The sequence below is a fragment of the Cinclus cinclus genome, chromosome 1 (assembly GCF_963662255.1).
Source record: "Cinclus cinclus chromosome 1, bCinCin1.1, whole genome shotgun sequence".
NCBI classification, from domain to species: Eukaryota; Metazoa; Chordata; class Aves; order Passeriformes; family Cinclidae; genus Cinclus; species Cinclus cinclus.
Window position 1 is genome coordinate 20,981,859 of NC_085046.1, and position 109,938 is coordinate 21,091,796.

Sequence of the window (109,938 nt, forward strand, 5' to 3'; positions counted from 1 at the left end):
TCCTCTTATGTAACACAGACATAAACAAATAGCTTTCTCTTGGATTTTTTCCCACTCTAACAGCCTCGTTTATCTTGGATAATAAAGTGTATGCACTTTGGACTGTACCTCCCTTTTCCTAAAGGGAATAATACTAGTCCTTAAATGGATGCACAATTCATTGTCACCTGGGAAAACAAGCCTGAATACTTTATTCTTCCACCAGAAAAAGTTCCCTATTATAGGTACTGTTGTTTTAATTATGCCCCTAAAATGGAAAGGAATTCCTCTTTACCTTATTGGAGAGGTTGCTGAATGCTTGAAGTAACTGTTGCACTTAAGGATGAATCCATTCTTGAATACACAGTGAGAATGAAACCAGGTAACACCAAAACATTGTTTTAATCTTTTGCTTCCTTTGCCATCTTCTAAGTCTAATCCAGGAAAACATTACCTATCTAGCATGAGAGAAAACAGGAATTTACTATAGTGCATATAGTTCCTCATTTGAATAACTGCAGAACAGCAAGATGAGTTTCAGACTTGGTTTAGAAGTGTTTGGGAAATAGCTATGGTCAACAGAAATTTGCCTAATTAGTATTCTGATTTTGAATGTATGTTCATATTCTAAATTGTCTGAAATGGGCCATTTGTTTTATTGTGGAATGTATTGTTTTTATCAGTATCTGTAGGCATTACTTCAATGAAAGTAACAAATATTTTAAACATTTAAATAAATTAGTTGCACTTTGGAACCCTTATTTCAAAGTATGTATTAAAGTAGACATGTTCAACACTTTAACAGAAATAAAATTTATGAAAAATTAAATAAAAGTACTTGTCTTAGAAGACAAGTGGGTTTATACAAATTTTTCTGTAGGTCTTCTATCCCTTTACTCACACAAAATTTACTTAATCTGGTAATTACCCAGAAGACATTATTTTTGTTTCTTTTTGTCATGCATGCCTGTAATCTCAAAATTGTTAGTGAAACAGTATTTTTAAAATGTTTTGGAATGGTCTTATCAGATTGAGGATTACTTTAGAAAGGGTAGTTTAGCACTTCCAGTCAAGCAGAATATAAAGAGTTAATAAATATTGTATGTAATATATATATATATATATATATATATATATATATATATATATATATATATATATATATAAAAGTCATTGTGATATATTTATATAGAAGTCTATCCACAGCAGCTACTGGGAATATTGGATCTTAACTTATGTGCCTAAATGCTTTCCTGGATGTGATCTTAATGGACTGGTCCAATTATTTCAGTGGGAACAAAAAAAACTAAAGTAAAAATCTTTAAAGAAAAGTCAATTGATTAAAAAAATTAATAGTATATGCATTGCTTGCACAACTGTTTTGCCTTAAACAGAAAATAGAGAGAACTACAAGATCTCTCAGAATGTTCTGTTATCTCATTGCAATGTCTCAATGCTTTTGCAGTACAATCACGATAAGAAACAGAAATAGAAATAAAACAGAGATTAGCAATTTTTACCAGAGTTTCTCTTGCCTGCATACAGTAATGCAAAGAAAATCAAAGACATCTGGTTTTATCACATTAGAAGCTGAAGCAACTAAATTGATATTAAAAAGTGGGAAAATTGGGCAAGTACAGTATTTTATGTCTACTTAATAAAATACAAAGTTCTGTAACTTCTCCATAGCTTCTGTAGTTTGTTCAGTCACATAGCAAAATGTGTAGTCACTCCACAAATGCAGAGAATTTGAAATCAGAGAAGATCACTAAATCTTTCTTCTAATATCTTGTGTCTTAACTGATAATTTGGGTGAGAATATATAATTTCAGCCTGAAGAGATTACATCTGTAAAAAAAGATAACAACAGAAGAATCTGAGGCATCACCACTGCACATTACCTGAGTATATAAAAGACACGTAGTGAACGAGCTGATTCACAACCAAAGGTGTACAAGACAACATAGAAACAACGTAGGTGCCAGTCAATCCAATCTGAGGACAAGCACTTTCTCATCCAAAGTCTGGCCACTGGTTTTGCCCTAAATACAATTAGCAAGATCCATACGGCCAGTGTTTGAAAAATACTGTCGTCCCTCAGATCAGTTGTTTGGTTAAATCAACAGCTTACCTTCAGCTTTAGCCAATTGATGTCATCGAGGGGGAATTGTTATTCTACAGGCCAAAGAACTGAAGCATGAAATCTTGTATAGACATTGTCAGTATCGACATTCACTAGATGCTAAGTGAAGATGTCTTGAAGGCAGAGTGTCCTGATCATTCAATAGCTCAAGATGAAAGAAAATGTTTTGGGGTTTTTTTTCTGCTTCTACTTGCTAGTCACAAATTTCTCACAGAAGAGGGATTTTAACAGAGATGACCAATCTATGACTTTTGAGCTATTTAAAGCTCATAAACAATTTAAAATTCCTTCTCAAACCAGTTTGTTACACTATGATTAGAAGAAGCAGAGGTCTGGTTATATGGGAACTGTTGGATAATTCAAATCCCTTGTTGCAGAAGCAACTAAAGAATGGCTGACAACTTTCATCCACCTGGTGAAGCTCTGCTACAAGTCCATTTCAGCCTTTTCCAACAGTGGGTCAAGGAGATTTTATAAAGATAATGACAACTCAAAGTGCTCAAAGTGCTACCTGTATTGAGTTATGGAGTAAATGTTTTAAGAGATTTTAGCCAGTTTAAAATTCTCTAAAGTGACTCATCAGGTCAGGTAAGCAAAGCAAAGCCTGCATGAGAGGAAAAATTCAAATTTTACATTAAAAATGGCAAGTGGTCATAAGTTTGTTACATCTATTGGCTAACTGCTTTTATGCTCCATTTCCCCTCATAGACATTGTTTAGTTGAAGATAGAACAATACCTCTTGGATATTACAACTTCTGTGAAGCTCTGTATCATCAGACATATTTTCTATGTGAAAATACTTATTATATATATTCATAAGGTTTACTCAATCTCCTCTTTCTTAAGATAGTAGCCAATTTCCCTTTACCTGACGTACTTTGACTGTTTCTGTATTATATTTGCATATATTTTTTAGAATTTTAAGCATAAATACTTCTTACATGTTTGAAAGATGATAATGTTTTGTCAATGTTAATTCTGTAAACTGAAGCACAGTTAATTCCCTTCTCTTATGTGTTATAAATGCATGGTTTGAATAATCTCTCTTGCACACTCCAGTATAATGAGAGATTGTATAGGCACAATAAACTAAACCTTAAATCCTTCTTTGAGTCATTGCTCTCACAGGCCATCTACCAGACTTTTCAGCATTAACTCTGTTATTTAAGTTGTACTTTGCATGATCATAACATAATTTTTTGGACTGCAGTTTAGTTAGATATGTACAGATCACCCTGTACTGCACTCACTATTAATTATTTCAAACTGTTTCCATGCATTTAATTATCTAAATTTACTTATCCAATTCCCTTCTAGTGTCAAAATGTCTTAATATTCTATTACCAAACTGATCATGAGATACAATTTTCTGAACCTGCAGAAAAAGGCATTTGAAGACTAGGGCTCTCAGGTTTTGTGGTGAAGTATCAACTACTTATGCTTCTAAAAATAGTTTATGTTGAGAAAACCTCAGCCCACAAATCACACATTGGATCTATGAATTTTTTAATCTGATGCAGGCCAGCACATCACCAATTGACACATGATATTGGAACTACTGACACAGAAACATTAATCTAACTTTGACATCACAGACAAACTGTTGTAAAATGATGGCATGATGCCTTCAAAATTTTACAAATATCAATAAAAACTAACCTTTTTTATATACTTATTAACAAAAGTAGCAAACAAGACAAGAAAGTGAAGTAATTACTTCAACACCTGCATATGACCTGAGAAAATCACACAAACTATTTTTTTTCTTCTATTTAATTTAAAGATGGAAAGTTGGATTTTCCAATTAGAGCCAGGTAAGCAAAATGCTGGAAAGGATTGCAGGAATTCTGTAATGATTCCTCAATGACATTCAACCCTAGCATAGACCAGAACACCTCTGAAGAACCTCTGATTTATGGTACTAGTAGGACTCTGTTCTATTTTAGCAGCCTGTTAATCAGGCCTGGAAAAGAATAATACTCTGTAAAGGAATTTTGCCAGCTTGGATACCATTCTATCAATGAGAATTGTCTTATAAGGAGGGAATTATTATACTGTCAGAAACTGAGAATTTTGTGTTCCTTTAACTATGCTGTACATTCAGCTACAGGATAATGCCTATTGTAGTTCCTGGACATTTTTTTTTCCCTGGATGAAGCATGAGAACAAATCAAGTCAATGTAAGCATCAATCTTCTATTTGTGTTTAAACAGAAAGTCTATTCTGAAAAGCATGTTTTAAAATTACAAAATTTCACTCTTATTGTCTGCGATTTGGAGTTAATTGTTTATTCTCATAAGGCAGACTGCCACAAACTAATGTCACTAGATTCCTACTACTAATGTGCCAGTTTTCAGCTTTACAAACTCAGTCTTGTTTCTGAAAACATAATCTTTACTTGCCAGATAGTTTCATTGAAAGTTGTATTATTACTACAGTTAGAAAAATGAATTTAAAGAAACACAATACGAATATTAGGGCTTTAAAAATGTTCAGGGCTTTATTTCACAAATGAAAAGTGATGGGAAAAAATAAATAACATTACTTTTTGTGCAGGTGGAAAACATTTTTCCCACTTAAATCTGAATAAAATAGATAATATTATGACAGGTCCAATTTTTGTCCATATAACTTTTCTAGGCAAGGATATGCCTGGTAACACTGTAACAGTACCTATAATCCTTCCCTCAGTGAGTGGCTTTGATTGGACAGTCACCTTTTGCCATGCACAAAGAGCCCTTTGTAAACTGAATACGCACACCTTAAAAGTATTCAGCAGTTACTGATTAGTTACCATACATTACCATTTTTTGATAACTTGAATTAATGAAATACTAAACTGAGTGTTGGTATGTTCAAGGCACTGAAGCAAGAAACAGGGAAAATCTTTTTTGGCCAAGAAGTCCTCAGTGAGATAGGGTAGAGCTTTCTACTGCCCCTGGAATGGCTCTTCATTGGGACTGAACTGCTGTCTTCAAAAGACCTGCTTTTCCCTTAGGATTTTATTTATTTTCATGATGATGTTTTACTCTCTTGAACCCCCAAACTGCTGCTTAACTCCAATTCAAGAGTCTTACCTCTTTCTGCAACCTTTCTTACCTTGCAGAAGCCCATTTTATCAACTGCTTTGCAGCTCTTGCTCCAAATTAAGCAATTTCCTCAAAAGTCTGAAAGGTGGTCTGAAAGATGTCTTGGATCACAGGCAGCTGAACATCTGAGAAACAAGGAAAGGAGATTAAAACTTGCTACATATGAAATATATAACAGCATTAAAATTATATTTTATTCAGAAATCAAAGCTATTGATTTATTCCTGTGTACAATACTATCCAAATACATATTTTCTAAATACTTGCATTCTGTTCCATGTTATCTGTGAAACGTCTAGATCACACAGGAAATTATGAGAATGAAAAACCTCTCATTCAGTTTCTTCCCACTAATAGTGAGTTTCAAGTTTTATAATGTCAAAATGTCATCCTGTCCATCCTCCTTCCTTCAGATCACATCAAGTATTACAGATTACATTCTTAACAGGTGCTTGAATTCTGTACCTCTGTTGTTAATTTCCAAAAGCAAAGATGGAAAACTTCAGACTATCTGAACTACTTGGAGGCTTTTTTGATGAACATGAATTGTCCTTGAGATAAGTTAGACCTGTTACCCCTTCCCTGTCCACAAGAGATAGGAAGAACTACTTCCATTTCACTGCACAGTACTTTCACAATTTTAATGCTGCTTTCACAAGTGTTGCCAGTCCTCTCTTGACAAAAAATCCCAACAAAAACAAAACCTTAAACCAAAATAAACATCCCCCCACTCCCCACCCCATTTCCTACAACCCCTCTAGACAAAATTGGTGCTATTGATCTTTGACATTACTATCTTCTGGACACAACCGGTTTCAAAACTTTGGGTTTTTTTCAGGAAAGTAGCCCCAAACTACAGGTTATTCCAATAATAGGCAAATATTTTTAATTTCTGTAAGTAATTTGACCTCCATTTCCTGTAGCATTGTGTAATATAATTACTTATTTGATCTTAGACATTGGATTTCGTTGCTGTGGTGAAATGACTAAAAATAACCACTTCAGCTCATAAGACATTGATTATGGCACTGTGAACATGTTCTGTATGTTGGGCTTTAACCACAGTGAAATTGCTTTGTTCCTTCTTGATGTTTACTGTAAAACAAATGATTGTGCACTCTAAGGTGAATGTGTTTCTACAGGCAATTGGATACAGCGCAGACACAGGTTCTCAAGCTCCAAACCTTTCAAACAACCATAACCATAGACAAAAGAGGTAATGCTCCCTTATATAATTGCTGCTTCCAGAAACATCTGCCTTGTGCCACACCTCTGCCTTACATGTCAAAACCAATGATGCCTGACAACAATCCAGGGAGACTTCCCAGGAAGATTCCAGTTATGATATCAAGATATGTCTACATGTGATAGTTTAGCAAGAAACAGTTCTAAAGAGACTGGAGGAAATAACTCTCTCACCGTGCAGGACTTCAGCAATTAAAACATCAGATTTCTCTATTTCGTGGCCAGCTACATTGTGGCTACAGTAACTGAAAAGTCAATTAGCTGCAGTCTTTATAGTGACTCAGATTAGATGCTCTAATGCCTGTTTAATCTACATGCATCTTCTCTTAAATCCCTCTTAAATTTCCCTGATTCCATAAATGATCTTTAATCCTAATTTCCATAAATGCATTGTAAGATCATTAAAATGTATTTTAATTGCAACAGAATTTATAGCTCTATCTGCAGAGATTATCCTTGTTAAGGGAAGATCAACATTTTCCCATACACTGAAACTTGAATTTATTAGGACTTTTGCCTTGCAAATCCAGATTTCAGGATGTTTTTCTTATTTATTTCTTACTGATGTCTCAGTATAAACCTTGTGTAAATGTGACATGACATATTAAACAGTAATGCAATCAATGAAACTTAAGAAGTGCTAATCATGGCCAAAGTCATATGAGTAATGTTAGTAAATTCAGACCTTCCTTCCAAGAAGCAGAAGAAAGCACCCATACACAATATTTAACTAATCAGCAAGCCTCAGAGGTCTTCCTCAACTTTCTTCCCCTTCGCTGTGTAGACAGTGAAATCACAACATGATTTCCTACTTCCCAGACAGAATGGGAGATAAAGGCTGCAGGTCAGAACCAGAAGGACTGGCAGGTGGCTCCCCAAAACATTGATATTCATGGGGACCCTTGAACCACAAGGCTTTGGACAGTGTTGCAGCACCACACAATGATAATTGAAGGAACAAAGTGACCTCTGGTCATATTCCAACTCCCTCTTTGCACTTTAGACATCCTCCTTTTTGACTCAGCCCTGTGTCATGACCTCTGTACAGTTTACATTCTGCTTGCATGCAATGGTGTGAGTGCCACGATACTAAATGTAATTCCTTGATTTCTTTTTATAGTCAACAATAAATCATGAATTATTAACAGCTCACCCTGACTGAATAAGGCGTTCACAGCAGTCCTGTTTCCATATCACCACTCACTGAGGGCAAATGAGTTTGTTAGTATGGAAAATGTTCAGGAAGCAACTCTCAGCATCTCATTCAAGTCAAACTGAGATATCCCCTACTGTAAGAAGAAGATTACTTTCCTTGTATTCATTGTCTGCACCTGGCACACAAGGAATGCTGTTCCAGTAGAAATTAAAGAACCTAAGGCAAATATCCTAAGGAACCAGAGTTTCCCTGTGGGCAAGGTATGCTTATTAAATGCTACTGAGATTCCTCAATGGGAGCATCCTCTGGGGTTCTTTGAATAGTCAGTACTATGAAGCAGAACCCAATTTAGAAAAATGATCTTTTTTAAACTACCTGTGTTGAGTATCTATGGGACTTGGCATGCCAAAAAAATAAAAAGCCTTTTATCTAACCAATAGAAGAAAAATCCTGGCAGTGACTCCATGTCATGGGTCATTTGCAGAAGACATAGGATTTTTCATGGTGTCTGAGGATGAATATATTGCTAAATTATCCCACGCCTAAAGAAGACAGATGATTTCTGCACTGATCATGCATGGCTGACCATCAGTTTGTGAAGACGTCCACTGAGCTCAAAGTTATAAGCAGGTATAACCAGAACCAACCCTATAATGAAAGTAATTCCATGGTAGGGTGCACATTGGGAGAACATATCTGCCTAGGTTATTGATGGAACACCTTGGCAACACATTAGCAAAGAAAGATGCTTATTACTGTATGTGACAGGAACAGAAGAATTTCTCACCAATTGGATAATCTAAGGTGTATTGAAATTGTATGTTTACAAGAACAAAAATTATTGAAATACAGTATTTAATTTTGTTCCAAATATATATGTGACAAAATCTCTTTCTGAATACTGTTGTGGTGGCATGGTTTCACAGAGCAGACTTACAACCTACTTTCCTAATAAATTTCCACCTACATTCATATATTAAGTAAACAGAACTATTCAAAAGTGGTAGGTCTCTCAGGGAAAGCATGTGTACATATTTCCTTAAGGACTAAAAATGAAGCTAAGTCTAAGTCATCATGAATGCATGGTCTTTTCATGCACTGGGCATTGGATTGTGTCATTGCATTTAATTTGTTACAGAGTTCACCTTGCTCCATTAAATACAGCACTAAAACAGACAATTTTCTCTTTTACAAGAGGGTGACATTGGGCAGGCAGAATAATGCTTACCTCAAGAATTCATAGTAAGATGTTCCCCATAAACTTTTTAACCCCAAGAACAGTAAAAGCTACCTTGTGTCTTTTTATGTGCTATCCCTATGGTATTCATCAAAACATCCTTTGTGCTGCCACAATATTCATAGTAGTGGCTATTCTGATAATGGTAAGCTAAGTAAACTGATCTCCTCCCAACAGATAACATGAATACAGACAAGGACTGTCATGCCGTATCAGATGACTCATGCATATATCAGTGTTAAACCATGATAGGAAATAGAGGAAAATAATAATTACATTACTATGAAAATCCACTTCTTCTTCATATATATTTAGATGAATACACGAAAAAGAGGGGTGAACAACAGAAAAAGAAAAATATATCTTCTATACCAGGAAAATATGAGTGGAAATAATGGCAAATGTTACCAAAATGTTACCTCTGCTGTGCATCAGTTTTGATCTAGCCAATAATAAGAACATTCAGGCTTTTGTGTTTCTGTGCTTCTGGGTGTTTAAAAGTAGATTCTCAGTTTCTGATTGCTAGGTTGACCTTATAATTTCTGCACTGAATCATTTACTAACTTGAAGACACACCCTGAAACTTCTACTGCCTGGATGGATTTCTGCACACTCAGAAAGTCCTTTTACTTGGATATCTGTCACTCAGAACACAGCTGTCAGCATATAAGGATATAAGGGAAACTCAGACCACAACTATACTCAAAATTCAGGTTGAAGTGACCACAAAATAGGCTTTTATGATCCAGTTATGCTGTTAAAACCAAAATAGTGGTAAAAAAAGAATACACCCCGCTGGTTACTCCTGCTTGGGTTGTGCTGCTCCTAAAATGTGGGAGATTATTATACCTATAGCAGCTTATCTGACTGCAGAGAGATCAAGAGTATTTGTTTAAAACTTGAGGCCACTGAATTCAGAAACTTTAAAAATGTAGCTTTTGAAACTAAAGGATTAACTTTCTTTAACTAGTAAAGATTGCACAGCCTCAGAATGGAGTATTATTATCAGCTATACTGCAGGAAAAATTTCCTGCAAGAAATCTTGTGTAAGAAATTCAGTAGGTAGATGTCTCAGAACAGTTATCTGAGCAATGAAAAGAGACTTGACTAGCAGGTTATTCCACCTAGAATGCTATGAGATGGTAAAATACTGTGAATCCTGGCATAATTGTTGGTATTGGAATCTGGGAATATATCTGACCAAACAGAACCACTGGCTTTCAAGTAGCAGTGGTACAAGACTTAAGTTACCAAGAGTAATTATCAGACCTGTGAATCAAGCACAACTACAATGCAAAGAGCTGCAAATTTGGCTTCAGCAGGTTTGGACAAGGAAAACAGACAAGGTAATGAAGGTAAGAAAGAATACAAGGAAACCCCAGTCCTGTGGATCTAATAAAAAGTCTACACACTGTAGACATTGCAGACCGTAACTTTCAGAAACACAGTCTTAAATGACCCACAGCTTCCATTTAAAATAACAATAAAAAGCAACAGGAAAAGAAAAACAGTCCTCAGTGTGGGTTCAGCTCTTTATGCAAAAAGAGGTGGTAACTGCAAAATATTCTTGGAAAATATGATAAAAACTTCCTGTAGTGGACACCAATGAAACTGCAGGAAGGAAATGGTAAAATTTGAGAAAAAGAGGCAAAGATTTGAGAAAATGGGATAGAATACATAAATTCCTCACTGGCTCATTTTTTCAAGTAAATAACAAACCATGAGGAATGAAAACTACAAAAAATAATGGGTCCCTCTCAGTGAAGCCCTCAGACATCATCTCTTCCTCTCAATAACAAAGACTAGGTAGACTCTGCTGTCTCCTGTTCTAATGGTAAAATTACAATATAACCAATGGAAATGGCCAGTAACAATATTAGTACTGGGTGGTCAAGGGAAGAACTTTAACTACCACTAGTGCCATGATGTTAATTGATACTGTAGTGTCAATAACCACTCTTCAACAAATATTTCTTCCAGCCACAGCCCAAGAAAGAGGGAAAATTATAAAACTTACTGCATTACATGCATGAAAGGATGTTCAAGCATCTGTATTAAGATCTCTGCCTGCAATTAAATAGCTGCCAAGTTCAGGAGCCTCCTTCTGTTCCTTCAGGAGTGGGAGGATCCCTTTTAGGAACACCAGGGAATTATTGGCACAGCCTTGTTGAAACAAAATGGATTAGCTGCAGATTTTGCTACGGATGTTTGTGAAATTGGGCCTGACCAGTGGGAGGTGAGGGTGGAGTGATTCCTGCAAGTCATTGATGCTTTGTTATTAAGAATCCGGAGGAAGAAAAACAGTGGATATTAGGTAACAGAATTTCCTCAAGTTTTGTGTGTCTTCAATTTAAAATGGGAAAAAATAGAAATTTTGTTTTAATGGCAGAGGAAAGACTCCGGTTCACCATCCACAAGTTTACTGGAAAGCAAGATCTTAGTACAGAGACCTATTATTTTAACATCCTTTTTGTCCAGGGTTAAAAGCAAAGGAAAAAAAGGTTAAAAGTGAGATTTTAACACTTTAATAACGCAGTCATCTCTCAGGTTGTTTATATGTCTGAAATTCGTGTAACACTAAGCAGAATATTTGATGGTTATTTTGTTACTGATTTAGCCAGAGCTTTCTTTGCAATTCCACTAACAGAGCAGAGTTGGTAACAGCAAACATTTAGCTGCGAGAGATAGCAATGTTTTATCCATGTTCCTCAAGACTTTCAGATCAAACATATCACATATGCATGAAATTACCGTGAGAATGTATTATGTCACACCATACATGAATGATATGTCAGTACATGGAAAAACTGAATGTTTGGGAATATGCTCAAGAAGTAGCCAGCATTACTCAAAACATAGGCTTCAAAATTAATAATGACAAAACTCAAGTACATCGGCTTCAAAGCTCATAATGCCTTAAGTGAAATATTCAGTAATAATTTTAGGTTTATTAGAAGAAGGAATGGTGATGCTGGCATCAGCAAAGAATAGAACTGATTATGAGAGCCCATGCATGTAAAAATTGTATTTGTTTCACTTTTGCAGCTGCTTACATTTCTGTGGAAATCACATTTGCAGAAATGAGTAAACCACTAATCAAATTAGTGAAGAAATCTCACAAAACAGAATGGAAAGAAAGAAAAAAACAAAAAACAAAAAAAGAAAAAAAAAAAACAAGTAAACCTGCACTAGTTCAAATTCTGGCATTTAGATGCACATTACTGTAAGCTGTTTCATGTTCGGCTGGCCACTACCTATCTACACAGTGTTGTTTCAAGAACACAGAAATAAAATGGTTTTGCTTTGAGATTCTTAGGATTTTTTGGGGAAAAGGAGATTTTGTATATTAAAAACAGATATAGCATTAATACAGGCAATTAGCTTTGGGAACACATCACTAGAGGCTGCTTTGCAGTAGTCCATATCACACATGCTCCACTAAAATACATATCACACATACTCCACTGAAGTACATAATCAGTGGAAAAGTACAAACTGGATATATATCAAACCTAGGCTAGCTGGATACACACTGGCTTTTATAAATAAGAGCTTTCTGTAGAATAAGGCAAGACCATATCACTAGTTCCATAGGGTTTTTAACCACCGGAAAGAACAGAAGTGTACTTTACCTGTTTATGTGTCTCTCACTTGATAAAAGCTCCTGATTGACTTCGTGCCACAGGTTATTCAGTGTGCTTCACAAATGGCTCCAGTTTTTATCAAAAGTATGGGAATTCTCTATTAGATATGCTGGGAAAAATAAAAAGAGCTGTCTGCCTTCACTCTGCACAAGCAACAGAGCCACAAGCTCTGCTAATGATGTTAAAAGAAAAACCCAAAGGAAATGATCTAGCTTCATACTTAGTTTCAGACCGGATACATAAAGCTTTAACTATTTGGCTACCAAAGTAGAATAAAAATTACCTACAAACACAGAATAGAAATCTGGTAGCCTCTCCATCAGGGAAAGGAAATCCTGAACATAGTTTAATAAAAGCAGAGAGGAAAATAAATGCCTGAATGCAAAAGCCTACCAAAAAGAAACATACAGAAGTAGCAATCTTGGAATAGTCAAGCACACACTCTTGTCAAGGTTGTGGTAGTCCCAGTAGGTTTGACATTGGAAGAAATAGAAGAAATGTCAAACCCAGCTGGCAAACAAACAAAAGAAAATCATACAAAGCAAGGTATAAAACGACAGACCAACTTTACAACATGGAAATGAGGAAATTGAGGGGCGATTACTGTAGAAGCTGGTAGACACATGAAGCATAGAGAGTGTAGTGTAGCCAGGTAAAAAGCACTTGTACACAATGAGCACTATGTACACTTTAAATAGACTAGTTTTAAGTGCATCAGCAATATCATGTAGGGGGTGCTTCAATGTTAAGGGAGTATTATTTTGGGCTAGTTGCCCAAACATGAAGACAGATGGGTACCTAACTGCTTTGTTTGTGCTGTGGTGAATACCCCCACTAGGAGAAAAATAAAATTAAAACATTAGAGAATTCATGAACCATTTTTGCCATGGTTTAATTCCAGATGGCAACTAAATGCCACACACAGCCACTTACTCTCTGCCCAGTGTGATAGGGAGCAGAACAGGATAAAGTAAAAATTGGTGGGTTAATGTAGGAAAAGTTTAATAACTGAAGCAAAATAAAATACAACAGTAACAACAATAATAGTAGCAATAATAATGAGAGAGAGAGGGAGATAAAACCCAGGAGAAATAAGTGACGCACAAGATATTTGCTCACCGCTCACTAAATGATGCTCAGCCTGTCCCTGAGCTGTGATCAGCTCCTCCCAGCCAACTCCCCCAGCCTACACGATGTTCTGTGACAAGAAATATTCCTTTGGCCATCTTGGGTCAGCTGTCCTGACTGTGCTCCCCCTGCCCCCAGCTTCTTGTGCAGCTCCTCACTGGCAGAACATGAGACACTAAGAAGTCCTTGACTTAGGGTAAGCACTACTTAGCAACAACCAAAACATCAGTGAGAAACATCAGAAGAAAATGAACCCTATCCTAGCCAAACCTAGGACAACACACTAGGATACAAACAGACTACACCAGAATTTGTGCAGTCCCACTTTAGTCCCACACACCAAGCAAATTGGGAGTAAGCGTGATTTCCTAATTCTAGATTCACTGACAAAGTGGGTTGAGGTAATTCAGTAAAGAAAGCTATAGCCAAGTGTACCACCATGCAGACATTCATAATTTTATTTTCCATATGCTTTCTAAACCAATTAATTTATCTGAGAAAAGGAACATACATTCCAGGGAAAATCATCAAGGAATTATGTGAAAGCGTGTGAAGAAAAGAAAGGCTCCATGTTGCTGTGAACTTCAAGGTAAACTGAACGGCCCAGTAGGACTATAAAAATAGCACTAAGCCAAAAGGTGAAAAATTACAGAAAGGTTTGGGATATTGCATCATCTTGTCATTGCAAGGACCTGTGAGCCACAGCTTTTCCCAGTTTCATGCGATTTAAAGCTATGCCTGGGAGAAAAGTCTGTCTAGTGTTTTTAACTTAAGAATGGCTACTGACCCTATCTAAACACATGGAAAGAGATTAATGTTGCTATAGCAACTCAGATGGGAAGGAATGCTCAATGCACGAGTAAACAAACAAGAATGAACCATTACTTTGCAGAATGGCAAGGAGGATGGAAAATAATGTGGCGTATTTTCCACACAAGTTTACAGTCTAAACTGTAAATGGGATGAACTAGCACCAATTATAAACAAAGCAGGACCTTATGTATATCAAGATAAACTCATAAATGGAAAATAGCCTGAATAGTTCCAGTTTAGATTTTAATTATGGTAAGGTAAATAAGCTAACAAAAGCAAGAATGCTATGTTATAAATGTTGCTATTAAAATTTAAGAGTACATAAGGGAAGTCTCACCACAATTATTGCCAGCAGAAAGGCTTTTAAAAGTAGCAGCATAAATTAATTATTAAGTTTGGTCTGAGTGAAGTTTGCCTGTTTTTATTTTTATTATTTTATTTTATATTAAGTTCAAAATTGTGAAGATTTGCTTGCATAACAAGGAAAGTAGCAAGCACCCTGGTCTTTATTGATAATAGACCTTACCTTACCTGTAGTGACAGTGACAGTACTCTTTTGTACCAAAGAAAATGAGAACATTAGACACGTCTCCACTATTTCAAAATTGTGGGAAACAAATGCAAGGGCTAAACAACAGCATCTATGTTCCACAATACCAAAAATAATCTTGTGATTTTTAACAAATGTCTCTGATTCTAAGGGAATGTGTTATGGGTGCTTGAAGCAGCATAAAAACTTAGCTTGCATACGTTATTTCTATTTACTTGGATAAAATCAAAGTAATCTACAACAATTGTAATGGAATGTTGACAGCCTCAGTAACTGAAATATGAGTGGAAAACACCAGAGACAGTTAAACTAAGAAAACCAGAAGTGAAGTAAACAAAGTGTGAAAACCAGAAGTAAAGTAGAAACCAAAATTAATAATAAAAAAAGGAGGTCAAATGTTTGTTTACTTCACAGTGTTTTGTTCTTGGTGTGGTTAACTTTTTAAACCAAAGATTCCAGTTGAGAGAAAATTCAAAATTTTATTTATACAGTTACTATGCAGTAGAAACAAATTAATTGCAGTGCATGTTACTGTGAACAAAGCATTTACTCAGACTTTTTTTAAGGCAGAAGAGATATACTGCTTTTATTAAAGAGTCATTGCAACACTGACGGAGAAAGGGATTTTGTGTGACTGAGTACAACAAACCAAGAATTTTTATGGATACTATTTTAGAGGGAGTAGAAATTGTGACTGGAATTTTCAACACTCTTATGTAGAAACTTTGACTTGTGAGTTATCAAAACAGGACCATATTATAAGCAACATTCAAACCCCTTGAAATAAAAACACATAAAAATAAATAATTGAATATTATTTACCTGAGATGCAACAATGACACAAGGGAATAAAAATATGAATGGAAGTAGCAAAAATAATAGTTTTAGAGATAAAAAGCCACTGGAAGTAGAAAGTGCTATCAACATTCTAAAACTATTAATATCAGTAGACTCTTTAAGCAGTAATCACCAACACACGTTATGGGACAATCAGAGTGTAGGATGGCTGAAGTGTCAACTATTGAAATGGAATAGAGATGTAATTTTAGGAGAAATGAAGGCCAAGATCCTATACTGAAGAAGGCATAGAGATGATTGTAGAACAGCACATGCACAACCCACATCGGTATTGCCTGAAGAGATGCATCAGTCACTGAGTAGAAGGTCAGGGGCATTACTGATGGGCTATTGACAGATTCAGAAAGGCATGTAAGAAACAGGGTTATAGTTAGAGTCCTGTCCCACAGAAATGCAGTCTGAAGAAGGTTCCACAATAGAAACAGAGTATTGCTCCTACAACAGCAGTAGCTACTTGAGTGTGGACTCACTAGTGGACTAGTTAATGATTCTAGGATCTATAATACCAGATACAGATATACGCAACTGTTTCTTTGTATTTCAGTAGAAATTGTCAGAAGATTGTGCTCTGTATAGAGAAATAAGTATGCAATGTTTCTCATCTATATAATTTTGGGTAAACATTTGCAGCGTTCACCTATACCAGCAAAATTCTAATACCCAGAATATCAGCACCCTGGGGCTAACTGGAATCTTTATAATAAAAACATTGAGGAATCACAGAAAACTGAGCAAGTAGCTAAAAAAAAAACATGAGTAAGCATCAAGCAGTGAAAGGACTTACTACTTCAGAGAATCAACAATCACTAAGATCAGGAAAGAATGAAGAAACTTGAATCTACTATGGTAATTTTAGAGGACAGTCAAGCACTGTTACAATAATCCAGTATTTTAGCCATAAATCTTTACTTGTGTGTTAACTAGATGTCTTTTTGTTACAGCTAGCAGTATATCTTGTAGTGTGTGACAGAAGATCTTGGGCTATCTGGAGCTATACAATTGCTAAAGACCTACATGGATTTTGCAAGAAAACCACAAGACAAAAGCAGAGTGGCAGTGCACTTTCTTGCTCTGAGGAAGTACCTAGCTTTGAGCCAGCAGAGTGTGAGACTGTGGGTTCAGAATCACAGAATCACAGAATGGTTGAGGCTGGAAAGTCATTTGGTCCAACCTCTCTGCTCTCACAGGGTCCTCTAGAGCTCATTACTCAGTATTGTATCCAGATGGTTTCTGAATAGGTGGTTTCCCTTCCAGGGAAGGAGACTTCACAACCATTCCAGGAAAGCTGTTCCAATGCTCAGTCACGATCACAGTAAAGAAGTTCTTCCTCACGTTTAAGGTGCAATTTCCTGTGCATTGGTTTCTCCCTGTTGCCTCTTGTCCTATTGCTTGGAACCACTCAGCAGAGCCTAGTCCATCCTCTTGACTCCCTCCCTTCAGATACTGACAGACATGGATGAGGTCCCCTCTCAGTTGTCTCTTCTCAAGGCTAAACAGACTTGGTTCCCCCAGCCTTTCCTTGTAAGCAAGATGCTCCTGTCCCTTAATCATCTTTGTTCTCCTCTGCTGGACCCACCCCAGGAGCTCCAGGTCTCCCTTGTACTGATGAGCCCAGAACTGGACACAGCACTCCAGGTAAGGCCTCACCAGAGCTGAGTAGAGGGGCAGGATCATCTCCCCAGACCTGTTGGCAATGCTCTTCCTAATGCACCCCTGGATACCATTGACCTGCAAGGTCACAGGGGCACTGCTGGCTCATGGACAGCTTGTTGTCCACCAGGACCCCCAGGTCCTTCTCCTCAGAGCTACCTCTCAGCAGGTCAGTTCCTGACAGTACTGGTGTGTGGGGTTATTCTTCCCCAGGTACAGGACCCTGCATTGGTCTTTGCTGAATTTCAAAAGGCTCTGCTCTGCCCATCCCTCCAGCCAGTCAAGGTCCCTCTGAAGGGCTGCACAGCACTCTGGGGCATTGGGCACTCCTCCCAGCTCTTGTGTCAGCAGTGAACCTGCTGAGGAGGCACCTGCCCCTTCATCCAAGTACCTGATGAACAAGTTAAATAATTCCAGTATTTAACCTTAGGGGACATCACTAGTGACAGTCCAACTAGACCCCGTGCCACTGCTCAAAAACCTCTGAGGCCTGCCATTCAGATAGTTCTCAATCTACCTCACCATCCACTCATCCAGCCCACTCTTCCTGAGCTTGCAAGGCATGGGGAATTGACAAGAAACTTGCCAAGGAAGATTTTTGAGTAAGTGTCCTAAGCAAAGTATAATAAGTATTTGCTTGCCTTGAACCCAGACAGAAGTACAATAAACCAGCAAACCCAGCAACAACAAACTAGCATTTTGTAACATGACTAATCATACAAATAATATGGAACCACAGCGGGGTGGAGACTTGGGGTATAGTTTCACAAAAGTGACACAGAAAAACATTTTCAAGTAATAAAATCTGAAAAATAAGAACTAAGTATCCAGAACAAGCAGGAAAGAGGCTTGGCAAAATCAGAACAAATTCTATCCTTAAAAAAAAAAAAAAATAAATATTGGTATCAGACAAGATCCTCAGCTTGTTTTTATTGAGAAGGGGTGTGGAACATTGAACATTAAAACTTCAAGGACAGCAGAAGAAGAATGGGTGGAAAAATCATCAACTTCATTCTACCCTTACTTAAGAGCTCTTAAGTCTGACCACCCCAACATTGGAGATTCAGACCCTTGAATAGACCTACAATTCAGACCCTACAATAGCAATCACCACAGCATCCATATATACATTGCAAAAAGGGATATCAAGGTTTGAACCGTACACCCATGAGGAAAAAGGATCTTAACATACATTTTTTATCTTCTATTACTAATCAAATGAGGCCATCAAGTGGCAATGTAAATATTTTAAGTCACAAATGAAAAGTGTAATAACTTTCAATAATGTAACTTTAGAATATGTAAAAAGAATAATCAAGAGAAATGAACACCGATCAAATTTTATGTAGCATGGCATAAAGCATTAATCTCATTTATCTCACAAGTAATCTCACAAGCATAGCTTTCAAAAGCTACAGTGTTTAAGTCATGTCTTCAAATATTGCTTTCTTACTCATTTCAGGCAAGCAACCTTAAACCAACTTGCAACAAGTTTTAATACTCAAAGATTGAAATTTACATCTTTCCAATCTGAAATCACAAACATGCTTCATATTTCAGTGTTTCATATTACTTTTCCTTGGCCAACTCTACTATGATGATATAATTTTGTAAAATTCAAGTTTTGTTCTCATGCTCCTTCTGTTCATGACTGTCACCCAAGTATGCTTGAAAAAGGCATATGGTACTCTGCTTTCCTCAATTCCTTTCACTCCTTCCACAGAACTAAGCATCAGCAGTGCGCCAAAAAAAGAAGGTGGGTGTAATTCCATCTTCTAACATGCCCTCAAACCTTTCTTTTAAAGGGTCCTGTACAGATCTTCTAAGACATAAGGATAAGCAATAATGCCAAAGTGCAAGATCTACAAATAATCTGAAGAATTGACCCATTCTGAGAATACTTGTAAGAAAGAGTAATTTGGAAAAGTGCAACTACAACTTTAAATTATGCCTATCATAATTCAGTACAAAGATGTCAGTAAATCAGATATTCTTAGATACCCAGATATGCTGCCAATTAAAAAAAAAAGGCCAGCAAAGCAAAAAATAAGCCCAAATTATTTCAAACCACAAAATTAAAAAGAACAAGCATGTGTGCCTCCTACATATATAGAGTCACAGAATTGTTAGGGTTGGAAAGGGCCTCTGGAGATCATCTTGTCCCAACCCCTGCCAAGACAGGGTCACCTGGAGACCAAGTGTCTCTTGGCGTCTCACCAGGAGACACAGGAACACGCCCAGGAGAGTTTTGAATGTCTCTGGAGAGGGACACTCCTTGACCTCCCTGGGCAGCCTGTGGCAGTGCTCTGTTGCTCTTAACATAGAGAAGGTTCTTATGTTAAGGTGAAACTTCTTGTGTTTTAGTTCATATACAAAGCTAGGCAGCTGACTGGAATCTATAAGATGCATTCCATACTATCAATATACTCAAAATTACCCTAAAGTGCAATAGTAAAATATATCACATTTCACACCAATTTGTGTTTTGCTCCTAACTGATGGAGTCCTATGTGATAGCTTGAGATCAACTTCATTTTCTCCAACTATAAATGACAATACAGTGCCAACTTGTGGATTAATCCTGGTCAGCAGTTAAGGCCCACACAGCCACTTATTATTCCCTTCTGCTCAGTGGGACGGGAGAGAGAGTTGTACTGGAAAAGGAACAAAAACTGTGGGCTGAGTTAAAGACAGTTTAGTAAGTGAAGCAAAGCAGTGTATGCAAGAAAAGCAAAATAAGGAATACACTTACTGCTTCCCATCAACAGGCAAATCTTTAGCTATTTCCCGGAAAGCAGGAAGAGTTACTTGAGAAGACAAATGATGTAACCCAAATGTCCCTGCTTCTTCTTTCTCTCCCTGAGTTTTTACCACTGGACACAATGCCACTGGACACAAAGCCATATGGTATGGAATAACCCTTTTATCTATTGGAATCAGTTGTCCTGGATGTGGTCCCTAACAGCCTCTTGCGCATCCCCAGTGCTTAAACATCTTTGCATCAAGAATTTTTCCCAGTATCTGCCCTTTGTTGCAGCTTCTGGCAATTGCCCCATATCTGTTTGCTCTGCACTCCTCAGGAAAGCCTCTTCCTCTATCCTCCCACTGCCTAATTGAAGACAGTAAGATTTTCCCTTAGTCTGTTTTTCTTACAGAGAGGCTTTAAAAATTAAAGACTTACCAGAGTAAATTTCCTGACAAACTTATTGAGCTTTCCAAAGCAGCTGATGATATTACAATTATTATTTTTTATTCTTTTGAAGTCTTCTAGAACCCTTTTACATTTTCTGCTTTGATAAGACAGTAGTGGAAGATAAACTATATTTGAAAGAAAACAACAATTTTTAAGGAAATACATTGACTTGAGGACTAAAACCTATTAATATTGAAACCTAAGGCTTGGTCCAGCAGATAAGTCTGATTTAATCTTAAATCTCTTTCAAGTATAAAAATAAAAATTTGAAGTTTCTGGGAAAAAGGTAGAAGAGAAGAATGAGAAGATACTTTTGTTTCTGATATATGTACAAAAGTTCTCCTTTTTTGTTGGATTATTCTCTTTGGTTTTTTGTTTTGTTTTTGTTAAATATTAGTAATTATCCAGTATGTTTATCATCAGTTCAAGAACAACAAACCTTGCAGCTGAAATTGCTCATCTGCAGAGATTAAATCTACTTCAGCCTTAGCCTGAATTTAATTGAGAGTTTACTCAATCTACACAAATTTCTTAACAGAAGCTACAGAAACAATGGGCGTTAAAAAAGCCTCTGAGAAGCAGAAAGAAACCCAAAGACAGGCTTTTAATTTCCGAGAGGCAACAAGTAACACATGCAACATTTCCCCTTGATAGTCTGAAAGAAAAAGTAAAGAACTCAATCTTGTACTAGTAGAGCCATTTCAAATTAATTTAAAAAGTATTATGTAGATGTAGAAAGGATATCCTCCTTCAGATTTACCTATGCCTCTATTTACTTATGATGTTTCTGGAGCAGGGAGGAAGAGAGGCATAAACAAAATTATGAACTACCTTATAGTTTATTTGAATGGTAATATGCTTGGGGAAAAAATCCACTCAAACAGAGAAGAAGCTTTACTTTAGAGAAGGCAGAACAGTTAACTGAGCATTTCATATCAAGTTCAATGAAGATAAAGATTAGGTCAAATTTAGTCAGTTACATGTTGAGTGAAGTAAGGATACACCATATCAAGTAATATATGATAATCTTGGAAGTTTTGGTAAGTGATAATACTTGAATCAATTTATGAGATGTCTTCTGATGAAAGAAGTTTATATGCTACTACATTTGAAAAAAAAAAAAGCCATCTAAATGGTAATCCATTTTCACACTTCTTATGTCAACATAATTCCTCTTCATGTAACACAACTGTGCTGGACAGTGTTCTTGTTTGACAGAAACTGTCAGAAATAGCTTCATATCTACAAGGGATATTCTCCAAAGAAACCATAATCCAGTGGGGATTTGCATGTCAGTGAACAGAAATTTTTATGTTTCATTAATAGCAATGAGGAGGGAATTTAACAGACACATTTGGGAGTATTATGTATGTAACTCAACAGAATGAAGAGTTGTGCCAAAATTTACTTCCCCATTCAACCTTATTGCAAATAAATAAAGTTTGTAAACCAAACAAAATTATTTTCTTAGGCTGAAAGGGAACTTCCTCCCATAAAGGAAGCAAATCAAATTAATCCATAGTTTCACACCTCCCCAGTTACACAGCCAAATCTACACCTTCACAGCCACAAACCACAATTAGTTTACTGCTAGGCTTTCTTCTGAAGTGTTTTATCTTCCTGTCTTCCAGTGACATGAACTTCATGCAGTTCTGCGTCTTGATGCCAAGGCAAAATTCTATAGCCAGAGCTCTTCCAAGCAGTAGTTCAGAGCTGGGCCAGCTGTGGTTTGATGGCTAAGTGGAATCCCACTTCATTCTCATATTCCCACAAGCATGGCCTGCACAGCTTAAATATTTCATAAAGCATTGTCCAGCACTGCAACAGACTGTCCAGGGAGGTGATGGAGTCTTGTCCTGGAGGAGCTCAAGAACCGATGTGGCACTTAGTGGCATCTAGTTGACATGGCGGCGTTCAAAGGTTGGACTCGATGGTCTCAGGGGTCTTTCCCAACCTTAATGATTCTGTGATTCTATTACTCTGATTACCAGGTAAGTTCTCACATTCTAGACGCCAACGCGCTAAGAAGGGAAAAGAACTGATAGCAATTAGAGGAAGACCAAAATTTTACAGAACCTTGGAGACCTCCGACCCCGCTTCCGCCGGGGGCGCGCGCCCGGGGAGCGCCCCCCGCCCCTCGGGAGCGCCGCCAGGCGGCGCCGGTGCCGCGCCTCCCCGCGCGCTGATTGGCTGGCGGAGCCGGAGCCGCGCCCCCCCCGGGCGCTGATTGGCTGGCGGAGCCGGCGCTCTGCGGAGCTGCGGCCGCCCGGCTGCCCGGAGCGAGGGGGTTGGGGGGGGGGGGGGCCGAGCCGCCCCCGGCGCGGGGACCCCGCGCATCCCCACCCGACCCGCCGCGGCCTCGGGCGCTGCGGGACCGGGCAGCGGGAGGAGGGGCGGGGTAAGCACGGGAGTCTCCTCATCCGCTTCCTTCTCGTCCGCGTGCGGCGGCGGCGGCGGACGCAGCATCCTGGAGAGCGGGAGGCCGGGAACAAAGGCTCCGCGCCAGCCCCGGCGGCTGCACCTGCCCTGCCCAGCGGAGATGGCGTCCCTCGGCTTAGGGGGGCTCAACGTCTCCGCCCGGAGGAAGAGCGTCCCGTCCCGCAACGCCGCGGTGGAGAGGCGGAACTTGATCACGGTGTGCAGGTGAGCCCCGGGCCGGGGCCCTTCCCCGCCCGAGGGGACCGTCCCCCGGCTGCCGCCGCAGCCCGCGGGGCCCGTCCCGTCCCGTCCCGTCCCGCTCCGCACAGGTGGGTCCGGGCGGGAGCGCGGGCGGCGGCCCCGTCCGGGGGAGGGAGGCCGATGCCGGCCCCCGCAGGGGTAGGGCAGCATCCTCCATCCATCCTGACTCAGCTCCTGCCGGAGCGTTCGCGGCAGGGTGTGCGGGCGAGGGGCAGGTGCTCACCGGGCAGTGCCGCTGCTGCTGGGCGTCGAATGGCCTCTTTTGAGGCGGGGGACGACGAGGTTTGTTCTCGGCACCATGCTTGCATTCTTGGGCGAAAGGCGGTGCGGGAGCAAGGCAGGGTAGGGTGAGAGCGCTCGGCAGCGCCGGACTCGTGCGGGCGTAGCTGGTGCAGCTGCCCTTCAGTCTGACGGGTCGGGCTCGGAGTGAATGGGTGAGGTCAGAGTTATTGGGATGTGTCCGGGGGAAGAGGCTCGATCGCCGCGGAGGCCGCTGACCGTGCGAGCGCGCCGGTGCCGCAGGAGCATCCCGGAGAGGCTGCGCTCCGGGATATTTTTATCTACGAAATCTAGATCAGGAGATCTGCAGTACTGGAGCTACTGTATCGAAATTCCTTCCTTCCTTCCTTTTTTTTTTTAAAAAAAGCATCTTAGTGCTGAGCTTATGCAAGCTTTTTAATAGTTCCTGTGACGTTCCATTTCAGCGTTTCCACTGCCGTCACTGTGGAATTCATGCAGCATTTCCAGGTGTGCAGCAGTGACCTGTAATGTCACGGCAAACTTTTAAATACGTGTATATGCTGGTAGCAATGGCTTCATTCTTCGTTTGTTTCAATTGCTTCATTTTGAAGTTATTAGAGTAATTTGAATATTATCTGGGAAAGGTCTTCCACAGATTCATGAGGGTTATAATATAATTTTATTTCTCGCAAATCTTACTAAAGTGCCAGAACAACTATTAGATAATTTTGTACCATGATCACTTAATGCTGCAGCAGGATTCTTAAGAACCATGGAACCTCATCTTTTCCACTCTCTTTTTTTTCTTTTCTTTTAGGGTATGCTGTTAGCAGGTTTTACAAAGTGTGACTGTATCATTCATCTCATGAATTTGCTTCAGTGTTCCTTCAAGCCATACTGTCTATGTTTGAGTAGCATCAGTACTATTCTTTTTCTGGGCTTGTCTCTTTGGGCTTATCTGTGCCCCTACCCGTGGAAAAGATATGCAACAAAAAAAAAAAAATTAAAAATATTTTTCATCAAACCTGCTGAAGCAGCTTAAATAATAGAAATAGAAGTTTTCAGTTTCACTGTTGTTACAGAGATGCATGCTCATGAAAACACCGGTTTTATCAAGTAATGACACAACTGGCCAGGGTATAAACAGTTCTTTTTAAAGGAATATATTGTATTTTACAGAACTTGTTATATTTCTCTGCCTCCTCCTTGAGAAGAACTTGTCTGTACTCCATGCTGTTACATTGTTTTTTGGCTTATTTGATGTCCTTGTCCTGAAGATGAAATGATGATGTAATGTATTTAAAAATGCTTAGAAATCTGAGAGAATTCAGTTAAATACATATAAAACAAAGAGCTACTTCAGAAACTGCTTGAGATTGGTGTATTTTTATTATTTTCATTAAAGCCAATCTTTATCTTCACAAGACCTGAAGTTCTTAGTTTGTAAATACACATTAAAATTTGGAGAGAATATTGGAAAGAAAGAGGAAAAAATTTGGAAAGAGAGAGCAAAAATTATATGCTTTATTATGATATATGAACATTTATTTTTTTTTTTGCCAGTGTAAGAGTAAATGTCTAAAATATTTCTGTGCTTTACTGTAGTTACTACATATTTTCTATTATAAAAAAGTGTTACTTCTTAGGAATAGCCAAGTTAGTATTGAAAAGAGTAAAATAATAATCCTTTCCAATCAGAACTCTATGAAAATGAGAATTTTTTCTGGTAAAAAATAGCTCCAGTCAATTGATTCAATTGAATTTGGATGGTATGACTTGCTCCCCAGTGAAGGGGAAAGATCACAAGGAAGATACTGTTCTTGTGTGTCTCTGGTAATTTAATGATATTTTTTTTGTCAGAGCTTCAATTTAGCATATTTTTACTTAATAGTTATACGAGACTTTAGGGTTTCCATCTTTTCTTACAGTGATGATATCTAACTCTTCGTGATGATGTGGTTATTTTCTTATATTTACAGTTTTGGAAGGAATGGGTTTTTTTCCACTGAAGTGTTGAGTGTCACTGTAACCATGGAAAGTGACAGAGATACTTAAGTACCATAAACCAATTGCATGTGAAAATGCATGGCTGTGGTTTTGTAACTGCACAGCCATAATTTAAATTGGATCAATTCTCAGGAACTTTTTTTTTGTTTGAGTACGTAATGCACATTCTAAGCTTTATCTCTTCTTACCTGTTTTCCCTTAAGTTTGATTCCTTGCCTTTTTCAGTAAGTGGCTCTGAGATTTTTTTTTTTTTTACTAGTTACAGATTGTTCAGCTTGTTTTAATCTAGTCTTTGATAGGATTCGTAGATCAAAGATCCACATAGATACAGAACAACTGAGACAGGCCTCAGAAGTGACATTTGCAGCTTAAATGCAGAATGTTAGCACAGAATTGAACAACTATTATGAAATATGTTTTTAAAACAGAGGTTTTGCTGATAAAGGTAAGACCTGTTGCAGAGACATTGACCCTTAGCTGAACTGTCTGGTTTCATCACCAACACATGTTTAGCATAAGGCATATTGTTTCATAATTTTAGAGATTATTCTATAGTAATAGTTTGAATTCTTTAAAATAGTATATTAATGACACTTTCCAAATGGCAAACTAAATAATCATGACAAAATCCTTTCCTTAAAAGGAGATGCAGAATCTGACCAGAAGGAAAAGGGACAGATTCATACAGCAGTCTAATTTCCTGCTTTTTTGCTTTTTGGTTAGAGGCTTGTTGCTGGTTTGGAAACCAGCCTATAGATGTGGGATGTATCCATGGAAGGTTTGGCTTTGGAGTTCTTCAAGAAACTTGGGAGACCTTACAAAACAGTGGAAGAACCTACCCTAAAAAGATTGGTTGAAGTCTTTATTATTCAAGAATGTCTCCATCTTAACATAATTCAGAAGGTCTTTTTAAGGCCAGAAAATGCTACTGTTTCTTCTTTTTGGCTCAAGGAAGAGTAGATTCATGACAGAGAAAAATATGTAATAATCCAAAAAACATCAGCATTCATGAAGGTCATTTAGAAGCACTGATATTGGAATCTCTGCAATAGCAATTACTGTATTAAATAAAACAAACCCAACAAAAGTCAGGGAATAAAAGTTGTTGCAGTAACACAGTGGGAAATGTTGGATAAAAGACATTTTAAACAAAAGTCCTGAAGCAACAGATATTATAGCAGCAGAAGCTACATTACTCATCTGCTCTTACAGTCCACTTAGAAATTAATCTCTGATGTGTAAGCAGACTGTTGCTCTGGAGTACAGTGCTGCTGTTGCAGCCCAGTGGAGAAAAGATGGAGTGAGGTGGTGCTTGGGTTCTTTTCCTAGGTAGCAAGTGACACGATGAGAGAAAAAAGCCTCAAGTTGTACCAGGAAGGTTTACATTGGGTATTCAGAGAAATTTATTCACGGAGGGGCTGGTCAGGCGTTGGAACAGAATGCCCAGGGAAGCGGTAGGATGACCGTTCCCAGAAGTGTTCCCAAAAAATGTGGGTGTGGCACTTGGGAGACATGGTTTAGTGGTGGACTTGGCACTGTTAGCAGTTGGACTCCATAATCATAAAGATCTTTTCCAACCTTAGAGACTCTGTGAAGATGGGAGTAATACAGGGAACCAAGGAAACAGCTCCAGATCTAGCTGTTTGGCCATTTTTTCTTCATAGCTCTTGTGTATTTTAGACCTGACCTTTTGTTTCTTGACTTTCAGTCTACATGTGGCTCCACATAGCTGTGAAAGAACGTGGACTTTCTGGTCTGGGGACCATACACTGGAAACAACTTCAGTGTCTGAGAAGTGCTTACTCAGTGCTTACAGTGTAACCTTTTTCAAAGGCATAACTTCTATACACCCTCAATCCTTTTTCCAATATACATGGCAAACATGGTGAAGTGTGAATATCTAATATGCAAAATGTTAACTCTTGACTTTTAACTTGCACTTAAATATATGGTTTTTTCTCCAAATACTACAAAGAGGTAAAAAAAGATAACACGCATTTGCCTAAGAGGTTTTTTTAAAAATCTCAAAAAAAAAAATTTTTTTAGTTAATCAAATTTTGCTTGGTAGTGCTGTAATCTTCGTGGTCTATGGAAGTACATACTCGTGCTCCTTGTGAGTTCTCCTAAAAGCAAATTTAACCAAACTTGACTGTAAAGGTTTAGGTTTTTGGTGAAAGGGTAGAGTAGATAGATGAAAATTAATATTTCTTATGTAATATGAGCACTTAAAAAGAACACCATTTTGATGATGACCTCTTAGATTGTCTTTTATAATCAGACCCATTGTATATAAAAATTCTTGTTTCCTTAAATACTAGATTTTTTTTTCCCTTTAGTTGAGTTGCAGAATGCTTTAAAATTAAAAAAAAGCTTATCTCTGATTTTTAGAGGTGTTTGTGAAATTGTTCTTAAGTGTTTCTTCTTGAATATATCTCCATTTCTGAATAGATATTCCATATAAAATTAATTAGTAAGCTTTCAAGTGTGACATTGAATACAGGAAAAATAGACATAACTTTATATTGTACTTTACTTGATTTTGCAGGTTATGGATGATCATATCTCTGAGTTTTAAGATGATATTCCTATATCCAGGGCAGTACATCACACTGCTAACTCACTGTCTATCTTGTGTATAGATCTGTGAGTGATGTACTGCTCTGTATCTTTTTCAGACCTGTGTGGTGTGGGAGGACTCATCTTGTTACAGTTAGTATTAGCTTAGTCATGGTATTGCTATAGGCATTTGTGTTTCAGAATGAAGGTTGTTTTTTTTAATAAAAAGTTTCTCAGCTCTGATACAGCTTTGAGGAAGCAATAAGTTCTGCCATTAGAGGAGTCAATAGCAGTTAACTGGTAGGCATGCATGTCTCTCACTTACTCAAAATTGGTCAAAAATGTGGAGGAGTTCAAAACTGAGTCATAATTTGGCACTGCAGGAGAAGCTTCCTCCTCCACCCTAATTCACTCCTAATTCCTGTTCTGTTAAAAACACTAAAACAATAGAAGCCTGTAGGAAAGGTAAAATAGTGAGTCTTTATTCAGAAGCTTACTGAGTAAAACATAATTGAGTGGAAACTCTTGTGGCAATTCAGTTTGAGCATATTGGTTTTGTGCATCAGAGGGCTGTGCAGACTCCACTAAGGAGGGAGTTACTTCAGTAGTAGGGAGCATTTCAAAATAGTGGTAAGGAGCTTCATTCCTGCCCATGCCTATAATGCTGTGCTGCTTCTGCAGCTGTGCCATAGAAGTGCTTGTGTTGAGATGCTGTGAAGGATATTTTTTTATGAATATATCCATATTTAAGAGGCACTTCTCCCCTTCTTTCCAGTACTGAAAATCTAGAACAGTTCACAGTGAGTGCCATAAAAAGTAGAAAAACTGAGGAAGCCAGTGCTTGCTCAAGTGCAGGATCTGGGAGGACCAGGCAGAGTGAGAACATCCTGAGTTGGTACTGTTGACATTTGGGTGTTGTGAAAATTATCTCCTCGGGCTGTAGTATGGCTCTATTAATACAAATAAGATCATTGCAAAAAAAAAAACAAACCATAGTAAATGCTTCAGATTTAATACTTCTGAGTTTGAAAACATGTGAAATTTGTCTTGAAAACTGGAAGAATAAGTTGCTGAAAGGAAAATAAAAATTGATGATGACTAAAATTGCAGGCAAAAGAAAAATAATTTCTTGTCACATTTGTTAAGGTTGTGACTATCCTCTGAATAAAAGATTGTATAAATATAGGTGTAGCTAAACACAGCAAATTGGTCAGTTGACTAGTTACATCTGGTCTGCTTTTTGCAGTGACTTGATTCAGCCTTTCCAATTTTAAGAGTTAGATCATTTAAATTGAAAGCTTTTCTAGCATATAATGAAGTAATGTGGTGCTGAATAAGGATTACCACCATTCACAGGGAAATCAGCCTAAGTGAATGCAGAGTTAACAATGCATAAAAAATCATTGTTTTATAATATGTCTAGATTGTTTTTTACATTAGGATGAAATTAGAGTGTTCTCATAATAGGATAAAGTTTATGTTTCTGATTATCGGACATGGATTTTGGAAATAAAAGGAGCACTGACAAAATGTGAAGCAAAAAATGGTTATGTTTAGGATTACAAAGAGAAACTGATGTTGGATGCTTTTGAGTGCTTGTTTTTCTGCAACTTCATTAAAATAGTTCAGAGAAGGGAAAGTAATTAGCTCATTTCTATGAGGGAAGGGTGGGGATTTTTGTTTTCTTTCTGGTTTTGAGGCTTTATGCCGAAGACCAACAGTGACAATTGCACTTCCACACTATATCTGAATGTTTTGTGTGCTCCTTTTGCTCTGACTGAACTTGAGATCATCAAGGTGGATTCTGGTTCCATGCTCTTTTGGTTTATACAAACTGCTGCTCTGCTATAGAGTACCACTAATTATTAATATAATTTATGATTGTCCTGTATTTTTGCTCTAGGTTTTCAGTCAAGACTCTGATTGACCGTTCCTGTTTTGAAACTATTGATGATACTTCCCCTGAATTTAATAATTTTGCAGCCATTCTGGAACAGATTCTAAGTCATCGACTGAAAGGTATGCTAATTACCTTCCTTACTGGTCATGATTTTGCCGTGAGAATTTGTTTGTACAAAAGCAATGTGTATCTGTGCAAACTCCTTGATGCTCAATGGAAGCATTGGTTTTCTTTGAGTGTCTGTCCTATTGCTGTTACCTTCCTGATTTTCTTCATTACTGTGGAGAAGTGAAAGCAACTATTCCTGTGGAACATGTTTGCAGTGATCTTGCTGGAAGCCTTTTGGGCTGGTAATTAAGCAAGTGAATGTTGCCGTGGTGCTGAGCTGTGTCTGCTTTTCTGCTTTATGATAAGACTGTGTCCTAGGAGTCTAAAAGACAGTTATGTTATCTGCTTCAATAGGAGCTACAGAGTGTATCTGGTGCTGCCCCCATTTCTTTTTCCTATCCTTGCTTTTGTTGCCTTCTTTTCCAGATACTGTTTTTAGGTACTTTCATTCTATTGCCCCACCCCTTTAGTAAAGCTGGTTTTTTTCTGCTGGAATGTCCTGGATTAGATTGCTTTTGAGAAAGGTCAGTTGTTGATTCTCTTCTTGTATCAAGTCAGATGTTCTAATTCCAGATAATGTTTGCTTGCATTTTCCAGTTGTTCTAGAGGAAGCTACTTTGCTCAAAGAACAGACTGTACTTTAGCAGTAGCAGTCATTAGAAGAGGATCTTGGAAGTGTCTTCTCATTTCTCAGTTCTGTGTACAGTTTCTGAAATGATTTGAGGATTATGAAGAACATCATAATCATCTAAATATAGATGTGTAATATGACAATCTACTCATTTTCATACTTTTTAATATTCATAACCAAGCTTTGTGAACAATACTGTGTGTAGGCTGACATTTGAATAGCACAATTACTACCTGCTGTGGTTCTGTCAGAGAAGGAAAAAAATGGTGCACAGTATGGTAGAAACATGGTGTTTGTCACATTGTGACAAAGATTTTTGGAGTGATTATGGGTACTTAGCAGCTTGACTCTGCAGGGAAATTGCTCTCTCTTCTCCTCCTCCAGCATCAGTAATATTTCTGCAAAAGTCATTGTAAATTTTATTTTTTTTCATCAACATTATTTTGCTTCAGTCTTTTATTCAGGACAGGCAGTACAGAGAAGAAGCCTTGACAGGTTGGCAAATGGAATTTGCAAGTAAAAAAATCATTTCAAGTAAGAAATTAAGAAATTCAAATAGCTAAATTTTTGTTTCAGTCTTCCCTTTGTAATTGCTAGTATGGTTTTCGAAGTTTACAGAGTTAAAATTACAGATAAAGGTGGGAACTTGTGGATTGTATTGCAAACAGAGAATGTTTTGGTAATAACCTAGTTGGATGGTTGTAATTTTAAAAGATTTTTAAATAATAAAATAGAAATAGAGGTAAGAAATGTACCATCATACTTCAAATTTTAAGCAGGTATGTATTCTACAACTCAGGGCTTGAAGGAAATTGTATTTTATTGCTGGAATTGACTAATTTATTCTGAATGCATACTTTGTGTCTGTAGGAATAGACTAAAAGCAGACTGGTGAGTGCAGTGGGCTGTATAAAATGTTTTGAAACTGGGAGAATGTCTTTGATCTGTTTGTCTATGGTAAGATAAATAGCTTCATTGTATCAGAGTTGTCAGGATAATCTCCTGGCAGTGTAGTCAAATGGAAATGATCCAGATTTGAGAGTTTAAATATATAGAATTTTACTTTCTTAAGGCCATGGCAAACAACAATTCTTAATCTTTAGCTTCCTTTAGAAGTGCTGGGTGTGGAAGGAAGACTAAAAAAAACCCCAAAACTTATTTTGTGTTATAAAGCATGAAGTTTACTTTTACTAGAAAACTTTTATTGGTAGCTCTTCTAACATTAAATTTAATGTATTTATAAGGGGCAAAGAATATGCTTGATGGAATACAGTGACTGTTTCTGTTTATTGGTTTCATGCTTAATTAGGATCCAGGCAAGAAAAAAAAAAACCCAAATCCAAAATGCCAAGGAAGAAGGATGGTTATTTAAAGGGAAAAAGAGTTCAGCTACAGGGATTAGAATTTTACACTTTTTCTAAAGCCATTGCAATTAAAAATTCTGTAGTAGTTGTCGAGGCATTACCTTCCTAGGTGTTCTGGAAAAATGGTTGTTGTAGAAACACGAGAACCATGTAAAAGGGATTTTTAGTAGAGGTACCTGATCTGATGTTCCTGGTAGCAAAAGGGTCATGAAATAGCATTTTTTATTTAAACACCATGAGTGGTTTTGTTGATTTGTTTTTCTACATTCACTCTTATTGAATTAATTACATTTTGGAAAATTTTTAGAATGTCAACCAGTCCGACCTCTTGCTCGAAGTAGGGCTGTTTTAGATTACTGATTAATTGTCCAGTTGTAATGTAAATCTCCATGATGTTTCTTAAGCTCAGTGCAGTTTGCTACAGATTTTTATTCCCCCCACTACTACCCAACTTGGATTTTGTGCTTACCTTTTCTGGCTGTGGTCTTCATGGGGACCTGTAGTGAGCCAGACCAAGAAGTCAAACAGGCAGAAAACTGATGACTTTCCCCATGAATACACTTTTTTAGCCCAATTGCTCATATTCTTAAGAGTGTTTTACAAATGGGTACTTGCTTAGTAGTAAAATGAGATTGGCAGAAACAAACCAGCTCACACAACAGAGGTCTGTAAATGCTGCTTGGTTATGTGTATCTGTTCATGTGATACAGAAGACTTGGTACATGTGGCACCAAAATAGTTCCAAAAAAGGTAACATAATTTGCTATGGCACTACCTTATAGCTACCAGTACTGCCAGTAAGTATCAGCCAGGAATAGGCAGCTGTTGATAGCAAAAGCAATCTGAATGTAAGGATGAGAGAGTTTGAACAAGCTGTATTAACTGTTTCTTAAGGAACTGCCTGTTGCTCTACAAAGTGGAGAGCTGTTTCCCTGTACTGTGTAACACTACATGTAGGTACACAATACTACACTACACCAGGTATGCCTGGTACTTCCTACAGGTGCTGGATGTATTGAGAAAGTGAAGTAGACCAAAGATTGTAATGAGGAGGATGTAAGGCATGTGTCTTTCCTGTCATTGAAATAAACTGTGCAGCATCCCTGCTGGCAAGATTTAATACTACTGGACAGAGCAGTTGAAAGTCTTGAAAAGGGAGGAGAGAGGAAGTAACCAAAAAAAAAAAAAAAAAGATGAGTGACTAATTAGTCTTTTATTTCTTCTTAGGAATAAGCTTTGCATGGTTTTACGGTACAGCAGAAATTAAGTGTTGTTCTGGGGAGAAACAGGGACAATGTATTTGAAGATCCATATAAGACCTATAGTCCTGAAGGGGATTTTACAAATTTGTGTACAAATGTATGTGTGTTTGATAATCTTTAAAGCAAGCTAAATTATTTCAGGAGCCATTTTTTTATCATATAGTTGTTTGGAATTTTTTCCATTCTTGCCCATTCTGTACTGGGGAGATGAAGCAGCATCTTGTAGTTATCTCTGTGGTTTCTTGTGTTCATTTCTGGCCACAGATTTTTCAGGTATATTCCCTGTAAGAGTCTTTTTTTATCAGATCAGCTAAGTATATATGTCTAGTGGAGAAATAGTAGGACATTAAAAGTGTTCAGCAACAGTACTTGGGATTTGATCTCAGATATATCCAAGCTGATTTAAAACCTGAAGTAATTTCAAAGTGATGTGTATTTTGTCTTTTCTATATAACTAGGTTGTATTATTTTCTGTCTTTTCCTGTCACTTTAAGTTAGTGTTAAGTGAGTTAGTACTGAAAAACATGAATAACTATTGTAGATTTCTATGGCCATCATCTCAAACATAAAACTGGAAATTGGTCTTCTGGATGCATTTGTTGACTTACTGTGTTTTCAGTGTCATATTCTTTGTGTAGCAAAAGTATTTGCTGTCCAAATTGCTAGCCAGTATGTATGTTTAGAAATAGTGTCAGATGTCAGTGTGTAAATGTTTCTAGTGCATCTTGGTTGTGACTTTTGTAATTTTTACGTATCCTGGTTACTGTGAGCATACTTGTCATCTGTATATTACTTGGATTTAACACCATGAGGACATGAAAAATATGCTGTACTGTGCTATTTTGACACTTTCACTGCTTTGTGTGCCTATTTTCCTGCACATCTAGGAGGCACTATAAACATGTCAAAAGCTTCTGTTGGGGTTGTCCATGGAAGTTCATGCTTTTAATCTCTCCAATTTATATAACTCCTAAATTTTAGGAGCAATTTGTGTAAGTAAAATGCAGCTTGTAATGCTCTTTGTTCTGAGAGAAATAAGTCTGCTGGATTAAATAATTAAGGTAATGGTGATATAATGGGAATGGAAAAGGTAGGTTAAGGATACAAGACCTAAAAGCATTACTGTAATGAAAAAGACAAACATACAGCTGTGGTAGCCTTTTATTTGGTGCAAAAGTGTTGTTAGCAGAATAGCTTTTATTACTAGATTTAGTATCTATACACACATAGTGATTTGTTATTCTTTTTGACTAAGAAGAAACAAGAGAGCTCTTGTGTAATTTGTGGTTTAGTTCATGCTTGTATGAAGAAAAATTGTAAATGAGTTTATAAGTGTCTCGGAGGGCTGACTTTATGAACTACTCAAGTATTTAATGACCCATTCTGTAGGCTCAAAATAAGGGTAGGTATCTCAGAAATTCCTCTGAGATCACACCAGATTATTAGCAAGAAGTTGTACTAAAACTTACTTTTTACTGGGTAGAAAAATTTGCTGCAAACTAAGTAATATAGGGAAATCTGGAGAAAACCTGTCTGTACCTTGGAGCATCCTAGTCATTACTTTGCAGCTGTGGAACTTTGTAAATTAAGTTGGACTGTGACTGAATAGGGATCAAACTCATTAATCTTATTTGTGAAGAATTTCTTGGGCATGAAAAGGATCTGCGATAACTGGATGTTTGTATCTAGTTCGTGGAACAGAAATGGGTTGATACAAGTAGGTGTGCAGAAGTATGCAAAAATGTGGTGAAAGGAAAAAAAATCACAATATTGTTTCTATTTGCTTTGCAGTTCTGTAGGCAGGAATGGAATTTATTTGAACAGTGTTTAATATTACACATGCAGCTTCCATGCTTACCTAGCAATTTCATTTGGCTGACAAAACCAACATCATTTCTGTTGGAATAGCTGTCAGCTTCTTCTTCAGATGGCATATGAACTTCACAGCAGAGACATGTTCTTTTCCTGTGCACCTCCTGAGAAATTTCCTCTTTCCTTAAGAAGTACTTTAACAGAATGTAAGTTCTATATTAAAACTAGCTTTCAATTTTATTAAGATCTTTAAAAATGTAGATATGATTCTGAAATCATAGAACAGGCCAGGTTGGAAGGGTCCTTGAAGAGTCATCTGGCCTAATCATTCAAGTATGGGAGTCTAGATGAGAGTATCTGTCACCCTGTCCAATCATATCTTGAAAACCTCCAGTCATGCAAACTCTACCACGTCACTGTGGACATGGTCACAGTGGATTTTGGTTCTTATTGTGAAAAATTTCTTAGGATGAAACCTCTCCCAGTGCAATTTGTATGTGTTGCCTCTTCTGTGTGGCTCTTTGTAAGGAGGGAGCCTTCACCCTCTTTAGGTACTGGAAAACTGTGATGAGTTCCCCCACTGAGCCTTCTCTTCCCTAGAGAGAAACCTAGTGCCTTCAGTCTTTCCTCATGGGACAGGTTAAACAGCCCTTTGAACATCTTTGTGACCTTCCTTTGGACCCTCTCAGTCAGATCCTGTCCTTGAATTGTAGAGACCAGAACTGAACACAATACTGCAGGCAAAGCCTGACAAGTGCTGGGTGGTGGGAGCTACTTCATTTCTCCTTCTTGAGACTTCTCATGGCTGTGTGCATTGAGTTCTTTGAGGGCCAAATAAAATTTCACATGCTGAAAGCTTTTAAAATATTAGTAAATCTATATTTTGATATCTATCAGTATTTCTTAAAATACATTGTCACCATTCTCAGGCTTTTCCAGCATTTTTCTGTGTAGAGATAATCTGAAGAAAAACTTTCTCAACCTATATTAATGATGAGAGTGTGGGCAAGGTTTAAACTTGTAGGGACAGAATAGTGAAATGTAGGAGACCTTTGTTCACAAATGGTGGTGAGCTGGCTGTGAGTTTCAAGTGAAGAAAATTCCTGATGAAGTCTGAAACCTGTTGTACCCTCTCACAGAGCTGGAATAAGATGGGAGTCCACTGTAATGTCACAGTATGTTGAATTCTGGCCAGCTGGCTTTCTTGATCAGTGTAAACCAAGTAAGTGCTGTGTGCTGGTGTGGATTTCTGTTGTAAAGTTATTTCTTGTCTTAAATGACCATGTCTTTTTCAGGTGTTCAGTTGTAAAAGAAATTTCCTTGCATTAGCAGCTTCAAAAAACTGGAGTGAAACTGTTTTTTGTGAAATATATTGTGCCCTTAAGATAGTTTGAAAAAAGCCACAGAAGTTAATATAGCATATGCTTGCATTTCTTAATTGGACCCAGAATTGATGATAGGAAGTCATCTTTACATCCTAGCTGCATTTGATTTTGTAGGTACAATTCCTAGGGTAGAAATGTTTTTAGTTTAGTGAAGAATATGAAAAATACCTGTACCTTTTTGTGTTGTTGAAATGCTGTTGGATTTTTGTTGCTGTCCACTCAACTTGGCATTTCAATAAAAATAATGTTTGTAAAAGCACTTGCATTGTGAAATTTCTTTTATTTTAGTCCTTAGAGTTGAGCAGATCTACAACAGCAGTACATGTGGCACCTTGGAATTCTGATTTTATTTTGGCATATTGGACCATTTTTTTGGCCCTTTTGTATTTTTAAAGTCTTTTATCATGCTTTGAATTTAATAAATGTATCTCTGGTGAAGGAAGCAGATGGACCACAAAGTCAAGTGACATGTACCCTCTAGGGGAAGAAGAACCTGCCACTTGAATTTCTTCAGCTCATAGGGGACAGATCTTTGACACTACTTTGGCTATGCTTGAAGCTAAGTCTGGTCAGTGCATATTTTGGATTTTGTTTTCTGTATGTATGATTTGCAGTATCACTTGAATATATTCTTTCTTGAAATCTGAGCTTTCTACAGAAAAAGAGTTAGAAGTCTTTCTCATACTTTAGTAAAGCTTCATAAGTGCAATTCAAGACTTTAAATAAGATAAAATTAGCTTAAAAAGAATATCTCATTTTATATGGAGACAAGGGTTTGCACATAGCAATGCTGGCAGTCACCAGAGGGCAATATTAACCTTACTTGTACCATACCTGTTTGCAGGTATGTCCACAGTGAGAACAGTGTGCTGTTCACTCCGAAAAACAGAGTTGAACTGTTGTGCTGCTGATGAAATTTATGTGGAGATGTTGCAAGTGCTGTGTAGTTTTGCCTTTCATTTTCTAAGTGCAATACATTGCAAACCAGAAAAATGTGAAGGATTTTGGTTGTAGTTCCAGAAGGGGTAATGATCTGCTCAGTTATTTTTGCTCAGCTTCTGAGGGAATGTTCTCTGTATAGTCAAAAGAAATTGTGACTGCAAAACTTTTTTGCTTATGTATCAGCTTCTCTTCAAATGAAAGTATAGTTTGAAGAATTCCAGTCCACTCCTTAGACAAAGATAACACTACCACAGCAATATGGTATTTTAAATTTTTATTAATGGAATTTTTTCAAGAACACAACTCTACTTGGCTGTATTAGTGAAATGTATATACTAGCTATAGAAATAACATAAATACTTCTTACCTCATATTTTTAAGTCACATGTTTGTGCTCTGTTGTGATTGAAGAGTTCTGTGAAGGACTCTTGAGTATTATTTTAGCATAAAAACAAGGAAAAAACCCAAGTAAATATACATATATACACAAAGCCCTAAACTCTTCATGCATCACTTTCAAACCAGGGTGAGCTGCATAATGCAACTTTTTTTACACCTGTGAGTCAGTTTTCAGAAGGAATTAATGGACTCGTTTGTAAAAAATCCTTTCAGTAGAGGCAGCATATCCGGCAGTGTTTAATTACATTTATCTCCAATAAGCAGAGAGGGAGGTTCATAAATCTTTGTGTGTCTTGTATTTTGATTTAAGGTCAGATCACCTGGTTCGGCTATGAAAGTCCTCGTAGTTTCTGGGACTACATTCGCGTAGCTTGCCGAAAAGTCTCTCACAATTGCATCTGCAGTATTGAGAACATGGAGAATGTCAGTTCTTCTAGAGCTAAGGTAGGGAAGAGAAAGGCTAAAGTGACTTTTTTCTTGTACTGTTGTAACATTTCTGTACCTGTAAAAAAACCCATAGTGTTTAGCTTGCTCTACACATTTTTTCATTGTTCATTGTGTTATATTATGAAATAATTGTCCTCAGATTTTTTTACCTTACATATTTTTTTGAAAACACAGTATTATAAGGGAAATTAGATTCTTGTGGACATGCTTAAAAAATTAAATTACAATTAAAATTGTAGAAACTGGGTGATTTTTTTTTTTCTTTCCCCTTCTAATAATTTTATTTCATGTACAGTTTATGCACTGATAGAATAGATGTGATCTGCTCTTAATATTTATTTTAAAGGTCTTTCCTAATCCTGAGATAATTTTAATAGATATGAATATTTAAATTCAGTAGATAAGATGCAAGTCTCTTTTCTGAAATATTCTTATAAATAATTGAAAAATTTCTATTGTTCTGTGGAATACTTCATGCCAAATGGTGTACAGAGAACCTAATTTGTGAAGTGAGTGTAGAGAATGGTGTTCAGTTTTTTTAGGGAATATTTTGAACGTCTGGATATGAAAAGACAGAGAGCATGCTGACACAAATACCCATCACGTGGATCAGTTTGACTGGTGGTCCTCCTCATCTTGGAAGCTGTCAGCAAGGGTTTGCCAGTGTTAGTTGGCTCTGCTTCCACTGGACGTGCATAGGCTTTAGTCCTTAGTTAAGCAGCATCATCAGTTTCATGGTTTCAGTCATGTTTTAAATAAAGGCAGCTATTCCAGTAAATGTCCTTTTATATCAGTGCACTCTATGTTAAATGTTTTGCTGTGCTGGTGGTATTTATGAAAGCCATTTTATTAAGCATTTCATAGAATTTTGGAATGGTTTAGATTGGAATGGTCTTGAAGACAGACCATCTAGTTCCAGTCCCTTGAAACTTCTCTCCCTTGTCCTGTCACTACATGCTCTTGTAAAAAGTTTCTTTCCGTCTTTCCTGTAGGCTCCCTAGAAGGCCACAGTTAGGTCACCCTGAAGTAGGATTATGATCTACTACTGGTTCTGGTAGAATGTCTGTAGTGATAGCTAGATGCCAATAAGCACCAAATATATCATAAAGACTCTACTTGCATAAATGTTTGTAAGTTTATATGGTTTACAAGAAATGTTCCTGGTCTTCTCAAGCCATTGTTCTCAGCCATTGAAATGTCTCCCTCTTGTAAGATACAATCCTGTGCTCTAGACCTGCAAACACAGGACAGTGTACCTTCCTAAGGGTTACTTTTTAAAGTTAATGCTGTTGTTTATGGAACTGTTTGAGTGAAGTTTTCCTTGTGGACTCTACAAGATTTAGGCCACTTTGAGGACAAGTTACTGCTACTTTACTATGGAAACAACTAGATGCTTCCAATACCATTGATTTTTAAAATGTGAGGCTTTCTGCCCTCATCTGCTTCCTCTCACATACATGAGTTTTTCAAAAGGCTGGAGCATATAATTAAAGAAAAATCCCTCCACCCTGTCCTTAAAGTTTTGTATAACTTTTTTTCACAATAAACTTGTATCCTTGTAAGAACGCATTTTTTATTTTCAATCTTGCTATAATGAAGTATATCCTATCAACTGCTTCTGTTTAACACTAGTTTTGTTAATCAGTCATTTACTCAGGTAAACCAGTGGTATTAGTTTTCAGATTGTAAAACTGTTTCTTTCTGTAATGCTTAAATATTTGATACCTGTTTTGTCTTGCAGGGTCGAGCATGGATAAGGGTAGCACTTATGGAAAAACATTTGTCTGAATATATTTCCACAGCTCTGAGAGACTTCAAAACAACCAGGTCTATCTACAAGAATTTTATTTTTACAGTATTTTAGTAAATGTTGTTTAAACAAGGGACTTATGCTTGGAAGTGAATGGTGCACTTGATTTGTATAGTAAAGGAGGCCATTAATGAAAGACCCGTAACCTAGTGAAAGATTATCTAGAGTTGGTATGGATTTGGATTTAGCATGGATAGAACTGCAAAACTGGAAATACTTTCATGATTTAAAAATGTGGAAATAAACTGGGAATTCTTGAAAAGTCAGAAGCAAAGAAAACCTCTCTAAAGTAAATCTGAAATTGTCTTGTAGTAAGGATAGATGTAGTATTCCTTTCAAAATTGATAGAAAGCCTGAGGACTCAGTAAAAAATAATTTTTATTGTAACTTTTTCTGAAGAAAAACGGAAGATAATTCCAGGAACCTTTTGAGAACTGTAGGGTAGCAGAATTAGTGATCAGGCATAGCTAGAATTCTTGATATAATAAGAAAAAACGTGTAACAGATTTTTGTTTTAACTTCTAAAGATAAAAACAGGGATGAGAGTGTGCTTTGTGATAAAGCAAACACTGACAGTTTTGGACTGGCTTTAGATAATGTGATTATTAGATGATATTTTTTCTCATAACAAGTATGTCTTAGAGATTTTTGATGAAGTCATTTGAATACAAGTGGATCCGTAAAACATACTTTATTCTGAGCTCTAAAAGTTTAGACATAATGAATGGGCTATTAAAACAATAAGAATTTTCTCTGTGAGGATTTCTGTTCATTTAGAGTATTATTTGTTTTAATACTATTTGTCCGGAGATCTCCGTATGTTTTGCCAGTATTAAGCTGACTTTGAAACAACTAGGTAAACATCCCATTTCATTGCAATTTCAAAACCTGTTGTCTTACTTTACCCAGATTTGCATGCATTTATAGTAGACAAGAAGCACATAAAACAAAGAAAATCTGGAAAAGATTTACTCATGCTGCTTCAGACTGAAGTCACATGGGTTTTTGAGTATGAGATGAGGAAGAGTAGGGTCACAAATTGTGTTTAGAACATTCTTTTTCCCTGCTTTGGTAGTGTAGTTTGTTAGTGGATAACAATGGTCTTATTTGATTAGCAGTTTCAAATTCATTTATTTGAACATGTTAATGTTTAATATATTTGAATGTTCTTTCAGTGGTATAGCTTTTGGAAACAACTTGTCTTGCATTCCAAACATAGTAAGTGCAAAGTTTCTTTTGAAGTAATATTTTAAAATACATCTAATGGAAATAAAAATTACATTTTCAGGTTTCAGTTGTGTGGATTTCAGAGCCACTAGCAACAATGGACATCTTTTCCCATGTGGAATTTCAGATACCTAATAACTGACCTAATTTTTTGGGTGATGCTTTGCATCAATTATTTAGCATTTTAAATAATTTATTTTACTGTATGTGTATTTAATAATTATTTGTATAAACTACAAATTTCTTGTGTTACAGATGTGTTTGTAGAATACAAGATTATCATGCTGATAGCTCTCTTTAAACCTCACTGTTGTGTTTAGGTGCCTGGAGTTAGTGCTTGAAAGAAGCAGCACATTCTTAGTGCTGGTTGTTCATGTTGCACTTGGAAGAGGGGTTGGATTAAGCATGGGCACAGAATTACTTGTGTAATGAATCGGTCAGACTCTTAAATTATAGCAGACTGTTGTATTGTGAGATGTCAAGTGTGTAGCACTGAGTGAAGATTTGTGGGTTTTCCAAGGGGATTGTTGGTTTGGCTGGATTGCTGCAGCTGCCTTTAACACTGTCACTGCCAGGCTAACTTCTGCATCTCACCATTTGAAGGTGTCCCTGTCCTTTTTGTGTGATTTCTTCCTGGGCGCTATTTTACAAGAACTCAGTGCAGATTAGTACCTGGCAGTGATTTTACAAATGCCAGTGAAATGTCTGGCAATCTGCATGTACTGTGGGCACTGCTGTTTGTTCACAGATAAGAGTCCCTCTAGCTCAGTGCTCTGGCTCAGCCAGCTTAGCCTCCTAATGCCCTTCCTGAAGTCAGAGAGTATAGAGCTGAGTTTGTACTTCCTAGCCTCACTATCAGGACTATAATATCTGTCTTCTGAGAGGAGGTCTTACAGATTTCTTCCTTCTATGAGAACATCCGAGTTCTTGAACAACTCATCTCCTTATAGTGAATAGATGTCTGTTACAAAGCTGCAGAAGTGGGACTTCCCACAGCATGCAGTATAACACAATTCAGTTTCTGGAGCTGTGCCTGAGAACATGTCTTTTCTGGATGTTCACCGTGTAGCTAACTGGAACTCTCTCAACCATCCAGAAGCTTTCATGCAATTCTTAAAAAAGATGGAGTTTTGGTAGGGCAGTATTGCTGGTATTTGTCTGAAATATAGATTGTATTCAGTAATCTGGCACCTTCTTGTGATTATCCACTGCTAGAATGTAAAGGTGAACTGTGCATCTTAGCTCTTAGTAAGTGGCATTTCAACCTTGCCTTTGGTACTGAACACCTCTTGGTTTCCCTCTTGCCGCATTTAATTCTTAAGTAAATTCTGCTGACCTTCCAGCATGCAATATTTTAAGAAAAGGTAAAGTACCTGAAAAGTAGCTGATTTTTGAAAATAAAATTTTAAAAAAGATCAGCTACCAAGAATGAAAATTGAATGTTGAACTTTAAAAGAACCTGCAAGTATACAATTGTGAGCGAGAACTTCTCTCTTCACGTGATGGAATTGTTATTTCTTTATGTACGTGACGCAAGTTCTTCCTTTTAGAGGTAAAATACAATGTACCTTCGTAAATTTTTTTTTTTTTTGCATTTTATCCATCCTGTTCTAGTTCATAAGACTGATATTGAAAATTCTTTTTGCTTGTGTCTAAATTCTTCTGTGCTTTAAGACTGTGGTGTTTTGTGCTATGCAGTCTATTAGTTTGCTTTATTTGAAATGAAATATGAATGCCTCTGGGGTTCATTAATTGTTTTTATTTAAACTGGATTTCTTCAGTTTTCTCTTAAATATGAAAGATGCTGAATTAATTTCTTTTTTATTGAAGGAGATTTTATGAAGATGGAGCAATTGTTCTTGGTGAAGAAGCAAATATGCTTGCTGGTATGCTGTTGGGACTCAATGCAATTGACTTCAGGTACTGTATTTGTGTGCTTCATAACAAAATGCTCAGGAAAAGTACTTATAAATTAATGCATTGTGGAAAACATTCTTAAATTCCTGTGGTAGTTTGAGAGACAAAACTTAGGTTGAAGTGAAGAAGAGGGTGATAGAGAGATATTGAATGGCTCTTCTAGATAAGAACCAAGTTATGCTTTTATACAGCTGCATGATTATGGGGTAGTTTTTCCAGGTATCAAAATCCTAAAAGGAATCAGAAGTATAATTGCAGAAGATATTTCAAAGCTATTAAATGAAGCTTATAGATGTGACATCTTTCAAAGATAGTTTTAAAGTGTAAGGAAAACTGTGTGATTAAGTACTTGGTTATGTCCTGGTACTTGAGGAAAACATTGTAACAGCATATGTAGAAGGTAATCTCTACCACTTCTGAATTTGAAAAATGTAACCTACAAATGACCATTTAGTCTAAATTTGTTAAAATCAGCCGCAGCTGAATTGCTTATGTTAATTGACTTTGCAATTTCTAGACAGGTTTTTGTGGGCTTTCCCATATGATTAATTCAGTGATTTTGAGGTAACAAAGGTGCAAACATACCCTAGATAATAAAACCAACGCAGTGTGTCTGTATATGTATATATATATAAAAATACCATCAGCAATATATAAAGATTACAGTGCCTATAAAATGATAGAACCTGGCTGGTGCAAGACCTTGTTAATATGCTTGGTTGGGCCAATTTAGCCTTGGCCAGAGCCACTGGCAGAGAGTTTCATAATTCAGCACAAGGAAAAGGAGACTGATAATGCTGTTCTTCATTCTTCTGTCAGTTCACTGTTAATATTTACCTTGTAGCAGAATTAATGCTTGCCACAAACCAGTATATGAGGTAACCTGCCAGAAAATGCAACAGTAGCCTCGCTGGATGCATTGAGTGATTGACCATTTCCAAAGGGCCCTTCAGAGATTTACTGCAGTTTATGTGCCTCTGTGCCAGGCTTGTTGGACCCTTCTGTGAGCCAGCTTAAATTGCTGAAGAATGAAAGAAACATCTCCAGAAGAGGACTGGGTAGTTCTTTTGTTGTTAGCTAGTTTGGTTCACAGAAGCATCCTATTAGTGGCAGAGATTATGGGAGAGTAATAGTTAGAGAAGAAAAGGAGCAAATAAGGAAAGAGCAATGTTTTCCCTTTCTGATTGTAATGAGCATTTAGTTCAGCCGGCTGTGGAACTGCAACTGGATGGGGAAATGATAAAAAAAGAAAACAACCCAAAAATGCAGGTCTTGATGGCTGCTGAACCATTGTGGAGTCAGATAAATGTCAATACCACTGTAAGGAGGGGAACGTCACGTTTGCATTTTAAAAAAGGAAAAAATGGTGAGGGAGAGGCTAAAAGCACAGGATAGCTTCTTTTCCAGCATTTTACCATTAGATTGGCTTAACTACATCCTCAACATATGTTCTGGAAGAACATAAGTGTGCTGCCAGATGATAAGAGTGTGTAAAGTAAAATTCAAATCTTACCAGATTTTATTAGTTTAAGCTTTACATAATCTGAAATTAAACTGCTTCTGTGGTAGCCCTGTACTTGGACAGACTACAGCTATACATGAATAAGCATTGCAAGATTAGGTCTGCAGTATATAAATCCTCTCATAAATAGTCATCAGTTGACTGTGTTTGTCTCCCAAAAGCCTCAGTGTTACATACTAGGGTATGAGAGCTTAGTTGTATGACTGTACTTGTTCTTTCTTTGTCCTCTGATTTCTAATATAAAGGAACCTGTTAATGGTATTCAGGTTACTGACTGGTTCCTGAAGACCTTTACATTTTGTCAATGCAGCCCTTAAGAGTCTAAGATATTTCTGTGCAAAATGGGATCTTAGTACTACCAGGAACGTTTTTATTGTGCCGCATGTCACAGAATGTTTCAGGTTGGAAGGGAACACAGTGGGTTGTCTGATCCAACCTCCCTGCTCAGGCAGGCTTATCCTAGAGCACATGGCACAGGATTGTGTCCAGATGGTTCTTGAATATCTCCAGCAAGGGACTCCATAGCCTCTCTGGACAATCTGTTCCAGTGCTTGGTCATCTGCACAGTAAAGAAGCTCTTCCTTATATTCAGGTGGAACCTTCTGTGCATCAGTTTCTCCCTGTTGCCTCTTGTCCTACTGCTTGGCACCACTGAGCAGAGCCTTTATAGTATTGTGATTTGAATGGCTGTTAAGCTGTAGCTGTTCTTTGCATGTTATATTTGAGATTTTTTTCAGTTCAATATCTTTTATAAATGTTGACTAGCTTATCTATGTGGAACTGAAAATTTGAGTTTGGGCTGGAGATGAGAGAGCTTGTGTGAGAACATAATTTGATTTTTTTTTTTCTCTCCCCTCACAGCAATGTGGAATTAGGTAACTGTGATCTTGGAGGGGTACTTTTTTGCTTTTTCTTTTTTGGGGGAGGAAAAAAACCTATCAGCTCTTTAGATATACTTCCCAAACAGCGCTAAATCACCGCATTGTCAAAAATGGCACTTTGCAATTCAGTTAGCAAGAGCTGTGACTTACTAGAATCTATTTATCAATAACAGAGGTAGGAACAATGAGGAATATGAGCCTTATGGAAGCATGAAAATTCTGTCACTTCTGTGATAATTAAGCATGGTTGAAATGCAATAATTTATTTCCAGTAAAAAAAAATACAGTGTAAATGAAAGCTTTATAAAGCTACAGCCATTTAAGAACATTTTCCAAAAGTTAGGTTCATTTATGTTCCTCAGCTTCCTGCACCTCAGCACCTGTAAGTGTCTGAAAGGAGAAAGGTCCTAAAATATTTTTGAGATAATTACTTTTTACTTAGTAGAATGGTTATATGATCATTCTGCATGCCCTTTAAATGATGTTAATGTGGAAAATTCCAAGCTTATCCATGATTCTGTTTCTGCTGCTTCACTTAACTTTCCTTTTATACTCTTGCCATCTCTCTGTATTATTAAAAATAAAATTGAATGTTTAAAAATTAGGGCTTATAGCACCAAAAAATTACAAAGTATGAAGTTTCAGGTTGCTAATATTGAACTGTCACTGTCATTTAATTTTCTTTTTAATAAACTTACTGTTGTTGCTCTGTTTTATCAGTTTTTGTCTGAAGGGTGAGGGATTGGATGGAAGCTATCCAGCTGTCATAGATTATACACCATACTTGAAGTTCACCCAAAGGTACATTTTAGTTTTATTCTCTGCTTTTTAAACTTTTATTTCATTGGCAAAATTTTACTTATTATTGGGCCTCTTACTTTTAATTTCATATGCAAAACATTATTTATCTCTAAGTACAAACCTGTACACTCAGCTACCTTGCTCTTTCAAACTGTTGGAATTGTTAAATGACTCATGAAATGTGACTCATGCTAATTTTGTTTCCTTGATTCAGAATAATAGTTCAGTGGAAAACAAATGCTGCGTTTCCTTTGATGATCACCAGACCAAGTTGTCCTTTCTCTTAGGCCTTTTCTGTGTAGTCATAAAAATAAAAAGTAGTTATTTTGTAAATAAAAATTATATGTACCCTGATAAATGTAAGATATTACATAGGCAGTGTAAGCCATTAGCGCATAACAGAAAGTCGTGACCAGTGGCTTTGTAAACTGACATTTTAGCTGCATTTTGCTCCTCTGATCAGCCTTACGATTAATAATAAAAAGAATTCTCACTATCTAATAAATCAAGTAGCAATTTGACATCATCAAAAAGCATGGAAATTAATTATGTTTTCTGTTATCAGGTTTATCAAAATGAGCGAAGCAGTTAGGAATGGTCTTGAAGATGTACAACTGAAGATGAAATATCCTAGTTGCTCTCTTGAAGTTTTACTAGCTTACATGTTAATGACATGTCGTGATTCAGTTTATATCATGGCAGGATGATGGCATTATGGAAATCACTACTGAAAAAAACCTAGCAAATTTCTGTTAGGGTAGGGGGAAGTGTAGTTGAAAGGGAAGATTTTTCAAGCAGGTACTGGGATAAATCAGAATTACAAAATTGTTAGGGTTGGAAGGCACCTTTAGAAATCATCCAGTCTAAGCCCCTGCCGAGACAGGGTCACCTGTGGCAGGTGGCACCTGGAGCAGGAATGTGTCCAGATGGGTTTTGAACGTCCCCAGAGAGGGACACTCCACAACCTCCCTGGGTGGCCTGTGCCACTACTCTGCTGCCCTCAATGTAAAGACGTTCTACTTCATGTTGAGGAGCTTCTTGTGTTTTAGTTTATGGCCATTGCTCTTCCTCCTGTCACTGGGCACCACTGAAAAGATCTTGGCAGCATCCTCTTGACACCTGCTTTTGAGATATTTATATGCATTGATGATATCCCCTCCAGACTAAAATAAATTCTTTTTCTTTGGGACAGATGTCTGCATTCTCTAGCATGCATTGATTCTGGAAGATACGAAGATATTTTAACAATAAGCCTACTTACTATGTAGGAAGATACATTCTGTGAAGTAACAGGCACAGGATCTTCGCTATAAACATACACATTCTGATTTAAGTTTATCTTGCTTTAATGTAATGACAACCACTTTTTTGGGTTTCTGCTTTTGTTTTTTTTTATTTTTAAGGAACAAAATCTACTTTTAGATGCTACTCTTTGTATATAAAAGGTTAAGTCATCACTTCCTTAGATAGCATGTTGTAATGCATTTACCCTTCGTACTTAGGAAAGTAGCCCACATAGAGTTGTCTAACTTGATGAAGATCACAATAATTTTGCCCATTCTCTGGGTGGCTATAAAAACAGAAGCTTGAAATGCAAGTTTTGTTTAGTAATCCATCATATCCCAATATTTCAGGATTTTTTTTTTTGCAGAGCTTTTTGAGAAATGAAATGTTTAAATTTCGACCAGAATTTGCGTTTTTATAAGCACAGCTTTTGATTTGGCTAATAAATATGATTCTTCAGTTCTGACAGTATCAGCAGTGATGAAGAAGAGCTAAGAACACTGGGCAGTAGTGGCAGTGAAGGCAGTACTCCAGAGAACATTGGCCCTCCTTTCATCACAGATGAAAACAGTTGGTACAACAAATGCAAAAGGGTAGAACAGAAGTACCGGCTTGCATTGGAACAGAAGGTAAAAGATGAGTTTTGTGTGGGGGCTATGGAACCAAGCTCATCACCAGCCAAGTGGTAACATATCTAAGTAAAGGCAGGAAAATATATTATTAGAGGTTGTTTAGCTTCATGTAAGTGGTCCTAAATCTTATGAACCTCAGAGTATCTAAGCATCTTTTCTCACTAATTTGAGGGAAAAGAGGCTTGATACGTTGGGGAAGAGAATAGCAATAACTCAGAGATCAGATTTCACAATCTAATGTGGATGCTTTGGCTTCTTTATCCAGTCTTGGAGTTACAGACACAGTATCTCTACTGCTGTTAGCTTGTGAGCTTGAATTTCGCATGAATTTTCTCTACCTTAGGTGTCACAGATTTTTATGGTTGTATGTAGCCTGATAGCTGAAGGCTTTTATGATGATGGTGATGTGAAACTTTAACACTTTGTCTTAAACTAAACAAAAAGGTTCAGCAAAGTAATCCATTTAATGAAAGGCAGAACTCTCTTCTCAGTGATACAGAGATGGGTTTTAAGAAAATAGGTAGTTTTGCAACTTGATTGAAACATAATAGGAAAGGAAATCACAAAAGGATGTGTTTGTGTTGGATTTTCATTTAGGTGGCATATTGAACGTAACTATAGAAACCAAAGGTAGGTTTTCCATCTACCAGCTAACAAACCTTAAGTTAAAGGTGAAGTGAAATATTTGTCCAAACCTTTGAGTAATTTAGCGTTTCCAAAGCAAAGTACTTGTCTGTTTTTCATAACAGCATATTACATCTGTAGTAATTACAATGCATATTAGCTACTAAATGAAGGGCAGACTGTACACACCAAAGAAGTAGTGCACTGAGAAAGAAAGGCAGAGTTGGGAAAAAAACTTAAATACACCTGGTTAAATGGTTTAAAGTAACTTCTATTAGTATTTTTAGAATTCTGTTTTCCTAGTGTAAGAACTTGATTTTTGTGAAACTGTGAATAAAGCATATGAAGAGCTGGAACCACACAAGGGTGCTTGGAGGTGTAATTATTTCCCTGAATACAGAAATAGGTAGAATCAAAATTGGTTTCTTTTAATGGACTTTGAAAGAACATGCTAAAGTTTTTCTAAGTAACAGTGAAAGAGTCAGATTTACTGTGATATAATAGATATTTAATATTTATTTATATTAATTTTTAAAATTATGCATACAATTACTGCTTTTGTATTTTGGGTCTCTTAGACTTCTTGTTTTTGAAATATGACCTGAACTATTGCACTGAGGTTGCTGGTCCAATCTTCTCAGCTAGTATGGTATCACTTTCCATATGGAAAGAACTTGTGTTCCTGTCTGGCACAGAGGACATTTTCCCTGCTCTTATAAAGCAAAGTGTGCTGTGTGAAAATGTTAGTGTTGAAACACGTAATCACAGGATGATTATATGCAGGTGCTTTTATTGAAGAGCTCTGGGAATCGGGGTTACAAACCCAGATCTGTCTTCAACATGGATTCGAGATGGACGTGTTTTTATACCCTTTTTGTTATATAACTATATATGAATTATTAAACCCGTATTGTTCTGCTGTATACATTGATCTTATCCAAGCATGAATTCTTGTAATTTTCATCAGGTCCCCTAAACATCCCTTCTCATGGTTCTTATTACAATTAAATAATAATGATATTCAACTACCAAACAATCATTACATTTAACAGTCGTATCATTTATCATATGATGATTATGCGGGTGCAGTTTCACATGATCTAATTCATTCCCAAGGCCTAATTCCCTTTCCCAGGCCTACCAGACCCAACCTTTCTTTCCACCGCCTGAATCTATTGTATACAATTCCCATGAGTTTGGAAACACTTTAACCCTATGCTATCAATAGCAATCTCTTGATATACATCAATGAAGACCTTTCTCTTGAACCACCAGAAGGAAGTCCCATCCTTGCCAGACCAAAACATAGGATCAGTTTGAACACATGCTTTTCCTCACCATGAGGAGAGTGTTGTCACTTCTGGAGAAGCATTGAAGAGAACAAAATAGGTAGATGTTTATTTTTCTTGGTACATCCAAGGGATTCATTTCCAAGGGTACTCCATCAAAGTTGTGACATACATGTGTAGAAAAAGTACTGAAACATGTAGCCCACATCAACAGTCAGAATCACTAGGAACCTTTATGTCGGCGTAAGCACGAAGGTTGTAAATGGCTGTAACAGCAAATGGTGATTTTGGTTTATTCATGAATCCAAGATTTAGAACCATTCCCATTCCATGGAAGTTATTTCTGGTAATATTCTCTTGATGATTTTCTTGATGATTTTTTTGAAAATTGATACCAGTTTTCAAAATGGTAACTACTCTGACAGCTGTTGACACTTTCCTAGTTGTCCTCCTTTGGAATGCCTACTTGCAATTGCAGCAGCAGCAAAATAACTTTTTTTTTCCTACAGACAGAAAATTTTCTGTTGTCTAATTTTCATTTGGGATGTGCCAGGCAAGTTTTTATATGATTCACTTGAACTATACCTTTTCTGGTCTATTGCAACTTGAACAAACGACTGTTAAGATAGACTGTGTAATAGAGCTCCTTTCCCAGGTGATTCTTTCCCTTCCCTTTCTTCACAGCAGTAAGTTGTAACAATGATTGAGTTGCACTCAGTGCTGTAGGTACCCGTCTTGGTTTGAAAGAGAGGTGTCTGCTAAGAAAGGGAGGAACCTCTCTTGAAGTGGAAATTATTATAATTTTGAAATTAAGGGACTCTCATGCAAAGATATGAGAAAAGGAATAGCAGTTATTTACTAAGAAAATTAAAATAAAAATATAGCAAAAAAACCAAAAAAAAAACCAAAAAAACCCCAAAACACTAACAAAGTCAGAATACAACCTGACACCCCATCAGTCAGGGTGTTGGTAGCAGTCTGATTAAATGATGGCTGGAGTGACAGATGTGGTTATGTTGAAGCAGTGATACTGTAGAAGGATACAGTTTTCCTCCAAAGGTCCAATGATGATGTAGAAGGGTTTGGTTTTCCTGTGGAATCCAGTGGAAAAAGGCTGCTCTGTTCCAAATCTCAGATTTTATCTAGGTAGGAAATGCTTTGCTTCTCTCCCTGTGTGGAGCATCTCACAATGGGATGGTGTAATTTTATCAGTCATGCAGTGGGACTCAATGGCCCATTAACAGAAGATATCCCCCCCCCCCCGAAGATAAAAATCACTGCCCCCCTGGTTTCAACAGGTGATAGAATACATACTTTTGGTTACATCCTGCTTTGCAAGCCAAGGCAGTACCAGTTAATCAGAGACAGTTTATTTGAACAAAGGGGCTTTCTGACGTTCTTTGTGTTGGAAAACTTGAGTGTTTGTGACAAGAAGGCCAAGTTGAAAATAATGTCTTTAGTATCTGTTATAGTAGTTCTGATGGATCATTCTTTTGCTCTGTTGTCATTATTTTTGCCCAAACAGTGATAAATTTCTTTTGTGCCTCCCAAGTAAGTATGTGTGCTGCAGTCATTAATAGCAGGTCACAATGTGACAGGCAGCTAAGATAAAGGTCTCTGAGCCATTTGAGTGGCAGGATAGGGTCAAGTGTTACTTTAGCAAGCAAAATTGCTTGTATTTCTGTATTAGATCAGCTACACTCTGCTGGTTTAGACCAAGACTCCTTGACTATCCTACTATCCTATCTTGGGTACTTGACCAAAGCAAGTGTGGAGGGAAAAATAAATACAAAGCACATGATTATGCACCACTTTTCTTCTAATGCACTCTTGGCCAAAATATATCAACTGAGGGGCTGCCTGTAGCTAAAAGGTTTGTCTGTGTAGTAATCTGTGATAGATGTCTCTTCCAAATACTTGTCAAATATCTCCTCAATTCCATGTAAAATTTCACCACCCAAACAATGTTTTTTTTTTTTTTTGGCAAAGCATTCTGTGAATCTACCATCTGTTGTGTGAAAAAGTACCTTCTATTCTGTCTTTTGAATCTGGCTCCTATGAGCTTGATTTCATGGTGCCTAGGTCTTGTTTTTCAGAAAGTTCCTTTCTCTTCCTTTCTGTTCTGCCCAGGCCACTCTGGGAATTTGGTGACTGTGTTTTCCAAGTTGTCTCTTGTCCAGATCAGTGAGTCATACTTTACACATTTGTTATTTATGTGGAAGTTATCCCTTCCCTGTTCTGAAATGGTTTAAGCTATTAACTTTTGAATAGTAAACTACTGAATTATTTGTCTACTGTTTATACTGGGATTTTATATGTTTTTACTGGTGGGATGTGCATCTCCATGTCATTATCGATGTATATACTGTACATAGGATTATGTTTCTGATACTGGTGCTTCAGGTCTAAAATGTTTCTGTAAAATGGCTTGATTTTTTGTTGTTGTTTTGTTTTGGGTTTTTTTTATGTTTTTGAGAGGCAGGAGATTTGTTATGTTGTAATGCATCATGTAGTACTTTCCAAGTGCTGCTTAGAACTCCAAGGAATGTCTTAGGAGTCAAGATAACAGTAATATTTGAGGCAGAACTAGGCATACTGGAAAGCTTTCCAGATTACTTGGAATTTGTACTGAGACTAAAACATCCCTGTCAAATATAAATATATCCAGTGAATAGAACTATATTTAAGTATTGGATCACAGAATAGTTGTGGTCAGATGGCACATTGGAGGCTCTTGTCCAACTCCCCTGCTCAGAAAAAGGTAGACTGGAGCAGGTTTCTCAAGGCCTTTTTCAGTCAGGCTGTGAATATCTTGGGGATACACATTCCCCAGCCTGTCTGGACAACCCATCCCAGTGTTCATTTAATGGGGAACAAAGGACAGAAAAGTTTTCCTATATTTAAACAGCTCCCTGTATGCTTATATTTCAGGTTGTGCCCATTGCCTCTTTTCACTGGTTATCACTGAGAAGAGTCTGATTCCATCAGGCATACACCCTCCCATTAAACACTGGTACACATTGATAGGATTCTTCGTCCTTACCCTCTTCTCTTCAGCCCTGACCTGAGCAATCCCTGCTCCATTTCCTCTCATACCAGAGATGCTTCAAACCTTTAACACTCTTTGTGGTGATGAATTACACTAGTGGCATTTTTTTACCAGCTAATGGGAACCTGTTTTCTTAACAGGAGTTGAGAACAGACACACCCCTTCTGTGTCTCTGAAAACTACCTTGTTTTTAATACCTTCTTAAAAAATGTAGGCACGTATAAAACAGGTGCACATTTTTCTGCAGGTGTCAAGGAATGTGTGCAATTTTAAGTAGTGTAGACTTACTGTACCTTGTTTTAATTAACAATTTCTAAGAAGCTGCTAACATCTGACATGCTGAAACCTTCTTTGTCATTTTAATGTGTGATTCAAAAGTTCAAAGAAACTTTAAAATAACACTGGATATTTATTCATAGTAATTCTGGATCCCTTTCATTAACTATAAAGGTTCATGTAGATATGTTCTACCCTTACCCTTATGTATTGTCTAACATCCTGCACCTGTTCAATTGTAGAATTCTGATCTTTTTCTTGTACTCATGACAGTTGTTTTTGAAAGAGGAATTAGTGTTTCATGCTGGTGGCTTTCCTGTCTCATTTTCCCATTCATTTTTCTACTCCTCTGCAAGAAAATGAATAAATATGATTTTCCTTTTACCTATTAGGAAATCTCAAACTAATATAAAGTCAATTTGCCAGGTCTGTTTAAAAAGATATAATTAAAAAAACCTACAACAAACCCAAAGTAAAATTGTATGCATCATAAACCAAAATATGTGAACATGCATAATTGAAAGTGGTTTTGATAATGTATTCTTTAAAGTTTTCTAATAACTTACATTTTCAGGGTTATCTTGAAGAATTGGTACGACTCAGAGAAAACCAGCTGTCTGAATCTGTCTCACAGAATAAACTGCTCTTACAGAGAATTGAAGATATGGATCTAGCCCACAAAATGGAGAAAGAGCAGCTGGAATATATCATTGTGGAACTGCAAGACCAGTTGTAAGTTAGCACAATGGAGAAGCATTGCTAGAGCAGTATTACTTAAATTATTTAAGTTATGTAACTACACAATATGTATAGTTTCTGATCCTGTGGAAATGAGTCAGCTTCTTAAAGAAACTGATGTATTTTAGGTTATTTAATTTTTTTTTCTGACAAGTCTTAGATTTGGCAATGGATCCCTGGAAACTGTAGTAGATTAATTAACTGAATAATTCCGAGATTAAATATTTATTTTTTTAGATCTGAAATACCTTACAATAAACTTGCTTAAATTTTCTACACATTGTTATAAAATGTTCTTTATATTTTATTACTTCCAGTTTTAAGGCTACCCTAAAAGTATTGAAAACAGCTATCTTTTGAAGACAATTTTATAAAAGTTAGGCAAGAGAGAGTAAAATTATATTTATTTTCTTTGGCTAGATTTTAATTTATTTGTGATGGCTCAGACACAGTAGAAGTTCATCTGCTAATCCTAAAACTATTCAAACTAGCAAAACAGTTCTTTATCCTTTCTTCAATGCAAGGCAAAATGCTAAAACAGTAGAAGGCTTATTTTTTATTATTAGCATATGTGATTTCTGTCTAGTATGATCAGTATTTGAGTATCTTATGGTCATTATACAGTTTATCCTCTCAGCCCTGTCTGGGTGGGGAGGTACTCTCCGAGACATTCCCACCTTGGATGAGTCTCTGAGCCTCCTGGTTTAGTGGAAGGTGTCCCTGCCCATGGCAAGGTGTTGGAATGAGATGATCTTTAAGGTCCTTCCCAACTCAAGCCGTTCTGAATTTTGTGTTTGAAGACCCAGGTAGATGGAATGTTCATTGGTGATAGGTTGCCATGAAACTGCTGTAGGGTGCACCTGCAGCAGTTGAATATTTTGTTCGTAACAAATATAAAACAAGTTATTTTGCCTTAAATCTGGATTTATTTGTAAATATCTGAGCCCTGGAGTAACACAGCAGGCATTTTAGATCTTTGAAACAATACTTGGTAAAGAGAATATATGAAGACACCATCAAAAAAGTCTTTTCTATGAAGTAAAGTATTTCAAGGTTGTAAGCAAAGCTTTTTTTTTTCTTTTTCTGCTGCTCTCTCTCATGATAGATCATTTTATTGCCAGTGCTTGAAATTGATTTTATGAAAATGTTCAAGAATACGGAATTGGTATTTTATTTAGGCCAATTGCAGAGTTGAGCAAGAAGAAAAGATGGTTTTCCAGTTTTCTTTATTTTTCTCTCTGATTGACTGCAAGTTTTTGAGCAATACCTGTTCTTGAGTTCTTCTCTGAACTTACTGATATGCCTAATGATTCATGTTATACTGCTTTGACATTCTTGGTTATTTGGAGGAGGTGGAGGAAGGTGTGAACTCATTTAAACCTACTCTGATACTGGAAATTTTTAATGTTCATACCTGCTGTTAAATTTTAGCTGAGATATATGGTGTCAGACTGTTCTGATGATGTGTCTTTCAGGTTTGACTTTGTTTGATGGCTTTATTATGTAAAGTCTCAAATTGTGGAATAATTTCTGTTGTATCTTGACAGTATTCTTGTATATCTGTTTGTGAGACATTGCAGTCAGGATTCTGAACTACACTAGATATTTGGAGCAGTATGATTTTACAGTTTTATTGCTGTGAGTGTAGCGTGCCTGTCAGGTGAGGGAGCAGAAGAAATATTCCTAGCAGGTTTCTAATGGTCAACGTCAGACATAATTAACTTTTTAAAATAATATTTGGCATTTGTGTTGGGTTTTTTTATTCCAGCCAAAGGTGACCTAGCTGCCATATGTGTTGTATCAGTAACGTGTCTGTAATGAGCCATGAATTTTGGCCAATTGCTCATTATGGTCCAGCCATTTTAGAATGATGTTAAAGTAATGCCAAAACTTATTATTCTACTCCCCTACTGTTACTAGCATTTTGATGTTAAAGTAATACCAAAACTTAAGTGTTCTGCTCCCCTACTAGCATTTTGAGGCACTGAAGGTATGCTGTAATCTGAGTCCTTCATCAGCAGATAAGAGCAAGTTTGGAACTGTAATTCTGCCCAAGGCATACTGCATTGCTGTTTGTAAAGCACTTCAAGATCTGGTTCAGGATTGTTTGCTGTGTAATTTAATCTATTATAAATAAACATTCAATACTTTCTTTTTAATGATGCTCTTCTATTCTAATGGATGCAGTTCTTAAGGTAGCAAGGTCTATGAATTCAAACTTTTGTTGAGTAAGGTTTTGTTGAAGTTTCCTAAATGGTATTTCATAGGCATACAAAGCAAAATATTTTATGTATCTTGTCAGTGGAACTGACACTGTCTGAGTCTATATCTATTTCTGCCTTCCCCCACCAAAAATATAAATGTAGGGTATGGAATAGAGTTCTGACTTTGTTGACAGTTTAGGCTGTTGCTGTTGCTGACTTGGAAACCAGTTCACCCAGTATCAACAGATCAACAAGGCCTTCAGGTTAAAAATTAGATATCTTACAGAGAAACTTTTCTGTATGTACATTTACTAAGGGGGGTTGCTGCAAAGCATTAAATAAATATGAGGATAGGAGGTCAGAAAAATTGGGAAGGAATTTTTCTTTAACAGTTGCTATGCTTCATGTTCTACAGTTTTCAGTGTTCTTAACTTTGTCTCATACACTTGAATATTCAAGCTACAATGAAAAACATGGTTTCAATTTAGTTAAAAGCCATTTTACAGATCTCATGAATACCAATATCTGGAAAATGGTGAAGTTGAAAATCTATCATTAGTTATTCACAAAAGAATAACTTTTTTTGTGTCTCTCAGCTTAATTGAATTTCTTAGCAATAAGCCCACCCATCTGGGGATTGGACCTCTTACTTTGCTGGCAGGTGTCTGATGGCAAATCAAGTTGGAAAAGTGAATCTTCAGTAGACAACCTGATTATCAGTTCAGCACATTTAAGCTAAGGCACAGCTCATCAGGAAGAAGGTTCAGACTGGACATTGGGAAACATCTCTTTACCCAGAGGGAGGTCAAACACTGGAACAGGCATCCTGGAGAGGTGGTCAATGCCCCCAGCCCATCAGTGTTCAGGAGGCATTTCAATTGTGTCAGTTGTAATAATGATGAGCCACTCAGGGCCTCCATTTCTTTCTTCCAATGTCATCACTGTGATGTGTTTTTTTCCTAGGACTTGCAGTTGAACACTACAGAATAGTGTGTTTGGCTCCACTCTTCTCTAAGAATAGTGTATTTTTACAGTGAGGCTGAGACACTTCTAAAGGCCTTAAAGTACATAAAATTAACAGTGCTTAAGTGCTGAAAAATAACAGCTCAAAGGAGGACAGCTAGGAGAAGCCTGATGTCCATGGCACCCCTAGATGAAGAAAATAGTTTGAATTCTGTAACATTCAAATTACAGAACTGTAATCTGATGGGAGAGTGATCCCAGATCATCAAGGAATTGCATCCTGGAATATTCAAAATGTACAGAGGCAGACATTCCTTCCTACTCTGTGTTTCTGCAAAGAAATGATGAATGTCTCTTGAAGCACAGGATCAGTAAAAGAATTCTAAGCACCCCCACAATGTAGGTATAGTTATTTATAAGTTACATAAATAGGCTCTTGTGCTAATATATTATTTGCATTCTTAAACATACAGAAATAGAAATTGAAGAGTGTAAGATGAAGATGAAATAAACACTACATTTAAAAAAAAATATTAGCAGTACAAAAAGGTTTTTTTTCCTGTACCCCAAAGGATTATCTTCTGCATCTCAATTTGAGACCACTGCCTTACAGGAATAGTTAGCTCAGTCAAAGATGTGATTGGGCAAAATCTGGAACCATTGGCCCACAGTATCCTTGAATTAAAACTCTTTAGCTCAGCTTAAACAGGTTTTTTTTCCCCCCTTAAGGTAATTCTTAGTCTTTCTTTTGACTAACACACTACCTGTGTTATGACAAACTCTGCTTTTGTTTCTTTAAAGTTCAGATTCTGCATCTGATATTGATATTTATATATGTTAAATATTGATGTGTGGTTACAATTGATTCCATCAATTTCCTGACTGGCTCATTTCCTCCATATTTACTCACTGATGTTATAAAAATCGATCTCAGTAATGTTATAAAAGTTGATCATTACATAAAGCATATTTTTAAATGAAGTAGAAGGAAAAAGGAAAGCATTGTATGCAAAGCAGAAAAACTCCCAAGATGCTTTAAAAGTTTTGTCTTCTGCTTTGATTTTTCCTAAAATGAAAACAGTGATTTGTGTAATGTTTACAACCACAGGTTTCCTCCTAAATAATTTCTTCCCATATGCAGGTTGGTGTGCCTGTAAGATGGTACAGCCCTTTTGTCCCAGCTGGTGTAATTTTTTTATCAATTTATCACATTTATGTGAAATTTATTTTGTAAATTAAATGACTGTGCTATGTTTTATACCAATCCGTTTTATCTCCCTCTGCTGTTTCTTCCTCGATCCTCATCTTGATACGGTGTTTTGAAGAGGGAAGAAAAGTTGGGGGGGGGGGGAAGTCAGTGTTCCATGTTTGAAATTCTGTTACTGGTTAAGGCACAGATAAGCATCAAATTAAATTGTAGGGACACTCGTATTTTACATTGAATTAAGCTTGACTGTGTAACTAAGATTTTTTTTTTTTGTACTGTCAAATCTTAAAGATAGGTTTAATTTGTCTGGCTATCCTTCAGAATTAGCCTTCTCAAGGTCCAAACTGTGCTTTTACTCCATTTCTAATGTCTTAATATGGCTTAACATGTTGTTATATTGATAAGTTAATATTTTAATATCCAGCAATACTGCATTTTCTATCTGAATAATGCAGATGTCTTTGTAAAGACAGGAAATGACAGTGTACCTGCAACCCTGAGAGGCTGGGTTTTTTCAGTGATACTGTTCAGTTGCAGTCAATGTGCTGTGTATGCCTTCACAGCTGAGGTGTGCACAGCCTGTCACACTTCCCTCTTTTCCAGACATTGGCTGCTGAAGTACTCTGTCCACACTTTTTTCTATGTTAGCTCTGCATGGAGCTCAGGATAATGCTCCTTGCCTTTCAGAAAGGTCTCTCAGCTCGTTCTCCAGCTGCACCTGGACATAGCATGCTAGTTCTGAGCAGCATGCAGAGTAAATTCAGATTTAACTCCAGGCAAAATTAGCTTCTCTGTTTCAAACACACCATGTCCTACCAGGTCTATTATGGACTATGTAAAGGAAGATACACTGTATTCTCTGTAGCAAAGGTGATTTCTTTTCAATGAATGGTCATACCCCATTTGGTTAAAAATCTTGCTTATGAAAGTAGTATCTCTGCTTGTCCTCACTTTGTCAAGATGCTATTTGTAAATGCTCTGGAGTCTGCAGTGTGCTGCCATAGTACTGTGCCTGTGAGCAGGCAGGGCAGGGTTGGAGAGGAAGGCACAAAGCTGAAGAGGATGTAGGCTTAGCTGTGCTGTCAGGGACAAAGCAGAGGAAAGCTTCTCCAAGGGAACGGAAGCAGGAGGGTCTGAGCAAACGCTTTGAAACTTAGCTTGTGTTTGTGTCCCCTTGTGAGTAAAACTTTAATGTGGGTTGTCTGGCTTTGTAATCCTAGCTCAAAACCTAAATCATCTGGAGAAATAGTAAGCTGGATCAAATTTTTTTTAGCCCTCTTGCCTTCCTTTCAGGTAGTTCTCTTTTAAGACTTTTTCTTTTTTCATAGAAACTGAATTCCTCTACTGCTTAAGTACAGTAAATCCAATTTGTTGCAGCTGCTTTATTTCCTCACTGAAAGGAAGTTGAAGATTAAATTTTAATCTTTGATCCTGGCAAGTTTCTTTCCTAGAATGTGAAAACTGAGAATGCTAATCCTTTCCTTTTAAAGCTTTAATGGATCCTGCTATCAAACCCTAATTCACATTAGCCATGCTTTTATTTGTAATGCTTCCTGTCTGTCCTTTGCTTCTCCCTCAAGTTTGAGCAGCAGTTTGAAATCCTTAGTATTGCAGTCTGGTTGATTTTCAGGTCCTTCTTTTTTCAACTTGTCTGTGTGTGGGTTTTTGGGTTGTGGGTTTTTTTTTTTTTTTATAGCATAGAAAAATATTGCATATTCTGAGAGATGTTTTACCTTTTGTTTAGGCAGTGTTTTGAATTTTGTTTTTGTGTAATTTTTTCTTTTCAACTTTGCTGCAATATCATAATCCCATTCTGTTTTATAAGGGTGTGAGTTGACAGCAAGAAGGGAAGTTCTGTTTTTAGTGAGGTGGAAACCAAAGAAGACTGAGTGTTTCCTTTTTTGCAAATATAACTAGGAAAAGTTCAGCTGGGCGTAGGACATAGACAGAGAGACTCCTGCAGTTCAGAGAGGAACATACAGGGCAAGGTACAAAACTATGCACAATTAAACAATTGGCAATCAAGCCTCCAACATGATTATTCTATTCTTAGAATCCACGTGGGTTTATTGCAGAAGTGGAAGCCAAAAGTTTCTGGGTTGATAACAGCCTGAAGGAAAGGGCTTACTGTACAAGATGCAATAGATAGGGAGGCATTTATTTTTAAACCCTCATATTTTAATATCTTATTCCAGACTGTTAAAAAGGGGGGGTTAAAAGGTTTACTTTAAAATAAACCTTAACATTGTAAAAAAAGTTTAAAGCTTTTGAAGCTACTGGTGTCTTCAAGGTTGTGTTGGAATATTTACAACAAAATGTTTTCTGACTCCAAAATGAAAAATTCTCACTTTTGAAGGGAGTGCCTTCTGCTCCTTTCTCCCCTGCACTCCCCTTGGTGGGTTAGAGCCCATAGGGACTTTTTCTTCCACCACTTTGCATACTTAATGACATTAGCATGGCAGTGTGTCCCCTTCTAGGAGTCTAATGTGTAATACTAAAATCTGATTTTATATAGTGGCATCTTTTCTCTCTTCTCCCATAGATTCACTTCTATGGATAAAGGCATTGCATAGAGGTACCAAGCAAGAAAGCTTTAAATAAGTGACTTGGACATTAGCACCTTATGCATTCCAAATTCCAGAATATTTGTCCAGTGCAGAATTTAAAAATTTGGAACAAGGAAAAATAAGGCCTTTCAAAATAATAAAACTGACAATTATTGAACCTCTGAAGGCCTCAGTACAATGCAGTTGCAAATGATGTACATTCACAGTAGGAAAGCATGTTGTGTGGATTATGAGTTTCTTCCTCTGTTAATATACCTGAACTGTGGTAGAAAAGGAATACTTGTTTTGGCATAGCAGTACAGCTATGGAGGACATCAGTGTCCTCCTCTTCTAATTCTACAAAGAGAATTATCTTGTGTCTGGAATCGCAGGTGAACCTGAGGCTTTGCTTTTTCATAAAAGAGTTTGAATAACTTGATGCTGCAAATGGAGGGATTAGAAAAAAACAGGTAAAAATTATGGTAAGTCAATCATGGTGCACAATCATTAACTGCTGGATTGCAATCACAGAGCCTAAATTTGATCTCTTTGTGCTTTATCTGTTTAGATAATAACCTTGCATTATCATTTGCTTCTGAGAGTCACAGGGTTTTGTTTTCATTTCTTAACCTTCATGCTCATGTACTGTACATTTGCTTCTGTATTCTAGAAGATACTGATGGGAAAAGCAAGTATTTCATATTGCTTATACATAAATGAGAAAAGTTGAGCAGAATTTCATTTTTTTCTAATATATTTAATGCAAGTTACATGAAGTTCAGTACCAATTACTACTTTAAATTACAAGTAGTAAAAAAAGCCTCATTTTTTTAAGGGTAGGAGAACAGTTCCAAGTTAGAATGGGGAGGAGAGGCTAGTTCTGTATTTGCAGACATTACTTTATCATTAATATAGTGAAGGAGTATCTCTGTGATTTGTCAGACAAAAGAAATTGATATTTAAATTACCCTGAACTTTGGATTTATTTTACTAGATTTATTGGTTTAAATAAATCAGGTAGGAATTAAGTTTCATCCAATAAAAAAATATTAGCAAATATTTTTATACTTTCACAACAAAATTACAAGTTTCTCTAAAATACAAATAGTTTGTTCAAAAGAAAGGTGAGCTACAGGTCAGTGTGCATACACATGATTGCAAAAATATTGGAGGTTTTTAAATTATGGATGTCATTTGTAAATTTAGGTTACAACTTGTTTTTCCAGTTTTAACTTTATACCTTATGTTTCTTCACTATTTTGGTAAAATAAAGCACAGTCCAAATGAGTTCTGGAAAGGCTTTAAATACATAAAGTGAAATGCTTGAAGTTACAACCAAGAAAATACAATCAGTGTGCTCCCTGATTCCTGAGCAAGAAGCTTCTATGAGCTGCTGTCCTGTTTTGGCTGGCAGGTGGTTGAGATATAGACAGGTGTTTTTTCTGTTGGTCACATTTCTGTTCTTACACTTTACATTGTAATTTTTCATTGTGTTGTTATCGAAATTATCACTCCAATTACATTGGCGAAGATTTTTATTTGCCACCATTCACCGCTTCCCATGTCTCCATTTCTAGTGTTATTCTCCAATTGTGGGTTTTTGTTTGGGCTGTTTTTTTTTTTTTTTTTTTGCCTTTGGATCAGACTTTTGCCCTCTTCTTTTTTTATTCTGCAGTTTCCAAGATTTTGAAGCTCTGCCTTACCGTTTGCCTAGTTTGGCAGCTCTATTAATTCACATTCAGCTGCCAAGAAGGACTTGCATTACTCAAGGCTGCTGCTAATACTTTAATTTTTTGTTTGTAATTAAAATAATGGCCTTCTGAAAAAGCTCATATATGCTAATTTTGGCAAATACTTGCCTATGTATGTAGAAGATTAATGTTCCAATTACCCTGTTGGATATCTCTCCTGAAACTCTTGCTGCCTTAATATGATAGTGGAATTTTAAAGAAAAAGTGGTCATTCAGTCCACCCAAAGTAACTTAACTATTTTGTGGTTGTTTCTCCTGTTTTTACTGAATTCAAATGAATCAAGTTAAAGTGATAAAAAAACTTATTGAGAATACCAGTTTTCCTGATCTGTTAAGAAGAAAGATCTTGATTTTTTTTTTTTCCACACCCTTGGAGAATTTATTTTTTTTTAAAGGAATTGATCTATGAACAGATGTGTTATATTTACATCACTGACATAAGGGAAAAAGAATCCTTAAATGATAAACTGAGTTTGAGAGGATATTTACAATAGGCAAATTAGACAATCTGTCCAAAAAAAGCTTGTTTGCTAAGAATCTTCCATTTCCCAGCAGAGATAATCTGATAGTTGAAGATGTGACTTCAAATCTGCTCTTTACCTTTTCAGTAGTTTGCTGATCAAGTTCAGTATTCTTCTTTTCTGTCAGGACCTACCAAAAGGGAAAACTGGTTGTGTTGTGCCTGTTATCTTCCTCCAGAGAATCAGGCCTGGTTATTTGTCCATGGACATGAAGAGTATCAGGCACATGCTGCAGTGCTATTTTAGTGAGCATATGCAAAGTTAACATATTATGGTATGTTTTGATCCATTCTGGATGTCTGTGCTCAGAAACAAAGTCTCTGCTGCAGTTAGACCAGAAATCAGTGCAGCTGCTGTTTTCTGCTGACAGTATAAACTTCCTCAAGTTATCCAAAGGTCAAAAAATCGAAGGCTGTATAAAATTGATAACTAATTTCATTAGGGTACAGCTCAAGATCTCTCTAAGAGACAATAAAGGAGGATTAAAAAATGCTGAAGAAGCTCAAGGGTATCTGTTCTGTGGCACAAATAGTGGCACACACAAAGATCTGTTGGTCAGTCAGAATAAGAAAATGTGTTGCCAGTAGGACATTCCTGCTTTTTTTTTTTTTTTTTTTTTTTCACTGCAGCAACTACTTTTAGAAAGTGTGCTGGCATCTAACTGCTCTGACGTGTAGTTTGGGGAGCAGTGTGACAGTGTACAGGGCACAAATCTGAGAGAGATGGTATATTGCAGCATCAAAATCTACTGGTAAGTAATTTGTTTTGATACCTGCTGATCTAATTTCTCAAAGTCCAATGATATACCAGTCCAGACAGCTCACTGCGAGCTGCAGTACTGACAGCTTGGGAGTTCCCTTTTTATTTGGAGTTGCTTTTCCAGATTTTAGTTATATCATGTATGCTCTCAATTTGAGTTTGCATTCCCATATTTCCTGTCCTAAATAAAGGTTTTTAAAGCTTGTTCTTCTGCGAATGTTTTTATTTTTTTTAAGCTTTTATTTTCACTTTTCACTACTCAGGTAGTTCTTGAACTGGAGCACTCATCTGATGTAATTCCCTTTCATAGGGAATTAGTCTGTTTGGTTTATTTCCTGTCTTCATCTGCTGGTAGGAGGGCAAATTGCCAACTGGACTGGCATTTTCTGGATTTGGAGAAATTAAACTTGCAGGTAAGAAATTACTGGTTTTTCATAGGTATAATTGGAAACAGAACTGACTTGTGTTTTATTGAACAAAAAAGCCGATGTAAATGCAACTTTTGGAATAGGCTTCCAATGAGTCTGCATTTGATCCAAGGGAAATTGGAAATCCAGTATAGCTGAAATGAGACCAGAAATTTTATGTGGTTGCACAGGAAAAGCTTTTCTGTATTAGCTTGGGCTAAACATGAGATTAAATTTCACTATTTCCTTCTAAATAAATACTACCTCTGGGGGTAATATAGTTACAGTATAGTAAGCGACCAGCTATAATCTCTTACATAATTTCTGTTGTGCATGCAGGAACCCAACATAAGGTTCACTTTTGTCCTTCTTTCTCGCTATTAAGTCAGGTCACAGTTTCAAGATACAGGACTCAGTCTTAGATGTGTTAATTCAAAGCAGCAATTTTTTAATCTCTTGAGAGGCAGCTGAGCTGCCAAAAGCAGTGCTAGTGCAAACAGAAGTGTTTGTGGGTGTTTTTGGGGAATTAAATTTTTAAAACATAAACATAGAACAAAACAACAACAAAAAAAGCTTAGTAAAAAAAATAAATAGCTATTTTTGATGCTTCATTTACACAGTGGACCCTAACCTGATTGTGCCAAACTGAAAGGCAGCAGGGATGGAAATGGGCAGTAATTTGTCAATTGCATCTTATTTTTTGTGTGTACCTTACAAAAATATATCCTCCATGTGCTTAATACTGTTAAAATAATAAATCATTAACTAAACATCTCAAAATAATAAAAGTTGAGTAAATCTGCAAGTAAATATTCTGGAGAGTACCTCACAAACACAGGGCAAGTGAACAGCAGAGAGGAAGGATGTTTAAGAATTCACTAATCTCACATTTCCTCACTTCTTAAATACACAATTAAAGAACTGGAGGTCAAGAGCATGCAGAGATGTTTCTGGTAATAGCTGTGTAAACCTGATGAATGCTCTGGCTGTGCTTCTGTTATTCTTCAATGAACCCAAGTAAATTTACAGGCCTGGAGGGAGTGTGTGTATCTGCAGGCACTTATTTCCACTCTGGGAGTATGTTACTATTGATTAGTTAATGACTCATCAGTAATCTTTTGTAATAGGCAGGAATTCTTTAGCAGGATGTTTTTACTGAACATGTTTTTTTGTTTTTGTTTGTTTGGGTTTTTTTGTTATTGAAGAGGAGCATAATTTTAATAGTAGTTCTTGTTATAGAGGAAAAAAAATATAAATGTAAGGCAAATATTTGTTAGTTTTTAATTATGTACTTTAGTACTAAGATGTTCTCATCTCTTTTGCTGATTGTTTTGCCAAAGAAATTATTACTTGCAGTAGTATTTTCAATTTGTGTGGAGCTTTTCTTTTTTTTCAGATATTAAAAAATCCCACCACAATTCAAGTGTCATAAATGTTGTCCTGGGGCAGCATGGCAAGACTGTATATATTATACTTATATATATACAATATGGAAAAATCTATGCTGTGAAGTAGTACAAAGGGTCATTTTAAAAGAAATGCCCTGGTTTCAGCTGGGATAGAGTTAATTTTCATCCTGGTAGCTGGTACAGTACTGTTTTTTGGATTCAGTTTGAGATTAATGTTGGTAATAGATTGATATTTTGGTTGTTGTTGAATGTTCTTTCTCTGCCTATTTCTTCACTATTTCTTTATTTTATAATGCTTGCAGAACTTGAAACGCTATCTGAAATTAGCTTGCAAAAGTGTTGTTTGGGGTAAGAACTGCTAAGAGTACAGCTGTTTACTTTCTGCAGATGATAAAACAGCTACTGCTACTTTTTTGCCGACATGATTGTAAAGAGATGGACACAGAGGATACCAGTTAGTTGGATGAGAGAGGTGAAGCTCACAGGCTCTCAGGCAACCAAGAATTTTTTTTATGCCTAGATTAGAGAATGTACCATAAATGGGTTTAACCCCCCTGCTGTCATCATAAATTCTTCCATAATCTTCCTACACTGCACAAAACCTTCTGCACTCTGCAGTCCCACTGTGTTAATCCAGGATACCCTGTTCAGCCATATCTCACACACTGCCTGTCTTTCATTCAAAAAACTGCCATACAATCTCTTACTAAGATCCACTGTGTTCTCCATGTACCAGCTGCCTTCCTGAGATTATTACTTTCAGCCACTGTTTTTATCTTTTCCACACTGAAGAAAAGGAGCTAACAGCTTGGTGTATATGGTTGTTTTCACTCAGGTTTAATTCTATTTCCTTGTTTTTTAACTTCTTCCTTTAGTAAATCCTATTGCCTCTCTTACTTACACTCTTTTCTTTTTGGAGTGTCTTTGCTTTTACTCCTATATTAAATGGCTTGACACATGTCTACAAACCTTATCTTGCATCATCTTTCAATCCTCACAGCTACAAACCAATGGAACCGTATTTTATTGAACTTCATTTAAAAATAGAACTACACTGCAGTCCTGGTGTGAAGGAAAAGTCCTACCTCAAACCCTGCAGCATCTCTACACAGAGCTGGCCTGGTTACAGTGTTTGCATTCTGGGGAACAAGAGCACTACTGTAGAAATTCAGTATACCTTGGATAAAATAAGTTTTTCTCCTTTGAGAGCTCTTAACCTCTAGATAGCATTTCTTTTGTCTGAACAAGAGCTAGTTGCTAGACAGCACTAGTCCTGCACAGCTTTTTCACACTGAAGTTTTGAAATTTGTATTTTCGTTTTTCATTAAAACTTGACCCTATTTTTTTCTTTTTTAACTTTTTCCTGTAGTATATGCTTTTGTATCCATCTGTTTTCATGGTTTTGGATATTTGTGGCAGGATGTTCTTTCCTCATGGTGACTGAGAATGTGAGGATTCTGTATGCTGTGTTAACATGGTGCTTAGGGACATGGTTTAGTGGTGGGCTTATGGTTTGCCTCAATGATCTTGAAAGTCTTTTCCAACCTAAATGGTTCTATGTTTCTGTGCTGACTCTTCAGATAAGTTTGGTTGAACAAAAGCAGTGCCAGTTTTTGCATATCGAGAGAATTGCTGTCTGCAGGCAATGGCTTTATAATGGCTCTCTGCTGCAGTGGAATCTTAGGATACTTGAAAAATGTCTGCAAAAAAGTAAAGTGCTAAATAATCTACAAAGCTGATAAAATAGATGGTAACTGATAGCATCTGGTGTAAATATTTTGTCTTTTATTGTCTACACTACTATTTTTTAAAATATTTGATATTGTTTTGGGACTGATTTTTATAATTTCAGATAGATTTTTACATCTTTTTAAAGATTCAAAATAAAAGTTTGAAGAGGATAATATTTAGTTCTGTGTCCTACTTGATGCCTGGTTTTCTTCCCAAGAATGGTGGAGTAGTTTAAGAAGTGATTAACTGAAACTCTTTAAATGTTATGTTAAAATTTCTGGAGAAGTTTGGTGAGTCTTTGCTTCAGAATTTTTTTGTTCACACAGAAAAGGTGAAATTTCAGGTTGGTTGGGTGTAAAGATTTGTGGAATATAGAAATATAGATGTATTCAATATAGAAACCTATGTCAAATGCAAAACTTCCACTGTTAGGAACTTGTCTGGAGCATGTCTGTGATAGTGTACCAAGGCTGTCCAAATGGAAATTTGCATGTACATGTTACATGTGTGAATTTACATTTAGGCACTGTGGGCATAGTTGATCATATAAACTGTGTCCTGTTATGAAACTTCTGTGAAAACATTCAAGATGTCCTTCTGAATAGGGAGGTGATGTAATGTACCTGGCAACCCCCATAAAAAACTTGCTATCTCACTGTTACAGTTTCCTCAAATCAACAAACCTCTAACAGCCATGTGTAATGCTTGATGTTTCCCAGGGGATTAGGGGTTTTACATATGGATGTGAATACCATGCAAGATACTTGAAATTATTGAGGGTTTTGGGTTAGGAAAGTGGTTATTCCTGTAGACCTCTTAGGAGGCTGAGGATATGGATCCCTAGGTAGAAAAGTTGATTGTTTACTTGTGTGAATGCTGAGGGAATTTAGTCATCTTGAGAGAAGTTGCATGAACTAGTTTTAATCACAGTTGTGATTCAACCCCTTCTTGTGTGGTAAAACTCTGAATCTGTGTCCTCCTGTGAAATTCAGCTGCTAAAAGTTCCTTGCTGAGCTTACTACTGTCTTACCTTGTTTTGTGGGAAATTTTGACTCTTTGGGCACTGTTATTTGCCCTTACAGAGGTTCCTGTCTAAACAGTTCAAATGCCACCAGAATAATAACTGTATTGTAAAAATAGACCTGTTGAAAATGTTATTGGAGAATTCATGTAAATGTCTGTGTGCCATGAATAGTTATTTAATTTGCTTTGCAGTTTGGCATTTTGGATAGCAACATGGCATTTGGCTTTGAACTTCTGAGTACATTTGGTATGGAAATGAGTAAATTAGCTTTTTGCTTCAGGCCAAAGATAGTCAAACTCCTTGTAAAGCAACATTTTACTATTGTCTAGTATTTTGTGGATTGGAGGACTTACAAAATCCAGTTACAAAATGCTGTTACTTTTATTTTTAGTTATTCTACAGCAGTATAAGGGCAGATAAAATGCTGCCTTGTGCTATTGGAAAAAGGCTGGCCTTGTCTTGGAGCCCAAAAAACTATTTACTTTCCTTATTTCAGTATATTCAGACTTCTGGCAGGTGACTTCCAATACTGGCATATTAACTTGTTCAGTTCTGGAATTTTAGAAAACTGGTTTTGCTTTTCTTGGGAATATGAGACAAAACTAATTTGGGCATTTAAGGTATTCAGTTTACCTTTTTATATCAGTTACAGACATAGTTACTAGAAAATGTAAAGTGATAGAATAATTATGTGTTATATTTTTCCTGAAAGCATACAGTGGAATTAACATGTCTGGTTTTTAGTTCATTCCATAAAAGTATTGGAGGGGGGTGGGAGTGCAAGGGTGTTCAAATTGCAAAAAAAAAAAAAAATTGGAGTCAAGGGAAGCATGTCACATTCCCTTAGTGGGCTTGCAAAATAGCTGGCGTGTTAATTAGTTTTTATTTTTTTTTTATTCCTAAATATGTCTCAATGTGTTCCTAAGTTGCTTGCCCTAGGAAAAGCAAACAGTCTAAGATGCTTTGTGAAAATTGCAGACTGTTGGTCACTTGAAGTAGAATATCTGGATGGTCACTAGTGGTGCTCCCCTAGGCTTGGTTTTGGGGTCAGTCCTATTTAATATCTTTATTGATGATCTGGATGATCACCCTCAGTAAATTTGCAGATGACACCAAGTTGGGTGGGAGTGTTGATCTGTTAGAGGGTACGAAGGCTCTGCAGAGAGATCTGGACAGACTTGATCAATGGGCTGAAGACAACTGCATGAGGTTCAAGAAGGTCAAGTGCCAGGTCCTGCTCTTAGGACACCCTCTGCAGTGCTACAGGCTCAGGGAGGGAGATGCTTGAGGGCTGTTTGGCAGAAATCACATCCTGTGAGGAACATCTGGGGGAGATGAGGGTGTTTAGTCTGGTGGAGGCTCAGCAGCTACCTCCTTGCTCTCTAGAGGTTCCTGAAAGGAGTTTGTATGCTCAGGGGGATGGTGGAGTCACCATTCCTGGAGGTGTTTAAGAGGCATCTAGATCTGGCACTGGGTGATGTGGTTTAGGGGTTACAGTGGCAGTGCTGGGTGATGGTCTTGAAGGTCCCTTCCAAACAGGATGATTCTATGATAATCTATGTTCTGGTTTTCCTTTATCCTAAGGAACTGTATTTAGTAGAGATTCTTTTTTAAATTTTTTATTCACAGAACTGTGCTAAAGAATAATGACTTGAGATCAAGACAAGAATTAACTACTCACCTCACCAATCAGTGGCCTTCCCCAGGAGCTCTGGATGTTAATGCTGTTGCCTTGGACACTCTACTCTATAGAAAGCACAATCAACAATGGGATGAGTAAGTTTCATATTTATTTTGATTCCCCCTTAAAGGAACAGGCAAATTGAAAATTATGTATTTCCTTCAGCATACTTTGGAAAATATCCTATTGGAATCACTTGTTACAATGTACAAAGATCACTGGTAACTAAAATCAGTTTCTCTTGATTTCCATAAAAATTTTCTTCCTTTGGAATAATTTTTTTTGAAGGGCAGAAAAATAAATCATTGCTTTAGTAAAGAACTGGCTTAGGAAATAAACAAAGATAGTGTTTAGGAGAAGATAGATTAACTGTATAGGTTTTTTAAGAAAACTTTTTAAGGAGAGTTAGTGATACCTAGTTAGATCTTTAAATGTGTTGCTATCAATATTACTTGCTTTGCAGGAAAAGTTTTCAAAGTCTGGACCAACTTTCAGCAGAAGTTAGTCTTTCTCAGTCCTCTCTGGATCCAGGTCACTCACAGGATGGGAAGCAAGATGGAATTAACTTGTTAAATGAAGGTACAGAGCCAGTCTAATGTCTTCCTTTAATTTTGTTCTTCATAGCTCTCAACTTCAGTCCCTGTGAGACATATTTCAGTGTGAAGAAAATACACATTGAAAAATGTATTTTCATTGTTACATGAAGTGTTTCAGTTTTCCTAAGGACTCTGCTTCAAATAAGTTTGGATTTATGAAGGTACCCCACTCCTCTGTATTTAAAGCTAAGCTTGAAATATGTTGTACATCTCTTCCTTCTACATCACAGAACCACCTTCGCTACAAGGAGGATCTGCTGACATCTTTCTGCTACAACAAACTCCTTATGTTTCCTTTTTTGGTTTTAAAATAATGATTAAATGCACTGGATTTGCAACTACCACTATTATTCTTGCATTTAACATTTATCTGGAGATGCAGCCTGACAGTGTTTCCTTTAAAACAGAGAGAGGAACATGTTATGAACTGTCTATAGAAGTGTAATATATGCACACACCCCCTTTCAAACCTGAATGCTTATCAAAACTTAGCTGCTCCATCTCGTGGGCAATTCTGAAAAAGCAGGAAAATGTTGGAAGTTTTGTGAAATAGTAGTATTTTGGGTATAGAATATAAATTGTTAGAAAATAATAATTTTTGTATCTCATAAATTCTAAGCTTTAAATAGCTTTGCCAATGCAAAACCTTAGTGTTACGTAACTGCTAGAATTTCTTAAATATCCAGAATAAAACATTTTGAAGGTTTTTTTTTTAATTGTAAGCAGTATTAAAATCTAATTTAATTCAAGACTGATTTCAGCCCAGCCTAAAGGCATGGGTAGGGATCTCTGTACCACCTGGGTAGGGAAGGTGTGGTGTTGTCTTCACAAGCACATGAAGCATGCCTGTGCTGAAGCATACATGGAATTCACAGTAGCATAGATTGAGCAGCTTTTTCTGTTCTCTCAATTCTTATGGTCAACCAATCTTGTGCTGCAAAAATTATTAGCTTAATTCTTATTTTTCTTAACAGGGAAGGAAGACACTCCATCTTTGCTTGGTCTTTGTGGCTCTCTTACGTCAGTAGCAAGCTACAAGTCTCTCACAAGTCTGAAATCAAGTGAATACCTTGCAAGTCCCACAACAGAGATGACAAGTCCAGGCTTAACACCATCTTGAGGTGCACACAAGAAGGAAGAGCTTTCTGTTGTATGCATTTGGCTTATGTACCATAAGATGACTTGAAGACTGCTAGTTCTGAGTTTAAAAAAAGCTGCTTTATTTTTTTCTTGTCATGGATACCTTTATAATTCACAAATTTGCTTTATCTTTCCCCCAGAAGACTTTTCAGATATTCTGTTTTATTCTGGAATTATTTAAATCTCTTGGTCAGGTACAGAATGTATAATCTGATGTCTGTGACTGGTTTTTAAAATGAAACAGTTGGAAATCAGACCTATACTTAAATGCCATCAGCTTTGTTTCTCCTTGCACTAGCTTGGACCATCTCTAGCCACGTACTCTGCAGTGCTTTAAATATTTATCAACTCCTGCAGAACAGAGAGAGAATCCTGAACACCAATCTCTGTAGGCAAATACCTAAAAATCCAGCTTTTCATCTGTGTATGTTGTGTAGGACCACAGAAAGCATATTTATATTTAACCTATCAACAGCTTTTCTCAAGTTGCCTCAGTGTTAGGTTTTGCATTCCTGTTACTATCATGGCACTTAGGAGATGTCCCAGTCACACTGAAACACAAACTCTTGAAATTGCATGTGAGTAACAAACGTAACTTGATCATATCAATCAAGCATACATAGCAAGTTCTAAATAGTGGGCAAAGTCACTAAATGCTTTTAAGTGGCCTGGGTTACAGATAATCTAACATTGCACAAAAGATTCTTGTTCAAAAGATGCGGGCTATGGATGATGGGGATGATGGGATGATGGATCTTGAGAAGTTTGGATTGTGTTTATTGGCAAGATCCCAAGAAGAGTGAAAAAGGGGAAACAATGTAATGATTGTATTTGTGTGTTAAAAGGCTTTTCTCATCCCTGTAGTAGTGCAGTGGGTATTTTTCTTGCTTAGGTAATACAGCAGAACAACTGTAAGTCAGTTTTCTCAAATTACTTGCCATTGATTTTAAATTATTGATAGGAGGAAAAAAAAGGGAGACAATTTTTTAAATGTAATTAACTTTACAGGTTACCCTACAGTTTCAAAGTTTGCAAAATAATTTTTGAATTGCAAACTATATTCTTAATTCTTTGTAAGATACAATGGATCCTTTATCTATGAATTTTGCTAATCAAGGTAATGCTTATCAGTATGATTAGTAACTTTTTAAACAAAAGTGAAATGCATGTAAGTATGTTGTATTTATAAGTGCTAGGGAAAATGCTTTTTTGTGCCAAAGAAGTTTCATACATTGTTTACATGAGTAGCTGCAATACAAGACAGATTTTTAATTATTGCTTACTCCTAGGTGTTTACAGTATGTCACTACACTCTGTACAGGTTTAGCTGATTTGCCTCTTGTGATGATACCTTGGCACTACTACTTTAAACTGGTCATCATAGGGAGGGCTTGAAAGAAAGACGATTCATTCTTACTTTAACTGAACTATTTAGTCTTTTTGAGTACGAGGCTATGCATTTCTGGAACTCAAGGCACTGTTGGATTTAGCTAGAGGATAAGAATCCATATTCTCATCTCTCTAGTCTATGCTGCCGGAGGTCACTACATCCATGGCAGGGTACGCAGCCATTGATGCTATTTTAATGCAGAATTTTAAAGCAGTTTAACAAAACCACCACTTTCAAGCCCTCATGTACCAACACAGGTAGTTCCTCTGTAATAAACTCTGACCATTAAATCGTTTCATACACCTTCAGAATGTCCATTCCTTCATGGAACTTTTTTTTGTTATCACATTAAGACCTGTTTCTTGAGTAACATTATTAAACATAAATTTGTAAACTAGAGATGCATTTTTATTACAAATAAAATGAGGGAATCCAGATTCCACAAGTTAACATTCTGTGTCAATGTACAGTGATTAAATCGGTCTTGTTTGCTGTTAAAACACTTCTCACACCACATCAGTGTTTTGGAGAGGGCAGTAATCATGATCTTTAGTCATGTCCACTGATGGCTCTTTTCTCAGAGCTATGTGTCGTTTAGCTGAAGTCTTTTATGTAGTCCAACATGTGTTTCTGGGTGTCATTTTGTGCATGGGCAATCAGTTATGTGCATCTTTCTCAGTTCTAAACATCCATTTTTTAAAAAATAATTTTGAACCACCAAAAGTGTATGTTTTGTTGCCTTGATGTTCCATAAATGTTGCATGTAAATTAAAAATTTTGTATCATCACTAGTTACAATTTGTTGTCTCTGTTTTAATCACACATGATAAAGTAAGACAATTCAGTAAATTATAGCATTACTGAGTTTATAGCAAATACTTTTCTTGCACAAGGGGAAGACTGGTTTTCTTGTTCTATATCATTTAGTGTCATCCACTATCTGCTGCTACTATTTTCTCTTAGGCCTTATTTTGTAAGTTTACATTCAAAAGTCACAGTGGTAGAACAGTGTTAAGCATCTCTTCAGGCAGCACCATGGTACCTAAAGTGGTACCTGATGTCTTTACAAGCATTTTTTCAATGTGTAAGGAATTCTCACCATGGACTGAACTCAATTTCTTGAGTAAAGCACACCCAAATGTCAGTGTCTTAAGGATCAGACTAGTGAGTTGCTTTTGTCTCAGTACCCCCTCATTAAAATACACAAAAAAGTAGAATTTAACAACGGCATTGAAAATGCATGAAAGGAGGGAGGTAGTGAGGGTAGTTAAAATAATTTAAACCATACAGAGGCAGCTCTAATTTAGTAATTTGAGTGCCTACAGGCAAGTTACAGGCAAGTGCAATGGTGCAGCTGTTTCCACCAGGAGTGCAGCACAGTGGGGCAGAGGGTGGCTGTGCCTGTTGCAGCAACCTCACTATGCTCTTCCCTTCAGAGGAGCACAGGGCTGAGCCAAGCTGGCATGGAATCACCTGTCCTTATGCCAGCAACCTTGGCCTTCCAAAATGGGTGACCTCACACAAAGTGGCCCTGCCTTGGAACGTTGTGGCACTGACAACTTGCACCTCTCAGAAACATGCACAGCAGTGCTACAGGCCTTTGGCTGCAATGCCTGGGTGTGCTTTAACTTCTTTCAATATCACCTTCAACAAAAAGCCCCTGCTGCCCCCGTAGTGTATGCACCATGCTCTCTCAGTGTCTAATGAGCATAAGTATTCTTCCAGTTTGACAGAATTTTTTATTTAGAATAAACCTGAGAAGCTTTTATAATAGACACTTATATAAAACAGAGCTGCAAATAACAAATATGTACAGAATGAAACACATAAGCAGCAAGAATAAGTATTTATTGAATTCACTATGTATCAACCTCTTTACTGAGAAATAAATATATCTTACAGTTGGAAACCTAAAACATTTTTAAACATAATTTTAAAACCCAACTCAAATGTTTAATTGTGACTGAAAATCTAACACAGTGGAAGTCATTATTCTTCATTGCTATGTCCAGCCTCGATTTTTCTTCTCTTCTTCCTTTTTGCTTTTGTTCTTCCTTCCTTTCTTTTTTTTTCTCCAGCTTCAAGAGAAGTCATAAATTTTCAATGATAGTTTAAGGGTGAGGTGTATTTTCATAGTCTTAATAAAAGGAGTGAATTAATAATTTGTGAAAATTGAAAATGAAACTTTTAGTTACCAAATGTAATGGTATAAATTCACTGGGAATTATAAAAAAAAATCTTCACAGATTTAAATTTGGCACAACTTCTATCATATACTTTGACTTCATACAATTGGATGAAGAGGAATTAAGGATGTTGATTCCTTTAATTTAAATGAGAAAAGAAAGACTTTCCATATTCATAAGTGCGGATCATTATGGCACAAGCAGGAGCAACTTTAAAACAGCCGTGGAGCAATACCTGCCCAGAAGAGAAAGGGAAGTATTCACTATTACTTGTTTTCAAACTCAAGTGCTGCAGTACAGTGTGTTGATCACAATATATCAATACCATAGTGTATCAGTTTAGAGATGGGATTCTAGCTACTCACATGCCTCAAAATACTGAATTTACTGCCTGTAGGTATTACCAGTGTAATTACCTTATGCTCTCACCTCTGCCATGTTGTATGGCCTGCCTGCCTCACATCCATTGTGTCTCTGCCCCTTCTGACTCCATGCACCTGGAGCACCTGGACCTGCAGGGCTCCTGTGCTCCAGCACACAAGAGGTGGCCTTGACTAAAATGAAGCATCCTGGTCACACGTACTAGTGATGGAATTTAAGTGTTAAATGTCTCCCATTACAGTCACCTGTGATCTTGCCAGTGGAGGTTGTAAAGTGACTCAGTTTAGAGGAAGGGAAATAAGGCTGAACCCCCTTGTGTGCACACAGCCAGCTCTCTACTTCCCCTTGAAAGGCTCTCTCTCTGCAGAGGGCCAGCACAGATGACACACAACCCATGGAGAACTTGTGTTGCTTTGGAAGAGCAGCAAGGAGCCAGGCAGACCAACCCCACTCATCTCAGCTACGTGTGGCCAACTGAACCCACCTGGTTCTGGCTGACCAAGAGTATCTAAACTCTGCTACCCCTGTGTCAAGCCTTAAGTGTGTTTTAATCTATTAACTGAATTCAATATCAATAATATAGATTCTTTGTGGTATCTTGCATTCTGTTAGCATCAGTGCCCTGAAATCTGTAAATCCTGTTACCCAGCTATGTCATCACTGTACAAAAGTAAAGCAGTTTAATCTCTTTCAGCAAACACTAGTCTTGGAAGGCTTAACCAGCTGTGCAGTCATTCACACAAAGGCCCCAGTGAACTGGTGCAGTGTAGTTAAGTCTGCTAAGTATCCTGGATTTGGAATGTCTCTTGCAGATGGTCATTTTAGTGTGAACTACAATAGGATTTCATTTCAGTATCATTTTAATCTCAGAACTTTGTCATTTTCACCTCAGGCTGACAGAGTCATGCAGGAGAGGGCCAATGTTTTCCCTCGTCTTCCTCTGATTACCAACATACATATAGAAGCTTTTCTTGTTGCCCTTGACATCCCTGGCCAGATTTATTTCCCAACCTGATCCCTGTCTGATTGGACCATTTCTCTGTGACAGGTTACCTGTCCTTGCTTCCACTCTCTGCTGGCTTCCTTCCTGTGTCTGAGTTTGTCCAGGACCTCCCTCCATACAGACTTCCTGGAGTTTTCACCTGATTTCTCTTTGCTGGGATACACTGTTTCTGAGCCTGGAGGGGTGATTCTTGAATATCAACCAGCTTTCTTGGGTCTCTCTTCCCTCCAGGGCTTTATCCCATGGTACTCTACCAAGAAGATCCCAGGAGAGGCCAAAGTCTGGATGTCTGTTGCTTTATCTATGCAAACTATTGCATAATTGACAGTGTTCATGGAAATGGAAATATATAATTTATGCATGTTAACATCTGTAATTAAGAACTCTCTAGTATGAATTTTTTTTAGAGATAGGAAAAAATTTACCTGCAAATAATCCAGTAATCCCATTTCTAGCTACAATTTTCCTCATAACTGCCCAGGTTGATTTCCTCTGTGGAACTCAATACAGTACAAGACAACAGTGAATTAGGCAATCCATACAATGCCACAGAATAATTTTTTTAGAAACCAGAGACAATCACAGATGTAATTGTTATCTTAAACTCTTTTTTTTTTGTTAATTTTATCCATCTTATTTATACAGTATGTTAAATTAACACAGTATTTCACAGTATGAAATACACAATTTGAAACAGCAAGACATGGAGAAAACCTGTAGTAACACCTACAGTAAGATATATGAACAACTACAATAGTCTTTGCTGGGTTGCTTATACAGTTGAAAAAAGCCAGAGTTTCACAGAACACATTCATCAGGAATATCCAACAGCCCTTGGAAGCCAAAAAATATTTTTGCAGTCAGAGAGACAAAATGTAGATGCATAGTCAGTGTCCAACTCTAACAGTAACTGGATTTGGAAAGAATTAAACTGGTACAAATTAAATACTACCATAATGGAATTTTAAAAATATAAATTAATCTGGTTAATATTAACCTAATAAATACATGGTAGACACACGTTTCAAAGTGGTGTTAGGAAGGAATTCTTACATTCATCAGCATAAGAAAAGAATTAAAAATTATAACTGTTTATATTTAAACATTTTTTGATACTTGTTCTGCAATAAAATAATAATACATTTATTCAATAATTACTCTAGGGGAAAAAAAATTACCTGAGTGAATGAAACCTCATGCCAAAAAATGAGCACTTTTTTTCTAAACAGACACTATTTGGATACACAACCTTTTTAATGGTCTGTAATCTTAAAGCCATGATATAATATTTATTTAGGCTAATGAAAGGCCTTCACAGGCCCACATCCCAAGCAATGGGAAAAAAAAGCTATTATATACTGCTTCAATTTATATAAAACAGAGCAGTGCCTTACTGATGAGAGCAAAATAGAAACTCTGTCTTTCATCCTTTAAAGGTGTTTGGACATTCATTAATATGCCCTCAAAAATATTTTTTTTGAAATCACATTAAAAGAAGGTAAAAAATACACAACCTGAGCACAATAATTTCTCTTTCTAGTCTAATGCTTATCACAGGAACATTGTTATGTAGGAGCAAGTGGTAGTGAATGTTATTTGGAAGACTTGTTTCGATAGACCATTGTTCACCTGAATATTTGCTATGAAGTTAATTTTTTGCCTATTTAAGCGTAACTTATTTCAATCACAGAATAGTTTGGGTTCAGAAGAACCTTTACTGGTCATCTAGTCCAGCCTCCCTGCAATAAGCAGGGACATCTCAAATTTGCAATTGGTCAGCCTAAATGTAATAGCTTTGGATTTCTTGTTTCAATTTTATACCATCTTATTATGACAAATTGTACTGAACTCACACCTTTTCCTTCTTCCATGCCATTAATGAAATACAGTATTCTCCTAGGAGATAAAAATATAGATACTACATAGATACTACTAGTACTATAGATACTAGTACTAGATACTACCATTTGGGGAAGAAAGAATGCCTGAGTGATAAAAATGTTTACATATACTTTAGAAGTGGCAAGTACTTAAAATTCCTACCAAAAGTCACTCCAAATCACTAAGTTTTATTTTTTGAAACACTATAGGTTTTTTTTTATTTTTACTAGCAACTTACTTTTTAAGGTCTCACTCTCCCAAAGTTGAGTCTGCCTATATGTTTTCACTACATCAAATGGCTGAGTTACAACAGCGGCAATCTATCAGGAAATCAGTTTTAATGTTAGTGCACAAAAATTAAAATGTAACCCTAAATTTTTAAATTAAAGTGCACACGCAATTTAAAACGAGGTTTGACATTCTAAGCACATTCTATCTTTAAGTCTTGTATGTCAGAACACTGTAGTTTAGTCAGATTTCTTTTAGTCGGGTTGAATGCCACTCCACATGTGTTTAAAGTACAAGTACCCCAAAATGTACATTTCTGAGAGAATCATCTAAAATCATACCTCTTTTAAATAGTTTGTTGGTGCTAATAATAAAAAATAGTACTAGAAATGAAATTACGTACTTACAGAGCCAGATGCTGCTCCTGAAGTAAAAGAAACAAAAAATGCAGGTTCATTTGCACCAACTTCCTTGTACATCATCTTCTTGAAACGTTCATAACTATACCAATACACTGCTATGATTACAAAAAAATAAACTTGCATTACAACAGATTTGTATGTCAAGCACAAAAATTCTTACATCAAGTCCAGATGTAAGAATTCTACTGTGGCAAAAGAAGCAAACAGAAAAAAGATCTGAAAGCATAATATGTCCTCTGTGATAATCCATGGACAGATTGCTGTGTTCCCCTTGTTCTCCATATCCCAAATTTCTTCATATGATACATATTGGCCTAATCATTTTGTCATTCCCTTAGGTAACCCCTGCCTTCATACAATCTAACCCAAGCACTGTAAAACTCACATTCAATTTAACATTAAATCAAAATATAGGCTTCTAATTACATGCTATGTTTTCAGGCATATTTCGTGTTTCATAGATCTCACTAATTCTATAAAAACAAATTTCATACAAAATGAAATGTTGCTCAGGACTTTTTTTGAGGCACAGTATAAAATTTAATTCTGAGAGAACCAAAAAATATGATTTTGCTCCCTGGAATTACTACTAGAAGAATGCCTCTATGGGGACTGTCAAAGGAAAGTCCAGCAAACAACTTTTAGGAATAACATCTGTTTCTGTGACCATCTGCTGAACTAAACTGCACTTTTTCTGCTTTCTAACCAAAACTTCAAACTATATACTACTGGACTGGATTAGAGAGTAATTCCTCATGGCAGTGAGGAATACTGCAAATGACAGCTCTGTATCCTGAAAGGTAATTATGCCTCATTCAGCACAGAGTTATGGATGTTGTGCCAGCAAAAAAAATTCACATCATTTCCTTGCCATAAAGACTATCTGCACATGTGCCTGGCCTCCAACATTTTGCGAAAGTAAAAGTAGGCAGTATCTCAAAAGGCATTCTGGGGATCTGAGGAGAATCTATTATTGAAATGTACAAAACCCTATCTAAATCAAAAATTTTCTTAAGCACCTAAAGGACTCATCTCCCTAAATACCATTTACATTGATATTGTCTGTGACACTGCTTCAAGAAGAACTCAAATATTATTACTGCTAAACCAGTTTTTGTGTTTATAAACATTCATAACTTAAGTTTTGACCAGTCTAGCTAGCATCCCAAGGAACATGCTTGAAATACATAATGAACACTTGGGCTAGGAACAGTGTGAAATTCTAATTATCCTGTGCTTCTTCAGTGACGCTGTGCTGTTTGACTGCTTCCAACAGGACCTGTTTTCTCAACTCATGTTACACTGATTTTAACTCTTGAGATAGCTGACTTGAACTCCCTGCAGCAAAGGTGGAAACTGAGAACACACCAGAGATTCAGCTGCTGTTGGGGCATCATTCAAACTGAAGAGCTCAGACTGAAGGTACGAGGGAGTACATCATATCAGACAGAGAGGAGTTACAGGGAAAAAAATTATCAGGAAACACAGTTGGAAAAGGTGTTAAGCAGTATTAAACACCCTTAGCTTTACATAAGCAGAATTTGGTGGCATCTGTTTGGGTTTTTTTAAATACACTTTCCTTTACTCATGCTTCTACCTGCCTGCTCACTATTGATTGAGTGGTTCTCAACAGGCAGCTACTGCCTTACCGGTTAACTTGTGCCTCTCCCATCATGCCCACAAAGTCCTGGGCACAGACAATTGTCCCACTGGCTGTCCAGGGAATGCCAGTGCAGTGTGGAAACTGACTAAAAATCAACAAGCCTGCTTTGGATCAGTGGAGGAACAGCAGGCATGGACACAAGAATCTGAAAAAGGCTGAGAAGAACGCACATCACCTTAGTGCCCTCTTCCTTGTGCACTCCCTCACAGTGCTCTGATCTTCCCACTCTGTTAAAAGCAGCAGGGGGAAGGAGGCTCACTAGCTCCAGCCACACTGCTACAGACAAAAATCAATAAAAGGACAAGAGTTTCTACTTGAAGTCAGACAGCAGAAATCAGATGAAAAATTTTAGAGTTCCCTTACAAACCTTAGAGAAGGGCCTAAAAGAAAAAATGCATTTGGCAGAGAAGAAAAATAATTAAAAATAAATATTGAATAGGAAACACTTTAGACAAAGTGAAGCCTTAGTGAAACCATGTTTTCATAGGTTCAGAAGCCTTCCCTATCAGAGAAGACTAAATTAAATCCCATCATGGAGCTGGATCTTTAGGTGGGACATACATTCCAATCACAATTTTCAAACACCTTCCAGTAGCTAAGTGAAAGAGAACACAGCATTTAAAATTCTGAAAAGAAGACAGCTGAAATAACTTGGTTCAGTTAACTCACTTAACCACTAACTGCAATTTTTAAGTAAATAGCCTCATCACACCCCATTTCTGTCTCTGTTTGGTTCACAGCCAATTTAAAATTTACTCTGGGTACACATATCCTGTAACAGCCCAAACCAGTGACCGGCCCACTAGATTGTTTGAAAACACAAATTAAATTAGACATCAGATCATCTTTAGAATGAAGAAGGAGAATAGAGATAGCAGGTCAAATACTTCAAGGGTTCTCTGACTCCAAAACCAGGTTTGAATAAGAATCTTTCCAAAAATAGGTTTGAAGAATTTTTCTGGGACAACATAAAGTGTTCAAAGATGTTACTGCTGGCACTACACCAATGACAGAAACTGCTTCAACAACAATTGATGGCTGATGATCCAAAAGTGCTCTGACAAAAACTGGCCTTAAAGGGACTGGGGCTTCCTGATCCTTAAGCAGTCTCCCCTGTAACATCTGTCCCACTTATCTTAAGGAATAGTCCCAGGACTAGTTATGCTTTAAATCAGACTTTTCTTCTAGGCTTTCAGCTTTGGAGTCTTGCTAAAGAGGTTTTTGGAGCAGTTATACAAACTAATTCATCTTGATTTAAAAAAAAAAAAATCTTGAAGATGCTACTGTGTCACTCCCTGTACCTGTTTCCCAAATTATGTAACAGAACACTTAGATACAGCATGCTTATCGGAAAAGAGCCACTATTTCTATCACAGAGAAAATTTCCAACTGAAACTCTTCAAAAGCAGTCATTGTATAAGCTAAAGATGAGAGAAAGACTCTAAGTACAGAGAAAAGGAATGTAACAATTAATCCTACCTGGTATCCACAAACAAAATGGGGGGGAGGGGAAATCACATCTTTGGAGAATTTAGAAATAAAAACACTCAACAGAGAAAAAGTACATCTTAGTCATTCCTAAAGCAAACTATCAAAATTACCCCAAAGCACAGAAAAACAACATAAAAACAAATAAAACCTGCATAGAAAATAAACCTTACCTGAGAAAGGTACGTCTCTCAGAACAGTAGAAGTCCAGCCCTCCCACAGGGAGACCCAGCCATCTACAGCCAATTTGGTGCTGATACACAGGTACAGCTCCCTGCAGGACCACCTGCAATACTGCATTTGAGTTCTGATCAGCTCCAGGGGACTCACCACCATAGCAGAACCTACTGCAAAGGAAACGTGGCTCTTGTAGAAAAATCAATATTTAATAGTACAATTCCCTGAACATTCAATTTATGTCTCACCTTACTTTATATATTTGATTCTTTTCTACTCTCCTATTTTCCTTCAATTCCCAAAATAAGTTTCCTTCCCAGACAAGAAAACCATGCCTACTCACGCTACCTACATTTCCAATTTAGGGGTTCTTTTCTCAATGCTAGCATATTGTAATCAATGTAACATACTGAGAATCCTCATTTTCAGATTTAACATGTAAATAGGCAGAAAATTTCAAGTACTTACACTCAATTATTTTCATTAGTTGCCATTTTAAACTGTAACTTGAAGAAAGCGATCTTGATGTTTAAGGCTTTTTTTGTGTTAAGGACAGAATTGTGGTAACAGATTTAGGCTTTTATTGATTTTTAAGCATCTTTGCCACTCATATTTTTAACTATCAGGGGCAGGCAATCTGTATCTGATACAGTAACTCCTGCATCTTGCACAAGGTCAGTGAGTCATCATTCAGTAACAAGCTACCATCACACATCTAACAGACATTAAAATTGTTACTAGATCCAAGAATTTTTCTTCTGTTTCTGGAATAAGGTTTTACACATGAATTTAAAATCTGGAACGACCTAATAAGAACAATGTGCTGCACCACCACAAAATAGCAATTCTTTTTCCACTAGTCTGCCAGCGCCCCCATGGTTGTCACAGGTGGAACATGGAACTGCATTATCATGCCCTTCTAAGAAAGCCCTAAAATATATTAACTGAGACAATTCCACAAAAATAGATGAGGAAAATGATAAAAAAAAGTTAAGAAAATATACTAATTCCATCCACATCACACAGCAGTAAAACCAGTATGAGTCCAATTTTCATCTTTGTTGTAATTACCCACGTACCTTCCATTATAGCAAATAATGGTGTTTATTATTAGATTGATGGCAGAACAGACTTAAATTAAACTGTCCTTGGTAGAAATCTAGAATTATTAAATTTTGAACAAATTACAAGCATAGTGAAAGTGTTTCAGCAAAACCAAATCTTGTTATTCCAGGTTAGAGGGTTTTGATGCCCAAGAAATACTGGGTAATGACAGTATTCCATCCTAGCCCTCATTTAAACCCACAGCATATCTAATTAACTAAAAGTCAACAAAACAAACCCAAGAAAACAGCATACAGGTATTATGTTCCAGTTTTCTCTTTAAACAGAGGACAACTTACAACTACTTAACGAACCTGCAATAACTGGAATGTGCTCATCATGCTTTCTTAGTCTATTTTTCAAAGCTTCAGACAACTGGTAAAATAACATAACAGGTAAAATAGATTACTGTGGTAGGAATTGCCATTATTCTAAAATATAAGAAAGGAAATTTAAAATAATACAAGGAAGGCAGGAGAATAAAGTCAACTGTCTTGTATGGATATTTTACTTATATTAAAAAATAAGTTAAATATCCAGCTGTGTGGAATGGATTAATTAAAAAAAAAAAAAAGATTAATCCCATAGCTTTGATTCACTGCTTCTAGTTCAGAGTTTCAAACCCACGCATTTCCCAGGTTTTCATTATCACTTAGGGAAAACTGTAAGTAAAATAATGGTAGGTTATCGCAGTCAAAAATCTATTCCATACCAGCTCCAGAACTGTTTTGATAAAGAATGGGAAGTGAAAGATCTGAAAATGAAGAACCCAAACAAAATATTACAGAAGTACTACTACTCTTAACTTTTATGTATGTAACAACTGGATAATGTACTCTTGATCAACAGCCATCCATACTCACTACTTGAAAGACAGTGCAATATTCATAAATATAAGCATTTTCCATACCAGCATAGTACAGACTACGGTAACAACAGGTAGATTCAATAATCATTCAGTGCAGGGGTAAAGCACCACATCTTACTATGAAATGGCAAACACAATTCTGTGTTATGTCTCTGCCAATACAGCATGCACAACCATTACCAAAAAACGAGGACCAATCATGCTTGGAAAACCAACATGGCTTAGTCTAGATCTTCTCTTCTGGCTGACTTTCTCTGCTGGAGACCAGAACACGTGCTTTGTAAAGAACTATTGACTGGGACAGTTCAGTCTGCTCCTAAGGCTTATATTTTGAAATTGCTACATACTGGGGGATAAACAAGGCTGAGCTCCACCATGTTTTGCTTTTTTTTTTCTGCCTATACACTGAGCACTGTCTGCAAATCAAAAGTGTACCAGTGCTTCCTACTGGGCACTTTCCACTTTGCACCTTACAAGTTTAATACACATCTTAGATTTGAAAACTTTCTTGGTTTATGAAGGAGAACATAATTCTAGAGGTTTTAATTTCTATCTGTACCAGGTTAATATGAATAAAAAGATAAATCAGTTTGGAGCTGTTAAGCCTAAAGAGAAGACCAGGAGGAGATCTGACTGCAATGTTTAAATATGTAAATGGCTCTTGTAGAGAGAAAATTAATTATCTGTTTATCCAGATAGAATAAAACCCCAATGTTCTTTGAAATAAAGAAGATGATTACAAAAATTAAGTGAGGGTAATGAGGTGCAACACCAGAGTGTCTGGAAATAGCTGTGCTGCTAACAGCAAATCATTAAGTAACAAGATACAACAACAAGAATGTGTAGAAGACTGGCCCTCTCCAGTAACCAGGTCCTATCCTGTGATTCCATGATGATCAAAGGAACAGTTAGAATAAGAAAAAAAGGGGGGAAAAAAAGAAGCAGAATGAGAAGTCTGTAAGTCTATTAATCCTGCTTAACTACTGAGAATGTATCAGGAAATTCCAAAATATGGCAAAAATTATACTGTCTATAGACATTTATGATTTAACTGATTAGCCTGTAACTTCAGAAATGACCAAGTTTTTAAAATAACTTAGAAATAATCATAATAATTTGTCAAAAATTAAGTAATTTTTAACAATAACTTGCAGCATTTTACCAAAAATCCCCATTCAACTTACAGTGCTGGTGAAAGCCCACTCCACAGCGACTTAATTCCCTCTATTTGAATAATTTTCACAAATGCATCCTAAAAATATAACCAGGCAAAGAGTAATAATAAGCTACAAGCTTTTGTAGTTAGTAATATATTTTAGCTGGCAGAACACAAAACAAATGTCTTTAAAAGTATGTTTCTAAAATGGTTTGTATGATCCCAGTTTTGTAACTGCTCACACAAGCTATCACAAACAGTTCCACTGAGCTGAACAGAATAATTTATGTGACTGAAATTAAGAATTTTCTTGCATGTTTAGAAAGCCAAATACTAAGTGTCTATCAGTGACTGACAGGCCTGTGAATAACTATTTTCAGAACTAATATAGCATTGTAGCAACTTGTGGAAACTTCCCCAAAATATCCACTAAAATGTTTTTTTCAATACGTAGCTGAGTTTCTAGGCATGAAATAGCAACTAATTGTCAAAGATTATTCAACGCTTGCTTCCTCTGACAACGTGACCCCATACATGCAATGTATATACATTATATCATATACAAGCCCACAATTATTATTACAGCTGTCCTGTATATTCCCAGGAGACTGACAGCAGAGGAACACTAAACCTTGAAGATCATTCAACTGAAATCACAAGCAAAACCACAAACTTTGTAATGTCAGGATACCTCATTTTCTTAAAGCCTCTGGGGAAAGAAGTTGAGATTCAATGGATAAGAACAAGCCTAAGACCAGACATTATCACAGGGCCTCAAAAGACAGAGTCTGGCAGACCACGGAAAGGACTTAGAGGAAGAAAAAAACAAATAGGTTTAGAGGAAACAGCTTTGATGGACTAATCCTGAGAGGTAAAAAGCTGAATGGGAAGAACAAAGAAATGGTTTATTACAACAAACCTGACTAGCTCTGAAAGGAAGCCAAGAATCCCTAGAGGTCCTAACATGGTTTAACAAAAAAAAAAAAAAAATCCACTTTTATACTAGCTCGTTAATATGTTTATAACCCAGCTTCAACAAGTTACACAACAGGAGAGTATAGATAAAAGACAGGACTCTCTTTTTACAAAAAATAAGATAAAGTTATGTGGTAGTCATTCTCCTTTAAGAAACACCTTGTTATGGCAAAAACAGGCATGAATTAATGTCAAATAGAAAACTAAATAACTTTCTAAAATTACACAGTAAAGCTAATTGAAAAAAATTACACTTGTAAAGTAATTAATTAAAAAGAACCCTATACAACTGCTGAAGATGCCTTTTGCATTACCATCCCATTCTCAAGATTTTAATTCTGAAAAATCCTTGATCATAAGTTTAATTTCATGGCAGAGTAAAAAAAAATTGACTAATGAACTAGCATGACTGTATCTGCTATCAAGTCTGTTTCAAGTGTCTGAGAAAATCCTACAAGTCTCAATGGGTAGAGAACCTGACATGTGAACTTAACTTTGAACACTATCTGCACCATTAGTTCAGCTCAGGAGCATATTGGGAGATATGTGGGCACAAGGGCTGTAAGCAGGTTAGAGAAAATTATTACCTGCAATCAGCAACTACTGCCAATATAGCTGAAATGGGGAAAATAAAATCATAAAGCCAGTACCCTGTGGGGAGAGCTGTGCAGCTGCCTCATTGTTCATCTTAAGGATGGAATATGTATTTTATTGCTGACAGCAGAAGGTATCATCAGTCAGCAGTGTAACCACATGAAGACCCTCTCAAATGATAACAGATTCCAGCAGAACCCGAAAAAAAAGGAATACTTTAAGAGTATGCTACTTAAGAATGCAGTTTTATATGCAAATATAAATATACATGTAAAATGGTTCTTACCAATGTCCCTTTGAAACGCACAGGTTTTTTTATGCCAGGCTTTGCTGTCCCCATTTTCACAAACATACACGATCCATAAGGCCACTGGAGTATACAAAACACTTTCCTAACAAAATAGTGTATAAGAATATAGTTAATGCTTGTAAGATTGTTTCTACGCAGCAGCAATTTCCAACTGGATATGATGGCAACACAGATTTATCTCTGGTTAGACACAGAGGGGCAAAATAATTTTGGTAAGTCAGGTCAAAGGCAGGAAAGTACAAATGTACCACTCAGACTGCCTAACTTAATAGAACTGCCTTCATAAGGCTCCAAGAGACACGTTTAGGTTATACTACCATCTGCTGAAAGGCAAAACTAACCAACACCTGAACATCACTATTGTATGTAACTCTGAACATCTTTCAGACTTTTAAATCTTTTATTAAGTAGCCACAGCATCCATTTCAAGTGGAGGTATTATATCTTATTATGATATCTTATCTCGGTCTGTATTTATACTAGATCATCCCCTCCATTTGTTTTTCATTTCTTCTGCATCATGTACTTTCCACCTGTTTGATAAAATATTATTGCCATTACAAAAACATACTTTAAGCTTCACATATGCAGGTTTCTGAAGGCTTCAGAACTTACTCAAAATCAGGACAGAAGGCACAAGTATTTTTCCTAATTTAATTTGCAAGTGTGACTGCAAATACTCACCTCCACATTCAACATGCAAAACCAGTCAACTTCTTTCCTTTTAAATCTCATTTACTAAGTACAAGTAAATGGTAGGAACCATTAGCACATCTTTGAGAGCAAAATATCTTCATCTATTTACAACCCAAGTGGCAAGTGACTTGTTAAGACTTCTCCATTTCAAAAATCTCTGGATTCTGGAGAGGATGAACTTTGATATAACATCCTGACTACATAAGCCTTCTGATGAAATATTTCTTAATTTAGTATCAGCTTCTTATTGTTTGACTCAACTCAGTATTAGTTGTACCTCCTGTCACAATGAAAATATTAAGACAGAAGAAGAAAAAAGCCTGTTTTAAATGGTATGGATGTGTGGGAATTTTTTCTACTGTGTCTTTTTAGTATACACTGGTGTATTGCTTTTCCCCCCCCCACAGTTATACCCGAGAAACAAACTCAAACATTCTGCACCTGAGCACAGCATTATGACAACTATCAGCTAAATACAACAGCAAAAAGCAAACTGTGCCCCTCGTTACACTACATATTTGTTTGCTTACCTTTATGGAATGGATTGCTTTGCGCTTGCAGTCGAGTTTTGATAACATCTAAAGGGGTTACTAAAATGAAACAGAAGTCATTTAGAAACACCCTGGATACCCTGAAAATGTAGCAGTTTACAGATGCCTTGTCATTAACTTCTACAACCTTTTTTTTTTCTTTCCAGAGGAGGGGGGGGGGGGGGGGAACCTAACAGTTCTTACAATGTTATCAGGCAGAGAGAAAAGGGATGTTAGCAGACAGAGACAATGTTATCAAGGACAATAGAGAACTACACACCCTGTATGGTTTGCAAGACATCAAATCTATCTTTTCTAATTTACTAACAGTTGCATAGACATAAAATATTAGAGATACACAAAGCTCATTCAAAAACCACTGTGTCATGTTCTCTGAAATTGCTGGAATTTCTTGTGTTTTGCTGCTAACCTTTTTTAAGTAGCATACCACAAGGCATACAAGATCAAATTTTGGCCTGCAGCATATAAAGGAGCACAGCATTCTGCATGTGTTTGTTATTTTTCAATAAACTAACTGTAATAAAATGGTCAATAAATGACCACAAACTTTAAAAAAAAAAAAGTAAAATTCATTATGTACTTTTCTCTTTTTGCTGCATGTAGCCAATATGTAAAATGTTGGGGTTCTTGCAAAATAAATGAAGATTCAGTGAACATTTCACTGCTTCCACTGCAGCCTTTACAACTATCACAGGCTGAGATGTGCTGAACAGTGCAGTGGCTGAGCAGCCAGAGAACCTTCCTCTGATTATATTGACTGAGGGCTTGATTCAGTTGCCTGCATATAAGCAGCTGGTCCCGAGTCTCAAAGCTATCCAAAATACCTACAGACTTGACAGAAATGACACAAGACCTACAACTTTACTTACCAAGTGTCAGCTAAAGTCAAACACTAGTCCATGTCTCACTGAAGACACTCCTATGCTCAGGCAATGCAGTCATACCTCAGCTCTGGCTGACTAACAGGTGGTTGAATATTTGGCTCATACTTCAGTGTCTAAATGTAGGGATCTAAATGTGACTCCTGCAGTTCAACTAAATTGCTTAAAATTCACCATGTAGTAGCATTTCAGCCACTCACACTATTCTAGCTTGTCTCAGACTGGCACTTCAGACAGGAGCCAGTCTCCTGTACCTCTCTTGAGCACCAACACCTTACCCTGTACTAGAACTGTGGGTATGCACATACAATTGAAATTCATCTTGGGAATTCCACAGGTTTGATGTACAGGACACACAGTGAAACAGAACAAAAAGACTGTGAATTTGACAGGTTCCTGGTAAGATCCTGTATTTTGTAATTATCTGGAGATTTTGTGGGGGGAAATTATGCTTAGAAAATTGCACATTTCCCTGCAGCTTAATCCACATTAAAAGCAAATCCAAATTAAAAGCACAACTAAAGGCTATGTTAAAACAAAAAGTATCAGAAGCACAAAGTATGAGCTAATGAGGTTGTAGGATTCCAAGAGACAGGAAGTGGTGAATGTAACTAATCGATGCCTCCTTAGGTATGCATTGGGAAGGAGATACTGAGTAACGTGACTGAATGTGAAGCAGAAGACGAGTTCCACCTACTATCCAGAAGTTTAATAGAGTAACGAAAATGCATCCTTAAAAAGCAATGTTTAGGGAAAATAGGAAAAAAAGAAAACCAAATCCAACAATAAAAGTATTTGACAGAATAAGACATCAGAGAAGAATTGTTATTACTGTGCCTCACTGGGAGCAGCTTTGCAGGATTTGTGTGTTGTATTGTAAAGCAGACTTCTATCTAAAATATTTTCAAAGGTACAGGAAATATGGAAATTAATTTTTATTAATAATTTTGTTTCTTCTCAACAGAAAGCAAAGAATAACTATACCAAATGGGAAAAAAAAACCACCAGAAATTCAAAGTTAGTAAATATTATTCTGATTTTCAGAAATAGCTAGACATTATCAGGGGCACAAAAGATTTCAATTAACCATACTAAAAAAGGGAGAAAAACTATCCAAAACTATCTTTTTTGTTGAACATATTAGTGGAAACATACATAAGCAGACATTATGCTGAGTCAAACTGAAGAGTAATCACTTTGTAAGATTCTCTCTGTGGCCAGCTTCACAGTTTGCCTTACCAAATAATGATGTAATTATAGCTCCACAACAAGAGGCTATTGCTTGTTGAACAATGGTTAGTTTTTGCACGTTGATATCACTCATTTCAGCCATTGCTTTATCTCCAAAGAAGAAAAACCTGTTAAGGAACAGAAAAACATGTTGTAAGACTATGCTCAAAATTTGCAGAAAAAAGTCAAGGGATAAACATTTTCAGTTTTCATTACTATGTTATGTAGAACCAGCAGTACTACTTTTCTACTTATATACAGGCATCTCAGTAATTTTTGAGATTATTTGAGCCATGTTTTGCAAGCAAGCTTTCTAAAGATAATGAATCTTCAAAACCCTTCTTACATAAATTACAAATTTCTACGTTCTTGCAAACCACATTGAATGACTAACACATATTACCTTCAACCCCAACGAAGTGTTTACGAACATGCAAATAATCCTTACAAAGGTAAACTCCCAGCCTGTGGCCCACAAACTGAAGCACTGCAGAATAATTGACCCGGCCCTTCTCTTGCTCCCATGTCTCCTGAGAGAATCCAGAAAAGTTTTCTGATCCAACAGCCTGTTAAAGATGACTGTGTACCTGGGCATGCTCCTCGTGTAATAGGCAGGGAGTAACTATTAATAATGCTACCATCAAATGTTAATTCCTTTAACAAATCCTGCTCTACGGCTGCACAGGCATGGTCACAGCAATTTAGGAATCCATTCACAGTATCTGCAACTAGCCCAGGACAGGAGAAGAAGATAAAAATATTTCAGAAAATTAAATCCCCAAACAGACGTGTCTCTTTCAAAATGAACCACTGCGCTTAAGTGCAGCCCTACCTTTATCAGAAATACTAATCTAAGATTTTCATTAGGTCTGCAACAACGTTTTGCCATTTTCACTATGCTTCAAGTTGGGTAAAAAAGATCAAGTTGCACGAACCAAATCTGGCTTCTCAGGTGCTAACAGCTGCAATGATAAGCGGGGATATTGTCTATTTTTCACGTTATCTTTAACTCAGAAGGGGACCGCTGCCCAGAACTGCGTACATACCCCTTTATCAGCAGCGCCCGCCGGGGAGGGGAGAGGAGAGAGCAGAACACTGCTACTCCTCCACAACCCCCAATCTAAGGCCGCCGAGTCTCCGACCACCCTCGCTCCCTCCCTCCTTCCCTCGCTCCCTCCCTCCTTCCCTCGCTCCCTCCCTCCTTCCTTCCTTCCCTCCCTCCCTCCTTCCTTCCTTCCCTCCCTCGCTCCCTCCCTCCCTCCGTCCTTCCGCCCGCCCCTCGGCGGGAGGGCCCGGCCCGCGCGGGCAGTTGGTGAGGGCACAGGGCCGCTGTGCCGAGGCGGGAAGGCGGGCGTGGGGCGGCTGAGCCGATCGGGGCTGCCGGCGGAGCAGAGCAGAACAGAACAGAGCACGATGTGACTCCGCGGGAAGATGAAGCCGAGCGCTGCCGAAGCCGCCGACAAAGGAGCGCGTCCCCGTAAGCGGCGGGGGGCTGCGGGCAGCGCGGGGGAGCTGCCGCCGCTCGGGCCTTCCTTGGCCGGGGCCGCCATCCCGCTGGGCTGTGAGGCGGCGCCGCCGCCCGCCTGGTGCCGGGTTTGGGCCCGAGCCGCCCTCGGGCTGGTGCTGCGGGCGGGAGGCAGCTGGAAGGGCCTTGGCGTGGCCTGGGGAGTTAAACGTAAAAGCGTGCCCCTGGTGTGTGGGAAATGCCGGGCTGCTGCTGGGTGAGCTGCTCCTCCCGGGCAGGCTTCCCTGCTGTTTGTATGGGGGGCTCCTTAGGCCCAGGGTGTGAGAACGCACCCCCTTTGCCGGAGAGACTCTTCATTGCTATTGCAGTCCTGGTAATGCGCTCCGAACTTTTGATTATTTCTGAGAGGTTTAATATGCGTGCTCCACTATTAATTCTGGCCCTAGCATGTGTGTGGTGAGTAAACACCATATTTGATCCGTGATTATCTACAGAATTTTCCTTGCACGCTTGGTTATCATCTGTCTTTTCTGTTTAGATTCTGGATCAGTTATACCAACCTATGTTCCATAATTTCCTAATTTCTCTAGGGTTTTTTTATCTTCCAGATCTTACAAAGTTGGCTGCTGTTCTTGCTTTATTTAGTGTGCACATAAACCTTACTTAGAGGATTTTGCAGCATTAGTGGTTCCGCTCCCTTTCATATCTAGGACTGTTTCAGGGAGGGAAGGAGTCCTTAACAGAGGGGCTGTTTTGCCTTATTGTCTCCAGAAAAGGCCTGCTCACTTCCTGCGGCACTTCTCATTGTCTTGAGCTTCTCCAGAAGAGAAGCAACTAGGAGTAAGTCAGTGAGGAAGAAACAACAATGTAAAACCAATATGTGGAATTGTGCTTTGAGCAACATGGTCTAGTGAGAGGTGTCCCTGTTTATGGTGGGGAGGTTGAAACTAGATGATATGTAAGGTCCCTTCTAGCTCAAGCTGTTCTATGGAAGCTAGCTCCATCCTTTTCCATAATTTAGGTATTTTCTCTTTTAGAAATAAAACCAAGGTCCAGTTTTGTTTAAATTGCCTTTTTTTTTTTTTCCCCAGCAGATGGAATACAAGCAAAAACAGAAAAGATAAGATCTTCCCTGAAGCATGTGAAGAAAGACCCAGGAAAAACAGAGAAACTCAAATTTAAGCCACTCACAGGGAAGGTGTTTTACCTTGATATCCCATCAAATGTGATCTCTGAAAAGTTAGGAAAGGACCTCAAAGAGCTGGGAGGGGTAAGTTAATGGTAGAGACTTGTATGAACCTGGAAGGAAATTTGCACATGTGTAATGCCTTTTTTGTGTTCTCAGTAACTGCATTTTAATGTCATTTGTAGTTACCTGAGATGAGGTCTTATTTTTTTCTATGTTTGTCTTAAACTTCAGTCCAGACAATGAGCTTGTCAACAAATTATTCTGTGGGTTTTCAAGAGAAGGTGCTTTACTAATTGGACTGAAAGTTCTTATTAGGAAGTTTTGTTTTTGGATGATTATTCACCTGGCTTAAAATTTTATCCAAATTTATTAGATTTCATTGTTTGAGGTGATTTTTCTACTGTGCTATATTGACATGTTTAGATGTTACAGCTAACAGTATTCAACTGAACCTAAAGAGATTAAAGGAAGAGTTTTGTGTATATTTTCTGTAAGTCAGTGACCTCACTAACTACTTTTTGCACAGACTATGAGTGTTTTTGAATGCTCTTATGTAAACAGTAAATTTTATAAGCATCTTACTAACTTTTTTCTTAATTCTCCCTTCTGTATGGAAGGAGCTCTTTGATCCAGGCAAATACAGGATATAATAATATTAATTGGCTATTACTAAACACCTTTTAAGCACAGAGGCAGAAGGGATCTGCTTAAATTGGTAGCTGTTCTGAACATTGCTTTGACAATACTTCTTTGACCTCAGAGGGACACAGAGCAGCTTTGAAATTGGTGCTTGTAAATCAAGGTGCTGTCTGAAATTCAAGTGTCAGTAAAGAATACCAATAACACAGTTTTGAGTTAAGTACATTGCTTTACATGTAACATCAAGTAAGTGCATGCTGTTGTTTGTCTTTCTCTCTAAACCAGAATCTAGGAATTCATATGTAAAAAGTAAGGTCAAAACTCTGAGACTGAAAAGGAAGATGTTTTTGGCTTATTCTGAGGAGTAAATGTCTCAACCTGAGGTGCTCAACAGCCTCGTGATCAATTACCACATGTTCTGTTGTTACTTGTGTGGAGTGCACTTAGAAATGCCTCTCTCTATATATCCTGTTTCTGTAAAAGATTCATAGATCAGAATTGAAAGGCAATTTCAAGCTGTGTGATTTGTGCTTTTCACACTGATTAGTGGAAAAGAGGAAAATATCTCAAACTATACAATCTGACATGAAAGAACAAGGCAGGTAGATGTTCATCACACTGTAGTTGGCAATGAAAGAGACTGAAGGAGCAAAATGGAAGAGAGTAAATGCAGAATAAACACATTTTTATATTGCCGAGTATGAGACTATGAACCTACTTAAGAGTTGATTTTTTTGAGAAGTGTTATGAAAACTGTAGGTGTGAAACATGGTAGCTATACTGAAATTTTAGTTTTTATGCTGGTTCTAAATTCAGTAAACTTATATCTTCTTGTAGACTGTAAATTATATTTGCAAACACCTGCCTTTAAGTTTAGCTGAACACTTCTGTGTAACTTCTGCTTACTAAAATTAGTGAGAGTTGTTTTCCATGAATTAGTCTGTTATTCCTTAATGTCGTGTTTACATTCTTGTCATTGGAGGGTATTACAGGTAGATAGTAAAAAACAGTAATAATTAAAACAGAGCTCTTTTGATAATGATTACAAAATTAAGAAATTGAAATTAGAATTCGTGGTTGGTAAGATGCTGGTTCAACTTAATTGTCATCCAGGTGCTTAGAAAATATTTTCTTGTTAACTCAGTGGTTTTGAACTTAATTGTTTTTGAAGTTTTATCACTTTTCTTTAAAATATTCTATGTAAAATTGAATTACTGGTCTATTTTCCTGAGATAATTATTTGCTTTATATCTTTATATTTAGAGAGTGGATAGTTTTCTTAGCAAAGATATCAACTATCTGGTGACTAATAAAAAGGAGGCAAAATTTGCACCAGCTCTTGGCCAGATTTCTCCTGTTCCTAGTCCAGAATCTGCACCTAATGGAGGAAATGGTTCACCTCATGCTAGCAACCGAAAAGATCGACATGATGGAAGTTCATTTAAGATAGTAGATACAGTAAGTTTCTTAGTAATAATACTGCAAATCAGGTGCAATCCATGCTTTTACAATTTTTCTCCTATTTTCTTTTCCTAAAGGTGGCAGCAGTTCCTTGGGTGAATAAGGGTTTTTCTTTTAAACATTCTTTTAAATTTATTCAGGCTTACTTGTTAAACTTAACTAAGTCAAACTAATTCATCACAATTTTTGAAACTAATTTTAAAAAGGATCTGTTTTTGCAAATAAGCAGAGTACGCTAAAATTTGTTCTAAGGTAGTATGTCTGACTTAAAACACTGATGTCACATTTGACAGCTGGATCAGGCACATGATGACATCCAGTGAATCCTGTATCTTTAGGAACACAGCCTATTAAAATCTAGCTGATTCGATGTTCTTAATGCTGATATCTGCAGAAATGCTCTTTGATAATAGTAGGAAATAATTTAAATTGAGCATTTTGAATATTTTTTCTGAGTTCTTCTAGGGGATCACATCAATTGCAACAGTTAGTATCTGAATTTATGCAGGTTTATGGGACATTTCTCACATGGGCAAGTCTTGTGTCCTTTCAAAATACAGTTGAAAATAATTAACTGTACTGTATATATGATGCTTGTTTAGAAACATGGACAGGCTGCAGACTGGTCTTTGTATTGCATAGGTGTGTTCACTTCTTTTTGCAAACAACTTGGATAGTAAAGGCAGCTCATTATGAATAAACAGCAAAAAAGTAGAAAAAGGAAATGCACTGGTGATAGAAAAGTAGGGGATAAGACAGAGGCTATGATTATATTCATGACTTAATTTTCACAAGCTCAGCTGATGAAACCTCATCTCTTGGTGTGTGTCACTGGCTACTTATTCCCACCATCTGCTTTGTTCCAGCACTATTGCAGTGGCCTTCTTTGGCTGAAAATGATTAATTGTTGTGTTTCTTTGTTTTGGATTTTTTTCCTTTGATTGTATCAGCCATAACCCTGTGAGAAAAGTGCACATAATTGGAAAAATAGCAGTAGAATGAGCAACAGGTGACCCTGGTGCCTCCTTGTATGTATTTGTTAAGAGCAATGTAAATTATCTCTCTTCACTACAAATGTGTTTCTGTTTTAATGTAGATACGTATGAGCAGGGGAAAGTCCCTGGTTGAAAAAGCAATCAAAGAACAGGTAAGCCAAATAGTCAACAAACTTGTGCTTCAGAACCTTGGTGGTTTGTTTTTCTAGAAAACAAGCAGTAGCAAAAGTGGTCTTAGTGGTTTTAGAGTGAAGTCAATCACAGAATGCTCAGGCCAAAGTTGAGGGATTGTCCTAAGTGAAGTGTCAGGTATGTTTTCTGAGTACTTCCTGAAGAATTGAAAGTCTGTGGAGTCTTAGGACAAGTAGTAAAATTTGTCAGGATTGTTGATATAACAAGCATTTGAGAGATGCTCATGAAGTTAATGTATAAGTTAACTGTCTTTAAGTCTTACTATAAAATGTGACCATGAAGGTTTGGTTTTCTGAAGGCTAAATGTATTCTTTTGATGGTGAGATGCTGTAATACAAGGAGAGATAGGAGTCTAGGAGAGTGTTCTTTTGACTAGAAGCAAAGCATCTGCATTTTAATCTCATCTTTCATATTTCATGTTATATTTTTAATTGTTTTAAGTAATTACTATGTTTTATTTAAGATTATTAATATAATTTATTGCTTGCAGGACTTAATCCCCTCTGGTAGTATATTATCCAATGCACTGAGCTGGGGAGTAAAGATACTTCATATTGATGGTAAATATTTTTGTTAAATTAATCCTGACTTAAATGTGTAACATTAATTTAACTGTTCTTTTGTTGAATTAAAAATATTAAGTTATGCCAAACATACAAAAATTGAGTCAACTGAGTATAATTCTCCCATTCTTTGCCAGATGTTAAGAATTGCATTGAACAAAAGAAAAGGGAGCTCTATCTAATCAAAAGAGCAGGCAGTTCTTCTAAAGATGTGGTAAGTGCCCCTCTCCAATTGTAAAATTGCCATTTGTTTCATTAACTAAGAAAACACGCAGTACTACTAAGTACTGCCTATTGTGAAGCTTGTAGATTTTATTTTAATTAAGGTGTTTGTCATTTGTTTTTCACAGACTAGTATGTCTTGTGAATTGATTTTAAAATTCCCATCTGTAGGAATACAAAGTGTTTACTGTCTTATTTCAACGTTATTTAAAGATAACTTTAATAGTGGCATTGATTCCATGTAGAACTGTGCTCTTGCAAAGCATATCTAAGAGTCAGAAGTGCTGAACTGTCTGAAATTTCCATTCTGCCTGCCTCAAAAGTAATTAATAAAAGGTATTGTTGTTTTAGTATGATGTGGATGGTGGCTACGTTGCCTTGTATAATTTTCCCTGTGACACAGTGATTAGAAATGCTTCCATTTTGATGGGCCATTTTGAAAAATCATAGTTATGTTTCCTGGAGAATCTGTCTTTATAAGGAATCTACAACTCTTCCTTCACAGAGAATGAGCATAAAGCTTCTTGAAGCTATTTTGCCAAGTATGTGGAGGTGCCAAGTGAAAATCCCCTTTCTCTCAGGTTTTTAGTCTATGTAGTGACACATTAAAGCTTGTAGCTCTTGTGTGCTCCATCTGCAGTTGCTCTGTAATTTGCACAATTGTCTAGTTTAGCCACTTGTGATAAGTAAATGGAACCAAGCTACCCAGCATGTTAGGTTATTTTGGAATGTAGTATTGGCTAGTAATATTCTCGAGACCACATAAAATCCTCTGCCAAATCATCGCTGTGTTCGTGAGGTTAATCCAAATAGTATCAAATGAGTTTGTACTTTTACCAGAATCAATTACATTTAACAGCTGATGCTTGAATGTAGACCTCACTTCTTTCTGAAGACAAAATATTCCCCTAAATTTTAATCGTCGTTGCTAAAAATAATAAAAGATGCAGTCTGTGTAAATCCATTCAGATGAAAAGAATGGTTTTAATTGGAGATACTTGTTGTTCTACAAGTTTTGGTGGCATTTTGCAGCTTACAGTTAGTTAATTATGATTTACAAAGTGTTTTAAAAATGTTACCTGTATTAAAGACTGAACTTTCAACCATGGCAAGGTATTTTCAGGGTGGAGGGAGTAAGTGTATAAATTTACCTTTCTGGGTTTCTTTTGTTTAGGTTTGCTTTTAGAAAAAAATAAATTGAGGCATCAGAAGGAGAGTGCTTATTTTTTTTCAGTGTAGAAAGAAATATTTCTTTGGGAAGCATGTTACCTTGTTTAAAACTATTAATGAGCTTAGTTTCCTGGAAAATTCATCATGAGTGTATCAGGTCATGACTAGCACAGGAAGACTGTCATAACTTTAATTATCTACAGCTAAATCTTTAAGTACAGTGTAGAATAATAAAGGGATTTTATACCATCTCTCTTTTTTTAATAGGGAAAACACATTGCTGCTCAGAAGTCAAAAAGTAAGTACTTCAATAATTGTAGAGGTTTCTGGCTTGGCTTATTTTCTGAATGCCTAGAAATGTGCTATGGTTCTCCTGTGATCAAGTGTGGTGCCGTACTCCAATTTGTATGTCCAATAGAAGCATGTAGAGAAGCTTCTGTGGAAATCAAGAGCTTGTCAAACTGATAATGAGTTCTAAAATAACATCTGCTTATTTATTAAGCTACTGGAGCAACCAGGTAAATGATGAAAAGTAATTCTCTGTTGATTTCCTTCTTTCCCCCTTTGAGCAGGTAGACTGAAAAGTCCATTTATCAGGGTGGAAGATAGGAGTCGGTGAGTGTTCTCTTCATGTATTTAGTAATGTGATTCTCAAACTGACTTATTCAGAATTACTTGAGGAAGTGTGTCATTAAATCTCAGTTCATTTCACCTTCCTGACTTCAGATGTCAAGTGTACTGCCCTCTTAAAGTGACATACAAATATATTTAGCCAACAAATGAGATTGAGCAAGTAGTAATATAGTAGGGAATATTTGCAGTAGGTGATGGAAGTGGCAAGTTAACAGGCAATTCTGGTTTGTAGATGATGAGAGTGGGTTCTTTGGGTTATTTCCTACCACGAAATGAAAGGGAATCCTGAACCTTTACATCTTTACGTAGATCCAAATTGTGTAGCCCAAAAGGTGAATAAAACTTTTCATACTGAATTCCACTTCTGTAGTTCCAACACAATCACATTCATCTCCTGCTGAGACCCTTTAGATGTTAGGAAAGAGAAGTTGTTAGTTCAAATAATTAATTGAAATTAGCTTTTATTTCCTGGTCAATCATTTCTTTTTAATGGGAAAAATTACAAGCTATTTATCAGATTTCAGCATCTACAGTAGCATGAGATTTGATACTTTCATCCCTGAAAAATTTCACGTTTTTCTGGTGCTGTAATCAGTCAGTCTTTGTTGTGTAAGAAAATGCTAGTTAGCTAGAAGTTGGGAGCGCAATGAATTGTAAAAATAGTTTGGTTCTGCACAGCATAATTCTCACCTTTAGATTCCTAACTAACTTCTAAGTTATGATGTTGATTATAAGCACTAAATTCTTTGACCTGATTGTTCTGACACTTTGCTGAATTGAAAGAAGATATTTAAACCTAGTCATACACTGTGAGTTGGTGCAATAGGAATGAGAGACATGGAGATAGTGGGGAGAATTGGACCAACAGAGTTGTAAGGATAAGAAATTTGTATATAAATATATGTGAATTTCACACTGTAGTGGAATACAAAACACTTGAAACATTTCCAAATATTTATGTAGCACAATGGCTTTTTAATGTTTATGCAACATAAGTAACAGTTCAGAAGCAGGTGGTGATGATTTGCTGTTGCTGTTATGATTTCCAGACTTGATCTTGTAGTTTTGCCTGGGTAGCTTATAATAGTAATGTGGGGAAATAGTCAGACTGAACTCTGCCATCAGCATTTCAATCAACTAATTATTCAGTATGGGAACTTTTGACATGTCCTACATTAGGAGTTCTTAATCTATTCAGCGCACTGGTAGGGTTGCTAGTTCTGTTATCTCTGAAAATACAGTGGTGTACATGAATATTATTTTTCTGACAACTGAAAAATTAGTTTTTATGTTTTGTATGGTGAATTGATTAAATTTTTATAAAAGAAAATGATAAAATAATAAATTTTTAAAAATCATTGGATGTTGGGAACTGCTGTAGCTACTTCTCAGGAGCACAAATGCACTGTTGTCCAAATTGTCCTGCATTTATTGGTTACCCAGCTCACAACTATTAATAGGCACAGAAGTCATGTCCCATGTTTAAGACAGTTGTGGAAGCTTAAGGAAAGTATCAAGGAAGGAATGAATGACTTATTCTAAGACATTTATCTGCTTAGCATTTTGTGTATGTCATATGTAAAAGAGAAACATTTTTCTAAGATTTTGGACCTGGAGTAATGTATGCTTTTTTTCCATTTTTGATGGTTCTCATGCCCTTGTTTTGTGTTAACACAGCCAGTACCGACCATTTTATCTGCAGTTACCGAGTTTTCCATTTCTGAACTACTGTGTTTCAAAGCCGTATAGTCCATTCGAGGTGGAGAAGAAGTATGCTTCTGGTCAAAAGCAAACTCAGTCTAAGGAAAGGTTTGTTGGAAACTTTGTTTTATCGAGGTGTGGGTAGAGGAGAGAGTTGTTCTCTGAAATGTTCCATAACTAATTCTGTTGTAAAATAATTGATCGTCTTCTAATTTTCTGTGCTGTTTAATACTATTAGCCATGTCTCATCTGATGTATTTTCTGCACTGTAGGTGTCTATTTATCTGTACCCTCTTTATCCAGTTAGAACTTCAGCAAATCAATTTTATGATTTGAAGCTATCTAAGAGTCTTAATTAACTGTTCTTTGTGAATCAGTGTGGGGTTTTAAATTTGCTTCTACCTAGCTTTTTTCATTGACTTCTAAAATTGATTCATGTGAGAGACTAAATATGTAGGTGAAGGGTAGATTTGTTATAGGTGGAACTTCCTGTATTTAATAAGTTGCTGCTTTTCTCTTGTTGGGGCTGAAAGCTTACTTAGCTGTGATAAGTTTTCTTTATGAAATGGCTTTTCCACAGTTCTGTCCTGTCTTGACTGTAACACAGTGCTGGAGGTTTCAGCTGTTATTGCCATGATGCTTTTTCTTTCTTTTTTAAATTTTTTTTAAAATGAAATTGCAAGGAAGGTAGCATTATGAAAAGGCAAAACCCATATATAGCAGGGGTTACTGCTGTTTTAATAAAGCAGCTTCTGATTGTGTCTCTTCAGAGGATATTGAAAACACCCATTCTTTTTAAATCATTAAAAAAACCAAAAAAAATCAGTTTTTGTTTAGATTAATTAAGGAATATGAGATATTAAACATTTCAGAATTTATGTTTGAATAAATGCTCCTAATTAATATTTCAGTTGGGCACATTCCAAAGAGACGTTTAGGTGGGAAAATGTTTCATACTCAGTCAGTGAATGTGGCCAGTGTCAGTTTTGGGGGAGAGATAGAAAGGAATGTTGACTTGTTTTGTCTTTACCTGGGACAAAAACTTGTTGGAGCCAAGTTGTTAATTCTACTTACTTCTGCTTTGAGCAAGACCTGCAGACTTACTCAGTCTTCATATGATCCATTCTGTTGCTTCTGTCCTGCTTTACTGGTTCTCTGTGAGTTTTACTGTTTTCCAGAGGGAAGGTGTGAATGCTGGTGTAACAGTTAAAGCACACACTAGAGTTCTCTGTCCTGGGGGAACCCAAGAAATGCTGGGGCAGGTTGTTAACAATACTATGCTTTGTAAGCTAGAGATTTTTCAAGACAGATTTTTTGATGTAAAGTCCTGAGCTTACATCTATGCAGATACTTGGTAAAATCTGTCAGTTATTTTTGGCTTAACTGGGAGATGGAGCTGTTCCTTCAAAGTAAAAAGGAAGTAGAAATTTATGACTTTGCTTTACTGCTGGCCTATCAACCTTGGGTGGCTTAATAGTGGATTGCAGCAGGTAGTAGTGCTTCCCAGATAAGGATTCTGAAGATCATGGAGCAGCTGTTGAAAACCTCTTTATATATTAATGTCCAGGAAGAGCTTCAGGTTCAGTTTTTTTGCTTTCCCATTTAGCCTTTAACTAGGGAGGTATACGGCAAATGGTCAGCATGTTCAAAATTATGTATAACCAAGAGTGGGTGTTAAAGTCTCGTTTTTTGCCGTTTCCAGTTTGGGTTTTATCAGAGACTTCCTTTGATTTTTATTTGTTTAGCAATTTCGTATTATTTATTCTGAGTCAATGATAGTAGTATATATATACTGACCTGGATGTTTTATGCTTGCATATAATTCCACTGTGTCTGCTTGTCTTCTTGCAGTAAATATTTCTGGGTTTTGTTTGTTTGATTTGAAATCTATGCATAAGTCTTGGTATTTGTTTTTAACCGTTGACTAAAATAATGTCAATAGTTTAAGGGGAAATAAAAGTTTGGGGGTTTTTTGTTTTTTTTTTAAAGTAAGAATGAACATACGGTGAGGGGTAAGTTGAGCACTCTGTTCCGTGTTCAAGACTCATTAATGTTTTCTTAACAGAAACAAAATAAACAGTGACAAGGATTGTGGAATGCCTGCTCAGTTTCCTCAGAAGGACAAAAAAAAGAGAGGATATTGTGAATGCTGTGGGAAGAAATATGAAGATCTGCAAACAGTATGTGAAATGTCAAGTGTATGCTTTGATACCATCATCTCTTTAATGTGGTATCACCCGAGGTTTCTCTATAATTTTTTATTTTAAAATGCTCTTCTGAATAATCAGCAAATTAATTTTTTTCCCCATCTTAGAAGCAGCAATTAAGAATTAAAACCTCCTTCTGGTAGCTGAAGTCAGTAGTAATTCATGTCTTAAGAGCTGCTGGTAGTAAATTAATGGTGTTTACTTGCTCCTTGTTACACTGTTGACTTGTATATTCATGTCTGTAATATTAGATTTATTTCATGGTTTTTTCTTTATTTCAGCATCTTGAAAGTGAGCGGCACCGAAATTTTGCACTAAGCACACAATATAAAGTCGTTGACGATATAATCTCAAAGTTAGTTTATGAGTTTGTTGCATACAAAGATGATGATGCAGGAAAAATAAAGAGGTGAGTTACATGTAAATTCTAAAGACTCTTTGAGTCAGGATATTGAACATAAAGATAGTTCTGAAATTCCTGATCTGAATGGAACTGAATAAATTTCATGGTTTTAAGGCTGAAATAAGTAATGGAAACTGTTAGTGACGTTGTATCTGGCAAATCAGTTCTGTAAAGCAGAACTTAGGGGAAGAAATCAGAAGTGCAGATGACATCAGAGAAAGATGAGACTGAAAGTTGCCAGAAATTGTCCTACTTATCTTCAGCTCCTGTAACACAAAATCTACTGTACAGAAATGTTGCTAACAGAAAGACAGTAATGTCTTGACATCTTGATCTGGATGCTTTCTGTCATATTTAGTAGTCTTAGGACAGCAAATTGGTAGATCTGGTCTCCTTATCTGTGGAAAAACTTCCTACCTGTACTCTAAACCTCTTAGCTTCCTGTGCTGCCTGTGCAGGACAGAGAAAGCAAATGTTCCTTTCTTTGTAGTTCAAGTGCTTGAAAGCATGAGAAAGGCATGTTTGGTGTCTTCTACTGGAGGTATCAGGGTCTTTGTTACATGAAGCAGTAACACTATTCAAGGTTGCTCTTTTTCTGGAAATGAATCGGGAGATAAGGAATAACTTTCTTGTTTATTTATTTTAGAAAAGGCAAGTAATGAAATAAATATATTCTTAGTGAAGTCAAAGGAAATGCAAATAAAATCAAACAACTGATAGCCTAATAAAACAAGCCTTTATTTCTGTTTTGATTTCAAAATACTCAGAGTTGTTTGGCTTGAAATCATGTTAATTTTGTATGTATATATCATAGAATATTTTTAAGTATTTATAGTAATTGCATTATATTCATCAACTTCTTTTGTTCTTCATGCCACTGTAAATTGAGATTTACTGAAATACTGGACTACTTGTGTTTTTAAAACAACTTTATGAGCTGTAGAAATCATTAAGAAAACATCAAAACTATAAGGCACTCAGCTCCTGTAGAAATAGTGTTACCACCCTAAGTATATCTTTCCTTGAGGAGTAAAAACAAAAACTCCTTTGTCAGTTCAGTTGCTTTTCTAGAATAAGTTGCATATGGAGTTACGTCGCATGGGGTTTTTTATGTTTGTTGATATTTTTAAACAATTTCATTGCAGGACAAAATGTGGCACAGGATGTTTTTCTCCTATTGTTGGAAAGATAGCCAGACCAGATGAGCTGAAAGAGCGACTGAAAAGGCAGTGCACTGCTTTGAAAACTTACTCCTGGAAGGATACTGCAATGCAGGCACTCAGACTGGATCGCCGTCCTGCAGAAGTACAACCAAATTCTGTGCCAATACCTACACCAGTTTCTGCATCTGTCTGTTCGGTTCTTTCTTGTCACCCATCACAGCTTTCAGAACTAAAAACTAAGTTGAGAATTAATAACGAAAATATTGAGACAGATTGCTCCTGTGCTGTGAAGTTAAGAGAGACTGTTGTATCATCAAATTCCATACAACCACCCCTTCAGAAAACTGACAAAGCGTACACAGAGAACTTGTCTCAAGCTTCTGAGCTGTTCTGCAAGGACGTATTGGAACCAGATGTAAGTGAAAAGGATGTACAGAGTTTTCAGGAAGGACTGGTTGCTTTATATTCTCATTCCCAAGCTACAGATTTTAGTGGAAAAGACAAAACCTTACTGCAGCAAAAACGGAAATTAAATAATTCAGTAATTCTACCAGCAAAGTGTTTGAAAACAGATTCCAATCCTACGTTTGTCAAGAAACATCACGATTTATGTGATAATCATCAACAAATGCAGCACAGTGTCATTCTGGAGGCTGAGGTATCTGATACTGCTGTGAACAAAGAACTTAATGCATCAGCTGCCAGTACTGCCCACAGTTCACCGTCTGGAACTGGAAAGCTGCACAGGAAGGTGAACCTTAACTTGAGAAAGAATAAAAGAGATACCCGGAAACAGAATATGGAGTTGTGTGTAAAGAATTCAGATAGACTGTCTGTTCCTGACGAGAAGAGAAGCACTTGTGGCTTACCACTGCAGACCCTATTGGAGTTATTTCAGACAAGTGAAAGAAACTCAGAATCTGGAGGTTTTTCAAGTTACACTGGGAACAAATGTTCGGTGGGCATAAATGATACATGTGAAGGGCAGAATGCAAATGTTATGTGGTCGTTATTTTCCTCTTCATCCTCATCCCCATTTTTTGGATTTTAATACTGGTTTATTTAATATAATGATTTTAAAATTGACTTGAAAATTTAAGATTCTATTCATGAAGACTTAAATTGCTGTATTATATGTACAGATTATTTGGTTTTCAAGTTTTTTAATGCAAAAGCTTCTGTATATGTGAACATGACAAATAAAACTAAGTTTGGCCTTGGTCATGTGTTTTGGGGTTTTTTTAAGAGGTACTGCTTTATTGTGTCTGGTGGAAGGCTCTGACGCTACATTTGGATTAAATGAGTTGCTAGGCAAAGCACGATGCCACTGCATTTAGATAGAGTAATTTTCTAAAACCATTGACTATGATACATTTCAAGTAACCACATTAAAAAAATAACTGAGTGTTCCCCTGTAAATAAGGTAGTCTGTTATTCACTGATTGCTGATGTTTTGCAGGCATTTGGTTGCTTCCCTTTTCTGTTTCTTCTGCTGCTTTAATAGAGAACACAGTAACAAGGATATATGATGTTCTTTGACTACTCTGATGTATTATTAGTGAATTAATACACTAGAACTAGCTCTGTTGTGTATTTCAGCTAATAATGAAGCATTTAGATGTATATATTCTCATTGGGGAAAAACAAACAAGAAACCAACAGGACAGGTAAGTTTTTGAACAACTTGGGTCATTTGTTTGATTTTTCTTTCAGAGTAGCCAGCCTGTTGGATTTGCTTTACTCAGAAGCTGAGTGAAAGACACAAGTCAGAGTTGGGAAGACTTTAGTAACAGAGATCTTTTACCAGAGCTGATTTTCTTTCAGAGTTTCTGTATCTGCTAATCATGAGAGGGCACAAGTATGAAATTACAAGTGACAAAGCTTTATTAATAAATGTAGAGTGCCTTAAGGTCATGTAAGAGATCTCAGTCACAGAAGTTACTTTCATTAATTTTTGCATAAATTGCATGTTTGCATTTTCATCTTTTGCCCATTTAGTATTCTCAATCTTAGTGCTCTTATGGTTAAAGTGCTTTAATGTTGCAGGCTGTTGCCTGTCCTTTATAGGCTATTTTCTGTGAGGGGTAGGTAAAGCTGCTTGGAATGCAGGAATGGGTAGGGAGGAATGATGTAAAATTCCTTTACAGAGCGTATGAATTGGAAGCTTAAGAAAAGTAGCTGCTTAGGGTCAACTTTAAAGGTGACATTCCTTATTCCTCTGTTAAAGTAATTGCATGTATAGTCTGATGAGGACTGCTTTTGGCTTCTCCATCTTACTGGTGTCTTCTGGATTGATTTATAGTTAATTCTGATCTGGATTCACATCCAGAAAATACAGAAAGCAGAAAGCCGTTACAGAAATGAGCAAAAATAGCATTTTAAAGAGGAGTTGATCTTAAATGTGTATACCTGTATTTATTTTTTGCCTATAAATTACTGTTATGTAGTGCTCAAGGACTGGGACTTTAAAATAGAAGATTGAAGCAATTACTTTGTTCTTCAGTTTGAGTGACGCTAATGATTGCTCTCTGCTTCAGTCCAATATATTTTACAGCAAGTGTTGTGACTGTTTTTCTTCTCTTGAGATAGTTTTGTTTGGTTGGAGGTTTTTGTTGGGTGATTTGTTCAGGGTGGGTTTTTTTTTTGGTTTTTTATTGTTTGGTTTTTTTTTGGGGGGGGGTTGGGCATTGAAGTTTTTCTGGGTGTGTTTTAAAGTGAAATTAAGAAAAGTTTGCATTTCCCCCTAAAGCATTGCTACCAGTATCTCTTGCTTCCACCTCCCTTCTTCCATCCCTGGGGCACACACTTTAGCTGCTCTGGAAGCCTCTGCCTGGGATGTATATGTATGGCTATTGATACACATCAGGATTGCTGCAACGTTAGGGGTGAACGGTAAAAGTCTCTGTTAGTAAATCTGCTCATCAGATAAACTGTGTGTATATATTGCATATGATTAAATGCAGTCCTAGAATGTGTTAGCTCTACAGGTGCTGCAAAGAGAAGTTTTGAACATGGAATCTGGCTTTAGAACCTTGAAGGGAAAAAACAAATCTGAGTTTTATCATTAAAATATGAAGACTATTCATTGTAATCTAGAACAAGGTAGGAGAGTCAACTACTGATGGTTGCAAAAGGCAGTTATATTCATGATGCAGATTTTGTTTACTGGTCACTTTAATTGTGTTAAAGAGTCCCCTTTGTCATATGTTCAGTTGGCATCACAAGCCACAGTAAGCCTATCGACTATTTCCAAATCAGATTTACTTAGCATATTTAATTATTTTAATGTATTTATTATCTTTTAAGCTTGTTTAAAAAAACCCAAAAACTTTTGTAAAAGTTTGAATGTATGTTACAATTTGAAAAAATAAATGTGGAAGAATAGTTACTAGAACGTCTCTGATTTCCTCATATAGAAGAGAACTGAGTATTTTCAAAACACGTAGTAGTGATTGTGAGAAGTATCAAACAGTTCAGACAAAGGCTACCTCTCCGGGCACTAAAACTGCACTTCTAATGGCAAACTTAAACCTTTATTTATCTGTATGTATTTGTGATAATCAGATACTATATAATTACTGTTTGAACTCTCTTAAGGATTTCTTCTAATGAACTCCATTTTTGAGTTGTCTTGTTTTCTGTGACTTGGAGGAGCAGAAATGTGTCTATTCAGGTAAGCTGTAGTGTGGCTGAGAGGAAACAGTTCCCCATCCATATGTGTGTGCACGGGGGTGTGTGTATAACCCCCACGCTGTGGGGATTAGCCATACCAACACCTCTCACACATAAGGAAGTTCTGCAGTAACTTCTGAGACACATGCACTCAGGCAAGCCCTGTGCTCTGCAGCAGCATCTGTGTGGGCAGCTCTTGCCCAGCTTGATGTGAAGCAAGGGGTGACTGTCGAGCTGGCTTTCCCGTTAGTGTTGCAGGGAGGTTAGTTACAGCCTGAGGCTTTTGGCTCCTTAGATGCACCTGTGAGGGTGTGTGCACCTTCATCCCATCATCCCATGTCTGAAGAGGCTCTGCTAGGACACACTCAGCTAATGTAGCTGGTGATGGTGTCTGTGAAGCTTTTGTGGCAGCCACTGAGTGAAGGAATGTTGAAAATATGGTAGCTGCTCCAACTGGTGTAATGACAGTGAGGCATGTGGACACAGGACTAAAATATTAATCCCTCCATGTTCTCCAGCTGGAGAATCTTTGTGAGCTATGTGGTTCATGTGGCCTCTGGGCCATTGGCTGATAAGCACCAGGGGCTAATAAGGGCTGATCATGCTGGGCCTTTTGATCATGCTGATAGCTGATACTACAGAAGCATGAAATCACAATCTATCTTAGTCTTA

General features: G+C 37.0%; 3 protein-coding genes across 3 annotated transcripts; 2 read left to right on the top strand and 1 right to left on the bottom strand.

The window, feature by feature from the left end:
* Window positions 1-23,225: 23,225 nt before the first annotated feature.
* On the top strand, window positions 23,226-72,387 carry RUNDC3B (RUN domain containing 3B). Its single transcript, XM_062494687.1, has 11 exons — window positions 23,226-23,329; window positions 30,072-30,187; window positions 38,282-38,415; window positions 40,160-40,245; window positions 43,286-43,375; window positions 46,496-46,576; window positions 48,321-48,489; window positions 54,305-54,462; window positions 70,620-70,766; window positions 71,135-71,250; window positions 72,242-72,387. Exons 1-11 carry the CDS (start codon window positions 23,226-23,228, stop codon window positions 72,385-72,387), a joined length of 1,347 nt encoding a protein of 448 aa, XP_062350671.1.
* Window positions 72,388-76,104: 3,717 nt separating this feature from the next.
* SLC25A40 (solute carrier family 25 member 40) lies at window positions 76,105-91,694 on the bottom strand. Its single transcript, XM_062494700.1, is given in 14 exon segments — window positions 76,105-76,200; window positions 76,202-76,218; window positions 77,793-77,867; window positions 79,487-79,568; window positions 79,884-79,993; window positions 83,223-83,396; window positions 84,630-84,711; window positions 84,713-84,761; window positions 86,383-86,450; window positions 88,210-88,239; window positions 88,241-88,271; window positions 88,273-88,315; window positions 89,460-89,519; window positions 91,601-91,694. Coding segments are annotated over 14 exon segments (1,011 nt in total).
* Window positions 91,695-92,967: 1,273 nt separating this feature from the next.
* On the top strand, window positions 92,968-106,805 carry DBF4 (DBF4-CDC7 kinase regulatory subunit). Its single transcript, XM_062494712.1, has 13 exons — window positions 92,968-93,068; window positions 94,148-94,326; window positions 96,148-96,342; window positions 97,442-97,492; window positions 98,023-98,092; window positions 98,233-98,309; window positions 99,755-99,785; window positions 100,057-100,102; window positions 101,798-101,929; window positions 103,309-103,311; window positions 103,887-104,001; window positions 104,310-104,437; window positions 105,577-106,805. The coding sequence occupies exons 1-13, from the start codon at window positions 93,023-93,025 to the stop codon at window positions 106,643-106,645; spliced, it is 2,142 nt and encodes a 713-aa protein (XP_062350696.1). The 5' UTR covers window positions 92,968-93,022; the 3' UTR covers window positions 106,646-106,805.
* Window positions 106,806-109,938: the final 3,133 nt, after the last annotated feature.

What these genes read in the sequence shown, in the direction of transcription:
- RUNDC3B (XM_062494687.1), top strand. Translation starts at nt 23,226, where the DNA reads ATGGCGTCCCTCGGCTTAGGGGGGCTCAACGTCTCCGCCCGGAGGAAG. An exon ending in AACTTGATCACGGTGTGCAG is followed by an intron (nt 23,330 to 30,071) that starts GTGAGCCCCGGG and finishes TTTTTGCTCTAG; the next exon opens with GTTTTCAGTCAAGACTCTGA. An exon ending in AATTAACTTGTTAAATGAAG is followed by an intron (nt 71,251 to 72,241) that starts GTACAGAGCCAG and finishes TTTTCTTAACAG; the next exon opens with GGAAGGAAGACACTCCATCT.
- DBF4 (XM_062494712.1), top strand. Translation starts at nt 93,023, where the DNA reads ATGAAGCCGAGCGCTGCCGAAGCCGCCGACAAAGGAGCGCGTCCCC. An exon ending in CGACAAAGGAGCGCGTCCCC is followed by an intron (nt 93,069 to 94,147) that starts GTAAGCGGCGGG and finishes TTTTTTCCCCAG; the next exon opens with CAGATGGAATACAAGCAAAA. An exon ending in TGCTGCTCAGAAGTCAAAAA is followed by an intron (nt 99,786 to 100,056) that starts GTAAGTACTTCA and finishes TCCCCCTTTGAG; the next exon opens with CAGGTAGACTGAAAAGTCCA.